General features: G+C 34.7%; 12 protein-coding genes across 15 annotated transcripts; 7 read left to right on the top strand and 5 right to left on the bottom strand.

The window, feature by feature from the left end:
* Positions 1-43,790: 43,790 nt before the first annotated feature.
* On the bottom strand, positions 43,791-49,419 carry LOC125193316 (uncharacterized). The gene is made up of 5 exons (XM_089065943.1): positions 49,247-49,419; positions 48,963-49,030; positions 45,843-48,882; positions 45,079-45,121; positions 43,791-44,168 (listed from the first exon to the last, which is right to left on the bottom strand). The coding sequence occupies exons 1-5, from the start codon at positions 49,413-49,415 to the stop codon at positions 44,045-44,047; spliced, it is 3,444 nt and encodes a 1,147-aa protein (XP_088922069.1). The 5' UTR covers positions 49,416-49,419; the 3' UTR covers positions 43,791-44,044.
* A 7,113-nt stretch (positions 49,420-56,532) lies between these two features.
* Positions 56,533-58,825, top strand: LOC125191985 (26S proteasome non-ATPase regulatory subunit 14 homolog). Its single transcript, XM_048089436.2, has 6 exons — positions 56,533-56,719; positions 56,829-57,006; positions 57,515-57,596; positions 57,975-58,151; positions 58,239-58,406; positions 58,501-58,825. Exons 1-6 carry the CDS (start codon positions 56,578-56,580, stop codon positions 58,690-58,692), a joined length of 939 nt encoding a protein of 312 aa, XP_047945393.1. The 5' UTR covers positions 56,533-56,577; the 3' UTR covers positions 58,693-58,825.
* Positions 58,826-59,867: 1,042 nt separating this feature from the next.
* Positions 59,868-61,060, bottom strand: LOC125210212 (uncharacterized). Its single transcript, XM_089065845.1, has 2 exons — positions 60,602-61,060; positions 59,868-60,507 (listed from the first exon to the last, which is right to left on the bottom strand). The coding sequence occupies exons 1-2, from the start codon at positions 60,827-60,829 to the stop codon at positions 60,046-60,048; spliced, it is 690 nt and encodes a 229-aa protein (XP_088921971.1). The 5' UTR covers positions 60,830-61,060; the 3' UTR covers positions 59,868-60,045.
* On the bottom strand, positions 60,602-63,302 carry LOC148932924 (uncharacterized). Of its 3 annotated transcripts, XR_007174361.2 has the most exons (4): positions 62,950-63,131; positions 61,335-61,772; positions 61,090-61,172; positions 60,602-60,725 (listed from the first exon to the last, which is right to left on the bottom strand). XR_007174361.2 is itself a non-coding variant. In XM_089065848.1 (2 exons), exon 2 carries the CDS (start codon positions 61,760-61,762, stop codon positions 61,376-61,378), a length of 387 nt encoding a protein of 128 aa, XP_088921974.1. In that variant the 5' UTR covers positions 61,763-61,772; positions 63,145-63,302; the 3' UTR covers positions 61,285-61,375. The 3 variants fall into 3 exon arrangements, 2 of the variants coding, with proteins under 2 accessions (XP_088921974.1, XP_088921973.1); XM_089065848.1 differs by lacking the exons at positions 60,602-60,725; positions 61,090-61,172; positions 62,950-63,131 and adding an exon at positions 63,145-63,302 and having other exon boundaries at positions 61,285-61,772; XM_089065847.1 differs by lacking the exons at positions 60,602-60,725; positions 61,090-61,172 and having other exon boundaries at positions 61,285-61,772; positions 62,950-63,129.
* Positions 63,303-63,900: 598 nt separating this feature from the next.
* Positions 63,901-65,355, bottom strand: LOC125210200 (uncharacterized). Of its 2 annotated transcripts, XM_048109771.2 has the most exons (3): positions 65,186-65,355; positions 64,248-64,786; positions 63,901-64,111 (listed from the first exon to the last, which is right to left on the bottom strand). In XM_048109771.2, the coding sequence occupies exons 1-2, from the start codon at positions 65,324-65,326 to the stop codon at positions 64,268-64,270; spliced, it is 660 nt and encodes a 219-aa protein (XP_047965728.2). In that variant the 5' UTR covers positions 65,327-65,355; the 3' UTR covers positions 63,901-64,111; positions 64,248-64,267. The 2 variants fall into 2 exon arrangements, with proteins under 2 accessions (XP_047965728.2, XP_088921972.1); XM_089065846.1 differs by having other exon boundaries at positions 63,901-64,786.
* Positions 65,356-66,483: 1,128 nt separating this feature from the next.
* LOC125202535 (uncharacterized) lies at positions 66,484-70,374 on the top strand. Its single transcript, XM_048100942.2, has 7 exons — positions 66,484-66,812; positions 67,622-67,679; positions 67,771-67,851; positions 67,998-68,036; positions 68,673-68,912; positions 68,996-69,137; positions 69,657-70,374. The coding sequence occupies exons 1-7, from the start codon at positions 66,637-66,639 to the stop codon at positions 70,139-70,141; spliced, it is 1,221 nt and encodes a 406-aa protein (XP_047956899.1). The 5' UTR covers positions 66,484-66,636; the 3' UTR covers positions 70,142-70,374.
* Positions 70,375-74,739: 4,365 nt separating this feature from the next.
* On the top strand, positions 74,740-78,916 carry LOC125201487 (putative protein phosphatase 2C 12). Its single transcript, XM_048099629.2, has 10 exons — positions 74,740-74,921; positions 75,299-75,644; positions 76,073-76,244; positions 76,772-76,925; positions 77,002-77,065; positions 77,144-77,251; positions 77,480-77,605; positions 77,687-77,925; positions 78,140-78,342; positions 78,436-78,916. The coding sequence occupies exons 2-10, from the start codon at positions 75,444-75,446 to the stop codon at positions 78,462-78,464; spliced, it is 1,296 nt and encodes a 431-aa protein (XP_047955586.1). The 5' UTR covers positions 74,740-74,921; positions 75,299-75,443; the 3' UTR covers positions 78,465-78,916.
* A 3,735-nt stretch (positions 78,917-82,651) lies between these two features.
* On the top strand, positions 82,652-83,767 carry LOC125201488 (BRI1 kinase inhibitor 1-like). The gene has a single exon (XM_048099630.2). The coding sequence runs from the start codon at positions 82,773-82,775 to the stop codon at positions 83,634-83,636; it is 864 nt and encodes a 287-aa protein (XP_047955587.1). The 5' UTR covers positions 82,652-82,772; the 3' UTR covers positions 83,637-83,767.
* A 357-nt stretch (positions 83,768-84,124) lies between these two features.
* Positions 84,125-97,415, top strand: LOC148932923 (amino acid transporter AVT1A-like). The gene is made up of 10 exons (XM_089065287.1): positions 84,125-84,133; positions 86,156-86,213; positions 86,327-86,541; positions 89,957-90,013; positions 90,103-90,135; positions 96,162-96,306; positions 96,383-96,426; positions 96,506-96,562; positions 96,644-96,727; positions 97,335-97,415. The coding sequence occupies exons 1-10, from the start codon at positions 84,125-84,127 to the stop codon at positions 97,413-97,415; spliced, it is 783 nt and encodes a 260-aa protein (XP_088921413.1).
* Positions 97,416-98,444: 1,029 nt separating this feature from the next.
* On the top strand, positions 98,445-99,308 carry LOC125200399 (BRI1 kinase inhibitor 1-like). Its single transcript, XM_048098048.1, has one exon. The coding sequence runs from the start codon at positions 98,445-98,447 to the stop codon at positions 99,306-99,308; it is 864 nt and encodes a 287-aa protein (XP_047954005.1).
* Positions 99,309-101,815: 2,507 nt separating this feature from the next.
* On the top strand, positions 101,816-107,924 carry LOC125212424 (phosphatidate phosphatase PAH2-like). The gene is made up of 11 exons (XM_048112600.2): positions 101,816-104,262; positions 104,881-105,179; positions 105,285-105,358; positions 105,541-105,625; positions 105,832-105,918; positions 106,077-106,149; positions 106,268-106,311; positions 106,518-106,652; positions 106,735-106,833; positions 107,265-107,385; positions 107,529-107,924. The coding sequence occupies exons 1-10, from the start codon at positions 102,570-102,572 to the stop codon at positions 107,319-107,321; spliced, it is 2,646 nt and encodes an 881-aa protein (XP_047968557.1). The 5' UTR covers positions 101,816-102,569; the 3' UTR covers positions 107,322-107,385; positions 107,529-107,924.
* An 862-nt stretch (positions 107,925-108,786) lies between these two features.
* On the bottom strand, positions 108,787-112,468 carry LOC125215086 (putative late blight resistance protein homolog R1A-10). Its single transcript, XM_048116400.2, has 2 exons — positions 109,662-112,468; positions 108,787-109,087 (listed from the first exon to the last, which is right to left on the bottom strand). Exon 1 carries the CDS (start codon positions 112,314-112,316, stop codon positions 109,665-109,667), a length of 2,652 nt encoding a protein of 883 aa, XP_047972357.1. The 5' UTR covers positions 112,317-112,468; the 3' UTR covers positions 108,787-109,087; positions 109,662-109,664.
* Positions 112,469-120,481: the final 8,013 nt, after the last annotated feature.

Below are 120,481 nucleotides of genomic sequence, written 5' to 3'. Positions count from 1 at the left end.
TCTTTAAATCGGTCATTTACCTTTTTCTTAAGAAATAATTTAATGTTATTGTTATACGCAATAAATAAGGAAACTATTTAATGTAATTAGGTGAGTTGAACCGTACTTAGACCCACTAAGTGACCACTAACTGCTTTGGTGTTGACCATTAATCCGATTATAAATGCATCAAATCAATATATAATAATAGGCAAAATACATACTTAGGTCCTTATACTTTAGTCAAAATGTTCATTAGGTCCTTGTACAATTTTTTCGTTTTAATAGGTCCTTATACTTTTCAAAATATTTTTATCAGGTCCTCGTACAATTTTTCGTTTTAGTAGGTCCTTGTACTTTTATCATAATTTTCATTAGGTCCTTGTACAATCTTTTATTTTAGGGACTTTTTTACATTTATCTTGGATAATAATCTAAATTTAATTAAACTTAATGAACCTTTTCATATTCCATTATTTAACTTAGCATAATCTATAAAGATACTATTATCTTGTTATCCAATAATCTCAATAAGCTGTAGAGAATAATAAAAAGATTAACCGTGGTGATTGAAGATTAAAATCGAAGTTTTTTTTAGAATAACTATCCGAATTTCAATTGATTATTTATATTTATATTGAAAGATACGTTTCCCTGAATATTTATAATCATAAGATAAATTAAATAATAAAATTAAAAGGTTCATTAAATTTAATTAAAGTATAAGGACCTACTAAAAGTTATTATCTAAGATAAAAGTAAAAGAATATCTTAAATAAAAAATTGTATAAGGACCTAATAAAAGTTATAATTAAAGTATAAGGACCTACTAAAACGAAAAAATTGTACGAGGATGTGATGAAATTTATGAGAAAGGTATAAGGACCTATTAAAACGAAAAAATTGTACGAGAACTTAATGAACATTTTGATTAAAGTATAAGGACCTAAGAATGTGTTTTGCCTATAATACTACTACTATTATTGATTTGATTATGTGCCAAACTAGTAATCAATTTATTTCAACTCCCATTTCTTAAATTGACTAATTTCGATATATAGTATAATTGAGAAGTGCTATATTTCTAACTCATAACTTAACTGCTAACTACAATTAAATAATAACCATTAGATATTCAAATTAAGGGCTTAGATAATTAATTCCTAAATGTCAATACGATCAACGAAAAACGTCAATAAGGTCATAGGATTAATTCCAAAAAATATCAATAGGAGTATTAATGTCAATTAACTACATGTTTAGTTATAACTAACTTTTAAAAGAAATCCCAAAACTTTAAATTCATATAACATATATCAAATTAAAGATAATTTCATAAGGATTCCAACGATATCATACATGCATATGTTCCGACGTCAAACTTTGAAAGAAAAATCGAATTTTTTTAATTTTTTCGTACAAGCAGAAATGTCAACATACTATATAAAATATGTCAATATAATACATGTAGAATGTCAATATAAGCAATGGGTTAACATTCTTAAAGCATTGTGTTGACATTCTCAAAGCATTGTGTTGATATTTTCTGAACACTATATTGACATTTTCATCCAAACCCTAATTTGGAGTTTTTTTTTATCTTTTTTTTATTTAATTAATAAAAATGAAAATTACACGTGGCAAATTGTAGACCACACGTTTTCTAAAATCCTATGACCTTAAATTAGTTGTAGTTAGCAATTAAATGATGAGTTAGCAATTGATCACTCCCTAGGATGATAATACATAGAATAGTTATCGATTTAATCACTATCATATCTTTATTGAAAGAATTGAGATTTTAGATATTACCAAGCGTATATAAGAGTACTCGCGCGATTTAAATATGTAGATTGATTATTCCTTGATATTTTTGGCAAAATATATTCTTAGGTCCTTATACTTTAATCAAAATGTTCATTAGGTCCTTGTACAATTTTTTTATTTTAATAAGTCCTTATAATTTTCACAATATTTTTATCAGGTCCTCGTACAATTTTTTCGTTTTAGTAGGTCCTTATACTTTAATCATAACTTTCATTAGGTCCTTGCATAATCTTTTATTTTAGGGACATTTTTACATTTATCTTGGATAATAATCTAAATTTAATTAAACTTAATGAACTTTTTAATATTCCATTATTTAACTTAGCATAGTCTATAAAGATAATATCATCTTGTCATCCAATAATCTCAATAAGTTGTCGAGAATAATAAAAAGATTAACTGTGATGATTGAAGATTAAAATCGAAGTCTTTTTTAGAATAACTATCCGAATTTTCAATTGATTATTTATATTTATATTGAAATATACATTTCCCTGAATATTTATAATCATAAGATAAGTTAAATAGTAAAATTAAAAGATTCATTAAATTTAATTAAATATAAATTATTATCTAAGATAAAAGTAAAAGAATATCTTAAAGTAAAAAATGGTATAAGAGCATCCACAATGGGGCGGACGATGCGACGGACGATGCATCGTCCGCCCCTTAGTCCTCCATTGCAGCAACCCGCCCTGAGCCTATTCCTTAGTCCGCGGACTATGCATCGTCCGCGGACTATGCACACATTTTTGCATAGTCCGGCCTATAGTCCGCCCCATTGCAGGGGGGACGGACTATAGGGCGGACTATGGACACATTTTTCTTTTTTTTATATTTTCTTCTATATATATCACCAATTTTTTTACTTCATTTCACACATTTCACTTTACGCTCTTCCCATCTCAATTTCTCTCTAAATTCAATTATGAATTCCGACGATTTCCATATTTGCAAGCATAAAATATAAAAAATAAAAAATAAATACTGACAATAGGTTAATTTGTGGTGTTTTTATATTTTTATTCTTGCTAATTGATATATTTGCAAACATAAAAAACAGGATTAATGAATTTTTATAGTGTTTAAATATTCAAATAATAAGTAAAATGCTTAGGGTGGGGCTTAGGGCGTCGTATAGTCCGCCCCATTGTGGATGCCCTAAGGACCTAATAAAAGTTATAATCAAAGTATAAGGACCTACTAAAATGAAAAAATTGTACGATGATGTGATGAAATTTATGAGAAAAGTATAAGGACCTATTAAAATAAAAAAATTGTACGAGAACCTAATGAATATTTTGATTAAAGTATAAGGACCTAAGAATGTGTTTTACCGATTTTTTTTAAATAGTACTATGTGTAATGTGTTTAGCAAATTTATGATATGATGTGATCTTATATCATAAAAACACATAGAATGAATTTAAAACGTTTTGTATATTACGTTAACTGCCCGAAATAATACCACATTTGTCTTGATCTACAAATTTCACATAACTTTCGAACAGATCTGTATGTATATAAATATGATATGTCACATAAGTTTCGAAACGTTATGTCTATTAAATATCAAATGACAAATCACAAATTTTTAAAAATTCATAATTTGCTCATGTTGGTGAATATGTGTCGCAAATGTGCATTACTATGACTACGCGGATGTTTGAATAATGCTATTTTGAGTCTAAAAACTAAAAACTGTAAAATAAAATAAATTTAGCTAGATGCAATAATTGGAAATCTTGAAAGTCAATCATTTGTCATTTAAATTTTAAAATATGCTATACAAACTCATTCTTCAATAATTAAATAGGCAATTAACCATTTCTACAAGTCGAACAAGCCCACGTGCTAACTTGATTCGACTGATTCAAGAACTAACATCCAAAAAATAAAATAAAATACTAAAAACAACTCACAAATCCGCATAATCTGTGGTTTTATTTTAGCTCTGTGAGAGGGAGTGTGGTTTATTGATTTGATACGATCTTTTTTCTTGAAATTGTCCCAACCACTGTGTGATTTGATCAATATTTATGAGGAAGAAAAGTTCAAAAGAAGCAATGTTCATCTTGTCATGAATAAGAACTGCAAATTCTGAGATGATTTCAAATATAAGTGCATAATTTAATCATTTTTTCTTGGTTCTGCCTAAATGCTAGCATGCCCTTTTTCTTGATTCTTTTAGTGCATTTTAAGAAACATGTTTGATTTAATTATATGGTTCTGCTCTCAATAATTCACTGAAAAATTGATTCCCAAATATAGTTTGTTATGTGTATTTTCTTCCCAATAATATTAAAAGGATATATTGGAGGTTACGTATGTTAAACGTAATCTTGCAATCTTGTTGAGTCAGATTTGTTGCGATTGTGGTCTTATGTTCTTGGTGGGCTGTGGACCTATCGGTTGATGAATTAGGTCTGGTGCTGAATATGGAATATAAAAATTGGCGGACCCATTTAATGGGGGAGGGGCTTTAGCCCCTAATGAATTCATTTTTTTTAAATTATTTTCTACTATAAAGTTCTAAAATTTATTCATATTCTATACACTTTATTATATAAAAGCCCCTATTAATAATCTAAGTTACCTACAAATTTATTTTAAGGTAAAATTTGAGAATTTAGCCCCTACTCCCGTGTATTTCTGCGTCCGCCACTGAATATAAATATAGGTGTATATCGATATAACTATTTGTATAATTTATTATTATTATCTTTTTAAACATTATCATATTTTTATTTAAATGAACCATTCATCAAAAAATTAGGTACGAGTACGTTTTTGTATAAAAAAAATTAACATAAATATGTGAAGAATAATTATAGTGAAGATTGTGAGGATCGTGATTAATTTCCTTAAATAATGAAAGGGCAAATTAACAATGGAGTAAATCTTGTAATCAAGAAGGTTAAAAGTTGAGGGGTGTTACAATTATGTGTATACATCTTTTCTCTATCAAATATATCCCAGTCTTTAAAATTTATCTTCGATATTTAATATTGTACCAATTCCTTCTTTATTTTTTATTTTTTTCAAATTATAAGTTTCTAATATAGGACTTTCTTAGATTAGGTAATTATTTTTGTGTTTTATAAGTATTTCACCTTATAAATTAGGATTGTTTATTGTTTCCATGTGGTGAAAGGTTTCCATTCATACGATTAAAGGTTGTTTTTTTTTTTCCCATGTTGTGAAAGGAAAGAGTAGATGTAATATACCTATAAAAGGTCAATTAATACAACCATTTTTCTTTATTTCGATTAAAAAAACAATGGCTCTCTCTCTATAGTATTTGCACCTTTTAGCCATCGTTTTTTTCACCTATTTTAGCAAACGGTATGTTTTATTCAATCAAACTGATGTTTATGTTTTTTTAGTGAAGACTTTTATGCGTCTCTTTTCTCTTATTCTTTTTTAAATATTATAGAGTAACTATAATAAGTGAATTATTGCGGATGGTTTTTTTTTTTTTATCTTCTGCTCTTATTTTTAATTGGATGTAGAGTAATTATAATATGTGAAATATTGCAGATGTTGCGTGAAGATAGAATCAGCAAATTATCTAATAAAATTTTGATATCTATAATCTCTCGGCTGACTTTGAAAGAAGGTACTTCGACTTGCATACTTTCAACTCGTTGGCGACATCTCCATACCTACGTGAGCCATCTCAATTTCCCAAAGTATAGATTTCCGACTGACGCAAAGTCAAATTACGTAGGTATGATTGGTCATGTCTTGAATTCACATAGAGGCACTCAAATAAAAGAGTTGGTGGTGGACATGTTCATTCATAAATTTGACAATTTTGATAGGTGGTTCAATTTTGCCCTAAGTAAGGAAGCTGAAATAATTTGTTTACGTGGTTGTTTTCATAATAAGGGTCCAATTCTTAGACTTCCAATTACAAATGGTATTAAATGCCTTAAAGATTTACATCTATGTAGTATAATTGAAATGACTGATCAAGATTTTGAACTTTTGGTTTCCAATTGTTGTGCTCTTGAATGCTTGAGAATTGGAGCATGTACCAACTTGAAAAATGTCTCAATTGTTGGGCACACAAAACTAAAGCACGTAACCTTATCATGTGCTCGGTACGTTGAATCCATTGTGATTGGCAATGCAACAAACCTTATTTCCTTGACGTTATATGATTTGGGATTTGGATGTGCCGTCCAACTTAGTAATATTCCGAAGCTTACCAAACTCAATTTTGAAGAAAGTTTTAATTTACACATGCTTGCTGAGCTCCTTGTCAAAATTCCATCTTGCGTACACGACCAACTACAACTACTACGCCTGTCAACTACGTTTGAGTCTCATTCTCATATGTCTCGGGTAATAACTTTTTTTCAATTTCTTTTTTCTCTTTATTACTCCATATATATAGGCTATAGCAAATATTTATAAATGTGAATTTAATTTGCAGATAGATCTTGATCATCACGAGTTGTTGTGGGTTGATCTTGTAAGTATATAACATCTAGAGTTGGTGATTGAGACGGGAGATTATCTTTCTTCTGTAGGGCCTTTTCAACGATATGTGCGCCGTTTGATTGAAGCATGTGGTTCATTGGAAAAACTTGTGATAAAGGTATGCATTAACTTAAACTAACTGGATATCAATTTTAATTTGGGCAGTCATTACATTGTTTGATGCTTTTTTTTTCAATTTGTGTTGCAGTTTATGCATCAGACAAGGGAAGTGATGCATGCAATGTGTGAGGAGTGTGGGGAATGGATGGACATGGATCAACCTGCAATGTGTGAAGAGTGTAGGGAAGTGGACATTATTGATCAACAAGCAATGTGTGAGGGGTGTAGGGAAGTGATGGGCATGGATCAACCTGCTGCTGCTGCAGAGTGTAGTGGGTGTCAGACATCTAAAATTCATACCAGCATATTTGGAACGACAACCGGGGTAAAGTTGCCAGTAAAGTATTTGGAAATCACGGGATATTTTGGCTCTTCTTGGCAACGTAAATTGGCTTTGGATGTCATCAATAATGCTAAAGCTCTCCAGAAACTAATTGTCGTGTCCTGTGACCAAGTGGCATTAGCTCGTGTACTTCATGATTTTCGACACACTCCCTTCGTCCATTATGACACGGGTTCTAGTTTTAGTGGACGGGTTGAGTTGCACAAATATGAGATAGAGAATAAATGGTATTCAGACTAATTTTTGTGGGGAGTCTAAATATTATAGACATAAATATTATTCACTTTAATAGTTTTTCATAACTTCCTTTACGTGCTTTGTTTGATGCCTTTCTATTGATTATAACCTCGTTTAGTTTGAATATAGATATGATAAATAGATCTTAATTTGTCCAGCTTTATTTTATGATTGACGAGATATGTATCACTGATTCATTTCAAAACATACGTTTCAAGCATTTATACAACTTGAGCATCCACTATAGATGAGTCGCGGCTGTGGGAAGGAGGTGCGGCCGAGCAGCGGCATATGGTTATGTTTATTCTGGTTATGTAGTAATGAGGATTCTGGTTTGCATTTTGTTTCACCAAATGCAAGTTGGATTTGATGGAAGTTATTACCTGATGAATACATAATATACACAACAATAACTTTCTTTATTTGTGTTGAACAAATTATTCTAATATAGTAGAATCGAATAAAAGAATGGGCCAGGTCTTGAACAAATTATTATAGTAGAATCGAATAAAAGAATGGGCCAGGTCCAAGTCACTTAAATGATGTCGCCTTTCATTTATTTTTCACATCAATATGTCGAGTTAATAAATTGTGAATGATTTAAGATATATAAAAAAATTGATTGTTATTGGACATTTATTTTGATTCCTGATTAAATCATGAAATTGAGTTAGTGATAAATTTGCATATATTTCACATCCTTAATTGCACATTTTATACATTTTTAGCTTTATAAGATAAATTTATGACGATTAATTAATAAAATATAAAGATATATTTACCGTTCAACGTTTACTTAGAAAAGGATTTCATTCGAATTTCTGTATAATGATGCTGTATTGACACACCCCTAAATACTAGTGTGTGAATAATTATATTATTGAAAAAATTGATATTGTAATTTGGAATTAATAATATATATTGTGACACATTATTTATAATTCAAAATCAATTCGATAAAGATATCTCCTCAAAAATTGGGTAAAATATTATTTATAATATAAAGCTAACATCGTAAATGTAATCAATTTGATAAATAATTTAAATAAACATCATAATTGTGAAATTTTTACTAATATATTAAAAGTGGATTAACATCACTGCAAAAATATAAATATTGTATTGATTTATTTGCTTCAAATTTAATTTCTATTTAGAATTTGCATTTGATTACATCGATATACATATTAGTCTAATTATTTATTTTAGCAAATAATTCAATACGTGACCAGTTTAAGTGTATATTAAACATATTTGCATATTAAATTTCAAATTTTATTTTTATATTTCAATTGGCTAGTATTTCTCTATTACGAAAAAAAAAATGTTTTAATACAAATTCCAAAATTCTAAAAAGTGCAAAATAAGAGAAATTTTAAAAGAGGGAACATCTTTTTTAGTCCACGAACTTTGCCAAAGTATCATTTTAGGTCCGTAAACTTTGAAAGTCTGTCAACTATGGGTTAATATCAATTGAAGTACTTTTGTACTATTTCCAAGTTTTTATGGACGAAAATACCCTCAATACCTAGGGTATATATTTTTAATAAACTTATCATATACTCATAATTTTTATAAATATCTTTACAATATATTTTTGATTAATTTTCTTAATATAATTTGACCTTCAATAGTATCACTTAATTTTGTGACGTGCAAAAAAAGATCCTTATTCAATTTTTTATTATAAAGAAAAGTTCTTTATTCAATTTTAAAAAAATTTAATATAAAAAAATTGAAGAAGCAATTTTACTTGCATGTCACAAAATTAAGTGATAATATTGAAGGTCAAATTATATTTAGAAAATTAATCAATATATATTGTAAAGATATTTATAAAAAATATGAGTATATGATAAGTTTATTAAAAATATATACTCTTTAAGGTATTGAGGGTATTTTCGTCCGCCAAAACTTGGAAATAGTATTTCAATTGATATTAACCCATAGTTGACATACCTCAAATGATATTTTCAAAGTTCACGGACCTAAAATGATACTTTGGCAAAGTTCGTGGACCAAAAAAGATGTTCCCTCTTTTAAAAATTACGGTTCCAATTCAATATACTAGCAGCTTTGAACTGAAAACATTGAAGTTAAAGTAAATAATAATTTAATTAAACTATCATAATGTTAATAATAATGTATGTATATTTTTGCCAAAATCACCGATCAACATATTTGTGTGTTATTTTTTTCCTTTGTTTAATTTTATATTTTTTAATAATTATTTTTTATTTTATATATTTATAATTTTAGATTTCATAATATTTTTATGAATTTATAAAATTATTTTATATTATAAAATAAGTTTAAATAAAAGAAAATGGATGGTGCATTCGCACGTGGGCGTGGGTGATACTAGTTGATGAAATAAAAAGGGACTTGGTCTTTGGGCCTGTGACAGAATATAAAAGATAATGGACCAACTTTTATTAACAGCTTCAGCCCATTCCATTAATCATTGAAAAAAAACAAGTGCATGATTATTATTAGGAGTAATACCCCATGGTACTTTTTCATCTGGATTAACTCGGTAATATTAAAATATTAATAATCAGCTAAAAGGTTTTAGTTAACAGCCATTGCAACAACAGAATAAATTTGTTATGTATTGAGACAATGCCATATTCAAGTCTTGTGCTCATACCTCTTTGTTTAATGATGTTTGCTTTTCTTTACAAGTTTTACCTTTCATATACTCCATATTATACCATGGTGGAAATCGAGGAGGAGGTGATGCATTTCCAAGAAGAAGATAATAATTCACTTACCTTTTTTACGTCTTAAATATGTTTTTTTTTTAATATTTTCAAATCTCAATTAACATGTTTCCCAAAATCATTTTATGGAGGATATTTTTTCCCTTACCATAGTTTCTTGTTTTATCCCACTACTACTCGTGGGATCCGCATTTTGATAATAAACTACACTAAATAATAGTTTGACTGCCCAACAAATCATAAACTTATTTTATTCAATTTTCTCATTACTAATTCATTTGTCTATTAAATAATTTATTTTTTATACTCATAGTTAGTAATTAATTAATTAATTAATTAATTAATAGTACTTTTTTATTTTCTGACACTAGTAATTTGGTACTTATAATTTTTGTTTATTTGTTCATTGATGGTCATTGATGTTGTTTAATACTAGTACTTATTAAAACAGTCATATATATTGTTATTGTATGCATCTTCAATTTATATTATTATCATAACGTTTCAAATTTTTCTCGTGCGAAATATGCAACAATTTTAATTAAGTGTGAAACCCCAATATAAAAATATTGGCTACGCCATTGAGTGAAATATTAATATACTTATAATTTTTCTTAATTAAGTAACCTACCTGAAATATATCAAGTAAATGATGAAGAGTCTTTGAACAACAAATAATAGGGATCTCGAAGCTTGGGATACCATCTAAATTTATACTACTTCTGTTTCATAGTAATAGAGGCATTTCATTTTGTGCACTCGTTTTGAAAAAATAATTATAAATAGTTAAAATGGAGAAAAAGTAAAGTAAGAGGGATAATATGGTAGATAAAACTTTCTCTACATTATTTTTTCTCTTACTTTACTCTCTATTCATTTTAACTATTTATTATCGTTTTTTCAAAACGAGCGTAGAAAATAAAATGTCTCTAATACTATAGAACAGAGGGAGTACTTATTACTCAAATATAAACTTTGTTAAAATCCTTCTCAAATATAAAGACTTGTACCTAACTCTGATGTATGGTCGCGGAGGGCCTTGTACTAAAATACAAAGGTCGTAATCTAGACCGAACCCGTGAGTAGCTGTACCTAAAAGAGAATATATAAACGAAAAGCAAAGTAAAAATATATTCCAAATGGTTATTTGGTTTTGAATTCCAATTGGGTAGAAATTGTACAAGTCATCGTCCATTTCCATGGCATGGGAGTTATGACCCCATCTTATTCCTCACTTCCATTATCACCAAACCATACATACCACATCATGGAGTACTACCTTAGTTAAAAATATCTGATGTAACATAGCATTAGCAATACATCTATACAATATATATTTTGTTTTATTTACTGGAAATTTAGTCCTTAATATATCATCACGATGCGTCTAAAAAATAGACAACATTTAAATCAACCCGTGTTTTAATGTGCAATCGGTAAAGTAAGATAGAGGTAGAAAGAAAACGTGATTGAAGTATTGTTAGTTAAGAATGAGATCCACCTCATTTGTCATTAGTGAAAAAAAATACTCCATCTGTCCCACAAAAGATGTCACACTTGTGGGACGACACGAGATTTTAGGAGGTTCTATTTTGTGTGTTAAATGGAGAGAAAAAATATAATTTTAATATTTATGTGATAGAGAACATTTTCTAAAAAGGGAAATGTGACATCTTTTATGGGACAAACTAAAAAGGAAAGTGTGACATTTTTTGTGGGACAGAGGGAGTGGTTTTTTTTACGTAAAAGTGGTCTATTTTTAAGTAGGGGTGTGCATTCGGGTTTCGGTTCGGTTTTTCGCCAAAACCGAACCGAACCCGAAAAACCGAATTTAGGCTAAAATTGAAACCGAACCGAATCGAAAAACCGAAAAACCGAAATCCGAACTTAAAAAACCGATCCAAACCGAAAAAACCGAAATTTCAAAACAAAACCGAAAAACCGAAAAAAATAGTATATTTTAATATATCTAATTTATTTTATTTTATATATACTAATAGAATATAAATATATATAATATAAAATTAATATAAATATATATAATATCGCATTTTAAAACCGAACCGAACCGAAAAATCGAAAAAACCGAACCGAATTTCAAAATGTCGGTTTGGTTCGGTTCGGATATTTGGTTTTCGGTTATTTTGCTCACCCCTATTTTTAATGGACATCCTAAAATGGTAAAAATATGATCGATTTTTAAAAGGACCGATGAAGTATTATAATTTTAAACATGATGCATAATGGTACAATATAGTACATTATTCTAGTCGATTAAAAAGGCATGTAAAAATGAAATTTGATTAATATGAGTAAGAGAAATAAAATTGGAAGTTAAACCTACGGCCCACGGCCCACAGGCCCGACACTCTCCTGAAGCTCTATATAATAAGTTAAAACCTAGTAGGATTTTGTGTTCACCGCTGCAAAATGGATCCAAGCAATGTGAGCCATCAATTGAAATTGTTGAGTAAGGCTGCGGAAGAAGTGCGTGAATTAGAAGAGAAAATTGAAAGGGATGAAGCACATCTGCAAATGATTTGTGAGAATTTGAGGTCAAGACCTTCTTTAACGCTGTCGGGGCCTCGTCAGGTTGAATTCTTCAACCGTCACTTGCAGCCCTATGATGGTGTTGTCAGAGTCAGATCTAGTATCTAACTCAAATGTAATTGCTTTTCGGATGTATGTAATTGCGGTTTGAATGTAATAAATCAAATGTAATTGCAGATTCTTGCAATTATCTCTACTCCTACCTTTTCCTCTCTTTTCTTTTTTTTTTTTTTTACATATGGCAGATAATTTTTTATTCATGATTTTTTATTGTTGTGTATCCAAAGAGTAAAGACAGTGTTTAATTTTTTTAATTTCTCTAACTTTGCACTTACATAATTTTGGAATTTATATTAGTTAAAGTTGGGCTTGCATAATTGAGTTTAATAATTAAAGAGGGCCTTAAAAATGGGCTTGCATAATTGAGTTTAAATTTTTTTATACGATGTAATAATCTATAATTTCAGTCTAGCTAATAATCAAGTATACAGAGAGAATTTAGTGAAGTGAGTACTATGTAGACATTTTTAGAGTAGCAAAGCAAACTCTTCGTAATGCCTCTTCATGATTTCAATTAAAAGTGCATTAATTTGGATATTTTTTCTTGGTTCTGCCTAAATGCTTTGATTTTGATTATATGATTCTGCTTTCAATAATGCGCTCAAAAATGGATTCACTCAATTATTTCAACTTTCACCTGTCAAGGGTCTATTTCTTCTCATAAAGCCCTTTGTAAATTGTAATCCAACTAGACTAATTCATGTATCACACACACATATGATGTTGGTTGATATCTCATTTTTCTGCAATGAAGATACAGTACATTGTTACAACTTTCACATCATAAGAATATGATACATTATCACAACTTTCACGTTACAAGAATCTGTTTCAGAAAAGAGTAGTACTATTATTTTATATCTCTGACTTTCTTATACATACACACCCCTTTTCTTTCACACTTTTAAATACTAAAATCAAGCATGCATATTTTCTACAAATCAGTTAGTAACTTAATTAGTAATTCTTCTTCCTATACTCCTAAATCAGTTTCATTTTCTTCCAATTTCACATCATCAAATGTATGAGGAAATCTTTGCTTATTTCGGTTTTTGATTGAGGCTGAATTTCTGGATTTTTGACTGATTAATTTGTGGAATGTTTGGTTTTAGAGAGATAGAGATGGGAAGATTTGATTAAATGAGTGGATATTACTATATAACTATAAAATGTCCAATTATGGATATAAAATTTATGTAAATTTATCACTAACTCTATTCCATGATTTAATTAGGAACCAAAATAAATGTCCAATAACAATCAGTTTTTATATATATATCTTAAAAACCATTCACAATTTTTTAGCATGACAAATTGATGTGAAATTAAATTAAAATAGGGACATCATTAAGTGGGTTGGGACTGGCCCATTCTTTTATTTAACGTAATAATGAAATTATTGGCTTGTATATTACCCCCTATTCAACTAAAATCGAACTATAGCATTTAGTGCAGCAAAATGCAAACCAGAAATAGGCTATTTTTCAGGACATAACCATAAATTCCACAAATAATATCCAAAGTAAAACCAAGAGGAGACATTAGCAAAAATCAAACAATATCCATAACACTCCTTCGATTCTTCCCTATAGTTTAAAATGACTGTATGGACATATTTATTTGTCATATAAATTTGTGTCTATTTTATTATTCACAATTTAATACTTAATCTTTGGGATCATTTATAGCTTTAACAATTTTGTAATTAATTATACCCCTCATATTTCTATGTGAAATTGCATTTGAGATTCATACATGAATTATATTCATGAGTCCTTGTTTTATTTTCTTACACTTTTATGTCCAAGAATTTTACCCGAACTGCTATTTATTTTCATGTCTGATTTTTAGTCTTATTTTTCAATTTACTTGCAACTTATTTTCTAACGATGACCAACATGTATATATCTAATTTCTATTACGCATTCTCTAATTTTTTTCCCTCTCATTCTTCATCTATATCTCTTGCAACTCTCTATTGCCCATGTTGCAACAATTTTCGCCCATGCTGATACTAAAAAAATACTCGCTTTGTCCCATTAGAAATGAAATGTTTTCTCATTTGGATAGTCCCATTAAAACCGAAACGTTTTCTAAAATAGGAATAATATCATCTTTACTATTTCATCTCTCTCTCCAATAATTCACAAAATAACACTACAAAAATCACGTGTCAGAATCAAATATTTGATATTTAATGGGACGGAAGGAGTATCTAAAACTTGGGCCCACCAATTTAAATTTTTGGCTCTGTCACGGAGCATGGGTAAACCTAATATTTCAAAGCATAGTTTCCATGATTAGCAAATAGTGAAGCGTTGCAATTCATAAAAGTGAGGTACTCTTTTTTGTGTAAATTTTGAAACTCACTCAATTTCTAACGAGACCACTCACTCATATAATTGAAAAGTAAAAAGAAATGGATGGAAAATGCATTAACATTTCAACTTTAAAATACTTATTATAAATGGACACAAAATTAACATTCACTAGTGAAACAATTTTTCAGGCCCACAAATTGTATCCCTGCAACAGCAATACACAATACTGGGAGAGAGAGACTAGAAATTAATGGGATGATGCTTTATTTCTCATACACTTTCTTTAATCATCTCCCATTTTAATTATATCTCACGGGATGGGATCAGTCAAGACATTGTACCTTCTCCCAGCCTTCTCTTTCTTTCGCTTTTTTCCATAAAATTTTAAATATTCAAAAACATTGTAAGATCTGAAAATATTGAGTATAGTTATCATTCTTCAAAGAAAAGTATTTAGCTCAAAAATATATTTTTTTCTTTCGTTGACACATTTGGTGATTTGATTAACATTTAATTGGCAATATTTTTATCTTTCAATTTTAAATAATAAAGTAGTTTAAATATAGTTATCATTCTTGAAATAAAATAATTATCTCAAAAATATGTTATCCCCCCCCCCCCTTTTTTTTTCTTTCTTTGTTAATTATTTTATACATTTGATAAAATTATAGTTATCATTCTTGAAATAAAATAATTATCTCAAAAATATGTTATCCAAGATTTTTTTTTCTTTCGTTGTTAATTATTTTATATATTTGATAATTTCATTAACATTTATTTTGGGGCATTCAATTTCAAATACTCTTACTGTATTAATTATAGTTATCATTTTTTTAAAATATTTTATTTCAACAATATAACGCCAGTTATTATTTTCAGATTTTACAAAAAAATCAGTATCTAAATGAAAGAAAAAAAATTAAGGATAGACATATATTTTAGCTAAATTTTTTCATTTCTTACCGTGTGTCAGTGTAGGGCTGAGAAAAAATACCGAAAAAATGATATATCGCTCGTATCGTATTGAAAAATATCGAAAAATTATCGAATTTTCGGTATATCGTAATTTTCGTTACGATACGGTATCGTATCGTAAGTTTTCGATACGATAACGATATGAATTTCCTTATATCGCGATATATCGTTTTATATCGATATATATCGAAACATATTGAAATTCAATACATATTGAAGTTAAAAATTATAAATATATACAAATACATTAATTCATTCATATATTTAGAAAATATATATATGAAACCCTAATAAGAACACTATTTATTTTATTGTGTTGAAGTTTTAATAATTTTTGTGTTATATTTCAGTTTTGAAATTATATTTTTCGATATACGGGTATTCAATATGATAACGATATTGATATTATCCATATCGAAAGTTCGATATATCGAAACTTTCGATACGATAACGATATGAAATTCTTTCATATCGATATTTTCGATACAAAACACGATACAACGTTTTCGATACGATATATCGTATCGACCCACCCCTATGTCAGTGTCTTCATTGTTTAATCCTAATTACTCCTATAAAATCAGAATAGAAATACTACTGAAATAGAAAGAGGAGAGACTGCGGTTTGTTCATATGTAATGCAAAAATGGAGACTAGTAAATATGTTTGTAGTATATTATACCATTCATCCAAAATCGAACTATTAGCATTTAGTGCAGCAAAATTTAAACCAGAATCCTTATGACTACATAACCAGGATAAAAAGAATAGGCTATTTTTCAGGACATAATTAACCATAAATTCCACAAATTAGCAAAATCAAACAATCCATAACAAGAATCAAGCTTTCCTAGTAGTCCTCCCAATTTTATACTAATAGCAGCAGCCATTGGGATTGGAGCCTGGAGGTGGCTTCTTGTTCTCCATATACGGAGTAATAATTATGAACATAAATATATAATGAAAAGATTAGAAAAAGAAGCAAGGTAAAAACTTTAATCAAAGAAGTAAAAATTGAGGGTCATTAAATATATACAATTATGTGTATCTATCTTTTCTCTGTCAAATTTCATTTTTTCAATTATCAGTTTCTACTATAGGGCTCTTTTAGATTAGTTTAATATTTTTGTGTTTTACTGTCAAATTTCATTTTTTCAATTATCAGTTTCTAATATAGGGCTCTTTTAGATTAGTTTAATATTTTCGTGTTTTACTTAATTATTTTAGTATTTCATCCTCGAGATTAGGGTTGTTACATTTGATTTCAATTGTGAAAGGTTCTTACAAGCTTTTTTTTTATTTAATTCAATTAAAGATGGTATTGAAAGGAAAGGGTCAATCAAATTTACCTATAAAAGGTCAATTAATGCTAGTACTCGTTTGGGTTTGTGAGTGTGTCCCCTTTCACAACATATTACTCATTCCGTCCCGCTTAAAATGACACGTTTTCCTTTTTAGTTTGTCCCGACTAAGATGATACATTTCTCTTTTTGATAATTTTCTTTCTCCAATTTATACACTCAACCACTTTTCTCACTCTTATTAAAATATTCATCCTTCTTTATCTCTCTACTTTTACTTACACCCACCTTCTCTCTTCAATTAAACACTTAAATCAATTACTTCTAAAACTCATACCGGCTAAGCAATGTGTCATCTTAGCTTAGCTGGGACGGAAAGTAGTAATGTTGTAACTAGCTGCACCTCAATACTCATCCTAATTTTGGCATTCCTAGTAGCAAGTGCATGACAGCTAGCAGCAATTTAATTTTTCTCTGGAATCCTTTAACTCGCAATAATTCAACTTTCACCATTTCAAGAATATGTTTCTTTAATAAAAATTTTCTCTATCCTTTTTCTCATAAACATACTAACACATGTTGAGTCAAATGACCCTAATTTGGGACCCACACCCTTCAAAATTAGTTCAAGAATCCAACGCCTAACCAAATGCTACATAGTTAGTACTAATAGTTAAAACTTAAAACAAATGAAATGATTTCAAATCATTTTAAAGAATAAATTAGTAAACAGTTATTCAAAACAAACTATGCCATTATTAAATAACAGTAATAAAGACTATAAATTATAAAGTTCATTATTTTGTTGATTGATTTTCAAAATCAAGAAACATGCTAGAATTTAATTAAACCTTTTAGTTTGTTTAATTATTTATTTTTTATGAATAAATAAATAGAAATTTTAAGGTCGTGGGACCACAGTCTACTCACTTTAGAGCATATATGATATTTGGGAATTTACCACTTCATTACTAGATTAACACACATAATTTTTTTTAATATTTCAAGTTAAGAAAGTGATTAAATATGCATGGAAATGGCTCTACTTCTTTATTTGTTTATTTATTTTTATTTATTATAGAGCACAGATGTAGCATTTGTATTTAATTTATACTCAAGTACTCTTCCTATACAAATTTCTATCTTTTCAATTTTTTAAGCGTTAGTCAGATGATAGAAATGAGAGTCTTATTCGCGAACGGAGGGAGTACATGTTTCCTAAACATTTTTTTTTTCTGGATAATACATTTTAGGTGATTATAATATGTGAAATACTGCATATGGTTTTTTCTATAGAATCAGCGAATTACCTTTCTCTCTTCTGACTAATTAGAAAGAACCTTACTATTGATTATAGCCTAGCTTGATTTGAATATAGAGATATATAATTAGTCCAGTTTTGTTGATTGATGAAATATGTATTATTGATTCATGCCAAAACTACTTATCAATAATTTAAACTTTCACATGTCAAGAATCTGTTACTTCTCATAAAAGAGTTCTATTCTTTTGTAATCCAGTTATATTAATTCATGTATCTCTCTCTCATACACACACAATGAATATACGTTTATTTTCAACCTTCACAATTTTTCACTTTGTAAAAAATTCACTTTCATTTGCCTCATGCATGCCTGAGTGTATATTTAATGGATTACCTAGACATGGCTAGTGTTATCATGAAAATAAGCACCTAGCACGTAAAAGTGAAACACCGGACGTCCCGGCGGGCGTTGGAAATGGACGTCCGGTGCGGACACGGGAGATCCGCGATGTTGCTGGGACGTCCGTCGCGACGGCGGGCGGACGTCCGCCATTATGGCATGCCGACAAACGTCCGCGGCGGACGTCCGATGCAATTTTTAATTTTTTTTTTACAAACTCTATATATACGCTAGTTGAACTTCATTTCATTCGCACCACTTGTTTTAATAAACGAGTTTCTCTCTCTACATTCATTTCTTTTGACGATAATTATGTATTTTTTTTTAAAATAAAGTGATTGCATTTTCTCCGTATTCGTGGCGAAATTTTAATTCCGTACATTGTTTAATTCCGTAAATTATTTAATTTGGTGAATTTGTGAATTTTTTTTATTGCCGGAAGTCCGCGCAGGAAGGGTGAGGGATGTCCGCCACCGTGCAGTGGGAAGTCCTTATGACGTGTCAGTGCTGTGGGAGGTCCTTACGACGTAGCAGGAGGTGTTTTGGGGAAGTACGTAGGGTAGGGCGGGGACATCCGCCCCCATTGGAGATGCTCAACCAATTAATTATATCCAATATCATTATGGAATTCAAAATAGGTATAAAGTTGTACTGATATGCAGATGTATACACCATATCTTTGTACTGAATCTTGATTATTAAATTTTACCATATTGCTATTGTAACGAGTAATTTATTTTTTGAAAAGAGATACGAATTCACGAGGGGGATATGTATTATTGATGATGAATCAAACCGTCACACACAGCCTTTTTATGAGCATAAAAATACTCATAATCATAACGTAAGGTGAAACAGTCACGGGAGATGCTTCAATTCTCCAATTTACGAAAAAAGTACTAGTTTATTCATTTAAGTTTTAAATTTGAATATCAAATCAAAATATTAAGAAGAATTGCGAATTAATATTACACCGAATACTGAGTCTCATGCTCAAATAAAAAGAGTGGGCATCATAGGTTGAGATAATTAATTATGAATTATTTAAGATATACGTAAAAATAGACCGTTAGTTGAGATTTTTGCGTTGGATAGAACCGAGAAATAAAAGATTATTGAAGTATCAGATTTTTAAATATGGCGTTTATCTTCATGTTGTTAATTGATTTTATTCCGGAGATAAAATTTCTCAAATAGTAGTAATGTAGTATTGATTTTTAATAGTTATATTAATTAATGCTAGATAATCCAAGCTAATTCCCGTTGCGTTCAAATCATGCTTGACCTCCAATATTATTGGTTAAATTATCTAGATTGTGTGTATAAATTAATTATATATGTACATCTCTTCTTATAAGTTTGGTTTAAATTATTTTATGACTATTATTTATGACAAAATTAGAAATTTTAACTAATCAAGAATAATGCATGCGCCTAAAAAGTTATTTAAAATGGGGCATCGGTGGAAAGCAACCATGAACCATGTTTCAATAGTATAAATCTTAGAAATTAGAATATGTATGGATGAAGGCTTATAAATTTGAACAATAATTTTAACTTTCACATTTTAAAGAATATGTTTCTTCCCACGCTTTTGTACTTAACTATACAATTTCATGTCTCTCCCCGTCTCATACACACACACACACACACACAAATAATTTAGGTCCTTATATATCTCTAGACACCCATTTTTCTCTGCAATCAAAATGACATACACTATTTTAACTTACAAGAGTCTTTTCCTTTCTGAAAAGAGTCTATGCTTTTGTACTCCATCTATATTATTTCATCTCTCTCTGCCTCATACAGACACACACACATTATTGTGGAACTCATGGTGCTAATTAATTTGCATGGTAAGCACATAATAGTGGCTTAAATTATGTTCAGAGATTGTGCACACAAATTCTCAATTCAGCCCCTTCCATCATTCAATCTCTTGCGATGTAGTCTTTTATAGCACTGATTTGATAAGGGCTCAAGATTGATTCTTGAAATTTCAAAAAGTTTAGCAGTAGAAAAAACTGTACGTACACGCCATTTAGATTTAGATTTAGATTTTTATAGCCATTCTCCATCTCTTAATTCCTACTTTATATAGTAATACTAAAAAATAATAGGAGTAAAGGTCAATTTTGGTCCTAAACATAATATCGAAATACGAATTTGGTCCAAAATATTCAATTTTTGAAAAACGAATCCATAACAAATGAAATCCGTGTCGATTAGGTCCATTTTTTTACGGTTCCATCAATTTGCGAAAAGTTTATGAGCGCACACAACCTTTTTATAAGCACAAAATATATGCTCATAAAATCACAAATAATTTGAGCCAATTTCCTTAAAATATTTATGAGCGCATACAACTAATTGCTTTATTCACGATTGCCTTAATTTTTGTAAAACTGAACAATCTTTAATGTTTAACTTTTTTCTTTATTTCATATTGAAGTAATTAAATGAAAATCATGATTTGAATGGATATATGCGTGATCTTAGGATAGAAAAAAGGCAAAATACATACTTAGGTCCTTATACTTTAGTCAAAATGTTCATTAGGTCCTTGTACAATTTTTTTGTTTTAATAAGTCCTTATACTTTTCACAATATTTGTATCAGGTCCTCGTACAATTTTTCGTTTTAGTAGGTCCTTATACTTTTATCATAACTTTCATTAGGTCCTTGTACAATCTTTTATTTTAGGGACTTTTTTACATTTATCTTGGATAATAATCTAAATTTAATTAAACTTAATGAACTTTTTAATATTCAATTATTTAACTTAGCATAATCTATAAATATAATATCATCTTGTTATCCAATAAGCTCAATAAGTTGTAGAGAATAATAAAAAGATTAACCGTGATGATTGAAGATTAAAATCGAAGTTTTTTTAGAATAACTATACGAATTTTCAATTGATTATTTATATTTATATTGAAAGATATGTTTCCTGAATATATATAATTATAAGATAAGTTAAATAATAATATTAAAAGGTTCATTAAATTTAATTAAATATAAATTATTATCTAAGATAAAAGTAAAAGAATATCTTAAAATAAAAAACTGTATAAGGACCTAATAAAAGTTATAATTAAAGTATAAGGACCTACTAAAATGAAAAAATTGTACGAAGATGTGATGAAATTTATGAAAAAGGTATAAGGACCTATTAAAACGAAAAAATTGTATGAGGACCTAATCAACATTTTAATTAAAGTATAAGGACCTAAGATTGTGTTTTGCCTAGAAAAAACTGCATGCCTACTTTACATAAATTTCCAAAACTAGCCTTTTCGTTTTATATATCGAATAAAAGGATTGTTCCGGTTTTTAATATCGATTAAAGATGGTCTTTTTGTTTCCATGTCCCAATTAAACTTTCCTTTTATATTTCGATGATGATGATGATGATGATGATGATGATGATGATGATGATGATGATGATGATGATGATGATGATGATGATGATGATGATGATGATGATGATGATGATGATGATGATGATGATGATGATGATGATGATAATGATGATGATGATGATGATGATGATGATGATGATGATGATGATGATGATGATGATGATGATTCAATTTCCCAAAGTACAGATATGGCATTGACAAAAAGTCAAATTACGTAAGTATGATCGATCATGTCTTGAATTCATACAAAGGCACTCAGATAAAAGAGTTTGTGGTGGACTTGTCCATGTCCCCTCAAGACTGTGACAATTTTGACAAGTGTTTCGAGTTTGTCATAACTAAGAAAGCTGAAATAATTTGTTTACGTGGTCTGTTTCATAACAATGGTCCATTTCTTAGATTTCCAATTAGTTATAGTTAGCAATTAAATGATGAGTTAGCAATTGATCACTCCCCTAGTTTATTTTATAAGTTTTTCATAACTATCTTCAGTTTGATGCCTTACAGTTGATGATACGTTTATTATTCCATATCTCTTTCATATCTTGCATTATTATTTGTTGCATTATTTAGTTAGATATTTAGGGAGTGCATATCTTTTCCATATCTTTTGTCTTGGTCGCTAAGTTAGTATCCCTATTATAAATAAGTCTATTGTTATTCTCTTTATTCAATCAATGAAATAACATATTTTGCTTTACTTTTTTATTGTTTATTTTCTTTCTGCAAACTCTAGTTTATAGATTGATTGATGAGGCTCGGTTTCCTCGCGACTTTTTCCTATCTTTTGACTCGATAAAGGGTTAAACCCTTATCAGTTGATTATAACCTCGCTTAATTTAAATTAGAGATGATAAACGGATCATAATTAGTTTAGCTGTGTTGATTGATGAGAAATGTACCATTGATTCTTTTCAACATGAGCACGTTCCAGACATTCGTTCAACTTTTTTTATATTGTTTAATTTTCCTAAGTGTGATTCAAATAAGAATTTGATCAGGATATATGGCACAATATTCATTGGTTGCATTTTTCTCTGCATTTAATGCAGCTTTAATATTTTTATAAACAGAAAAGATGATGGATTTCTCTTACTGACTTTATTATGAAGTTAAATTGCTGGAAAAGAAATATGCATTTGCTGAAAAGTTGGTTTGATATTTTGCCAAAAGGTCGGATGCAGAGACGTAAATTTGATATAAATAAAAATGAGAGCTTTTTCAAGTAAAAAATGTTTGCTATAGCCTATTGTTTATGTGTATTACAGTATAATATACTTATGGAATATAAATAAGCGATTAGTTCAATTCTAATGTCTCCTCTTGGTTTTACTTTGGATATTATTTGTGGGATTTATATGGTTTGGGCTTGGGCTTGGCCCATAATTACGCAATACTATATAGTTAAATCTAATCCACAATCTACACCCCCCCCAAAATGGATCGACGCAATGAAAGGCGTGAAGCTCTAAGGCGTCGACAATAAGAGGTAGATCAAAGGCATCGATTAGATTATTTTTTTACGTTGGTTAGTAGTGAGGAGCGACTCGATCGACTTCTAATAATGCAGACCCAATATAGTTAAATAAAAGAAATATATAAAATATACTCCAACAATGTTGATAAATAAATATATTAGTCAATCTATTTTTAATATTTATAAATTATTATAGTAACATATTGTTGATATCTTTTTATCATCATCATTAATTATTTTTTTTAAAGAAAATAAACCATTCATCAAAAGACTAGGTACTACGTTTCTGTATAAACAAAATTCTACAATGTCAATATGTGAAGAATAGTTATAGTGGAGATTATAAAGGCTCATGATTAATTTCCGTAAATAATGAAAGGGAAAATTAGTAATGAAGAAAAAATTTTAATCAACGAAGGTTAACAATCATGTGTATTTAACTTTTCTCTTTGTCACATAGTATTTGATTATATTTCCAAGTCAACATTGATTTTCGATATTTTATAATTCTCTCTTTATTTTTGAGTTATCAATTTCTAATATCTTTTAGATTAAGTAAGTATTTTTGTGTTTTAAGTATTTCATCCTTGAAATCAGATTCTTGTAATGAGAAAGTTGCAATAATGTATCATATTCTTATAATGTGAAAGTTGTAATAACGTACTCCCTTCCGTCCACGAATAAGAGTCCCATTCACTTTTTTTGCACTTATTTTGTAAAATATATTAGATCGACCCTTTCTTATACTACTACATAGATGCTTATAAGATAAAAATTTGCTACTTTGTAGAGTTTGCTACTTTAAAAAAAAATTCAAAGGCTAACATGTCCTACAGAGACTCAACATGTGAAATCAGGATTCCTCTACCCATCATACGATCATGTGTGTGTCTGTGTGTGTATGAGAAAAGGAGAGAGTGACAACAAAAGCATTCACTCTTTTCTCAAAGAAACATATTCTTGAAATGGTGGAGGTTGAATTATTGTGAATTAAAGGATTGCAGAGAAAAATTGAGTTGTTGCTAGCTGCATGCACTTGCTTCTATGAATGCCTAAATTAGGATTAGTGTTCAAATTGATTGAAAGAGTTTTGAGTAGCAGATGTAGAGGAGCATCTAGCTAATAATAGTATAGAGGCGATGTGACATGAGATATTGAGGTGTAGCCGTGTAGCTAATACTCCTTTTATATAGTGAGTAAACAAATGAATATTAATCGAAATTAATACTATTAATTGACCTTTTTTAGGTAGATTAGATCGACCCTTTCTTATACTACTACATAGATACTTATAAGATAAAAAAAATACTAGTAGTAAGTGCGGAGTATAAGTTAATTAATGGAGTATTAAAGTCTTATACGATCAGCATTATTTTAGCCTATAAAGTGTTACGAATTGCAGTTCGTTACATATACTAATTGACAACATGATAGATTTTATTTTCGAATGTCTCCAACCTTATATTTTATAGTATAATTAAATATAAATACTAGCTGCATCTATACCCTATTAGTATTAAAAAAACAAAGACGTGGAGCAGATTTCAATATTTCATGCATACTTTCGAACCATATCTTCTAGTATAATTATTTAATCACTTTCTTAACTTTAAACTAAGAAAAAGGAGAGAGTGACAATAAAAAAGTTCACAGTCACGGTCGACTCCAAGGGCATCCACAGTTGGACGCTCTAATCGACGCCTTATATACCGCCACGTCAGCATTTTATCCTCCTTCCATTCCACCTGCAGTGGGGCGAACTATAGCCCGCCCTAAGCGACGCCCTAAACATTTTATCTATTATTTGAATATTTAAATACTTCAAAATTTGGAAAAAAAACTTCATTTCATTAAAATTAAAACATTACAATACGAAATTAAAAAATTACAACTTCTCAACGGCGGCGGATGCGGTTCCAAACTTCTTCAATCATGTCGGTCATGAGCTGAGTATGGTCTTGTTGGCTGCGCATTGACTCCTGTCGCTGTAGAACTGCACTGAAGCCCATCGGTAATCCTCGAGTGACGGGCGAGGTCGCCGTGCTGGAGCTAGATCCGGCTTCATCATCCACCCAATTGGTGACATGTCCATGTTCTTGTTCGACTATCATGTTATGCATGACGATGCACGCATGCATGACGCCGGCGATGACTTCCTTGTACCAGAAACGCGCCGGACCTTTCACGATTGCCCACCGCGATTGGAGCACCCCAAAAGCTCGCTCCACATCCTTTTGCGCGGATTCCTGATTTGACGCAAACAAGACTCTCCTCTCACCAATTGGGCAGCTGATCGTCTTCGAAAAAACAGGCCACCTTGGGTATATGCCATCGGCCAAGTAGTACCCCATATAATGTGTGCGGCCGTTGGCAGTGAATTGGATGGTCGGACCGCGACCCTGCACTGATCGGCGAATATGGTGTCGTTGACGTCGGTGGTGCCAGATCCAGAGGCGGTGGTCAGCGACGGCTTCCAGGATAATCGTAGGGTGGCTGCCCTTGTAGCGACTGGTAAATTGGCCTCTCTACGCCGTCGAGCAGTTCTTCCTCTGCCAGTGCATACAGTCGATGCTCCCTAGCATCCCAGGGAAGCCGTGCACCGTCTCGTGCATCCGCATCATGCTCTAGCAATCATCAGCAGTCGGGCGTCGCAAATATGTGTCGCCAAAAGCCTCCACAACTAACTTACAAAATTTCTTGAGACATTCGTGGCCAGTTATCTCCCCGACGTGAAGGTACTCGTCGAACATATCCGTTGTTGTGCCGTAGGCCAACTGGCGGATCGCAACCGTGCACTTCTGCAACGGCGTAAGTCCGGGTTTGCCGATCCCGTCTTTCCTATACTGGAAGTACTCATCACATCCCTCCAACGTGTGCACAATGCGGAGAAAAAGATCTCGGCTCATTCTAAAACGTCGGTGGAAAACATTCGGGCCCCACCTTGGATTCTCGGTAAAATAATCTGCGAACAGACGTTCGTGCGCTACGTCGTGCTCGCGAGGGACATACGTCCGACGTCGTATCGGGAGAGGGACCCGCGCCGCCTCCTCCGCCGCCGCCTGCTCCTGCTGCATCTGTGCCAAGTATTCCGCCTTGCTTCATTAGCGACATCGAACAAGGCTCGAGTCAAGGCCCGTCTGTAGCCATCCGATGTACTCAAATCGTAGTCATCGGGATTCATTTTAGACGATGAGAGAGAATAATTGAAGAGAAATTGAAGAGATGTGAAATTGGAGTGTGTGAAATGGTAGAGAATTGTAGTTTTTAAATAAGAAAAAAATTTGGAAAAAAAAAACAAAAAACAAAACGCGTGAGCATCTTCCGAGACGCCACAGTGGCGGACGATGTATCGGGCGCAGACGATGGTTAACTCATTGTCCGCGATGCTGCAGGACGATGCGACGGACAATGTTGTCCACACCATTGCGGATGCTCTAACGTTCAAATCTGTCTTAATATTAGTTGTTGAGCTGATAATATGTATAATACGGCCCACTAATGTTTAATACTATGAATAGATGTCGCTACTAATACTGATCCAACAATTTGAATTGCTTTTATTCAAATTGCCACTAATTCCACGTAATATCAAATCAAGTATTCGCGAGTTAATATTACATGGAATACGGAGTCTCATGCGCAAATAAAATAATAAAAGTGAAGAAATGATAAAATAAGTGTTTAAAAGTGACCGGGACTCCTAATGATGGACGGAGGGAGTACTGTAGTATTGATTTTTAATATTTATATTAATAGTTTAGCTCTTCATTAGTTATATCCAATATCATTAAGTACACATATATCACACATGTATAGATTTATTGCACGTGTGGTATGATTTCAGCCTAAGTTGTCATTCCTTACTGGGCCTCTGATTGTCTATTGTTTAGGGACACTTCATGATTTACTTAATTATCAAAATTTATACTACTATTAATATTTCACTCAAATCATTGAAAAAAATATTTGCCAAACTAACACATCGTTACCCTAAAAGGGTTTAGGGTTTAGGGTTCACAGAAGCTAGGGAGATGATGTATAGGGTGTCGTCCCACAATTGTGACATATTTTGTGGGTCGGAGGGAGTAGGTTCGTAAAATAATTTAAACCAAACTTATAAGAAGAGATGTACATATATAATTAATTTATACACACAATCTAGTTAATTTAACCAATAATGGAGGTCAGGCATGATTTGAACGCAACGGGAATTGGCTTGGATTATCTAGCATTTATTAAGATTGTTTAATAAACATAAAATTATTGTCAGGAGAAAAAATGTTTAGGAAACATTTAAAGAAAATTAAAAAGGAAAAGTGTGACACTTATTATGGGATGGATGGAGTATTATTTATGATACAAACCTGGCCTCCTTGGCTTTTTTATTACTACTTCACCCGTCCCTGAAAATTTGTTACTTATTTCTATATTGATTTGTCCTTAAAAATTTGTCACAATTTATTATTACCATTTTTAGTAGTAGATCTCATATTCCAGTAACTCATTCTCATTCACATTTTATTACAAAACCACATGTCACTAACTTTTTTAACACATTTTCTATTACATTTGTTAAAATTCAGGTCAATGGATCAAATAGTGACGAATTATTAGAGACAGGAGTAATTGTTTTCCACAGCTTGTGGGGTACCTTGAGGCTAAGGGGGAGCTGATCCTTCGCTATTTGTTAACTTGATGCATAAAGCTCTCATTTACTTTAGTTTTCCTATACCCTCATTAATTGGTGGTTGGCATTTCTTGTGGTGTTAGAACACATCTTAAGACCACGTTTATTGGAGAGGGGTGGTCGACCTCCACGTCATTAAGAAATTAAAAATAAAATAAAAATTGAAACTCATGGTCTCTCTCCCTCTTCGACCACAGTCCTTTTGAGGGCAACCACAGACCGGCTGGTCTTCCTCCCCATTTATTACATCAGCCAATGAGGTTGTGCCAAATGGCACAATTAATCTCATTGGTTGATAAATATTTTGTTTTAAATTAAAATATCTTTTATATATTATGTCCAAAAATTATAAAAATTATACTCCCTCCATTCCACAAAAGATGTCACGCTTGTGGGACGGCACGGTATTTTCGGAGGTTTTTATTTTGTGTGTTAAATGGAGAGAGAAAATATAATGTTTATATTCATGTGAGAGAGAACTTTTTCCAAAAAGACAAATGTGACATCTTTTATGGGACAAATTAAAAAGGAAAGTGTGACATCTTTTGTGGGACGGAGGGAGTACCAAATTTTATAATTTTTCATCCTTTACCAATAGAGACAACATTTGCTATAGTTTTGAATAAAAAAAATATTATCTTTTCTACTCCCATAATCCTCTTTGATACAATTTCATGGAGTATTTTTTTTAGCTTTCTTAGCTAGTTTTGCATAATTATGTATTTTAAATTTCGTATTTTAATTATTGTAGTTTATATTTTATATTTGTTTATTTTTATAATTTATAATTTGTTATTTATTGTGTTTTTATATAAATTTTATTGTGCAATAATAAATATTTTATATGTTAATATTATTATTACAAAATAATATAAAAATAATTATATATTGGTGTGGTTAGGTGGTCATTAATAAACCATAAACAAATGTGTGGTTGAATTGGATGAATATTAATGATGTAAAGGAGATAAAAATTATTTAAATATTGAAAAAGTGGATGGTTGAATTGGATTGAATGGTTGTTGATAAACATGGTCTAATTGCACATTTATTTGGTGTTGCAGGGTGTACAAAAGCTTTTGGTAAAGTATCGTGGTCTCATAGGTTTAAAAAGGATGGGTTGCTGATTTGATTTGGTTGAAGAGGATCGTAACCATATTTGTTTTCTTCTTGGTGAGACTTCAATGGAATTGGGACATATGGAGTGGGGTCTCAGAGCTGATCGATTGAGGCCCATCCACATCATATAAGCTAGTACTACTCCTTTTTGAGTTTATTTGTTATTGTCCTACTACTACTAGTCAGGTTACATACACAATTTTGTTTCTTTTTAGAAATGTACAAAAGAATAAACTGACGAAATAATAAATATAAGTTTATAATCCTAACAATTTTTACCTTGTTAAGTTGTTGTTATAATAATCTAGATATCACAATTCTAGCTTTGTTGAGACAATTATTGATGTCATTTTAATTTGATCATTCTGGTGTAATTCTTGAATTTGATTTTAGATTTAATTTGCACGATAGATTATGCTATTTGAAAAGCCTAACAAAAAATTTTATTTGAAAAGATGAAGCCCAATTGAATGCACCTAAAAAAGTAGTGTATGTAAAACTAAAAACATTAGATTTCACTTTTTGAAGCAATTACTTGCCTGGTTGATTCCACAACTTTTTGTGTTTCAAGATCTTGAGCTTATTACATGTTTAAATAAGTCTGTATATTTTTATATTTAGAAATATATTATTTTGAATTAAACAAAGACTTATGGATGTTTAAACGATTCTATGAACTTTTAACATTTCATTAAATTAAATCTTAAAATATTTTTCACCATGTTTGTTATTCATAAGCTTATAACATGTTCTTGTACATATAATTAAAGTATGCAAGTATGATCAATCATGTCTTAGATTCACATGGATACATTCAAATAAAAGAGTTGGTGGTCGATATGTCCATTCCATATTGTTGTAATTTGAAGAGGTGGTTTGAGTTTGCCATAACTAAAAAAGCTGAAATAATTCATTTACATGTCCCCTTTCGAAATAAGGGTACAATTCATGGTCAGTTTCATAATAAGGGTCTAATTCTTAAAAAAAAATGTGACTCTTATTATGGGATGGATCAAAATGACAAAGTGTGACTTTTATTGTGGAACAGATGGAGTATATAGTACTAGAGAAATGATATGCTACACCACTTTTGTTTGACGCACGTTTAGCATTGTTTTTAGAAAAAAATATAGTAATATATGAAATTAAATAGTGGAATATATAATTATATATTATATATATGGAATTAATATTGAATCACATGGCATCGAAGGCCTTTAAACTTTGTCTCTATCTTATAACATTAAACTGACCAATCACAGACTTTCATTTAGTCTTCAATTGCGTTGCTTTTAAATGTTTTACAGTTCAATTATCTCTCAAATTGAAAATGTCCATTTGGATGGCCTATCGAAACGGGAGTGTGACTTTTTTGTAGTGTGTTTGTACTTGCCTTACTCACGAAAGGTTGAATCCATTGTGATTCGTGATGCTATCAACCTTGTTTGTTGATGCTCTTTCTTTTGAGAAGTGGATGTGTTGTGCAACTTAGTAATACTGGAGCTTTGAAGAAGGTGAGTTGTTCATAAAATATTTGTACATTATGGGATATTTGGGGATTTTCATGGCAACGACTATAATGAGAATTGATTTTGTTAGTCATCATTGATATGATGCTACAACTCTATAAAACTTACAAACATTATTCATATTTTTAAAAAAGTATGTTACATTTTCACTAACAATATATGTAAATAGTTTCGGCAAACTTCCACAAATCGCACCAATGGTCGAGGAGTAATGTAAAAATCATAATTGGATTCAATTACCACATTGTTACCTATGAGCATAATAATATAATATAATTAAATTAATTATTTATATATAACATATAGTATTACTATTATTTACCAATCGGCATATAAAAAAGATAAATCTTTCAAAACATAGGTGAATTAAAACACAATGCAACATAATCCAAATATAAAACTAAGCTTTACAAACTAGAATAGTTGGAGAAATTGGAGATCGAACACGAAAACACAGCTTCGGATTTCCCCATTCTTCCGCGTAGGAGGATACGCTGATGGTGCTAAGGGTAGAGAAATGGCTTCGGATCTCCCCATTCTTCCGCGTAGGAGGATACGCAGATGGTGCTAAGAGTAGAGAAATGGCGTGTCCTCCTACGCGGAAATTAGAGGCGTTCGAGTCCTTCTGAATCAACGTCCGAATTGGGCCGGCACTCTAATAGTGAGGAATGACACCAAAGCAGATGAGCGCGAGCGCGATCTTTGATGTCTCTAGGCACGATGAGGGTGCCCGCCCAGTTAGGATGCTCTTTAAACACCGCGAGGGTGCATAGGTCGAGCTGTTGTATGCGAATAGAGATAGGTGGTAGAAATGAGAGATTACACATTTCAATATGTGTGAGCTTTAGGGAGATGTGTGAAAAAGATAGAAAGAGATAGAAGTGAGGTAAAAGGGTGTGGTGAAAACAGAGAAAAAGAAGGAACTACATGGGCCGGCCTCAGACCCTGACTCCCCATTATATGGCCGTCCTCCGACCGGTCTCCGCCCCAAGAGCCAAAGAATCCCGCCGCCTGATTTTCTAAAATTGAAAATTTAATTAGGAAGGAGAACACAAACTTGGGCGACCAAGTGGAGACGAGGACCGAGAGAAATGGTTGTAAATGTGTATCATGTATGCAAAGAGAGGAACTACGGAAAGAAGAAAGATGAATAGTGAAGAAGTAGACAAGATCTTATTTTTTATATTCAATACATACTATATTTGTTTAATTTTTTACTCCCTCCGTCCCTCATTAAGAGTCATACTTTTCCATTTCGGTCCGTTCCCAATTAAGAGTCACACTTTATTTTTACAATAAATGGTAGTAGGTCTCACATTCCACTAACTCACTTCACTCACATTTTATTATAAAACCAATATAAAAAAGTGGGTCTCACATTCCACTAACTTTTTCAACCAACTTTTCTTTACATTTCTTAAAACCCGTGCCCGGTCAAACTGTGACTGCTAATGGGGAAAGGAGGGAGTATCTTATAAAATACTTTCATCATAGTTTATTTCCACCTTAATAATTAAAATCAAATCATCACAAAGTATTTAATTATTCCAAACAATGAAAACTGATATGACGTCTATAACAATTACTAATATCTAATGCTAATGCTTGTTATATGTAAAATTTAATATTTTACTAATATTATTAGTATCCCTTCATCCGACTAACATGATACATATCTTTGTCGGCACTAAATTTTAGGAGTTATTGATTAATGTGTTTAATTATAGAGAGAAAAGGTGAGCGTAAGTATTAAATAGAGAGATGTTAAAATTCTAATATCTTGTCCCACATCGGCTTGGTGATTATCCAATCTAATCTATATAAGTGTGGATAACCCTCCCCCTTACGAGGCCTTTTAAGGGTGAGTGGCTCATTTCTAATATGGTATCAGAGCGGGTCCAAGCCAATGATGGATTTATCTCTTTATTTCTTCTCTTGCCTACCCACGTGATGGAAGTCCGTTGTGTCATTTCGGCCCACACGTGAGGGGCGTGTTAAAATTCTAATATCTCGTCCCACATCAGCTTGATCATTGATGATCCTATCTCTTCTATATAAGGATGGATAACCCTCCCCCTTATGAGACCTTTTAAGGGGTGAGTGACTCATTCTAATATGGTATCAGAGCGGACCCAAGCCGATGATGGATTTATCTCCTTATCTCTTCTCTTGCATACCCACGTGATGGAAGTCCGATTTGTCATTCTGGCCCACACGTGAGGGGCGTGTTAAAATTTTAATATCTTGTCCCACATCGGCTTGGTGATGATCTAATCTAATCTATATAAGTGTGGATAACCGTCCCCCTTATGAGGTCTTTTAAGGGGTGAGTGACTCATTTTTAATAAGAGAGAAAGAGAGTTAAATATTTAATTGAATAGAGATAAAGTGGTCCAGTGTATTGAGAAAGAAAGTTTCTAAAAGTAGAAATGTGTGATCTTATTTTGGATAAAGTTAATCACCTTAAATGGGACGGAAAGAGTAAATTTTTCTTTATGCGGCTATGCCTCATTGGCGGAGCCACGCTGGGGCATGGGGGCCCTTGGGCCCCTCAGCCATTTGACCTTTCCCTATATATAGAATATGTATACAGCAACCACCAAGGATATTTCTAGTTCAATTGGTTCCTTGCTTTGTCTATCATTTGTAACCTCCCAGGTTCGAGACTCCTTGGGCACAAATTTTGATATTTTTTATTTACTGCTTTATATTTCTCTTTTATGTTTAATACCCTATTGTATTATAATATTATATGTTTATATTTATTCTCTTTCATTTTGAAACTTTAATCAATACATATTTATAAATAAAAATTATTTTATTATCCCATAAATATGTAAATACTACTGCAATACTAACATCGTTAATTTTTATTTATAAGTTTTGTTGATTTTCTTACGACTAGTAATTTTATGTAATGAATTTCACACACTAATATTTATTATCTTCACAATTTAAGAAAATAAATTAATTCACATTGACTTTGTCCATGTGTTTATAGGTTCTATTGTCCATGTTTTACTTATTTTCACTATATATATGTTCCTCTCAACGATCCCTCGAGCTCGTATTGCTTATGCGGCTATGCCTCATTGGTTTTGGACAATATTGATAGTTTATACTAAAAAAATTGAACATTTATCAATAAAAAATTTGGACCCCCCACTGATAAATTCTTGGCTCCGCCACTGAATATATTATACTAGCATGTAGGCAATCATAATTTTTCTTTATTATATTACTTAGAGCAAATTCGATTGATTTTCAAAATCAAGAAACATACTAGAATTTAATTAAACCTTTTAGTTTCTTTAATTATTTATTTTTTATGAGTAAATAAATAGAAATTTTAAGGTCGTGGGGCCACAGTCTACTCATTTTAGAGCATATGATATTTGGGAATTTGCCACTTCATTACTAGATTAACACACATAATTTTTTTAAAAAATATTTCAAGTTAAGAAAGTGATTAAATATGCATGGAAATGGCTCCACTTCTTTGTTTTATTATTATTTTTTTAATTATAGAGCATAGATGTAGCATTTGTATTTAATTTATAATTTTAAGTATAAGATAGTACTCCTCCTAAACAAATTTCTTATCTTTTCAATTTTTAAAGCATTAGTCAAGTATAAACAGAGCAAAATTTTCAACTTTCTTGGTTAACAAATTTTGACTATAAATCCGCGTGAATTGGATCCAATCTCGATATAAAAATTACAAAATCTAAATAATTTTCAATATATTGTTCAATTAGTCATACAATAATAGCTCATGCGGTATTTTTTTTTTTTTCCGGATATTACATATTAGGTGATTATTGATTCATGTCAAAACTACTTAAGTACTTAACAATGATTTCAACTTTCACATCTCATAAAAGAGTCCTATTCTTTTGTACTCCAACTACACTAATTCATGTATCTCTCTCTCACACACACAATGAATATACGATACTACATTTAATTTCAACCTTCACATTTTTTACTGTAAAAAAATCACTTTCATTTGCCACATGCGTGAGTGTATATTTAATGGATCACCTAGCCATGGCCAGTGTTATCATGAAAATAAGCACCTAGCATGTGAAAGTGAAACACTATTATATCAATTACAGAATGTTGAAATGGTGAAAGTGGATGCTCATTGTACCCATATTTTGACGAGATATTGCAGAGGAAGTTGGGATTACAGAGATGGTCAGCATGTCACATGTGAACCTATACATTACTCCCTCCGCCCGCGAATAAGAGTTCCGTTTTTTCATTTTAGTCCATCCGTGAATAGGAGTCCTGGTTCACTTTTACCATAAATAGTAGGATCTCACCTTGCACTAACTCATTATACTGACATTTCATTTAAAACTTCCACCCACTTTTCTTAATACTACTATTTCTTGAAATTCATGCCGCCAAGAAATGAGACTCGCTTACGAAGGATGTGTGTGGTAGAGAGATAGAGAGATACATGAAATAATATTTAGACCACATACAACCAATTAATTATGTCGAATATCATTGTGGCTCATCACAAATTCAAAATAGGTATAAAGTTGTACTGATATGCAGACGTATACACCATATCATAAATTGTACGTAACCTATAATATCAGTCTTTGTACTGAATCTTGATTAGTACTATTAAATTTTACCGCTATTGTAACGAGTAATTTCAAAAGACGTCGACTACTAGGCAAAGTTGTGAAATTTTTAAAATTGGGGTTCAATAAGAGTTAAAAATCTAGTAAAGCCCAATAATTAAATAAGTAATGGACCAAGTTGTAAGCCCAGTGCATTCTTCTTCTTCCTTGATTCAATATTCAATATTCAAGTCGTAAGTAATTAGAATTTAGAGCTCACATCTTATTGAAGTGCATAACCGCTGAGCTCCACAACTCCTCTTCAAAGAGAAGTGTGTGTTTGGATTCCAGAGAGTGGAATATGTAATGTAGCCATTCTCCATCTCTTAATTCCCAATCTATATAATACTCAAAAATAATACTCCTATAATATCAAATAAAAGAGTGGGCAGGGCCAGTTTTTATTCTTATTTTCACATGAATAGGTCCAAATGAGAAAAATTGACTGTTAGTTGTGCGTTAGGATGAAATAAAAGAATGGGCAGCTTTTTATTCTTATCTACCATGATCCTCACTCTTTAGGTTGCTAGTTTAGCTATGTTAAGAAAATCATTGGTGAGATATGTTTCATCAATAATTCGTAGGGCGCTATATATATATATATATATATGAGCACTCGATATTAGTAAAACATAAATTTTATTAGCTACCCACTGAATGTTGTGCATTAAACGAAGTACCGGTTAATGACAATTTGCAGTCAAATTTCTAGAATTTTTAAAATCAAGAATAATGCATGCGCCTACAAATTTATTAAAAATGGAGCATCGGTGGAAAACAACCATGTTTCAATAGCATAAATCATAGAGCTTAGAATTTGTATGGATGAAAGACTTATAAATTTAAACAATAATTTCAACTTTCACATTTAAAGAATCTGTTTCTTCCTACGCTTTTGTACTCAACTATACTATTTCATGTCTCTCTCTGTGTCAACACACACACACACACACAATTATTAGATCCTTATATATCTCTAGACACCCATTTTTCTACGCAATCAAAATGACATACACTACTCCATTTTTTAACTTACACATTTCAAGAGTCTTTTCGTTTCTGATAAGAGTCTATGCTTTTGTACTCCATCTATATTATTTCATCTCTCCCTCTCTATATTGTGGAACACATACAACACACATTATTGTGGAACTCATGGCAGTGCATGCGATAATTAATTTGCATGATAAGCACATAAGAGTGGCTTAATTTATGTTGCCATTCTCCATCTCTTAATTCCCACGCTATATAATAGTATTATGTAGTACAATATAAAAGAGTGGGTCGGGCCGCTTTTTATTCTTATTTTCACATGAATAGGTCCAAATAATATGAATTACTTGAGATACATGTAAAAATAGAGTGTTAGTTGAGATTTTTGAGTAAAATAAAAGAGTGGGCCGCTTTTTATTCTTATCTACCATGATCATCACTCTTTACAGATTTTACCTCTCCATCGTAGTATTAATGAAGAAATTATTCAAAGCTACTTAGGCTTTACAGCCCATTTAATTTACCTAAATTGAATCATATAAACACGTTTTTAAGTATGACATGCTTTTTTTTCCATCTCTGAAGATATTGTAATAATTATTCAACAAAATAATGAGTCGATATTGATAATAATTACACATCAAAGATCGCCTAATTTTCGAGAGTTTCACACGTCCACTATTGAATCCATATCCTTCATTTTTTGCCTAACTAATTACTCGAATCTACTTTGATTTACGGCTCAATTAATTTATCGATTAAACTCGAACATATCAAAAATGTCTTCGGTAATACGACGTACTTATATATTAAAAATGTCCGCGGGTATTCAATTTGACAGGCCTAGATTCAATGATTCAATGCTCTTTATATAGATATGACGTTATGGGCCTAAGTGTAGGAGAGATGAATAAATTGAGCCAATGTTTTCAAAATAACCGGTAGGAATTTTATTTATGTTTAAAGATATTTTCAATTATCTACATTGAGTTTAAATTGGGAATCATGTATCCATTTAATTTCAGACATAAGTTACTTTTTTCTTTTTTTTAATATTGCAATCTTCTCAAATTTTAGGATAATTCCTAATTTGGTACTCACGGTCAATTGAGATTTTTTAGCCTAATTAAGAATTGAGATGATTTTTATTAGGATAGTATTATTTAATGAAGATATTAGTCAAAACTATAAAAAAAATACTCCCTCCGTTCCATAGTAGTAGAGTCATTTTGCCATTTTGGTACATTCCATAGTAGTAGAGTCAAATCTTTTTTGGTAAAAGTCAACACATTTCTTCCCACCTACTTTATTTTCTCTTACTTTATTCTCTCTACATCTCTCTACTTTTTTCATTTCCTACTTTATTTTTTATTTACTTAACTCACCTAACACAACTTTTCTTAATCTCCGTGCTAAAAAGAAATACATCCACTATTATGGAATGGAGGGAGTAAGAAACATATTTATGTTCAATACAAGGTTGTATTCTTTTTTATTCTCTAGCTTGATAATTAAAATTATTCTTTTCCTTACTTCTAACTTGTAAATAATTTATAAGATATTTGTTAAAAAGTTATTAATTACCAGCTTATTCGTAAATTCATAGACTTATTCTATAAAAATTATCCATTATTCACTATATTTTAATACTGTTTTTTGTATAATATAAAGTTAATTATTTTTATAAAGTAATTCGGCTCAACCAGTGGTCGGTCCGACCAATTGAACGGTAAACCGACAGCTTTACTAGTTTGCTCTCCATTTTTAATACATTGAATTTTGGATTATGATTTTAATTTTAGTAGCAGTTACAAATCATTATTTTGGTGGCAGTTACAAATCTTATAATTAGTGTAACTGATATGGAGCCACTGTCCCGATTGTCAAACATTAGTGAATTTTAATTTAAATTGCAATGAATTCAAATATTGCCACAATAATACAATTTATAAAAATTATTTAATCTAAATTTATTTTAAAAAAAATTAGTTTGACTGCATGCGTAATTGCCTATTCTCAAAGTTAGTGCTTATCACAATTTATATGATAATAAATTCAAACACGTATGAACTCTATCTATCATCATGTTAAACTAAGAGAAGTTATAAGGTTTATTAAATTTTATTATACGTGAAGTAAATGAAAGGTTTGGAAATATCCTAATTAATTTATAAAAAAGAATTTATAACTTTTTGTGATTGAATAATTGAAAAGCCACAGTGTGGGTCCCATGCCTCCGATCCCATTAAGAAATAAATGTCTTTCACCATGTTTGCTATTCCAAGGTCTTGAGCTTATTTTGTACATGCACTTTTACAAATTTTAGTTTGCAACCAACTATCATTTTTATCAACTTTGTTACACCATATATTGTAAAATAAGTTATGATGATGTAAGTACATAGTTTGGTGATAATGGTAATGAAATGAAAATATTTGTGAGTAAGGAAAAAAGATGGTCCGCAAAGTTTGGCAGAGCTCCCATGCTTCGTACGATATATATCATTATTGAGCCTTTATATTGCAACCTCCAATTTTAAAATTACAGCCTCACCTTCAGTTATTTTTTTAGTTTTTGTTTAATCATTCTTCTCTTATATTTTGTCTTCTTTTAGTTTAGTGATTCTACGACGGCGGAAGAAATTAAGAAGGGAGCAACGTTAAAAAAGTGGTCCGTGAATATAATTTTGCAATTATATTTTACAATCATATGATTAACATAAAGAGGCATTCTTTTGATTAACATGTGGCAGTTATATTTTATTGTCCTTTGCCATTCTTTAATTTTCTTTGTATGACACGTGTTTTTCTACTGCCTCCACAAGGTTAAAAAGTGGTTCGTGAAATTGGAAGCATATTTTTATTTACTGTGAAATTTTATGGTTATAACATTTTTAAAAAAATGATATGATTATATTGATCCCACGCACAATTATTAAGAAAGAACAAAATAAACAATACACATTATTCACACATATTATTATTGATGATCAAAGTATAACTAAGCTTTAAATGCATAATTAGAGAACATGAATTCAGTTTATTATAAGATTAATTTTAGTTCACTGTAAAAGTGATTTAGTTCTTTATAATTTATAGTAAAGAATTTACTTCGTGAAATATTTAATTTACTGTAATGGCGTTTTGGTTCACTCTCTATTTTCAAATCCATGTTACATATAAACTAAAATACCATAGTAAATTTAATCATTTTAATAATAAATTAAATTCATATTCACTTGTTATACATTTAAGCAGTAGTTATAATATTGATGCCACACCACCCAAATGGTATTTAATAATTTATACTATTACCGTAACATGTACCAAAATTAATACTTACCTAATCTCATAAAATAGTTCACACCATATTTTATTTTTTTTCATTTTTTTAGCAACTTTAAACAAATTATTGTAGTATATTAGTATATTTATACTAAAATGGACATTATTTCTCTTTATTGTTATAGGATATTCATAAGGAGTTTAATTCATTAACCTGATATGAGACTCAATCTGCAGGGCATGATAGGCGGCGCCGCTGGTGACGTGTTAAATATTTTTTCTTAATTTTCTCTCTCTAAACCTTCGGAAATCAATGCTTCCCACAATTATATTTAATGAATAGCAAGCCATTCCCTCAATTCAATTAGAATTACTTTTGCACATTTCAACAAAATTTTGCAGTTAAAATTTAGTGAAAAACTACATATTTGTCACTGATTTATTTTTTTTCAAAATGATCTTTGCAGAGAAACATTCCATATCCATACAAATTTAAACTCGTTTTGAAATGGTTTTATTCCCTTCGACATCTAATATCAAATTTTGCAATCACATCTATGATAATAGCAGAGAATATTTATGAATCACTTGCCACCTTTGTAGTCTCCTATAAACATAATTGTAGTGTAAATTTGAATGACCTCTTTAGAGGGTAGATTTTATCAAAAAGCCAATTATCTTTCTCATTTAATCTAATTGAAGGAAAAAAGTCTTATTGCTAACTACTTTGCGCTTCGTCTCTACCAACAAGATCTAGTCTATTATAACACATGTCACCACCCAATAAATCAGTTATGATCATCTAGCAAAGAGACGACCACATCAGACATAACGAAAACTAAAAACGCGAAGCCCCAAGTCGAGTTGAGGTAAACAATCCTATAGTCGGGCTTAAGAAAGTGTACTTGTACTCGTGGCCAAGCTTTTCCAGATTAATTATATGGAAGAAGCGAAATACATTCCCATTATTAATTTATGCAGGGATCAGATCATTCGGGATTCACTAATTATCGGGACCTCTTTTCGGTAACACCACTACTCAGATTAGCTTACAAGCCGAAATACAAGTTACCGTAAGTAAAGTCTAATTATATAAGCACAAGCTACAATCGGAACCCTAGCTAACCATACAATACAGTGATACACCCAACTGCATAAGTAAATAAGTAATCTCAAATTACAATTTCAGATACATTATTATGGTAAACATTAATTGTATCGTATATAAAAATCAATAGAAGCATGAATTAATTGCATATAATTTCAGCTAAGAAACAATTTTTTGGTTTGATAAATGAAATAGATAAACTTGTTATGATTAATGCGGTTAAGAAAAATTAAATAATCTATCAGATGATATGGAGCAAATTTTGAAATGGGTTGAAATATGAAATGTAAAATGTGGAGACGTGTCCCTTGAAATTGTATTTAACAAAGGGGCCAATTCCACGTGTCGCTTCATATTTTTACTTTACCTGAGGAATCTTCTTTTCCCCGTTTTTTAATTTCAACACCTATTAAAGTAAGAGTTAAATGTTAATTATGAGGTGATTTGTGTTAATTAACATATATTTTTTCAACAGTTTATGCGAGTGTTATAATTATATTTAAATCATTACTTAAGTAAAAAAAATCATTTTATTTAATTAGCCTCGTACATTTATGAAATCATGATTAGTTGGACACCATCTTTGTCCGGGTTAAAAGATTAAATTATTAAAAGATTATTGAGTATTTATTTGGTATAATAATCAAATCTAACCATTGGTCGTTGAAGGAAGAAGTATCAGATATTTAAATATGACGTTTATCTACGTGTTGATTGATTTTATTCCGGAGATAAATTTCTCAAATAGTAGTAACGTAGCATATTTTTAATAGTTAGTAGAGTATTAATAATATGTTTCATCAATAATTCGTATCAGTGTATACATTTCCTAAACATTTTTTCCCCGGACAATAAATTTATGTTTATCAATTATATACATTTCCTAAACATTTTTTCATCAGACAATAAGTTTATGTTTATCAATTACTTCTAAATCATGGTATCTATACCAAAACAATTTTAATAAATGCTAGATAATCCAAGCCAATTTCCGTTGCATTCAAATCATGCCTGACCTCCATTATTGGTAAATTATCTAGATTGTGTGCACAAATTAATTATATATGTACATCTCTTCTTATAAGTTATGGTTTAAATTATTTTACGAATCATTATTTATGACAATTTGCAGTCAACACTCGAATTTTTAAAATCAAGAATAATGCATGCGCCTATAAAGATGTTAAAATTAGATCAATGGTTAAACTTTAAGCAAAGAAGAAAAAATGGAAGAAGTTTAAATTTGATTAATACGGTGTCGTTTAGCTCCACAGCATATGGTGTTGTGATTCTCCCACAGTAGGGGATCCAGCCCCGTATTTATTCAATGGCATGTAATTATATATGTGGTTTTGGGATATTATTTAAAACAAAGAAGTACTATTGTACATATTTTAGCATTTTGCGTCTCTATATAGAGAATATCTGTATATAATAATTGATATACAAATTTTAAAAAATTAAAACAATAATATTGGAGAAAACAGTGGGCGATTGGGTGAGCTAAATTATATACTACCATATCGCGATTACCTACTCTAAGCTTTGAGATAATCTAAATTAAACAATACGACAATGTTAAAAGTTAAGTCTATGATATGCTACTTAAAAATTATATATGTATGAATCCATATATAATCTCAACATTTTATTAAAGAAACTAACAAAATAAATGAATTTTCCAAGAGTCCCATCTCCCATGAGTTTCTAGCTAGATTGAATCAATAAAATGTGTATATGAATGTCGGAAATCAGTGTTGGAAGGTAATATTAATTTTATTTTTTCGTTTAATTAACTAAGCTTTCTAAAATATTTTTAGAGGAGATGATTAACTTCATATTTAAAGTGAACAAATTCTGTTCAATTTTAATTCAAGATTTTAAAATGTTTAATTGTTAAAAGAAATAAGATCTAATACTCCCTCCGTTCCGCGGTAGTTGAGTCGTTTTTCTATTTTAGCGGAAGACTACTATTTATGAAGTTTAATTAGACATCTCCCTAGAATTTAGAGTTACTCGCTAATTATTGTTGAATTCATCCTTTGGGTCCAGCAAATGGTGTTATTATTATTTATATCCCTGGAGGCTGGAGCACTGTTATAACTTATAAGTGTATCGAATTTGTGTTAAAATGATGTACTAATTATTTAATATTATTTTAATTTTAAGTTTCTAGCCATCGCAAAATTTCATTTTTCACAAAGTAAGAACAAACAGAACTAGACTAGCGAATCGATTACAAAAAATTCAAGGATATTGTAATTTGTTTTTTTAAAAATGTCAATTAACCGTAACTTAATCAAGCCCTCACTTGCATTTTACACAAGTCCATCTAAATTTTAAAATGAACTTAATATAGTAAGATTTCTTTTGAGTTGATTAATTAGGTTCTATTAGTTTCATTTATAACATAAATTTATTCTTTATTTATAATATTAATTATATTATATATCGGCAGTTGCATATCGTTTTTGATGCAATTAACATGTCCTTATTGGTATAATATTATCTTAACAAAGTCAATTAATATTAAAGGATCTGTGTATATAAAGAATAAAGATAATGACTATGAAGTTAAGTAGAAAAATATTTGTTTAAATATTTAAAGACCGAGATCAACTAGCTAGTTTAAGGCGGCGATGCGGTCGGATTGGGTGTCGTTGGCGGAGGCGGAAAATCAGAAGGCGGTGTTGGAGCTGGTGTAGTTGAGGGGGGCGGAGTAGTTGGCGGCGAATGGGGGGAGGTTGAAGGTGTTGCCGAAGCTGAGGTTGAAGAGGGGGAGAGTGCAGGCTGCTAGAAGGTTGCCGAAGCTGAGGTTGGCCGCGGAAATGACGTTGACCGCCTATTATTGACGGTTCCGTCAATTGGAGGACCGGTTCAGGTCGAAATTCATTTGTGAGGGACCAAATAATAAAAAAGATAATGTTAAGGACCAAATTGATAAAACGATCATATGTTGGAGACCACTTTTGGCCTTTACTCAAAAAGAAAACTAATAGGATATCAATTGTGATACAATACATGGTAACGAAAACACATAAAGGGACATTTCCCTCGCTAAAAAACCCAAATTTGCGAAGGTAATCCTTCCCAGGTAATGAAATAAAGTCTACGGCTCTTCCTTTGTAGTGAAAATATTACTGTATTTCCCTTGTACCGAAATATTTTTTACATCTATTCCGACGACAAGGTTAAACGGGTTGACTATCAAGAACAAAATCGATGGGCTGGGATTCTTGGATCTGGGTGGCGATCTCCTTCGCCTTCTTGAACCGCTTCGAGCTTCTTAGGATCACATCCATCGTCACATTCTCCCTGTTGCAACATGTTAACAGTCAATCAAATCGTAATCACAGTAGCAATGCAATACTATACCTATCACAAGCTTATAATGCTGCAACAAGCAAATGAAGATTTGGGAGCCCAATGCATGACTTTATAATATGGGTGATTCGAGGCTTGGAGTTGCACATCATCTAGTTGGATATAACCTATTCCGGTGTTCGTACTATCACTCAGGGGCAGTTTATAGATTAGATTTATAATAATCACTCCGTCCCTAAAAAATGAGTAAATCCCCTTTTGCCAGTTTGGTCCATCTACCATAATTCGACGCTAATAATGATGTGGGTCATACTATTACTATCTACTAACATCACTTCAACTACTTTTTCTCTTTCTCCTACTTTACTAATTTCGCATTAAAACTCATGATGTCTCCAAGTCTCCATTTTTAGGGGATGGATATAGCATACAAGATTGGGTATCTGAAAGACAAGCTCAAATTTGCTCATACCATCAAAGTATCTTAATTTTTATCCATTCAATTCCAAACTATAATTGAAGTAAACATCCAGAATAATATAGGATTGTGCATGGACTATATAAAGAATGAGCAAAGAAATACTCCCTCCGTCCACGAATAAATGTCCCGGTCACTTTTTTACACTTGTTTTGTGAAAATGATAATAAATAGTTAAAGTGGAGAAATGATATAGTAAGATGGAGAATAATGTAGCTAAGACTCTTATCTACATTATTCTCTATCTTACTTTGTCATTTTATCACTTTAACTATTTATTATCATTTTTACAAAACAAGTGCAAAAAAGTGACCGGGACATTTATTCGTGGACAGAGGGAGTAAAATATAGGACTTTCATGCTTTATAGAGCCTAAAATCAGTAGAGAAACCTCAAGGATCAAAAAGCAGATAACGGACTTACTCTTCTAACATAGCCAAAGTTTTTCCTTTTGCAGCACTGGATCCTGTAATTGCAGCATTTATAAAAATGTTAAGCATAGAGGCCAAAACAAACACCAATAAAATAGGCAGTCATCGGATAGCATACAAACAAACTATACCAATTCCGCCACCTCTAAAACCTATATGAAGACATTTCTTATCACAATGTGAAATAAAAATCACATCACCTAAACATGCTAAGTTGAATACTGTATCATAACTTAAATCTCAACGCCGGTGTGTGGGAATAAAATGTAGTTGTTGTCATTCGTTTAGTTGTAAAATGAATAAAACAAGAGAAAAAATGTAGCCAGTAAATTCCTAAACTTCAAGGAAAAGTAAGTGTATCAGAAAATCATAACTGCATCTAATACAAACACATACCAACTTATAAAAGTAATGCAGGGCCTAGGCAGGATTTTAAATTTTACTTGATTTTTTCTATTTTTCAAATTTTAGTAGAATTGTACAATAGATATATCGGTTTCTTGTTAAGTACTAAGTAATATAGTTTGAATCTTTGACAACATTAGTACTGATTGATACTGTCTAAAGACTAAATAACGAAAATATACATTAAATTAACAGGGCTAGTTCTTAAACAGCAGTCGTCTAGGTGCTAGTCCTGCTGCCCCATGGGCCCTAGTGAAGATATAGAAATTACAAAATAAATGAGATACAAATGAAAGGAAGTTTTCCTAACATCAAACATTATATTCAATTTTAGTGTTATATGAAGCATACCTTTGCGAGTAGAAATCTGGTTCACTTCACTTTCCCCTTCCGAGTCATCACCTGACATGGATGAACTATCCGATGAAGTGAGGGTGCGATCATCTGAAAACAAGGTTCCATTTTCATCCCCAGAACTTTCACCACTATCATTATGAAAAATTGTTCCCGACTTTGCCAACAAAATCTTTTTCTTCGGAGTCTTCATGGGCATCGTTTTTTTAACATGTGAACGCAAAAGCGTCCTTTCATTTCCCTTATTGTTGTGCAATGTCACGGACCTTTTCGAGCTTGATTTATCCAAAGATGGATTCTTCTTATGGGAGGATGAGGGAACAACAAAGTCATTGGGTTTCTGACGAGGCATCTCACACAACTCAGAAGGACTAGAAGTTTTCATCAGTTCATTATCTTTAGCTTTTGAACTCTTCAACTTGTTTTCCTTTCTTACCTTGTTACTGATATCGACTTGATTCTGGAGTTGGTCAGCCCCAAAGTATTGCTTGAAGTTGATTCCTTCACTGCCCTTTTCAGTATTTTCTTTGAGACCATAAGTGTTTAGGACAAGCTCGTAATTCTCATCTACCTTTTCTTTGCTCTTACGAGACAAAACTTGGGATGACTCTAAATCTCTGTCCGCGAGTTCAGAATTTGAAAAACCAAATGAAGTTTCTTTTGTTGCTAAAGGTTCAACACTAACCTGTTGATCCTCAACTGGCAAATTTTCTTGGACATCTGGTGCAGTGTGCTTTTGCTTCTTCCCTTCCTTTTTAGTTTTTCTAGATTTATTCTCAGTATTCTCATCATCCTGGTTCGTTTGATTGGGCTTCATGACGGTATTTTCTGTTTCGGCAGTGGGCAAAGCTGCATGGCAAACATCTGGAAACGTTTTGGTCTTTTCCATCATCATTGTATTTCTATCGCTCAAATCTTCCGAAATTCGCCCTTCTTCTTTTCTATTTACATACCATACTTTTTCCTGAGCATCATTGTTAGAAGCATCCAACAGTGTCATCTCGACATCCATTCCTTCATTGAGCCTGGTGCTTTCATCCTTTCTGATTCCCGTGGTGATACAATCCCCTGATGGAGAAGATAAGTCCAAAGAACCTCTGGTGCCATTCTGAGTATCGTTGATGCCTGGATTCTCAATATTTGTGCTGACAGAATTCTTGCCAATCCTCTTTTTCTTCGTCTTCTTAATGCGACTGGAAACTTCAGGTTCCATTACAGCATCTGCATCCCGCATAATCATGGTATTACTTGTTTCAGTGGTGGGCAAAGCTGCATGGCAAACATCTTGAAAACTTTTGGTCTTTTCCCTCATCATTTCATTTCTAACGCTCACATCTTCCAAAATTCGCTCTGCTTGCATCTGTGCCAGATCTGCTTCTTTTCTATTTACATCCCATACTACCTTCTGAGCATCATGGTTTGAAGCATCCAACGGTCTCGCCTCAACATCCATTCCTTCATCAAGCCTAGTGCTTTCATCCTTTCCAATTCCCTTGGTGATATAATCCCCTGATGGAGAAGACAAGTCCAAAGAACCTCTGGCACCTCTGTGAATATCTTTAATGTCTGAATTCTCTGTATTTATGCTGACAGAATTCTTTGCTTTCTTCTTTTTCTTAATCTTCTTAACACAACTGGAGATTCCAGGTTCCATTACAGCATCTGCATCCCCCATAATACTGGCCTCTTTCAATGCTAGATCCGGACCAACATGGTCAGGAGCTTTGTTATCAGCAGGCATTATAATTTCATAATCAAGGTCCAAAGATGCACCCTTTTCTTCCAACCTAGTAGTTTCTGTAAGAGGCTTATTCATTTCACCAATTTCAGTATGTGCCACATCACTTGTATGCTGGACTTCTGCAGTTTTGTGAACTTTCTTTTTCTTTCTTTTCTTCACATCCGATTTCACCTCCCCTTTTCCGATTCCAGCATCCATTATTGTAGCATAAGGATCTGAAATGTTAGTGTTAACACCTCCTGAATGCATTGATGGAACATCCTTGCCTTCATGATCTATTTTACTCTGTAATGCATTGTCTTCTTTTCTCTCATCAGAATCTAAACGTTCATGGGAGTTCTGATCAATAAAACTACTCTTTTCTGCATTCTGCAAAAGGATTTCTGCCTTCGGTGATAAATCTGGAATAACATGGTCTGAAGCTTTGTTGTTTGATGGCATTAAAACTTCATGATCATTCTCTAATGACAAACCCATTCCTTCTTCCATTTTAAGAGTAGAGGGCTTGGTCGTTTCACCTTTTCCAAAGTGCTCCATATATGTTCTATCATGATTGTTTTCTGCTGTTTTCTCAAATTTCCTTTTCTTTTTTTTCCCCAATGTGTTGACATCTCCACCTTCACAAGCAGCATCCCTCATTCCAGCTGAAGAACCTTGTATAAAATTGGAAACAACCTCATTGTCCAGTTCATTTACCACACTCTCAAACCTATTGTCCTCTTTCGGTCTCTCAGTACCATTTAGGTTCTGGTAGTCCAAAATGCTTCCAAAATTACCTTTTTCTGCTACGTTGGGTAGGTAAGTTCTGTCATACAGAAGCCTCCCCTCATCATCATATTCGTCATTCTTCAGACCTGAGACCTTAACAATTGAGTGGGACATATTAGGCTTCACATCTTTATCATTTGAACAAAACATGGTGTTGCCACCTTCGAATCCAGAATTATGACTTTCATCTTTTGTGTGCCTCACTTTACGTTTCTTCTTCACAGGAGACTCGGTTCCCATACAATGTGCCTCTGCATAAATACTTGTGTGAGAATCAGTGGTCTCCGAAACAGCATTATTTTGAGCAGCACGAGCCGGCAACGCAAAAAGAACAATTGCATTCTTGTTCCTATCAGATATGAAACCGTTGCAATCATCATAAATATCATTCATAGAGCTTCTTCCTGAGAGATGTCTGGGGACAATGGAAGCTGTGACCGAAAGAAACCAATTTCTGTTAACCTCGCCAAACGCAGTCCAAACAAGCATATCGTCTGACAGATGATAATAGTTTGATCTCTGTTCCAACTACATAAATAGCAGAAAATCATCAGATGCGAATTACAGAAACAAACTCCGCCATCAGACCTCTAAAATAAAGCATGTACCTTCACAGAGTGGACCTCTATCTCACCAATTTCCGGAAAGGATTGCTTATGAGCCACAGTCACCTTCTCTGCGCGTTTATAGAATCAGTCAGCAAATTATGAGCTCAATTTGCGGAATCAACAGAATACAAACTTCTCAACATTCAATGCTTTTGCGATCAGTATTTGCCAAAAAAGGATTACATACACAAATTATGCCGCAATCGAGTTCATATACATAAATTGTTAACTGATTACAGAAATTGTGAAAAACAACGACTGAAATAGAGGTAGAGGATCGATACTTTTTAAGTCTGAAACTGTGTCGGAGCTGCATACGGATACGGCGATGTGAGTACCGAGGCTGGTGTCTATGAAAACAGAGTTGAGCTCCGCCGTGCCTGCAGCTGCGCCGTCGTGAACCTGCGAACGATGTCGTTTCGCCATTGAAGAAGGCGGGGTTGTCGTTGCCATGTAAGGGTATAGGGTTTAAGTCTTTTAGAATGTTTATTTGGGAATTGTGGGATTTATATTTATAAATTAAAGAAAAAACACTATTTACTTTCCCTAAACACGCTAACTTCCAAATTTACTTTTAAAATTTTTTGGGTTTTATTTAGTTTCCAATTTTCAATATCATTACTATGTACATAAATGGTTGGTTCTTAATAAATAATTATATCTTCGAAAGTAAAATAGCTAAACTCCAAAACTAAAATCATAAAAATTCCAATATTTTCATTAATAATTAAATTACATAATTATTATATTACTTAAATGTCAAAAATTATAAATCAAAATTAAAATTACGTAATTATTCATTCACTGATGGGGCACGCTCAAGTTTCTTAAATGAGACTTTATTGGAATTGATCATGAATTCATTCTTCACGAACAGAAGCACACTAACATTAACATTATCAAAATTGAGCCAGTGCACCGATGAGTTGTTGTCAGGGTTGTCGAACTATATGTGCTTCGTCAACTGCCCAAATTGTTATGTTTTATATCTCATATTCAACTATCATGTTACGCATGATAATGCTTACATACATAATATTCAATGATGTGTTCTTAGTACCATGCACATGTTGGATCTGTTGTAATCTCAACGTGCTTAGATTTCACTGAAAGTGCGTCCAACATCCTTTCACAAAGTCTCTCACCTTTGAGGAAACAATGCTCTTTTTGGTCAGTCTTTTAACGCCCCCTTAGTCAACTACTCCCTCCGTCCCGGATATTTTGTCCCGATTTTTCATTTTGGTCCGTCCCACATAATTTGTCTCATTTCACTTTTTACCATTTTTGATAGTGGACCCAATATTCCAATAACTCATTCATACTCACATTTTATTATAAAACTAATATATAAAAGTAGGACTCACATTCCACTAATTTTTTCAACTCACTTTTCATTATATTTCTTAAAACTAATATATAAAAGTAGGACCCCAAAGTGGGACGAATTATCCGGAATGAAGAGAGTAATTGATAATCCAATAAATAATTTCATATTTTTATACGTTTTTGTTTGTACCAATATTAGATAAGGATTTTAAGGATTTTCTTTTCTTTTCTAACTCGTCTGTTTATTAGAAATGATTCCACTTTTAATTTGGGAACAGAGGCGGTGAGGATTGAATCCCAAATTTCTTTATTTACACATCGAAGGTTCATCACTTGGATAATTTGTAATTCTAAATCGGTTACTCCATCCGTCCTAGATTTATAGTTACATTTTGTTATAAAAGTCGGTCCCACATTTATAGTTACATTTAGAATTTTTCATATTTGGACATAAAATTTTACCTCATTATTCACTAAAATTACACCCAAATGTCATTGTCTACGTTAAAATAAATCAAAACAAAAATAATAAACTAAAAAGTCAAAAAAGGATCCACCTTCAACCAACTCACTTCATTTATTACACACTCCATCATCTCACTTCATTTATTACACACTCCATCATCTCACTCCATCATCTCATTTCATTTATTACACACTCCACCTCTCACTTCATTAATTACACACTCCACCAATTCCTTAAAACCGTGCCATAACTAAATGTGACTATAAATCTGAGATGGAAGGAGTATTATTTTATAAGGCAGTTTTAGATCATATTATAAAATTCGGATTTGAGATCATGTTGATCATTTTAGGTCATCCTTACTATAATGGCCTAAAAATAAGCTAAGAATGACCTAAAAATGACCTCTGTATGCTTAGGTCATCCTTACTCAACTCTGTCTTCAATCTCTCCACCACCATTCTTTTCTTCACCGGCGATCCCGAATCTCTTTATCACACACGCACGCGCAAAGACGGATATGTATTCAAACACCGCAACACTAGAACGGCAAAGTAAAGAAACAATGAGTGATGAAATGCTTTTACAAGATGCCTCAGAAAGCGATTACCTAATTCGCTTCTGAAGAGAGACGCCAGCTAATGCCTCCGACCAAGTTGTTCAGTGCATGAGACGCCATAGGCACAATGATACTTGACGACAAACTTGTCGTGTAACCATACACAACCCCAACAAAAGTTGCCCTGTCAAAGATTTCAAGAACAACATCTACTTATAGACCAGTATGCGTGTTCCCAGTTATCGTTCAAACATAAAAGCATCGGATTCGTAAAGGTTCGTGTGTGAATGTACCAGACTGCAAACGAATATTTCCTACCACTTCCGAGGTGCAGCACACCGGGAAGTAAGAACCTGATAATTATCCATTGTATTTAATTCTTTATTGTGATAGATTTTTATCTTCTTACTCCAGGATGGAGAGACTTCTCTACTTCACGTGCATTGATGGAACAGGATTATTTAGTTTTTGAACTTGTTGATGAGTGCAAGTTTAAGGTTTGTTTTCATTTGTTGTTTCTTGAATTGCACGAACTCAAATCTAACTCTTTGTTTTTTCTTTCTCTAAGGTGTACATTGTGAGACACAATCCAGTCAAAGAAGTACCAGTCAAAGAAGGTACTCTTACTAATTCAGTATGTTTCATCCAAAAGCTATAATTTAAATGTTATTTTGTTTATTTTGAAGATTACAGCATCTTCGCTGCTGGCAAATCAATCAACGAATATGTAAATCTAAATTGCCTAGTGAAGTACTACGAGTTGTGTAGCAGCCAAGACACAATTCTGCATTTAACTGTTTTAGAGTTCGTTGATATCAAGTATGTTGCTGGGATGATAATCGAAATCACATGCATAGCAGATTGCGTTAGAGAGATCACGGGCACGAGTGACGCCGTTGAAAAGGACAACGTGTTAGAAAATTTTGAACGTATTGGGATGAAGGTGAGATTCATACGAGCTCGTATAGCTCAGCTACGCCCTCCAACAAGTAGAGAACATACGGAGGACAAAGATTATTAGGGAGGTCGCCAGTGCTCCTTGGTGAAGGGCTTAGTAAGGGCATTTTATCCATATTTTCCACTCATATTTTTGTTTGCTCCATATGACATGTCTAATGACTAGGCATAAATCACAGGACACAAACTACTCTACATTGTCATCAACAAAGGTGCTGGCACAGGATGGTGAGGACATGTTCTGAAAATTAGTTTTAGGTTTAGAGTATCACAAGGCCTAGAGAACGATGTAGTGTTATTTGTTACTGTCTTTGGCAGATTCATGAGAGATGTAGTGTTATTTGTTACTGTCTTTGGCAGACCGTTATCATGATCTGAAGATTAGTTTTAGGTTTAGAGTATACACATTTATGCATTACTATTATATTCCTTTACACTGTTTAAAAAAAAATCTGGTTTCTTTCAACAATGCAACCTCTATTCCTTCTTGTTGTTCTGAATATTTATGAGATTAAAAAGAATGGAAATTTACTTTAGTAAAGCCTGGGGCGATTCCCTTTTTTGCCCACTCCTCCCAATTTTACCCTTTTAGAGCATGCCAATATGGTTTCGAATAATTGTTTGATATCTGAATTTACAAGAGTAGATAGGAATTTACAAGTATAAATCAAGATATTTATTTATATTCTTTCAGGGACATCTGAATTTAAGAGAGTAGATAGGAATTTTTACAGGTATAAATCAAGATATCGATTTATATCTATAATGAAGGATATACTATATTTCTAATTAGTTGAGAATGAATGTAAAGAAAGAATTTAACTTACAAAGCGGACTCGTCTAGAAACGTGCGATCTGCGCAATTCCTTTACAAAATGAGGGGATGCCGGAGAGAGGGATGCGCTCATCTGTTGTGCTCGTTGCCTGGCGGAGATGTCCATCACATTCACACACACTGTATTCAATGTATTCAGGCACTCAAACACTGACACGGTGACCGATCAATCAAACGTCATACATGATGGAGAACAGCCTCAACAAGAGAATGCAGCAGCAACATCCGATCAGCAGCACAAGAAGAGCTCGACGCGTCCAAAGAGAAAGACTCGACCACCCAATCGCCTCATCGATTGTGTGTCGAGATGAAATGTTCTACTTCATAGTTTTGCGATATTTGGTTGTAGTTAATTTAGTATGTTATTTCTGTTTTTCGTGTTTATTTTGTTGTAAGTGTCGGGCATATTTATAAGCCCCATCTCGGGTTTTGTTTGTGGTTCTTTCCCGGGAGGTAGGAGGTCGAACCACCCTAGGGTCCTAGATATAAAAAAAGGGAGCTTGTCATATGGACAGTTTTATGAATGATAAGATTTATTCCCACACTTTCGTCTCTTTTCAAACAAAATATTACTGGTACAATCTGTCCGACGGAGAATCTTTCCGCGCGCAGTCTCTCTACGGTCGCCGAGCTCCTACTGCCGCCGATCATCTCTTCCGATACGATCTTCATCGTATCAAACACCTACATATGTTACAGATTGGTGAATATGCAATCAGAAGAAGAAGAAGAAAGAGTTTTAAAACTGTTTTTGCATTGCAAATGATAAAATAATCGTTCCTTGTCCTTCATATAAAGCTATTTGCCACAGGTAACTCTTTAAAGAAGCAGACAAATTTCATATTTATCATATGAAAAAGCAGACAATTCCTAAATTGATTGAATTCCTAATTGGTTTTCCCATTTTCGAGTGTTTTTTTTTTTTTTTACTATATATCACAAAATTAAAAACAGCACGCAAAGCTATGTGCATTCATTCAAAAGTGGAAGACTGTATTAATATTAGGGATGTCAGTGTAGCCCGCAACCCGTAGGCCGGCCCGAATAACCCGTCAAATTTACAGGGTTAGGACTGAAAATTTCTAGCCCGATAAAATTACAGCTCGATTAGTCCGCACCCGATTAACCCGCAACCCGTTGGGGCCAGACCCAAAAATTCGATGGGCTGGCCGAAAACCTAATTAAATTTCTACCGTTCTATTTATTTGACTCCAATTCGACACTTCAATGGTTATTTTATAATATAGATTACTAAATAAATAACTTTTATTTTTATATATTAAATATATAAATTATATGTTAAATTTTTATTAACATAATAATAGATATATAAATTAGAAACTTCAAATTCACTAAAAAAAATATATTTAAATTTTTAAAACATGCTTTAAAATTTCTTAATGTTTATGTTTTATTTTACACAAATCTCAAATATTAGTATTTGATCATGTATATTTTGAGTTTAAGCATATATCTCAAATTTATCATAATTAAATATTTTACATTCTATAAATATGACTAATTTTCACCATTATTTATTGGATTCAACGCATGTTAATTTTATCGGTAGTAACCCGATTAGCCCGCTGGGCTAGCCCGAAACCCGAGCTTTCAGGGTTAGGGTTGAACTTTTATAACCCGAAATAAGCACAGCCCGATTAGCCCGCACCCGATTGATCCGCAACCCGAATAGGGTTGGCCCGAAACCTGATGGGCTAGCCCGATTGACATCCCTACCTACTATAATAAGTACAGTAGATTATACTTGGCTTAAAATATGGATAATAGGCTATTGGGCTAAACTTAAATCATAAGGGTGTCGAAACGGATACCCGCGGGATTCTGATCCTGATTTTATGGGTCCCGAACCTGAAAAGTTCAATATTATACTACTCAATCCCGACCCGTATGGTGGGTATCCCGGTACCCGCAATTGCAGGTACCCAAACCCATTGGCGGTAATTTTACACGTTTGTAATTCCAGAATGAAATTTGGTATTTTTGTTACACTATGATTTCATATATTTGTGTTTTTTTTTACTTTGTTGTATTTTCATAATATCCAACTATTAACTATGCACAAATGTGTTGATTTTCTAATCTCTTACTTAATGATAATATGATTAGAATGAGAAAAACAAAAGAAACCTAAACTCCTGCAGGTGGAGGCGTAGGCCGATAGCGGTGGCATATGCGGGCGGCGGGTAGAACTTAGAAGGGACGAAATTAATTGGAAGACAAGTAAGAGGGAAGATACAATAATGAATAAAGTTCATTGGGCAGAATATATTTGAAACTAATTAACTAAAACAAAAAACAAAAAAAAAAAAACTGAAAATCCTAATCATGAAAGTACCGGATATTATCGGGTATACCCATACCTGCAAAATTTTAAAACACCCGATCCCGCCCCATTCCCAGCTGTTGCCAGGTAGCGGGTACCCGATACCCCCGGTTGGTATCGGGTCGGGATGGATATTACCCGCTATTCGTTTCGACACCCCTAAACTAGGGATGTCAATTGGGCTAATCCGTTCGGGTTCGGGCCAATCCACTCGGTTTGCCGGGCTATTTGGGTGCGGGCTATTCAGGTTATAGATTTTTCGGGTTACAAATTTTCAACCCTAATCCTAAACCGCCGGGTTTTGGGCTAACCCATCGGGCTATTCGGGCCTAAAAGCTTTCGAAAATAATTTCTTGTATCTAAATTTTCTTCTATAATATGATTTTAAATTTTAGATACTTTTTTTCTTTTTAGGAAAGAAGCAATTCATTTTGTTCAACTACAACATCAATTAAAGCTTGTGTTGTCATTATTTTGGCATTGTTTGTAACTAATTCTTTGTGAAAATTAAAAATCATATCGTACATGAATAATTATTAAAATGATAAATATATTAAAATTTTGATGACTTATTTCTTAATTTTGTCTTGATTGGCTTTGGTGGTGGTAAGACACTAATAGCAGATGATGGGACGGTGAAATAATGAGTTGAGGTGGAACTTGAAAGCTGACAATGATATTGTGGGATCAAGTAGAAAAGTATAGAATGGAGATTGAATGAGACCAATGATTATGTAGAAAGATTGACGATTCAAAAATATAAAGAAAACCCCTAAAACTTAATAATTTTTAATTAAAAGATGCAACCCATCGGGCCAACCCGTTTAACCCGCCAACCCATTCGGGTCAACCCGTTTAGCCCGTTTTATATTCGGGTAATAAAATTACAACCCTAATCCGCTCATTTTACCGGGTTGTTCGGGCTGGCCCACGGGTTTCGGGTTGAATTGACATCTATACCCTAAACCCATATTTATACGTGGCCAGAAATAAGAATTAGATAAAAATATAAGGGCATAATTGCAAATCTGTTGTCTTGTTTCCAAAGAAATACTTTTAATTCAAAACTCTCTGCTTCAGCCAATAATATTTACAAACAGAAAATCGGCATTTTTCTTCTAATTTGAAATGGCAGGAATGGAGAGACTTCACCGGATGTTCGCCGGCGCCGGCGGAGCCCTCGGCCACCCGCCGCCGGACTCCCCGACGCTCGATTCCTCCGAGCAAGTCTACATTTCGTCTCTCGCCCTTCTCAAAATGCTCAAACACGGTAAATCTAGGGTTTCTCTCAGGATCGTAGATTGATCCAATTCTTCTCTGTTTTCTCTTCCTCCGCTGATGTAATTAGCGCTTATGATGTCTATCGCTGATTGCTGCAGGTAGAGCCGGGGTACCGATGGAGGTGATGGGGCTGATGCTGGGGGAGTTTGTGGACGAGTACACGGTGCGTGTGGTGGACGTCTTCGCGATGCCGCAGAGTGGAACTGGTGTCAGTGTCGAGGCCGTCGATCACGTTTTCCAGACTAATATGCTTGATATGCTCAAGCAGACCGGAAGGTAACCAGAATTATCCGTGATCTAGAATCAATGTTAGGAAATTGATGTAATTGTGATTTGCAGCTTTGTTTTTCTCTTTCTTTACCTTAAATTCGTATTGTTTGCTTAAATTTACTTTGTTTCAGCAGTAAGCTTTCTCAATTTTGTACTATTGTAACCGGAAGATATGGTTCTGATTGGTTGGTGTTCTAATAGGATTTAGATATCGTAGCAAATCAATTGCATTCGAATCTTCTATAGTCATTTTGTAGGAAATAGAAGGAATTTTCTCGAATTTGTCCGTAAGAAAATGTGACTGATATCTGTAGATGTATGTTATTCTGATTCTTGGTATTTGGAATATTATTCGTAGTACATTAGAATGCATTAAGTATCAATTTTTGTATACTGCATTATATTTTGTTGGTTTGGTGATATTGAAGTATGCTTCTCACAAATTCACATACTATATGAATGTTGTGATTATATTACATCAGCATTGAAGCATGTACTTTGTTGTGTGTTGCAGACCTGAGATGGTGGTTGGTTGGTATCACTCACATCCTGGCTTTGGATGTTGGCTTTCAGGTGTAGACATTAACACTCAACAGGTCGTTACTTTTTCGTATTATACTCTTCTGTTGCTAGAGAAATTACTTTTGATTAATTTCAAATATGCTTAGGACTTAGGAGATGCTTATTGGTGTGCTTATGATCTTTGTTCTTGCCTTTTGAGTTATGCACTATTCGATGAAATTTGGGTAGGCTTAATATGCTTTAGCTCACTCAGTCTCTAACCCTCGATGCACCTTATATTGTATTTCTTGAAAGTGGAAAGGAGGATCTTTACATTTAACTTTAGTCTGCATTAGTATATGGTAGAGATGGTTCTGTTGGAAATAACAGTCACTATTTTACTTATTGCGTATCATGTGTTGTTAACAAGTGTATGTTTTCAAGCTGAAGAACTGATGTAATTATTGATGCAGAGTTTTGAAGCTTTGAATCAGAGGGCAGTAGCTGTGGTGGTAGATCCAATTCAAAGTGTGAAAGGAAAGGTGGTAATTGATGCCTTCCGACTCATTAACCCTCAAACCATGATGTTGGGTCAAGAACCACGACAAACCACTTCCAACGTGGGGCATCTCAATAAACCATCTATCCAGGTATTGATTATAATTTGAAGCTCAGTGACTGACCTACATCAAAATTGTCTTACAATCAGATTCTAATTTTGATTTGATCCACTCCAGGCTTTGATTCATGGGTTGAACAGGCACTATTACTCCATTGCCATAAACTACCGGAAGAACGAACTTGAGGAGAAGATGCTCCTCAATCTCCACAAAAAGAAATGGACAGATGGATTGACCCTCCAGCGGTTCGATACCCACTCCAAAACGAATGAGCAGACAGTTCAGGTACTATTCACTCTGATTCTTGTACATCTAAAATACCGTGCATTTCCTCATTCTCGTTCTAATGTAATTCGTGTATCATTGTCTACAAAAACAGGAGATGCTAAACCTAGCCATCAAGTACAATAAAGCGGTCCAGGAGGAGGACGAGCTGTCGCCTGAGAAGCTAGCAATCGCCAATGTGGGAAAGCAAGACGCCAAGAAGCATCTCGAGGAGCACGTCTCAAACTTGATGTCTTCCAACATAGTCCAAACTTTGGGCACTATGCTGGACACTGTTGTTTTCTAGATTACGGATGCAAAACAGTCAATTTCTTCAGAAAGTGTACGTGTCTGTTTATTTTCTCCTCGACCTGATATAAACTCCGGTTTCATGTAAGAGATCAATTCCCTCTGAAATGGTGTCTAGATTTACTTTGTTACTCCTTCCCTCATTTGTATTCATATCAACTTATGGTACTTGTTTCTGCAATTATTCAATCCTAAGTAAGCTCATCATTCAAAAAGTATAACCATCTCAGATTCTCAATCATAGGATCAATTTCACTATTTCACCATTTTGAAGAATTCAGCCATTTTTTCTCAATTTTTTGTTGGCCTTTTCACCTTCCATCCCATCAAGATGAAAACAACTATCTTACCCTTTTGTTTCGTGTATCTTGACTGCACCCAACCACCGGCTGTGACCCCATGTTTGAAAGTAAAGTACCCTCAACCATCCGAGCTCCATCAAGCTCGGCCAACCTTCTGACAGGCTTGGGACCAACCGTGTACGAGCGTGTGTAGGTAATTGGGATAGAGTGGAGTGGAGAGGGTACACAAGAAATGCACCAATATGGTAGTAATACTCGAACACGAGCTCGTGCTCGTTCTCTGCCGCATCCATGGGAGAGAGAGAGGATGATGATACTTTTGGCTTTTTTAATGTGTTGAGAGTGCTTATAACACTCATGCCATAAATGAGTCAGATCTATATTATTCACGTGTCACATCAATTTATTAGATCATGCCCCAATTATGACAGTCAATTAGTTTAGACTTACGCTATTCATGGTATCACTATTTACTTTTTCAATTCATTATTTATTTTATTAATCTCTACTTTTTTAAATCGCTATATTTTATGAAATTAGAACAAACTATCAAAATATTGAAAAATCATGCGTGACATGAGTGACTCGTTTCGAGTGGCTTGGAGGCTCTGAATCAGCGCTGGTGGGTCATGCCCCGGTCCGTGGCCCACCTCGCTCCCCCACAATGCACACGTGCCATGGCCGTGCCGCAGGTCCGGCCCAAAAAGGAGTTCGTTGTGAGGGTAGTTCATGGAGTACATATGAATTCTTTCTAGTGTATTCTCTAGCTTTTTATGGAATTGTAAATTGATGTTTTGTGATTTGGTCCACATTTTACAACTATTGAAGGATAAGTTATCTTACTTTATTCTGAAATTATCAAACAAAAAAGGAAAGAAATGATATCCCTTGCCAATAAATTCAATTATCCAACTCAACTCCCAATTGATATATTTAGTAAAACATACTAAAACCAAAAAAAGCACAAAATCCAAATCATACTCGAGCAAAGTAAATATCAATATATCATCCATGTATTATTGTGGGGCTGCTTAAACGGGTTCGGGTATTCACCAACCCGACCCGACACTCGTGGCGATTCCGGTGTTCTTCCTCCACGACCACGAATCGGACGGCGACTTCGGCAGCGGAGGCAGCAAAAATGCCTTCTTGCAGAGCCCAAACGGCCACCCTTCATACTGCATAAGCTCTTGAATAATTATGCATCGCCTGCTAAAATCTTTACAAGAATCGATCTTTTTCAAGCTCGATGACCGCGTGAAACGTGTCTTGACCGAGAAAAATGTGTCGTAGCTTGTAGCGCTCGAACACCTAGATAGCCGAGTAACCGCACTGGAAAACTCCTCATCCTCCTCACCACTTCCACCGGAGCTCCGCGATTCCTGACTCCCTTTTCTAGCGAGCAAGAAATGCTCCGGAGAGAGAGCCCATCTCGAGGTATCCGACCCGAACACAGACTTGCGCTTGCATTTGGACTCCATGTACCTGCTCATGACCGCTGAAACGAAAACCTACAACGAGTTTTTTCGTAGAAAAATCAAGCTGATTAACAATACAAAAGAGAAACAGAGAAAACATCAGTCTAACACGAAGATATAGAGTTACTTCATCTTCTTCATCAAAATCGCGGGCTGCATCCTCTGCTTCGGAGCTCAGACCCGAGAGCTTCCCCGCGAAAAGAGGGCACTTGGAAAACCTCTCTCGCAAAGCGGACGAGAGGGATTTGCACCTAATGCAAGGATACCGATAAAACATCATCGTGATGAGAAAGAAATATGTATAGACACTACAAATGGATGTGTTGATGGTTTCTTGATGAAGAATTATATACATAAGTAAACACACACAAATACATATATGTATGTATTTTGTAATTTTCACATCTGATTAAGAGTCTTTTCAATGAGAATGGCCCCCTCACCTTATTCCACTTAAAATTCACAGTTGAGTCTTTGGGGTGAAGGCTAAGTTAAAAAAATAGACAGAAAAGTTCACCTAAATTATTCTTCAAATTCTAAACAAAATAGTTTAAACACTTTGTAGACTAGAGCCTAATTTTTACGAAAGCGACTGCAGGGGAAGAGGAAAAATACCGTTTCTACACGACCCAAGCATCCACATCAAGCATCCATTGTTCTCATTGATCTCCACCGCGACAAGATGCAGCACTCGATATCTGTGAGGCAAAGGAACAAAATGTAGACATATAGATACAGGGAGTTCGTCTCATCCACGATCTTTTCCATCGTTATTAGGTTAGCCGGGCAAACGTTGTAAGAGAATAAGAATCGCGAAGAAAATGTGGAAGGTAAAATACATAAAAGTATGCATTACTGACAAACAAACACATCAAAGGGGTGAAGTTTCTTTAAATTCGAATCAATTAGAAGACACGTGTCGCTGCTGGGACGCCACGGAGATCAGAGACTGGATCTTGGTGAGCGCTGAGGTCTTCTCGGGCGGGCATTTGGAGAGGGCGAGGTTTAAAGAGATGATAGCCTCGTCGACCCTCCCAGCTGACATGGATGCCAATCCGGCTTTGTAAGCCTCATCGGCTATTTGAGCATCAAAGGTCGGAGCAGGCTTTCTGTTGGCGTTTCTCGCCTTTGGAGCAGGGTCAGGAGACGGTGAGAAGACTGCTGCACGAGCATACTCGAGAGCAGCAATGGCGGAGTTTATCTCAGCCATGAGAGCCTCGGGAGCAACGGACATAGCCTTGACACCGTCGTACACACTCCACTGATGCTTTCGTTCCCCGTAGCTCATCTTAGAACTCCTATAGAGTGCAACATACGCCCGATTTCACAAACTAAAACGACTATAATTCAGGTCTTGACATTTTAATTTTGCATAAATCACCACACACGTTCAAGAAATGTGTAATGACAAAGCTAGAAAGCAGTTAGCCTTACTTCAACACTACTAATCAGTCAAATAAGCGCAGCCAAATGTACTATTCAACGAACACAATTCATCTGAAAGAAACCGACATCACCACGAAAAAGAAACACATACAAGAAGAAGCCCATCTTACAACTCCAGTAGAGTGAGTGCCTAATTTCACAAACTAAAAGACTACTAACATTTAGTTCTTGACATTTAATTTTGCATAAATCAACACACAAACATTCAAGAAATGTGTAATGCCAAAGCTAGAAAGCAGTGAGCCTTACTTCAACACTACTAATCAGGCAAATAAGAGCAGCCAAATGTACCAACCAACGAGCACGATTCATCTTAACGAAACCGAAATCAACACAAAAAAGAAACACATACAAGAAGAAGCCCATCTTACAACTTCAGTAGAGTGAGTGTCTAATTTCACAAACTAAAAGACTACTAAAATTCAGTTCTTGACATTTAATTTTGCATAAATCAACACACACATATTCAAGCATTGTGTGATAACAAAGCTAGAATGCAATTAGCCTTACTTCAACACTACTAATCAGGCAAATAAGAGCAGCCAAATGTACCAATCAACGAGCACGATTCATCTTAACGAAACCGGAATCAACTCAAAAATACACATACAAGAAGAAACCCTCAACCATTTCAATCACAAATCCTAATTACAATCAATCAAAATTGAACATCAAATTCAATGTGGCCACTACATCTACTTCAACACCAAGGCCTTTTCTGTGACTCTTCTATCAATAGTAGATAAATGCAAATGAAATAGACAATTAGGCAGCTAACAAATTAAAATTCCATCAAAGAAGAAAAACATGGCTTCCATCAATTTCATCAAAAGATAATTATTTCCCACATTATGAATGAAAAGGGCAATTCAATCCCCAAATTCATAAACCCCAGCAAACAAACAGCTCAGCTTCAATCTGTAAACCCAACATTAACATTTCCAGAAATAACAAACATGGGTCCAATCTAAAAATGCTAGAAATGGAAAAACATTATCTTAGGCACAAAAAAGAGTATAAAAAAGGAACCTTTTTTTCCCAAAAATGTAATCACAATCCACAAAATCAACTCTTTCTAGCTCTCTCTCTGTGAAATTTGGTTTATATTCACAATTTGAAGGCGGCATTAAGTGTGAGAAGGTCCTAGATTGAAGCTTGAAGAACTAAATTTCGAGATGTGTGTATAATTTACATATATATATTTTTAATATATGTATAATTTACCTTGAAAAATGAGGCTTCGATTATCAGTGGACGATGATAATTCATATCATTTGGAGAGAGAAAATTTGCAGAATCTCATCAATAATTGGACCGTTGCACTTTTCACTCTAATCATTCTCTCCATTCATATGAATTTTATCCAAAACTTTACAATTTTTAAGTGGTATTTATTGAAGTCTCTCGATTATGGTCTATAATCGTCATAATTGTAACATCAGCAAACGCACATGAAACACGTGGTATGATTACCCAGTTTGTTTAGATTGTGTACTCTGTAATTATTTAGATAGTGTACTCTATAAGTTTGTTTAACAAGTCTAATTATCAAAATTTCAAATATATTATAAATTTTGAGAACAATAAAAATGATGAAAATTTTTTTGTGAAGGAAGATGTTGAAATTTTATGGATGCTGATGCCATGGCTAAAATAAAAGGTAAGAGGCAATTGTAAATTTTAGAAATTTCTGTAATTTATAATTAAATTTCCAAATATAGGAGACAAATAACAATATAATACATACGCTCTAATAGAAAGAAATCAATGTTGGTATCTAAAATTACTTTTTATAATTAAATTTCCAAATAACTATACTATTGATTTACATATAATAATAGAAAGAAATCAATGTTGGTATCTAAAATTATTAATTTTTACTAAATTATGGTATTTTCCGTGAAATTTGAATACATATTTTTCTAAGTTCTAACATTTAGCTCACGAGTCGCGAATAATAGAAGTGAACCGAGTCGAGAATAATAAAAGTGAACTACAAACTACTACTAAGTGTTAGTGAAGAGTTGTCACATCATAAAACTGACTGGCAGCAGCTCTAAAGACCGAATTTAACAAAAGTTTTACGACCCTCATGTGATGGCAATGGAGTGGGTCAACCCCACCTCATGAGGATCCACCATTGTTGAGACACTAGACTCGGCTCACAGCTCGACTCAACTCATGTACAACCCTAACATAATCACAACAAGAAGAGAGAATCTCATGCCAAAATCAAATAGAACAAAAAAACACATTTTCAACTCAAAGCCATGCTTTAATGAATGGAAATCCAAAGCAAAATCCATCATTCAACTCAATGAAATTACCAATTCAATCAACTCGGGCCTCAATCAATGACTAGCCGTAGTTTCAGAGAGCACGATCCACACGGAAGAACAATCGATGCTTGCATAGACGAAGGCGAATGCAACGAAACCTCACCTCGATTTCTCGAAAACTGATACCCCATTTCATCCAATTCACAAGAACTTATACAGAAGAAATCACCACACCTGCATTGATAGGACAGGTCGAAACCCCCTCCGTCCTCTTCTTCTTCGACAACCATCATATCTCTCATGGTTACATCTTCTGCAGCGACAGCTTCCTGTCTCAACGTCCTCAGTTCACGGTCGTAGAGGGCCCGTGATCCCGGATCACCGAGCACTTTCCACGCCCTCTGCACCTCGAGAAACTCACTCCCGAGGGGATTTGATTGCTCGGATGAATCCGGGAGCTTATCCGGATGGAGAGCGAGGATGGCGGATCGATAAGTTTTACGGATTTCTTCTTGGCTCGCATCTTCCTTCACACCAATGGCCTCATAGTGAGTTCTGCAGCTCATGTTTTGGCTCCTTATCATGATCTGTCATGTATCCATATCCAAAATTATCCAAGAATGATCATTAAAAACATCAAAATTAAGTAAAAAGCATAAAGTTAACACATGTATCTACATATATGTATATAGCCAAGAATATTCTACTCATAATTTAAAGCATAGTTTCATCTCCACTGACATTAGAGTCAATCAAGAGCATATCAATTTACATGTATCCTACATTATAACAAGAACACTACTAGTATTTCTCCAATCCCACCTTTTAAATGGAACAAGAATCGAAAAATTAGCTCAAAACTCCAATCCTTTCAAGGATGCATTCATCACAATTCATTCAAGCATTTAATCAAACAGTTTTCTGGCACTAGCATTTATAATTTTTCCAATCTAAAATTCTGACAGAGCTATGGCTGTGCGACTTACCTGATGTGGCTGTGCTGGCGCTACGGCAGTCGGAGGCGCGGCGGCGAGACTGGCGGTGCGGCAGAAAGAGACACAGTTGCTTTTAATTTTTTTGAAGCAGTAAACTAAATTAAAAAATAAAATAAAATACCCAATATGCATACAGGATGATCGATCGATTGCTCACTAGATAGTAATCAAGACTAAATGTTAGCTTAGATTAGGAAATCTAATGTTAATATAATGCCCATAGGTTATATTTTAAGTTTAAATAATTATTAAATAAAATTAAAGGATATTAATGTTAATTTTTTCTTATTAAATTATCATAAAATTTTAAATTTATGTCGATTTAAATTATTTTTCCGCAAAAAATATATTCTCTTCGTCCCGATTAATAGTCACTCTTTAACTGGGCACGAGTTTTAAAAATTTTAAAAAAAATTGGTTGAAAAGTTAGTGGAATGTGAAACCAACTTTTTTATATTAGTTTTATAATAAAATGTGAGTGAAGTGAATTGGTTGAATGCGAGAATATGGTAAAAATGAAGTGTGACAATTATTGAGGGACGAATCGAAATGGAAAAAGAGTGATAATTAATCGGGGACAGAAAGTATCAAATTAAAGATAATTTTATAAGGACTCCAACGAGATATGAATTACATATGTTCCGACGATGTTCGGTGATGAAATTTGATAAATTATATTTCAGTTTTTATACATGTTTATAAGTCGATGATATTACCTTTTTTTTTATACTCCCTCCGTCCCGGCTAAGATGACACATTGCTTAGTCGGCACGGGATTTTAGGAGTTACTCCCTTCGTCCCATTGAAGATGACCCACTTTCTTTTTTGGTTTGTCTAAATCAAGATGACTCATTACTTAAAATGGAAAAACTTTTATCTCTACTCTCTCTAACTTTACTCTCTCCTTTTCACACACAAAATATAACTGTGTAAAATCCCGTGCCACCCAAGGAATGGGTCATCTTCCTTGGGACGGAGGGAGTATTAGTTAAAGTGTTTAATTGAAGAGAGATAAGGTGGGTGGAAGTATTAAAGTAGAGAGATAAAAAAAAATGAATATTTTAATAGGAGTGAGAAAAAGTGGTTGAGTGTATTAATTGGAGAGAGAGAGTTACCAAAAAAGAAATGTGTCATCTTAGTTGGAACAGACTAAAAAGGAAAACGTATCATTTTAAGCGGGACGGAGGAATTATCTTTTTATTCAATCTCAGTTTTTGACTTTTGGATAGGATCCAAATTCAGTTGGGATTAAGGTGATAAACGAAGACGACCCTATATATGCATACGTATATTTTATTTTAGAATAAAATTCCTAGTTGAAAAGATGTCATTTTATGGTATGAAGAAAAATCTCGGGAAGTCCAACCCCATCAAATTATCTTCAACACATCAATCTCCAATTTCAGTGTTGGATGAAATTTTTAGCCTAGCTAGTTCGGAGGATGTGGGGATTCGGTGGAAATCGATATTGGGGAAGAAGGGAGAGGGGGAAAGTGGAAGGAATAGTTGTGGTGTTTGCATGGTTGTCAAGTCAGGAGAAGCATTTGAAGAATTATACCGATCTCTACTCTTCTCTCGGCTGGAATTCCATTGTTTGCCAAGCTCGCCTCCTCAATTCGTAAGTCTCTGTTTCGCTCCTCGCAATTTTCGATTTTTTGAATCATGTTCGCTGAATTCGTTTGTTTGATGCTTGATTGTAGTTGGAATTTTGTCTAGTTTTAGGCTGGATTGGTGTTTTAGCTTCTATGCTTATATGTTGTTTGATTGAATTCCTCAATTTGTAAAGTTTTGTTTTATCAGATACTTTGCAATTTTGGATTTTTTAAAATCATATTTATAGGTTTGATTCAGTGGCTAGCTTCTATGCTTATATATTAGTTGATTGAATTTGGTGAATTTTGTAATAGTGAGTACTCCATTTGTGAATTTTGATTATTCTGGATTAGGTTTTTTTTACCAGTTTTGGAGTTTGGATAGTGTTCTTAAGGCTGGGGGATCTCATGTATTGCTTGAATTTGGTTAATCTATTTCAGTTGATTCCGTTGAGTTTGATATTGGTGATCGTTGATTAAGATGATTGCGCGATAAACTACTTGGCTCCGAATTGAAATGCTGTTCATTAGGCATAACTAGTTTAACACCAGTGCGAAGAAACAGTGCACCATTGAACTCTTTTGCTAGGTTCGGGTTTATTTATATGGCTGATGGAAGTCGGGTTGATTGTTTGATATTATGTTCAGCAAGTTTGATATGTTTGGCATGAGAATAATTGTTTGCATAATAGCTATGGAAGTTGTCGTTTGAGCCCTTTTTACCATTTTATCTTTACTCTCTTATGTGAAGGACGTGTGTGTGTGTGTGTGCATCTCTTGTTAGTTTCGAGTTGTAACTTGTAAGGACAAAAACTGATATTCTCTTTATTAACAGACTTTTTCCAGATAAGGCTGCATCGTTGGCTCGGGAAATAGTTAATGAGCTCATACAGGTTGGTTAGTGAGATGAAATTTGATGTGTTTGCCAGATTTTAGTACTTTGTCCGCGTGCTTATTTTCGTTTCGATTCAATTTCACCTGCAGGAATTAAAAATAAGGCCGTGCCCTATCATATTTGCATCTTTTTCTGGCGGTCCGAAAGCTTGTATGTACAAGGTTCTTCAGGTAAATACTATTCTTGCTTGTCTGATCAAAGACTATATACATTTCTGATATTGAATTACTTGTTTTTATCATAGAAATTCAGGAAAACTCGTTCTTTGGGAAAGCTTGGCAAAATAATACTAACAAATAGTAACTCTCGATTGCAGATAATTGAAGGGAAGTGTGATGAAGAGCAAATCAATCCGGTAACATCATTGAGCATCATGTTAATATCATGCTTCATATGTAATCTGATGTTTGTTATCCTTATATTTCTCCCTCGATGTATTTATTTATGTGGGAAATTGCCGAAAAATTATGAAGTTTGGTTAAATTCTGGTTAGTCCCACAACTTTAAAATCAAACACAAAAACCATGAAATTTGAATTTGTTGTCAAGTATCCTATGGCGAAATTTTAGGTGAAGTTGTGTCTGATATGACAACCAATCTTATGTGGGTGTCATCGCCAATGAGTTAAATGTGTCATCTATTCATAAACAAACCATCGTTGTTTGGTTGAGAAACGCCATGAATGTACTACACGTAGGCGACTGTATTTTTTGCCGTGGGATAATTGAGAAGGAATCCAAATTTCATGGTTTTTCTAGCTGATTTTTAAGGTTGCGGGATGAATCAAAAGATCATCAAACTTCCTAGTTTTCCCAGCAATTTGCCCTTATATATATGGGTAGTTTGCACAAACGCAACATTCTGCAGAGTGCCAAAAATGTATCTAGTAATTAAGAACCAAATAAATTGAATAGATATACTTCATTTTGTCATTGTACAATAACCTTCGTTAAAAGGATTTGCTCATGTTCTGGTATATTTCCCCATGAAGGATGAATGTCGGCTTGTTAGAGACTCTGTTTCTGGCTACATATTCGATTCTTGTCCAGTGGATTTCGTAAGCGACTTAGGGAATCATTTCGTTCTCCATCAAGCTGGTTTTAAAATTTCACATCCACCACTCGTGGCGTCATGGATAACAAGTGGCATCTCCTCCACCCTGGACGCACTCTTCCTTAGCAGATTCGAATCACAGCGCGCTGAATATTGGCAGACACTATACGCCACAGTAGTAAGCATCTGCAGAATTTAATTGAAATTACTTGTCTTCTTACTTTGGCTCATTCTGCTCAGTCGTTGCTTTAATGCTACCAGAGTTTTCGGGCTCCATATCTCATCTTATGCTCGGAGGATGACGAGCTTGCTCCGTTTCAAACAATCTTCAATTTCGCCAGTAGGCTGAAAAACCTTGGAGCTGATGTTAAATTGGTTAAGTGGAGTAAATCATCGCATGTTGGTAAGCTTTCGAATATGTCTGATCTTTTCTCTCTAATATCCTTGGTCTGTTCGGATCTGGCATACGTATATCTGGCTTGTGATTTTTCTTGTAGCCACACTGACAAATCTGAATTATACATCTAGAGTTTATAGAAAGAATTGGACAAAAATTTGCATAAGACCACTAACGGAGGAAAGCTAAATCCGATTTTGCTCTTAGGGTCTGTTTGGTATCATGGAATTGAAATATGCTGGAATTGGAATTCCGTGTAATTCAATTCCAAATCTTTTGTTTTGTAAAATTAAGCCATTGATAAATTGAATTCATTAATTTGCAATATATTTTGAGTTGTTTGTGTGAGTGTATGTGTTGTGTGCGCTAAGTGTTGTTGTGCGTGCATGTGTGCAGTGTGGTTGAAGGTTCCGATTTCAAATCTACAGCCTCAATTTCATGGAACCAAAAGGACCCTTAATCGTTTGGGCTCGTAGATATGAAATATTATGATAGTAATTGTTTCCTTATCGTACATTATCACAGGGCATTTTCGACATCATCCAGCAGAATACAGCGCAGCCGTGACCGAGCTACTGAGAAAAGCTGCTGTAACCTATTCACAACGAATACGACAGCTTGAAGGCGAGAAAATGGTCATGGAAGGGGGACATGATGAAATTTCCGATCCATTTAACGGCCTAAGGAAAGCAGCCACAATGTCAAGAGACGGCCTCCACAGATTTAACCTCGACTCGAATGATTATCTTCATGTGCCGAGCTCTGTGGAGTATCACGAGGATTGGGACGTTGGGCCCATCCCAGATGAATCCAAGGGACGTTACATACCTCTATCTAGCCCTCCAAAGATCAGCCCCCATGGCGTCTTAGGTCAGTTCCTCTTCGACGTTTGTGTTCCAAAGAATGTTGATGATTGGGACATGAGATTTTCGCCCTCCATGAGAAGCGCGTTTGGGCGGAGGTCTTCCCCTTTCAATCCTATAAAGTGCATCCTTCGCTCTAGATTATGATGGTTTGGCTTTACCACGAGAAGGTGCTTTCTGGGCCGCGAAAGAGCATTTTTATCAGTTCAAGATTGCGTTCCGGGCAAGAAGACGAAGAAGCCTTGTCTGCTGTTTTTCGATGGAGTTTCCACCCGGAATTTCTTGGACTTAAGTGGCAGTTCTAAGGTTATGTAGCTCTGTAATTTAACTTTGTATCACTGTTTTCTTGAGGGTAAATAATGGAATAAATTTATGTATCATCTGCGTATCATTTGTTACTCGCATATTATGATTGGATCAAAGGCTTCTAATGAATTTCTAAACTATTGGGCCTTTCCTTTTATAACTTGTATAAGCAAAGAAGTCCAAAGTGTAAATATCAAATTCTATTCTTCCCATTCTCCAGAAAATTGTGATCAAAATCATGATTCATTTTAAAATTAGAACTATTCATTTGATTTTAGAATCTAATGGTGTAGTTTATAAATGAAAATTAATTGTAAAGTAATATAAGTAATTCGCACACATTTTATCCCAATTATTATATACTTATAACTAATTATATCATATAAGAGCATTCGCAATGGGGACCGATCCCCGGAGCCGATGGATCGGCCCCCCATCACCTCCTACCGGTCGTTATAATGGGGAGGGAGCCGATCTCCCTTCCCCATCGCCTTCGGCGATGCGCCGATCAATCGGCGCTAGAGAGGCCGCGGCGATGCCAGCATCGGCTCGAGATCTCGGCCTCCATTGCGGAGGCTCGGGCCGATGGAGAACCGATTTTCGATTTTCGATTTTTTTTTTTTTTTTTAATTCTTCAATTTTCTTCTCCTATAAAATACCTCAATCCTCTTCATTTCACATACTCACAACCTTTATTTCAACGTGATATGATTGAAGAACTTTGGTCACGGAGGGGCTGATGTTATATTGAAATTCGTTTCTCGTTGTATTCTGTATCTTTTCTATATGTATCTTTTTTTCTTTTTTTTTATGTGTGATGTTTTATTTGGTTTTTAATGAATTTCCGTTCTCGTTGTATTCTGTTTTCCAATATTGTAATACATCAAAGAATTAAATTTATTATGTAATTTTATTTATGTTTTATTTAGTTTTTGAAATGAAATGAGATAGGCTATAAGATAGGCTCTGGGATGGGCCTGCTGACGTGACAGAAAAAAATAGAGATAGGCTCTCAGATGGGCTCCTATTGCTAATGCTCTATAAGTAATGCGAGACAGTTCAAAATACAATACAACTTACTCCGTTCGTCCCAAGATAAGCGACTTACATTCTTTTTTGGGACGTACCAAGATAAGTGAACCATTTCTTTTTTTGGTATTTCCTCTCTTACTTTTTTTCTCTCTACTTTATTAACTCTCTTATTTTATTCACTTTCCACTTTACTAACAAAACCCATTTCCTTAAATCTCGAGCCGAAAAATTTGTGCTCACTTATCTTGGGACGGATGGAGTAATATAGAGCGAATAATATTAAACAAAAAATTACGAATATTGCTCGGACAAAATATGAAGCAAATTTTAATACTTTCCCCGTTCCATTGTAATAGAGGCATTTCATTTTGCGTACTCGTTTTGAAAAAATAATTATAAATAGTTAAAGTGGAGAAAAAGTAAAGTAAGAGAGAGAATATTATAGATAAGACTCTTCTCTACATCATTCTTTCTCTTACTTTACTTTTTCTCCATTTTAACTATTTATAATTATTTTTTCAAAACGAGTGTGCAAAATGGAATGCCTCTATTACTATGGAACGGAGGGAGTAGAAAAGAAAAGGAAAAAAACTTTATATTTGCGGTGAGATCACGCGCTGAAGACGCGATTGGACGTCTTAGATGGGGAAGGAGTGTAAAAGCCGCCGCAGATTTCGGGAGGCAATTTCAGTCGTCGGCCCACTTAAGGTCAACGTCAAACCCTGCTGTCACCCATTTTTTTTTTTTAATTTTGCTTTGATAAATTTAAATAATCTGGTTTTTATGTAAAGTGAATTTTTTTACTAATGCTTTGTGTATGAAATGTTTTTAAATTAAGCCAACTATAATCTCACAGTTCAAACAGATATTGTATAGATAACGTTCATGAAATAATGAAAAATAATACTCCCTCCGTTCACCATTAGGAGTCCCATTAATGAGCGACACGAGTTTTAAGAAATGTTAAGAACAGTGGGTGGAAAAAAGTTAGTGGAATAAGGGTCCCACTTGTATATATTAGTTTTAAATGAAATATGAGTGAAATGAGTTAGTGGAAGGTGGGACCCTATTACCATTTATGGTAAAAGTGAATCGGAACTCTTATTCGCGGACGGACTAAAATGGAAAAACGAGACTCCTATTCGCGGACGGAGGGAGTAGTCAACTATGAATAAGTTTGGTAATACTAATACATGGAAGCAAAACACGTTTAGTGAAGATTTTCATGCAAATTAATCAATTCTGATCGGCCAATTCTCAAGTCACCATATTCATCTATATAATTAATGGGTCCACACCTTCATACATATATTTCAATTTGACTTCATCACCATGTCTTATCTATTTTCTTTCGTTCGAGTTTATCTGGATTTTCTGAATGAGTAAACTTAATATATACTATAATATTGTTTAATTAAGAAAACAATTTTTATTACCAGAGTTGTTAGGATCGTCGACTGCTTCGATTTTATCAAGAGTTTTAATCTCGCGAAAGGTAAAAGTTTCACTTTTGTGAAATACAGTTGGAAAGCAATAACTTCATAGTACTATATAAATAAAAATGAAATAATTTTAAGATTTTGGAAAACAAGATATAATGGTCAATCTCATTTTCTTTATATATATTGTTTATTTGAATTCATGTACAAGTAGTTGGTTTTGACTCATTCTAAATGTGGAAATGTTTTAACTTCATACGTGATTGAGACACAATTTCTATTTTGATAATATTTCCAAGCATAAAGGTTAATTGCAAAACATTATAGAAATCTACTTTTTAAATCATTATCGTGTAATCTTGTACAATCATAACTTACAAACATTATTAATCTTGCCACCTCAGTTTTTATGACAAATTCGCCAAAACATTAACAATTACACGACTCTATAAAACTCAAATCAAAACAGATTATTTTTAATGACCCACATCACCCAATATTTCTAGGACATTTATCATCCTAGATTTTGAACTAATTATTGAAAAAAATTTATTTGATAAATTTTGGTCCATTTTGCAAATTTTAAAATTGCTTGAAAATCACCATGTTTACTGTTGAACGCAATTCTCAAGACGGAATATTCAGGTCGCCTATGTTTAAATACATGTCTCAAGTTAATGATGCATTGGAGCAACTGTCAATTGTGTTGTTAGACGAATTAAAATTTGATCAAATTTTATGATTTTCCATCTATTTGTCCCTATCCCTTTTCCTTTTTCTTGAAAACATAACAATTAAATCGCAATGTCTATTTGTAATTTCCTCCTATTAAAATGAAATTATATACTAAGAGACCAAATTTGATCAAACTTTGTGATGTTTTCCGTCCATTTGTCCCTAGCCCTTTTTCCTTTTTTTGGAACACATAACAATTAAATCCCAATTTCTATTTGTAGTGTACCCTAATTCAATCTATCGTTTTTCACTCTGTAAATATATGTCCATGTAAATACTTAAATCCAATAAAAAAAAGTGATGAAGATAAAAACGTGTTCTCCAAAAAATAAATTGGGAAAGTGCTGAAATAGTTTGAACGTGACGCGCCAACAAAGACATAGTGGAAGCGGAAAACATAAAGAAAATGAATGAATAAATAAATAAATTATTTTCACAGCTCAGATTCCAGCTTTCCAATTTGCCAAACAAAAGCATTTTCGTTTGGGACAATTGTCACTCGTCAAATCATGCACATGGCAACTAATATCATACTGAAAAATAAAATAAAACTTTGCAAAATGCAAACAACAACAAAAATCCACACGTTTTCCTATTTTTTAACTCATATTTCGATTATTATAATTTAATAAACGATTATTTATTTATAATATCACTAAGAATATGTCATTTCGTACTTGTCCTATATGACCAAATTTGACAAAAAAATTAAGTTGAGTTAATAGACGAAGAAGTTTGCATGGATGCAGCGATCAGATACGTGACACGAACAGACGTAGAAAAGAATATTGGTATAAACACTCATTATTACTTACTTACATTCACACACACAAAATTAAATTAACGTAAAATTTACCTTTTTACATTATTTCATCGTCTCTTATACCATACCATCCTTCTGTACTTAAATTGCTCCGTTCTTCCGTCTTTTTATACTCTTCCTAATGTTCAAGCAACTTCGACAAATTCGATACTAGAAAATAAATAAATAGATAGAGAGAATGGTAGCGACTTAAGTCCGTCGGTCGTCGTAGTCCAGTAGTCCCCGTCACAAAATGTGGTTGAACATCAATATCGAAGAACTAAATTAAGATTAGAGATAGAAATAAACTTGCGAGAACGAAAAAAATAAATTTACTTAATTCGTGATTACTATTTTATTTTTAGATTCTACACTCAAAATGAAGTTATTTAGTAATTTCCAATTTTCCTTCATCACATTAATAACATCCAAATTAATAAATGAAACATTGGATTCATGACCGTCCCCTCTAAAATTAGTACCATCAATTTGCCGAACAGCATCTTCAATTTAGCTCTCTCTCTCTCTCTGAGAATTGAGATTCGGTTGAATGCACAAGAATCGATTTTTCTGCACCCAACGACGCCGGGATCTGCGTTTCAACCCAACAACGGTATTTTCTTCGATCATTCGCGCTTTTTTTCTGGGCGATTTTGTTTCTAATTTTTAATTTGTTTTTGTATGTTAGCAATCAATAAATGTGGCAGACCAATCAATCACCCATTCATCCGTTTTGCTCTTTTTAAATCCGCATTGTGCCGTCTTTTCATAAAAATCTAATCTTTGGATGATTCTTATGCTCTTTCGTGTTGGGTTTTCCGGAAATGAGAGAGGATCTTGTTCGTATCGTTTGTCTTTCTCTTCGATTGCGCCGAGAAAACGAATTCGATTTATCCCCCTTTTGCTTTGATCATTGCAATTGTGTGTGATGGTGGATTTGTTTGATGACAATTTCTTGTTTTTTTGTTGATTGGGGTTTTGTTTCTGTAGGATTTGTGTTGATTGAATCCGGTGGAATTGGCAGTGAATAAGAGAAAAGAGGGGTTTTGTTGTTCTGTAAAAAGGGATTTCTATTTAGGGATTTGGTGAAGGAAAAAAAGGTTGGGAGGGAAAGGGGAATCTGTTAGTGTTAGGAATGTTGACAAAGAGTGGCGACCATCAGACGGTCCCTTTATCTGTGTTGCTGAAACGGGAGCTTGCCAATGAGAAGGTTGAGAGGCCGGAGCTTACGCACGGCCAGGCCAGTCAGAGCAAGAAGGGCGAGGACTTGACTTTTATCAAGACCGAATGCCAACGGGTTTTGGGCGATGGAGTCACCACATATTCTGTTTATGCGGTATAACGTCACACCTTTTGCCTCTATTTATTGCATCAGTGTAGTTGTTGGTTCTTGTCGTGTAGTATTGGATTCTTCATTTGTTGTGTTCTTTATGATATTAGCTGATTCTTCGTGATGTATGGTTTTTGATACTCGGGAAAGGGATGGAATAAGATTGGAACAGCAAGTATAAGACTAGAAATCAGAGTTCAATGACATCAAAGAAATTGCTGAGTATCCTGCAGTTCGCTTCGTATCATAAATTCATGTTCTCTTTTCACAGGTGCCTTTTCTCGTGAAAGGTAGAATTTTGTCGGGGATTTGAATGTGCAAATCATGCTTTAGCTCTCAGTTTTTTACACTTGCTTTATGGTGCTCGTGTTGCTTCTTTTTTTCCCTCTTGTTTCTCATCGATATTATTAATTTTGCCAAATTCTTGTTTGCAGTTATTCGATGGTCACAATGGATCTGCAGCTGCAATCTATTCGAAGGAGAATCTCCTAAATAATGTTGTGAATGCTATTCCACAAGATCTTAACAGTGAAGAGTGGGTAGCAGCTTTGCCCCGAGCTTTAGTTGCAGGGTTTGTGAAAACCGACAAAGATTTCCAGGAAAGAGGTACGAGTGTTTTTCTAGCACATAATCTGACAGAGTAGGGTTTAGGTGAAGCATTTATTGTACGGAAAATTTATTCATATCGGACAATTTAGAAGTCGAGCTGGATCCATTAGCATGTCAAAATTGAAACAGTTTTGGAATTTTTCTAATTCAGTAATGAAAGCTTTTAGAAAACTGTTATAGTATTAACTGTTTGTATCCACATATTAATGGGAACTAGTAAAACATCCAGCTTTAAACCTTGTTCAAACGACGTTTCATTTATTGCTTATCCAGATAAAGAAAATACTTTTTCAAGACGATTTCCTCGCATATTTTGCCAATTTTCTATTAGAATCCTGCTTCAGAAGTGTATATAGTGCCAAATCAAGATTTTTTTATTGTCGAATACCTAATAAATGACTTAGGTCGATGGGACTTCAAATAACCTCGTTCGCTTTAAATATTACTGTTTGCATATGGCACAATGCCGTAATACACACTCTCTCTCTGCAACTGGGTGCTAATTCTCGCATTTTTTTTCTCAGCCCAAACTTCAGGAACAACGGTAACCTTTGTAATAATTGAGGGATGGGTCTTAACCGTTGCTTCAGTTGGCGATTCTCGTGGTGTGCTTGAATCAGCTGAAGGGTCGATATATTATCTCTCAGCAGATCATAGACTTGACTGCAGTGAAGAAGAGTAAGCACGCCAATTTGCAATTTCCGTGGTATTTTCTTTTACTATAAATCCAGTTCTCTGATTGTCGATGGAACAGGAGGGAACGGATAACTGCAAGTGGTGGTGAAGTTGGACGCCTTAATACCGGAGCTGGCACAGAGGTATGTACACTTAGGATTCCCTTTCCAATTGGTCGAGATATCAATTTTGAATGTTACGGATGCTTTGGTGCTATGTAGATTGGTCCATTGAGATGTTGGCCCGGTGGCTTGTGTCTTTCACGATCCATTGGTGACTTGGATGTCGGGGAGTACATAGTTCCCGTACCTCATGTGAAGCAAGTCAAGGTTTGTTTGCTTCATCACATACCTATCTTTCTCTCTGATTTTAAATTTATACTGCTGCTTCACAACCTTGTTATGAGCCAATGGCTAGTAAAATAATTGAATGGAATTTAAACACGATGGAGGGAGTACTACTTATTTCGATGTTCTTGTTGGTCATTTGATATCTTTTTCTTGAAACTATAATGCAAACTATGTCTTTAGCTAAACCATTTCATTTGTGAAATGCAGCTATCATCAACTGGTGGGAGGCTTATTATCTCGAGCGACGGTGTTTGGGATGCGTTATCTGCGGAAACAGCTTTTGAGTGTTGTAGAGGAATGCCACCGGATGCTGCAGCCTCTCAGATTGTCAAAGTAATTTATATTCATGTTTTTTTACGAATTTCATATCTCACGTTAATATGGTTATCTGAATTTCCGTTATCGTACGTGCAGGAAGCTGTACAGGTGAAGGGGCTTAGAGATGATACAACGTGTATTGTTGTAGACATACAACTTCCCGAGAAGAACGAGCCGCCAAAAGTACCCCCTAAGAAGCAAGGGAAACGAGGCATAAAGTCCATGTTTCGGAAAAAGTCGTCAGAGTCGACTTCTCTCCCAAGCAAGGAAGAACACATTGAGCCAGAGATGGTGGAGGAAATGTTCGAGGAAGGATCGGCCTTCCTATCGGAAAGGTATGAATGATTTTGTATAAAATATTTATATTTCTAAAACGAGGGAGTCTTGTGTCAAACCGTCTGATGTACCTATGCACGGATCCAAACACAAACAAAATTACAATTAGACCACCGAATATGGACTTGGATCCGGGGTACTGTTTGACGGATCTTGACCTTTCAGACGACGATCAGTGTTCTTAATTTGCTTCATTCGTTGTGTGGTACAAAGGTTGGATTCGAAGTACCCGGTGTGCAACATGTTCAAGCTGTTTGTATGTGCGGTTTGTCAAGCGGAGATAAAACCGGGAGAGGGCATTTCAATACACTCGGGAACAGCTGATACGAAAAAGTTACGGCCTTGGGACGGCCCCTTCCTCTGCTCGAGCTGCCAAGAGAAGAAAAACGCCATGGAAGGGAAAAGAGCTTCCGGAGGTAAACCTTCACTTCATTGCTCAACTCGATGGAAAACTCTTAACATGTTCTTGCAACGCATTCATTTCTTTCGTATTTCCCTTTTTTTACCAGCTTCAAGATACAGTAGTGGAAGTGACTAGTCGATCTCGTTCATCCCTCAGAAAACGAGTGCTCAAACCGATTATAACTGCAAAGGCCGTTGCATGACAAGATCAAAACTACCATCTGTTGCTATAATCTAATAGTTGGAACCCCTATTGTGAATAGCTAAGACGAAGGCCGTGTTTTTTACTTTTTTTGGGTTTGGACTTGAAGATGAAGATGATCAACGAACCCTAAAACGAGTAAGTCTTCTTGTGTACAATCGTCGTAGAATATACCAGAGATAACTTATTTGTTGATCGAGTTCATTATTTACTCAAATACACTCTTTCCCCTCACATAGCTAACAAGTGAAAAGCTATCACCATTGTAATATTTGTCACATAGAATGTTTTAATAGGGTTTTACTTTGTCTTAGACAACATTTCTTGGTGTAACATTGTTTTATATTCTTTCTTCTATGATTAAAGAAGCCAAACATTCACAATTACTAGCTCACTTTGATGTCTATACTTCAAAAGGGAAGTCGTCGTGTCAGACCGTCTGATTGGTCAAGATCCGGATCTGGATTTTGGCACATCAGAAGGTCTGACACGTTTTGTGTACTTTCAAATGTGCGAGATGTCGTTGTCGAGATTGGTTCATTTGTTGCATAAAACTGTAAAGGCATATCTCTTTGCACCTTTTTGACTTGATAGTGACAAAGGAAGAATAATTATGCACTAAAACTTACTCCCTTTCATGGATTGAAAGATCAAATGGTCCTTCTATCATCCCAACTCGTGGTTGCCGAACCTCTTAGATAAATCGATCTTTAGCTAGTCTTCCGTGTCGTGCTCAGATACACCGCGTTCCTCGGTTGCAAATAGTGTTTCATCTTTTGTGGAGAAGCAATTGCATATGAGATATCACAGTCATGCCTTATGCTTTTTGCAATAGGCACTAAAAAATGCTAGTGAATTCCCTTTGGACAGAAGGGAAAAAGGTGTCTTAAGGAAGACAAAGGCAGCAAGCAACGTGAAATAAGACAATAAACTTTGCTCTTATCTCATTTTGATTGATACCAAATGTTTTTATGAGTGGTTTGAGTGACTCTGCCCACCCAAAATAAATAATGCATCCATGATTGGGATGTCGACGTTAACTATGCAAACAATTTTCCTACAACAAGAGGGTCTCAAGGATCCAATGGCGGATCCAGAAAACGGACCTGTGGGGTCGTATTTGAGTGAAGAAGGGAATTGCTGGCGTTTGGAGGTAGAAGTGATATGGTGGCCGTTGGCAATGTAGGTCATCCCCTTACACAGTTTTCGTAGATATCATTGGATCCAGGAAATATAACTTGTGGGATCATACATAGTGAAGAAGGTCGTCGCCAACATCGCAAGGTTGGGGGGGTACAAATGTGTCCTCCCCATTTTGTGGAAGACAGTAACCTATCCTCTTTCGCAGTTTTGCTGAAGATGCCATGCCATATATTGAATACTGAGGAATATCCCGAGTATCGTGCAAGACAACTAAGTACACCTCAAGGTGCTACTGAGGAACTGTAGATAGAGAACGAAAGTGAACCACAATTCCGAAGGATTAGGGCAGAGTTCTCGTATTGTGGAGTTGATGACAACTTCAAAATGATTGAATTTAATGGAGTATTTTTACTCTCATGGGTCGACAATGGGGTCTGTCAAAAGCTATTCATGCATGTTTATAGTGGGGACAAAGTGGTCCTTTTCGGACAAGGAATCATTTGCATTAATGCTAGACATTATTAGTTGGTGCAATATCCATTCGAATCTCTGAAATATAGAGACTTGAAATTCAGCCACCACCAAATATCTTCATCATCCAAGATTTCTTATTGGCATCATAATTCATACTAGAACCTTTTTTGCTTTTGTTTACTCTAGTTTCATATTAATTTTTAAATGCCTACCATTTTTCTTGTTTTAAATTCTTCTCACAATAATCAAGTTAACTGCTTTGCTGCATATTTTGTAATTTATGTTTGGAACTTTTCCTTCGACTTTAAGCTATAATGCGAGACACTATTACTCTCTGCTGGATAAGGTTGACGGACATCTTACACCCATTTGCTATTTTGTTTTTCCTTTATTCGCCATCTGCTTTTCTTTTTATAATGATTTTGGACAATATGTTCATTTTTTCCTATGTTAATTTTATTTCCTTTTGTAATCGTTTATATTCTGCTTTTGTATAATAAACTCTACTGCTCGCCCTTCTTTTTGGCTTGAACATGATAACACATTAAAAAAAAACATATATATGTGGATTAACATTTTTATATACACCATCATGTAATATTATAATAATACAGTACACCCATTTATAACAATTTACGGATCGTACAAGATCAATGTTCCAGATAGATTCCTATCTACTAAGAGTAATTTTTTATTTAGATCGATTAGATAATAATAAGAGAAGAGACATGTGTTATTGTTGCACTTTCCTCGTAAATAGAGGAAACAATTATTTTGAAGTAGGGAATGCATAAGGGGGATGGATCATAATAAGATAGCAAGTAAGAAACTTCCTTTTGCATTATTTTGGAAGATTTAGATAACATAATTGTTTCATTTAATTGAGTACAAGTTGTAATCATACCCTAATAATTGTTAATTCACCGCCATCTCCTCAAACTTATACACCTTGTTAATTGTGTTTTTTTTTATGGATAATAAACAGAAACTTTTAGAAGCTGCGTTACTACTCAAACTCGATATCTTTGACCTCGAATATTAATAGCTCTACCAGACAACACACACTTGTTTGGCGTTATTACATTGACGCACGAGATTGAATACAAGACTGAAACAACACACTACTAATATAATAGTCAATGACAGATTCAAGTGGGGTTGAGGGTTGACTAATTCCACCCTCGACCCATGATCCCACAAACTTTACTAAATTTGTCTTTGGAGTTGCCGTCACCATCCTATGTGACAGCTCCACTCCCAACTTTCATTTTTCGTCCACCACCCCCTAGCTTAGTCTTCTGTTGTCGGTGGCAACCTTCACTGTCTTCGATCTCAGGAGTTCCGTTTCATGGATCTGAGTCATGGTAGCTTCAATCAATTTAAGTACTATGTGACTGGTCTCTTCCTCAAAATGAATAAAATATCTAGATTCTATTGCTAGGAATTCCATAACACTCTATAACCGAAACGATATTTTGTTCTATGCAAATAAATGACATTTGAAAAAAATATGATATAAACGTACATGGTAGTCAACAATAAGACAATGATGTGTCGCAACACCAAATTTAAAGAAATTTAAATGAATAGTTTTAATTTAGAAACTACTTTATATTTAATCTTTCTTGAAATTATTATCTATTTTTGGTACATATATGAGCGTGACTCTATTTATTTTCATTTCTCCAAATAATCAATTAAGCATAAAATGTCTTTACCCTCGTGCTTATCTATAGTCAAAGAAAGACAAATTAATCTCAATTTTCAAAGTTTTTTTGTCATCTAGCAAGACTAAATAAAAACACACATGAAAGTTGAAGCCTAAATTTAAATATCTACTTTACTAATCCACGAAACTATGAAAGTGGAGTAGTAGATAACTACAAAAAGAACTCAACAAAGCCTGTTATCATATCACTTTTAGTCTTTAATATTCACGACCTATTTCATAGTATCTTGTTTTCCCAACCTCAGATTCTTCTCGAATGAATAGTTTTCTTCTAGAGTTTGCAAATACACCACAAATTAAATGCCTCATTAAATTTAATCTTATTTACTACCAAAGTGAAAAATTTTACTCTTTATATAAGGAATATGCATTGGAGGGGAGGGCAGATGAGAAATTTGACATTATTTCAATGAGAGCGTAGTAATATGCCTCTATACGTTTAATAACTTTAAACCTTTTTCAACTACTTTTCTCTATGTCTTTTATTTGATCAAATTACTTATTAAAATATGTGCCAATCCTAAAAAGTCTATTTCTATCGGACGAAGAAAGTAATATAAAACACTTAATGATACTATATGTTCAATATGGAAATATGGATATGCAATAGATTAATCTTCCTCAAAATAAGTAGATGACTATAGTAATTAAAAGGTTTTAGCTTCCAAAATGTGACCCCACTATCATTGGTTCCATTATACATCCACCACATGCCCCCTTGCCAAAATATGCCAAATCCCATATTATATAATTGGTACACTTTTCATGCATAACACAATTTTTAGATATAGAGAAGACAACATTCCCCATTTTCTTGCAAATTATCGATATCCTTCTCAAATTAATTAGGTAGCCTTGAAATTTTGTTGGTCTTAAATCACCAAGAAAATTCCATCATGAAAGCACAACATCCTAATGAGGCACAACCAAACGTACAACCCAAAAAGCACCACGTACACCTCAACCAAACCCCGGCGCCTGCGCCGGCGCCGCCGTCTCCTCCGCATGAATTCTCCTTCGCCATCTCCCTTCACCCGCCGGCCGCCGCGAAACCCTCTCCTCCGCCGTTTGCTGCCGCAATCGACCTATCACCGGCCGACGATATCTTCTTCCACGGCCACCTCCTCCCCCTCCACCTCCTCCACCACCTCCCCGTCTCGCCGCGCTCCTCCACCACCTCCCTCGACAGCTTCAATCTTCCAATTAAAGAGCTATCAAAAAATAATAACAACAACAACGAAGAAAAGAGCCGCCACGTGGCGGAAGGGAAGGAGGGAGGGAAATCAAAATCCTTCTCTCTCCTCGGAATCCATAAAAAGGAGAGAGAAGACGACGGCGACTGCAACAGCAACAGCAACAACGATAATCGCAATAATCAGCAATCAACGGAGAAGAAGCGGATATCGAGATTCGAGCTGATCAAGCGGTACGTGCGATTCGTGGCGGCGTTCCTGTCGCCGGCGCGGCGGCGCCGGCGGAGCTCCGGCGAGATTTTCCGGCAGCAGCCGTATTCGTATTCGGGGAATATTCGGGTTAGAAAGAGGGGGAGCATGATGAGGGGGCGGAGGGGCGAATTCTCGGCGCCGGCGTCGATGAGGACCTCGCCGGGGAACAGCGGGCTGCTGGTGGCGAGTGGCGCCGCCACTCCGACGGGGAAGAGCGATAGCACAATGGAGGAGCTCCAGGCGGCGATTCAGGCGGCGATAGCTCATTGTAAGAAGTCTCATGCTGTGGAAGATAAAAGCAAGATGCAGCCATAATTTTATTTTATTGTTTTTTAACTATTATTGTAGAGATTAATTAAATTGAATTTTCAACTTTGCATAGTTTAAATTTATTGTAAAAATTGTTACATGAGAAAATAAAAATAGATATGTTGAGGTACACACAATACGATGTTTTAGTAATAGTGACAATCCACAAAATGGAATTTGCGCGAACGGTGGTGGAATCGATTTATGGATCAGTTTTTCGATGGTATTTATGGACTAACGGTGGGGTTGGTCGATCCTACCTACTGTCCCACTCTACTTAGAACTGTTACTATTTGGTACTATGAATAATTGACATATCATTATCGATGGCAATATTTTTTGAGAGACAAGTAGATTATATTATACGATGATGATGAATTCTAGTTGATTATATATAGTGTTGAAGCATACATAGTTACGTTAATTTTGTTTTGTAAGATTCTTATTAGGGAAGAGTGGTGGTGTGATGAATGGATGGTTAACACAAGCACAAAATGTGCAAGGTACTTATTATACTTCTTTAAAAATGAAAAATAAAACGGTAACCATTATGCATTAAAGTTATTGTTAAAAATTCACCCTTTGATTTACATATTAAATCTTTAGATTATAATCAATACACATGTACCAATATGCATAGATCTATATAGTTTTCTAGTGGCATTAGTTATATACAGAATAAAACTATGAAAATTAAAAAATATACTACTAATATTATTGTTATTGTTGTTGTTATCATGAATATTACTACTATTATTTGAAGTAAAATATGCTAGGTTAAACTCTTATTGAATTTTTTTCCCTCTAGTATATTTCATGAGATGAGAAATTGTGCATGAAAATTATAAATGAGAATACAATAGGTTAGTTCATAAAATCTAGTCTTCATGCCAAAAAAACCCTTAAAATCCAATATTTAAAGACTAGAAAAAGAGCTACGTGTCGAAAATGTTGAATGATAGTATCAAAATATCGATCTAATTAGTCAAACATAATTCATCATGACAAAAAAATAAATGAATCTTACACGTAACGAAATATATTATGAATGGCGTCGTACGTTTTGTTTGAAATTAACATTTCAAATGTGGCCTACATGATAGTAGTATTACCATTTGCAATGTGGAAATTCTGAAAATTTAATAGTCCCCACATATATGTAAATCGTTGAAAATAAATTCGACGTGTGCAGTTTTTTTGAAATATTTATTTTTATGGTTTAGGAAAATATGTACACCATAAAAACAATATTTGTTTACTAGTCGATGCATTGATTTAGTAGATTTAATTGTGCCCACGTGTATTTAATTAATTAATCCGTTATCCAAACTTAATTAACTCGATATTAAAAAGTCTCAGTATGTAACTGATCTTTTACTGGCTAAAAAAACGATTAAACTATTTTTTATTCAATTACAGTTATTAGTGATCATGGGACTAAGTTTATTTCATCAAATATGATAATAAGACTTTAGTAGTGACTATTTTTTATAGTACTACATTTTGAAAAGAGTAAAAGCGAGAAAATTGTAACAACGAAACGAGTAAATATCATTTGGCCCAAGAAAGGAATTTTCGTAAAAAGATGGATTGAGGATTTGACGTCTTGTATTTAAATAATGAAATGGGATGTGAATATATCTTTCCCAAAGGAAATTAAATTGACACAAATTTGAAACGTTAAAACTTTGTAAAGACGATTTATTTATTTAATGCAATATATACGAATATTAGGCTCAATTTAATTTGACATGGATTTTAAAAAATATAAACTTAAGAAATATATAATAAAAAGTGAATGAAAAATATAATGGAAAGTGAGGTATGTGATCAAATACTAACTAATTTAAAGTAATAACTAATACTAGTAAATAATAACTAATATCAATTTTGTATGTTAAAAATATTAACACAAATGCATAAATTTTATTAATGTTCTTGTGTTGATAAACTTATGTTTTTGTGTTGATATTTAAATTTACATGTTGTATTGATATAATTATGTCTTTGTATTGATACTTTTAATACACAGAATTGAAAGTTATTCGTTATTACTATAAATTAATTAGCGCACTGGCGCAACTATCTTTATATACTTAGTTTTAATAAAATACAAGTGAGAAAAAATTAGTGGAATTCAGACTAAATTACAAAAGTAGTAAAAGAAATTAATTAAACATTTTGTTGATGGGCGGTTGAAAATGACAAAATCGGCGGACTTAAGGTTGTCTCTTTGTCCCGATAAATATGACACATTTACTTTTCGGCACGAGAGAAAACGTTTCTTTTCCAGTTAATAAATGCTTAATTAATAACTAATTAATTAATTAGTAAAAAAAGTGCTCGTATCAATTAGTACCTGTATTACATGAAAAATCACATCCTATTTAGAATTCCATCAAATATTTGCGATTGGAAATCAAATTAAATAATATATTAGAAAAGACATGCAAACCCAAAAATATTAAACAATCCTATATACAGTCTTCTTTACTTCGCCCACCTTTCTTCTCTCTAATAAACAGGCCACAAATGAAGTCCCTCTCGGCCGTGGATGCACCCTTGTTCAAACCATATTTAATGGTGAGTAAGTTTCTAAACCCTAATAAAATTTCTTTTACTATTTGATTAAAATAGTATACATGCGTTTTTCAACAAAATGTTCAAACCTATTTGTGAATGATCTTAATTCTTAGGTATAAATGTGATGGCTGGAGTAGGACTGCTCTCGACGCCTTACACGGTCAAAGTAGGCGGCTGGGCCAGCCTCTTCGTCCCCGTCCTCTTCCCCTTCATCTGCTGCTACACCGCAATTCTCATGAAGCATTGCTTCGAAAGTGCTCATGGTATACTCACCTTTCCTGATATGGGATATGCCGCCTTCGGGAGATGGGGCCACCTCTTCGTAGCAGTAAGTTGCTAGGGCGCATCCTTAATTAGAGTTATAACGTACATCCAATCTCGTACTGCCACGTGGCACGAAACATGCAGTAATGTAAACTCTAAATGCAATATTGTGAAGATCAAATAATTGCTCATATAAAGGCAGCTTCCAGAACACTATACTCATTCAAGAGTGTCACAAGATACAAGGGTAAGTCAAGGATTCATGTAAAACAAAAATGAATTAAAGCTCGATAGAGAGCGCAGTTCTGGAAGGAGTCAATGAGTCTGAAAACGAACTCTTTTGGTCTGTCAAATAAGCCTCGAAACCCACTGCTGAAACTGTGTATTTGTTAACAATTGAAAACTTTACTCTAAAGTTCTATTCTTTGATTCTAAAATGAGTTTCGCAACCAAATCTTGTTTCTATAGATGTAACGACCCGCCCATCTAGGGTATAATAAATGCGGCGATCGTTAACTAGGCGGACTTAAATGCATCAAAGTTCATAGGCTAGGGTTCCATTTAAAAAGGGATTTATCCAAAGCATTAAATGAACAACTAAATATGAAAAGAAATAATGCCTTAGCAATGAAATCCAACAAAAGGTTATCACAATAAATGCTTATCAAGGTTTCCCAAAATATTCTCAACGATTCCATATCCAAAATATTCCCACGAATTTAAAAGTATTCAACCCAACCAAAGATCACAAGTTTCATAATATAGCGGAAGCGATCAAGAGAGAAGTGAGGCTATGTATGGAGACACAACGACACTTAAAATTCCAACAGATCATGATATTATTTTCTACTCAACACCGCCCCCCGCTCGCCACCACTCAACCTGCACATAGGGAAAACATATGCAGGGCTGAGTACTATAATCATACTTAGTGGGCTCATTGCCGAAAACAGTTTTATCACAAATATAGTTATTATCATGCCATTCTCAAGTGTCCATCGGGGTTTTAACTTTAGAAAGACCCGAGGCACCAAAATATTTTCTTTATCAAATATCACGGTCGCGCAACCATTTTTCACATTGACGTTTACCATATCCTCATTCTACATGACAAGGAATGCGGCCGCAATCCAGGTCACTAGACCGGCCGACCCGTACGCCAGCGCTCGGTCTAACATTGGTGTACACTAACCCAAGTAGAGTTTGCGGCTCTACAAGGATCCGAATTCGATTAAATCAATAGTGGCATAGCCACGAGGGATAGGCACGACAAAACAAATCAAGGCATGATAACACATATCTCATTCTCATCAATATCAGTTTAGGACAATGTCCTTATTTTAAAAGAAAGCCCACCTCGTCGGCTTAGCTTGATAGTATTCTCTTCTCCTCGTTTATCACGCTGAGAGCGCGAAGTATCACCTTTAAATTAGGCGTATCACAAATCAGTTTCAAATCATTGATTTCAAAATCATGCATGTTCCCATGTTTCCCTTTTTCCCATCGATAAATCTTTAATATCATCATCCAAAATCAAGGTATGATTAGCATATCATTTTTATTCAATTAACAACTCCAAATTCACCATTAAATCGTGTTACGCATGAGTGTTCCACCCACACAACACACGCACACGATCACAACACATGTGCACGCCTCCCGAGGCGTGCACGCACACGCATACACGGCCACACACACACACATCCATGCATCCCAAAATTCATCAATTTATTTCCCCTTCACTCAATCTAAATGCATGTGGACTCAAGAACACCGATTAATCGGTAGAAGAAGAGGAGATCAAAGATTAAAGTACCTTTTCCAAAAGAATAATCGGTAGAAACAAGTTATAGCCTTGATTCTTCAATAAAATCTTGAACTCCAACTTGAATTCTTCTCAATTGATGAAGAAATCTTGAAGAAAACTTGAAGAAATTTTGGAGAGAGTGGGGAGAGAAGTTTCGAAATTTTTGGGAGAAGTGGGGCGCCGGTTTTGTGTGCTAGGGTTTGATCTCTCTCTCATATTTATAGAGTGCCAAATAATAATATCCAATAATTAAATAAATCAAGATTTGGAAGATTTGGTAGAGATATAGTAGAGATTGGCGTTAATTTGGTTGAGAAGCATGAGGATTTCGAAAATTATAGGCTATTTAATTAGCCTATAATTTAAATTCAAATATTTCACGGAGTAGAATAATATATCACGGAGCAAGAAAAATAATAATATTCTTCCCCAATTAAATGGAAAGTGGCGTGTAAAATCAATTCCTCCAAAAGGATTTAATATTAATCTTAATTTAATTAGGATATGGTAAGATCTCCTTAGATTTGGCAAGATATGCTAGGATATTTTAGCATATTTATATTTATTCATGGAAGAGTATAAATAAGGGATCAAAATATAATAACAATTCCTTTTTCCCAATAATATGAGATTTCGAAAATCTCATGAAGAATAATTCATGGGGGCCGAAAATTATGAAATAATTAGGAATAATTGGACTTTGGATTTAATTTGGATAATTCTCCCAAACAAATAATTAAATCCAAGAAAAATAGGATTTCTTCTCCAAATAACAATAATGGCCGAAAATTCCACACATTTAAATAATGCTCCTATTTAATTCTCACTCATCCCTTAGGAAAATAATTCACCCACAATTATATTTCTCCGCATCAAATATTCACACCCAATCAATCATTTCTTCACTTTCTCTTCTTTTTCTCAACGCATTGACCTTTCAACGGCCACGTCATATTTTTCCCATCTTTGACTATTCAATAGCCACGTCAACATTTCAACGAGTTGACTATTCAACTCAATCTCAATTCTCATACGCAATTAGGTCACAAAGACACTATGCAATTAATTACTCATCAAATAATTCACATATCATAGCATTTAAGGCATTTAATGCAAAAATTTTATAACCCAAAAATTAGGGTTTGAAAAAGTGGGGCGTTACAATAGATGCCCAGATTTTATTCTTAAGAACTATCAAGTTTCTTAAGTATCTGTTCTTATGTTATTATTGGAAACATAGTGGTTGACATTTATCTTTTCTGATGAGTTTGCACTTATCTTTTGATCAACCCAGCCTTTTTTCCACAGTTTCGAATTTCAATCTAGAATTTTGCCTCTTTTCTCAATGACTTTGGTCAAATCGTTATCTCTGTGATTCAGTTTCTTTGTGAGAACTTCCACCAATATGATTTCAGTAGGTCATATGAGTAATAAGTTTGACAGCTTTTATAAGATGGTTTGTTTTGGTTTTATGTTTAAAAATAGAAGATTAATTAGTTGTTCTAAAGTAAAATGTAAATGATGTTTTCTCTTTTCAATTCGTTAAATTGTTTCATTTTTTTATTCACATATTAAACGTTTTAAGTCTTTAAAATAAAAGTAACCAATTTATTATTAGAATTTTAGTATTTTAGTAGCATCCCCATCTTAAAGAGTTCGGGGCGTTACACAGATCACTTTGAATCTACCCCAGCACAAACTCAGCTACAAAATAGCTTTGTGGACAACGGTAACACGCTTCTTCACCTCACCATTAGGCATGTTTTGATGTTAGTGATATAGTAAATATTTGAACATTTCCATGCTTCTTTTCAACAGGTTATCAATCCATTCTCCAAATATCCTTTACTAGTAACATACTTTTTCTATATCATCGGAGTATAATTCTATATTATAGGAGTATAAAATGACAAGGATGTAATCAAATGCAAACTTTATATATTGTATAAACTTTAAACTATGATCTGGACTATTAGAAATTGTCAACAGATGACGAAATAATATCAATAGAAAATATCTGTAAGAAAAACGTGAGGAAATTTTGGAAAGCTTTAAGCTTTTCATTTTCCAAGTCTCTTGGCCTTTCATATGATGTAACCTCCAATATGGTTATGAGGTGCCTTAATGCCGAGACCTCTCGTGTGGCCACTCCTATCCTATAAATAGGTGTGGATTTGAGAGATGAAAAAACACCAACAATCATTCTCTCTTCTCTCTAAGCTCAAGCATTCTAGTTCGCATCTTAGGAGCACTACATTGCTCGGTTCTCGCCTCCAATTCAAGTTCGCCGGAGCCTACGAGTTTGAGGTGCTTCAACTCGGTAGGAGGAAAGTCGTTTCATCTTTGGGGACGTTGCGCCAATCCGTGAGCACTAGCCGGGGCGTATCTCGTCTTGCGGAGAGAGGGTTACCTCGACTCGACTTAAAGAAGACAATAGTTTGCATCTTGTTCTCTTATTGTATTTCTTTTGTTCTATTTACCTTCTAGTTTTTGGTTCTTTTGTAATAGCAAGAGTTGCCCGTGTAAAGGCTACACTATTTCCAACATTCGCAAGACGAGATAGTGTACTCTTGCCGAAATCATGTCGACCGAAGCTGGAGGGAACGGAAACAACAACATTGGATCGTCTTCTGCATCCGCTAATACCTCAACGATGGCACCTGTTTCGACCTCAAGGGTCATGGCTCAAGCTGACAAGCCTGAAAAATTTAAGGGCTTGGATTTCAAGCGTTGGCAACAAAAGATGCTGTTTTACCTAACTACGTTGGGTGTTGCTAATTTCCTCAAGGAGGATGCTCCAACTGTACCGGAGGAGGAGACGGACTTTAATGTCCGGGCTGCCTATGATGTTTGGCATCAAGGAGATTTCTTGTGCAAGAACTATATCTTGAACGGCTTGGGGGATAGTCTCTATTCCATCTTTGCCGGGGCTAAGACCTCCAAAGCTTTGTGGGAGGCTCTTGACAAGAAGTATCGCATCGAGGACGCCGGTACAAAGAAATTTGTATTCGCAAAATTTCTGGACTACATGATGGTGGACTCTCGCTCTGTGGTAGAGCAAGCTGAAGAATTGTAAATCATTATCCATGATGTCCACGTTGAAGGGATGGCCTTGCCAGACCAGTTTGTTGTTGCATCAATGATCGAGAAGCTTCCTCCGTGCTGGACAGATTTCAAGAACTATCTAAAGCACAAGAGAAAGGAGATGAAGCCAGAAGACCTGATTGTCCGTCTTCGTGTAGAAGAGGATAATAGGCGGTACCATCAGAAGTTAGGAGGGCCTGAACATGCCAAGGCAAATCTGATGGAGAAGGGAGGATCTTCCAAGCGTCCCCCGCCCAAGGGAAAGTGACAAGGGCAAGGGGAAGGTAGCTGCTGTCCGAAAATTTGAAGGCAACTGCTTCAACTGTGATAAGCCGGGCCACATGGCGAAGGACTGCCGAAAGCCTAAAAGGATGAAATTCAAGAAGAGTGCTAACATGGTCGAGAGAGACTTCAACGATGATGACTTGGCTGCTGTGGTTTCTGAAGTGAACCATGTTGACAATCCGAAGGCTTGGTTTGTTGACACCGGAGCTACTGTGCATGTGTGCTCTGATCGTAGCCAATTTTCGACCTATAAGCAAGTAGAAGGGAAGAAGCTCCACATGGGAAACCAAGACTTGTCTGAAGTCGTTGGGATGGGAGAAGTGAAGCTCTTAATGACATCTGGTCGTGAGCTGAAGCTGAAGGATGTGCTGCATGTCCCAGACATCCGCAAAAATCTTGTTTCTGGTAGTTTGCTTGTTAGTCATGGCTTTAAGCTAGTGTTTGATTCTGACAAGTTTATGTTATCCAAGTTTGGTACTTTCCTTGGAAAAGGTTATCTTTCCAATGACTTGTTCAAACTTAATGTAATGGCCACTGGCCGTGTACCGAATCAAGTGAATGATAATAAGAATGCTTCTTCGTCTTACTTGCTTGAGTGCGCCGATTTATGGCATTGTAGATTAGGACATGTGAATCTAAATGCTATAAAAAGATTAGTAAATCTTGATTTACTAAAAGTTGATGAGTTTAATTCACAAAAGAAATGTGAAGTCTGTGTTGAAGCAAAAATGACTAAACTGCCGTTCCGCTCGGTAGAACGGAGCACCAAACCTCTAGAGTTGATCCATACAGATATATGTGATTTAAAATTTGTGCAAACTAGAGGTGGTAAAAAGTATTTCATCACATTCATTGATGATTGCACAAGGTATTGTTATATTTACTTATTAAGAAGTAAAGATGAGGCAATTGAAGCGTTTAAAGACTTCAAAAATGAAGCCGAAAATCAACTTAATTGTCGAATTAAATGTGTTCGAAGTGATAGAGGTGGTGAATATGTGGCGCCGTTTGCAGAATTATGTCATGCAAGTGGTATAATTCACCAAACCACGGCTCCATATTCTCCTCAGTCGAATGGTGTTGCTGAACGCAAAAATCGAACACTGAAAGAGATGATGAATGCTCTGTTGATTAATTCAGGATTACCCCAGAACATGTGGGGGGAAGCTTTGCTAACCGCAAATTACATCTTGAATAAGATTCCACTCAAATATAGGGATGTGACTCCTTATGAATTGTGGAAGGGAAAGAAACCTTCATATACATACCTAAAAGTGTGGGGGTGTTTAGCAAAGGTACAAGTGTCGCCTCCAAAACAAGTTGCAATTGGCCCTAAAACAGTCGATTGTATCTTTATTGGATATGCATTGAACAGTAGCGCATGTCGCTTCTTAGTTCATAAGTCAGCTATACCTGCTGTAGCTGAAGGAACAGTAATTGAGTCAAGGAATGCTGTATTCTTTGAGAATGTGTTTCCTTGCAAGAAGCAAGATGATCATTCTAGTGAAAGAACGATGGATGAAACCACTAGTTCTAATTCTCCAAAAGTGACGAGGACAAGTCCCGAGGATGTAGAACCAAGACGTGGTAAAAGAGTTAGAGTTGCTAAGACTTTTGGTCCAGACTTCATAACTTTTATGTTGGATGGTGAACCAAAGTCACTATCAGAAGCATTGTCTGGCCCAGACGCAGTGTGGTGGCTAGAAGCTATCAACAGTGAAATGGAATCCATTATGCTAAATAACACATGGGTGTTAGTAGACTTGCCGGAAGGTTGTAAGGCCTTAGGATGCAAGTGGATTCTGAAAAAGAAACATAAACCAGATGGTACTGTAGATAAGTACAAAGCTCGCCTAGTGGTGAAAGGCTTCAAGCAGAAAGAAGGGCATGACTTCTTTGATACTTACTCACCTGTTACGAGAATAGCTTCCATCCGGGTGCTTCTTGCGATTGCTGCGTTGCACAATCTTGAGATTCACCAAATGGATGTGAAAACTGCGTTTCTGAATGGTGATTTAGAAGAAGAGATATACATGGAGCAACCTGAAGGGTTTGTTGTGCCCGGGCAAGAACGCAAGGTATGCAAATTGGTAAAGTCTCTTTATGGATTGAAGCAAGCGCCGTTGCAATGGCACTTGAAGTTTGACAATGTGATGTTGACAAATGGATTCACTATCAACGAGTGTGATAAGTGTGTTTACATTAAGAACACAGATAACGGGTTTGTTATTGTGTGTCTTTATGTTGATGATATGTTGATAATGGGCAGCAATAGTGCCATTATCAACGAGACAAAAAACATGTTGAAAAGAAATTTCGATATGAAAGATATGGGTCTAGCTGATGTGATTCTCGGAATCAAAATTTTGAGGACTAATGAGGGAATTGCCTTAACGCAATCTCATTATGTTGAGAAAATGCTTAAGAAATTCAACTCGTTTGATTGTAAGCCAGCAAAGACTCCTTTGGAGCTCAATGTCCATCTAAGCAAGAATATGGGTGAGCCTGTTGCTCAAGAAGAGTATGCAAAGGTCATAGGAAGTTTGATGTTTATCACAAACTGTACTAGACCAGATCTTGCTTGTACGGTGAACAAGTTGAGCCGATTCACGAGCAATCCAAGCAAGGAACATTGGAAAGCTCTGTGCAGAATTTTGAGATACTTGAAGTATACTATTGACTTTGGATTGCACTACACAAGATATCCCCAAGTACTTGAAGGGTATTGTGACGCAAATTGGATCTCTGATTCAAAAGACTCATTTTCGACGAGTGGGTATGTGTTCACTGTGGGGGGTGGTGCTGTTTCGTGGAAGTCAACGAAACAGACGTGTATTGCTCGTTCCACCATGGAATCTGAGTTTATCGCTTTGGATAAAGCAGGGGAAGAAGCCGAGTGGCTCAGAAATTTCCTAGAATGTATTCCATGTTGGAAGAAGCCAGTGCCCACAGTAGTGATACACTGTGATAGCAAAGCAGCTATAGGTAGAGCACACAGTGGCTTCTATAATGGTAAGTCTCGACACATTCGTCGACGACATAATACCGTAAGGCAGTTGATCACAAGTGGTGTTATCACAGTTGACTATGTTAAGTCAGTGGATAACATAGCGGATCCATTAACAAAAGGTTTAAACCGTGATCAAATGCATAAATTGCTAAAAGGAATGGGACTGAAAACCACATCTTAAAAGATGAGTATAGTGGTAACCCAACCATACGATTGGAGATCCCATGGGATTGGTTCAATGGGAAACAAAGCTATACAAATCTAGTTGTAACACTCAGAAGATTTTAATCTTTGCCCATTCTTCAGAAAGCGTTGAGTGCTGTAACCTGCACGTGGTAAGAGGTTAAGTCTTTTGACTTTTAATGATTCTTGAAATCTCAGGGAGATGAAGTATGGCAGGATACTCATGAAAGAATCACCTATGTAAGTGAGAAGTGGGGCCGCTTCGTGTGTGTGAGTCACTTATGAATTCCAAAGAGGTGTTCCATGGCCGAAACGGACACAAACGTGAGAACTGATGGAGTTGAAACAATATTATGTTGATGCTATTGACTAGGCATACACCAAGGAGGAATAGTTCAAGGCATCGTGTCCACTAGCCCGCCGGTATGTCCGATAGTGTTGACTATGGAAGGTTCAAAACCACAAGTTACCTTTCCAAAGACAGTATCGTTTCTCGAGAACTGAGCAAAGAGTCTGCATACATGCATTTGTGTCTGGTGTTGGTTTGAGCTTGCAGCGCTCTAACCAATGTGGGGGATTGTAAGAAAAACGTGAGGAAATTTGGAAAGCTTTAAGCTTTTCATTTTCCAAGTCTCTTGGCCTTTCATATGATGTAACCTCCAATATGGTTATGAGGTGCCTTAATGCCGAGACCTCTCGTGTGGCCACTCCTATCCTATAAATAGGTGTGGATTTGAGAGATGAAAAAACACCAACAATCATTCTCTCTTCTCTCTAAGCTCAAGCATTCTAGTTCGCATCTTAGGAGCACTACATTGTTCGGTTCTCGCCTCCAATTCAAGTTCGCCGGAGCCTACGAGTTTGAGGTGCTTCAACTCGGTAGGAGGAAAGTCGTTTCATCTTTGGGGACGTTGCGCCAATCCGTGAGCACTAGCCGGGGCGTATCTCGTCTTGCGGAGAGAGGGTTACCTCGACTCGACTTAAAGAAGACAATAGTTTGCATCTTGTTCTCTTATTGTATTTCTTTTGTTCTATTTACCTTCTAGTTTTTGGTTCTTTTGTAATAGCAAGAGTTGCCCGTGTAAAGGCTACACTATTTCCAACAATATCAACATGGTGTCAATTGTTGATACCGTGTTGACATTGTGTTGAAATCAAAATATTGAAATTTTACAATGTATTAGACATTATGTTAACATTGAGTTGACACTGCGTTGAAAAGTTTGGAGTTTGTACAATATATAGAGTATCACTACCCTAACATGACATGACATATTGTTGATATGTTTCAAGATTTTCCTTAGCTAGAAACAAGATTGCATTGACATTGAATCCACTGGCTAGAGCCATTGAGGAGTTGCTGCCATTAAGAATATCCAACACTCACATGTCTTTCCTCCTTATACGAACATCACTCGTCCAGTCTTCTATCCTTGTCGCCATGCTCGTCCCCTTCTTTGGTAGGTGCCTTGATTATTTCACACAAAACGCGTCTCTCTCAATGAAAAAACTTGGATTGGGATGTTTTTTTTGCAGACACCGTGATGTCTCTCATAGGCTCTCTCTTTGGTGTTCTCATCGTAAGGAGTTTACATTCATTTTGATCGGTTACGTAACCTTTTTTGTTTTTTATTTATTAATATTTGGGTTTTGATTCAGGCTATGGTCATGCCATCTCTATGCTTCTTGAAAATTATTGGAAAGAGGGGAACTAAATGCAGGTATGCATATCTAAAATTCTAAAATTATTTTGATTCTCTTTTGTTGTGTTGTTTGTTGATGATCTAGTCTTCTTCTTCACAGATCATTATGAGTAGTTGCATTGCTGTGATAGGCCTCGTGTGTGGGATCATTGGGACATATAATGCCTTGTCAGACCTTGTGAACAAGTACTGAAAGCCGTTTGCATTCACCAAATTCTCAGACATATTAGTCTTTTTTATTCTTATGTTTTCCTTTGTATTTAGTTAATCATTCTAACTAATAGTCGTGCATTGTTGTGCCAATCTTTTTGTAACGTTCAACCTTGATTTGCGTTGGACTTGGATCTTGATAATTGGTCTTTAAGCTAGTCTTTGGGCGTGGTTCGAGCCCAACCTAATTTTTTAGACCAACTGACTTGTCCAAGTCAATGAGCTACATTGCCAACGTGACGAAGCAAGCGTGGCTGACATGTAACGATGTACACGTCGTGAATGAAAATAGACGCACCGCGTGTCCCGATACAACCGTCCAGGTTTAACCTCTAGCTCCAGCTCTGAACCTGTAACGACTTGTAACCCCCCTATGATTATTGCTCAACCATGATGACAGACAATGTCTGTGTTGACCAGCAGCCTCCACATGCATTGGACTGTGCCTATAAATAGGAAGTCATTCCATGCATTTCACACACACCAAGCATATCTCTCCACTCGTAGCATTGCACAATTCTATCCCTCTTTCTTACATAGTTTCCTGTCTAAGCTCTGCCTTCGTCTTCATCCAGTTTGCTGGAGCTCTACAGACTACTGTTAGTGGTGCTGCTACTTTAGAGACGTATCTCTTCATTCGAAAGAGGACTCATTGACTCAGCTACAATTATATCTACGGTTTATAGTTTCTATTTTTTTTATTATTGTCATAGATAATAATAATAGCAATATATTATCAATAATAATAGTAATAATAAATTAATTGACATAACACTGATAATGATAAAAATAACAATAGTAATATAATTAAGATGATTTATAATTTAAAAAATTTACATTAAGGTACTTACAAGTTAGTAATTGGAAACACAAAAATTCATATTCTTATTTCGGTTCCTAGTTTTATTAATTGCATTCAGATTTTAATAATAAAGCATTAATTGGTAACATGATAATAGACAATATATTATAAAATCATCACTATTACAACAATAATTATTTTTTATATTAATAAAGTACAATTTGTAATTTTAAAATTACTTTAATATTGTCTTAATTAATTATTAGTAGTTTATAACATTAACTAATATTACTATATATTGATAATAAAAATAACTATTATAATTACACAAAATAATATTAAAAATCTAAATCAGATTTAAAATTAAGTAAACAGATAATATTTTAAAGCACAATCTTAACAAATATACATGTAATATCATTGGTTCCATTATACATCCACCATATGCCCCCTTGCCAAATTACACTAATCTCATATATTCCCTCCATCCGCATTTAAAAGACACGTTTTGATTCAATGAGAATTTAATTTTATAAAGAAGATGAATAAAAATATTTAATTGATTATGAAAATCCTATATTATTTCTATTACAAAATACTACTATAATGAATTATGGAGTATGAAGTCAACTTACTAAAAGTTGAAAAAAATAAATGTGTTTATGGTTAGCGGACAGTTGAAAATGGTAAAACGCGCCATATTTTGGTGGAAGGAGAAAGTATATATTGTTACACTTTTTATACACAATTTTCGATATAGAGAAGACCTCCAACCCCATATCCCCACCCCCAATCCACCCTATTTCATGAAAATTAGTATACTATCCTTTATCTTTCACAAAAATTGGCACTCCTTAGAAATTTTGTTGTTCTTAAAACCATCATGGAAGAACATGATCAAACGATGAGGATTAGTGATGCACAACCAAACGTACAATCCACAGAGCACAGCGTACACCTCGACCGAAACCTGTCCGGGTCTGAGTCCGCGCCGTCCTCGCCTTCGTCGTCTCCTTCGCATGAATTCTCCTTCACCTTCACCCTCCACCCGCGGGCGAAAAAAGATAGCAAGACGGAACACTCTCCTCCCTCGTTGGCCGATGCGATCGACCTATCTCCGGCCAGCGAGATCTTCTTCCGCGGCCACCTCATCCCCCTCCACTCCCTCCCCGGCCCCGCCTCGCTGCCGCGGTTCTCCACCAGCTCCCAAGGCAGCTTCACTCCCCCAATCGAGGAGATAAACAGCATCAACAACAACAACAATAACAATAATAATAACAGAATCAAAAGCCGCCACGTGGCGGAAGAGAAAAAAAAGAAAAAGTCAAAACCCTTCTCTTTCCTTGGGATTGGGAAAAAGGAGAGAGAAGACAGCGGCAGCAGCGACAGCAGCAGCAACGACGATCAGAATAGTCAGAATACGGAGAAGCGGAAATCGAGGTTCGAGGTGATCAAGAAATGCGCGCGATCTGTGATGGCGCTTCTGACGCCAGGAGGGCGGCGGCAGGAGATCGCCGGCGAGTTTATCCGGCAGCAGTCGTATTCGTTTGCGGGGGATGTTAGGGTCAGTGAGAGGAAGAGCGGAATGAGGGGGCGATTTTCGGTGCCGTGGTCGGTGAGGGCCTCGCCGAGGCACAGCGGTATGCTGGCGGCGAGCGGCGCCTCGACTCCGCCGAGGAAGAGCGATGCGACCATGGAGGAGATGCAGGAGGCGATTCGGGCGGCGATCGCTCATTGTAAGAGCTAAGAAGTCTGATAAAAGCTCACGTGCGGCCTTTAAATTTAAATTTATTTACCAATAGAAAAAAGGAAATTTGATAAAAGCAAGCCGCAGCCGTAATTTTATTGTTTTTTTTAGGATTGATTAATTTGATTTTTTCTGGGTTTAAATTTTTTCATTTTATTGTGACAATTGTTAGTCCATGAGAATATATGAATACATATGTTGAGGCACATACAGATACAGTCTTAATGTGGTCTTAATGTGAGTGTTTATTGAGTCAGTGAAAAGTGGAGTCCATTTATTTAATATGAAAAATAAAATAAAATTGGAACATTATTTCATAAACGCATGAAGTATCATATGGTGGGGTTGGTCATCCCTCGGCAACCCCATAACCAGTGGCAGATCCAGAAATGTTTTTCGGAGGAAGTGGAATTGAGTTCTCTTATACTTTCTTTGTCGTCTTCCAGTACATGTAAACGACAACTTCACTCATAATCATCATCATATTTTCTTATTATATTTGATATATGCAATAAACTAAAGTCCTGAATTGGTTCCATACATTTTGCTCAAAAAAACTTTTTAGTCATATACATGAAGTGTGTAGCTTTTGTTCCAAATATTTATGGTTCGGTCAAAAATTAATAATGGACAATATGATCGCTAAAATTTTCTTTTGAAAACTCAACTTGACGATGAAACTAGTTTATAAAATTGTATAAAAGTATAGCTTATTTAAAGTTATACGGTATAAAATAAACTCTATTGATGCTTTAAAAATATAATCAATTAATATAATTTAATATGTACATATAATAATATTTATTTTGTAAATTTCATTTACTGATTAGGACGTTGAAGTAATAAAATCTCTAGGGATATGTTTAGTAATTATTTTTATGAAATAACTCTACTGAGAAATGGAAAAATATATCTATTGAAATTCCTCTATTAAATCAAAAATAAGCCTAATAAATAATAAATGCACTCTACTAATTTCTTAAATTAGCTCAATTAATATTAGGCCCAACAATGCATCCCAATCACATGTCATCCTCTCTTCTTCACTCCGTCCCTGCGCAGACCCTTACTATCTCCAATTCCGGCGTTAACACCATTATTTTCGTATTCCAATAACTCTATCTTCTCTTCTTCCCTCCTCCCTACGCAGTTCTCCATTGCCGCTTAGCTAAAGAGTCTTCGTCTCTCTCAATTTTTTTCTAGGGAGGGGGTGACCATGGGATTTTCCGGCCAAACCTTAAGAAAATTCAATATTCTCGGCAGCCAGGGGAGGGGCGACCACCCCCTCCTGCATAACCGTCATTGTTTAGTACTAGTTGATAGTATTTCATTATTGATGGTGAATATAACATAATCATAATCTTTTCTTCCAATTAAATTTAGTCGTAGTATTTTTTTTGAATATCCCAACTAAGCACTATTTATGACATGTAAAAAATGATACTGTAGTATGATACAATATTAGAAGTGAAATAGATTAAATTTTAGATTTGATTATAATTGACAAAATTTTTGTAAAAGGGAAAAGAAGAAATGACAAATGTTTGTATTTTTCATGCTTCTCTTGTTGGAGTTCATATGGAGGTTGCTCGGAAAAATCAGGTGTGACGAGGGGCTAGAGTGATCGGAAAAAGGTGGAGTTAGTTCGTGTATGACTGTATATAGTTTCCTGGTTAATTATATGCAATTTAATCTTGTACAAAGAAAAGCTCTTTGTTATGTGGGCTGGCCCATTTCCATGTCTACTATGCAGCCCATAATAATTGATTTACTTAAAAAAGTTCTCAATTTACTACTAGCATATAAGCTTTGATTATGAGTTTAAAGATACTGTAAGTATCATTTTAATCAGAAGATTTCATGCCCCAAATATCAGCATTGAGAACGTACTTAAGGAAGAGCAACACCATTCTTGAGCGCGCAAGAAATGCGAGTCGAACCTGATATCGATTTGCGTTTGATTTGACGACTCCAAAGGTAATGAGAAGATATGTGATGCAAACACCACGTCAATGCATACATAAAAGTCTTTGTCTTAACATAAAGATCGATTATTGTTAAATATGAAAAATATTAACATAATATAACTTTTGATTCAATATGTTCCTATTAAGTCATGGATTTAAGTACCAAAATTTCAAGAATAACCCCAATCTCAATTGTTACTCCAATAGTCCAAATATATGGATCATGACCTATAAAGTAAAATCTTGAGAGTTAATGATTGGTGAATCGTGATTAAAATATTCGTACTATTTCATTTACAAATATTTGTTTTAAATACATGTGAAAAAATACAACAATTACTATTTTCTCAATTGATAAATGAATAAAAATTTAAAGATTTAGTAATGATAGACTCGCAAGCAAAATACAAGCATATTATTATTTTATTAGTTTGTTATTTTAGCAAAATTCAAATCTCATCACTATCACATTTTCAATAAAATTAACATTACCAAAAATAGTTCTATCATGAAATTATAATAAATCACCCCTAAAAATCCCTAAAATAAATAAACTCCTGATTCGATCATGGAAGCCTCCTCCTTCTTCATGGAAACATTTGATTGCATGCAATGTGTTTTCTGTTAATCTATCTACAGAGCGGGCTCCTTTATTAAGATATTTACATATATAATTAAATGTGCATAGCTCAATTCGAATAATCCACGAAGGAATATGGTTTAGACGCCAACTGCTCTTCGACGCCCACTCTTTGGCGGTTTATCGTTCGCATTGAGTGTTCCTGTTTTCATTTCTCCAATTTCCAACTTTCCTGAGCTGGATTCCCTTTGATCGGTTTTGAATTTGTGAGTGGCATTTTCAATTAAATGATTTGATCCCTCTTTTTTTCCTTCATTTTTTGTGTGGGGAAGCAGTTATTTCACCGATCATCATAGTGGTTTGTATGAAAGATTTGATCTTTATTCAATTTCTTGATATGGGGTAGTTGTTGGGATTTGGATTGCTTGGTAGAAAGAGATGGGGCTTTTTTGGGGAGCATTTGGGTTTTTTGATGGATTAGTGTAGGTAGCTTTTGAGGTTTTTGATGTATCAAATTTGTGATTTTTATGTGATTTGGAGATTCTGTTAGTTAAAGGTGTTTGTTGGTTTTGTATTTGAATATTTTTGGGAGCATTTGGATTGTTTGATGGATCATTGTGGTTAGTCTGTTTTGAGTTTTTTGGAGTGTCGAATTTGTGGATTTGATGTGTGTTTGAAGGTTGTGCTAGTTGGGGGTGTTTGGTTTCTGTCAAGATGCAGGCTGTGGGGAAGCTAGGTAGCTACATTAGTAAGAGTGTGTACACGGTTTCCGGGACTTTCCATCCGTTTGGTGGCGCTGTAGACATAATCGTGGTGGAGCAGCCAGATGGGAGCTACAAGTCTTCGCCATGGTATGTTCAGTTTGGGAAGTTTCAGGGGGTGTTGAAGATGAAAGAGAAGGTGGTTGGCATTAGTGTGAATGATGTCGAGGCGGATTTCAATATGCACTTGGATAGTAAAGGAGAGGCATTCTTTTTGGAGGACATTGAGGCAGCAGAGGAAGGTGAGTGTGGAGCCTCGTCTCCACACTCATCCGGTGAGGAGACGGAAGGGAAGCCTAGATGGCTGATGAAATCGAAAAGTTGCACCTGTGATTCTGGTTTGTTTGAACCCGTTGTTGCTGAAGAGAAGGTTTTGAGTAGGACGAACACTCGCAAGTCTAATCTTTTTGGCATTTTTGGAAAGAGATCTCCGGCAGAAGAGGCCGTTCAAGGGAAAGAAAATGCAGATGATGCTAACGTAGAAGGATCATTAGAGGTTGCTGAGATGGCGGCTGATCTCTTGGACTTGAGGTGGTCTACTAATCTTGGTTCCCCCAAATGCAAGAAAGACGATTGTGAGCCATTATCCGATGCAGACACATTGAGAAAAGTAGTCAAGAAAAGTCCTCTGTTTGATGGCTCTAGTCATGATGAAATAAGCCTTATGAAGAGCAATGTCGAGGCGAATGGTGTTACCTCGGAGTATACTGTTTCCCCTTCAGTCGACAGTGTAGGAGAATATACCACTTTAACAAAGCTAGAACCGGTGATATCAGAATTAGGCTTAAATAAATCAGATTTGCAGCTGAGTTCTGTGGTTTCTGAGGCTACAAAATCTGATACGGATATTGATGACTGTATTGCGAGGCTTAATAGTTTGTCCGATGCTAATTTCTCTGTGGAGGAGAATGGAAGAGATAATAGTCACTCTTTCTGCTCATCTGTTGAATTAGAGGGATCATCCAAAGAGAAAATTCGGCCGTTTTGTCATAAAGAATGCAGAGAAGTATGCATTTATTCCGGGGATCATTTCACGGTCGTCCATGAAGAAAAGATGTCCGTGAGTGGAGGAACTAGTAATGGTGTACCCGCGGATGTACATACTATTTTGGAGGATAATGACAAGATTGTTTATGATCCCCATATCGAAAGGTGTACTGTTCCACCTTCGGTTGGAGCATCAACGGTTTCAGAAGAAGATCTATGCCTCTTCGGTGAAATGGATGGTCTTCGTCCCGCTGCGAAACGCTTGGAACTCAGTGAAACTGATCATGAGGGGAAAGAAGCCTCCGATTTCTTACTTATGAGAAGAGTTGCTGGTCAAGACACCGAGTCGAGTGATGCAAAATGTTGCTCCATTTCTTCATTAGAGAAATCTGAAACGAATGACTATACAAATGATGTGTGTTTAGACCCTAGAATGCTGAGTTCTATGTCTAATGATGTCCGCGTTACAGAGACTGGCAACGTAAGCATTAGAACTGCGAGATCTTTGCCCATCATGGATTCCGTAAGCAATACTCTTGAAGTAACTGATCCCAGCCACCTCTCGAATGCTTCACTAAATCCAGATGTGGACGTATGTACAGAAAAAGATGATCAACCGCCGGGTGCTCAAAGAACAGCTGGTGAACCTCCTAAGCCAGGTAAGAAAATGATATGATGGGTTAATTTTACTATGGCCGATAACGTTGTGGTTGCCAGAAGACATCCGGCTGTTAAATATGATTCTTCATATATCTTTCACAAACTTTTAGCATCACCTCTAGATGTTATTTGAATGTATTTGAATATTCAATATTTGAATTGGAATAGATTAAATGAATGTAATCTAGAACTTCCAATTAATACTTCGGTTTATCATATTTGTACACGAATGCCTTTCACAAACTATTAGCATCAGAATGGAGAATGTCCATATTAACAACAAATCTTTTATATTTGCTTTGTTTTAGAAAGCCGATTGGCTGTCAAAGTGATTGTAGCTTGTAGATGTTTTATTTCTATAAGTGAGTCACAACTCAAGTGCACCAATCCTCTCCATTCAAATTGCTCGACCGAGAATAGGCAATTCTATTACCTTATTTTCTGTTTGTTTTGCTTGGTTTAGAATCACCTCTAGATGTTATTTGAATGTATTTGAATATTCAATATTTGAATTGGAATAGATTAAATGAATGTAATCTAGAACTTCCAATTAATACTTCGGTTTATCATATTTGTACACGAAATACTATAGAAGTTGACTTTTAGAAGTTCTTCAGGATACCCTCCAAAGTCTGGGGATACTTTATTAGGAACTGGTGGAAAGGGCCACTTCAGAAGATCAACTGCCACTAAAATTCCGGATGTGATGGATTCTAGTGAAAAGGCGAGTGACTTAGACATTTCAAATGGACCTAGTGACGTGGAGAGCGGGACGAATGTGACCAAAGTGAAGGGAACCAAGAAGAAAGTAAAGACACTAACTCCAACATCTAAACATCTGCAATCCTTACAGTTAAAAGAAGGGAAGAATGTTGTGATATTCACCTTCTCGACTGCCATGCTGGGCAAGCAACAGGTTTGTTTTACTTTTTTTATTTATAAATGATGAGTTTTATGTTTCTTAATATTCCTCTCGCTATAATATGTTAGATGTTGCACTGACTGAATTTGACACGTCCAGGTCGATGCCCGAATTTTTCTGTGGAGATGGGACTCTAAAATTGTGATATCTGATGTTGATGGGACAATTACACGGTATATAATTTCTGTCCTCTATCCACAGTTCCCTTATCACAGTAGTGAATTGGACAGCCACTGGTTTTTATTTGTTCTCATCCTGTTACATAGACAAATTGTTTGCCATATCGTTGATGCCATTTCGTCAATTCAGCTCGTAGCATTCTCTATCATTGATCCCTTATAAATGCTTGCTGCAGTTCTGATCTTCTAGGTCAGGTCATGCCCTTGGTTGGCATGGATTGGTCGCAGACAGGTGTCGCGCATCTCTTCACGGCAATAAAGGTTCATCGTTATCAATTATTGAGAAAAAACTGTTTCTTCTTATGTGTTTGCATTGTGAATTTAGCATTTTCTGGTGTGGTCAAACACTCTTCACACTAATAGTTTCGTTAGCTCTCCTTTGTGAGATTGTTTACCCTCGCCACATGATTTCGAGATTGTTTCCAGATGAAGAGAGATTTCATATCATGTATGATGATGTGATGCAGGAGAACGGATATCAATTACTTTTCCTAAGTGCACGTTCGATTTCTCAGTCTTACATCACTCGACAATTCCTTGTTAATATCAAACAGGTAGTATGAACTATGAAGTACTTTTTCACAGAAGAAAAGTTTAGTTTGCTGCTCAATAAGAATACAAAATTGCATTTTTATATAATCATAGCGTTATTGTATTTAACTCGGTATCTTTGTACATATACGTCAATCAATAGTTTCATATATTCTTTCAGGATGGAAAAGCCTTACCAGATGGACCCGTCGTCATCTCCCCTGATGGACTGTTTCCTTCTCTATTTCGAGAAGGTAGCTGACTGCCTCTTGACTTCTATTTTTACAAACAAATGTCTTCTCTTTTAAGCATCCAACATTTCGTGAATGTGGAAGTATTCTTAATCGTATATTCCATTATGCTCATTTGCAGTTGTTAGAAGAGCTCCTCATGAATTCAAAATTGCTTGCCTGGAGGTTTGTTACTCGTGTTCTTTTCTATGACCTTAATTTACTGAGAGTACAATACTTGTAACCTAATTGTTTCTTTTCCAAAAAAGAAAATATAGTATTTCATTGATGTACAATAACATGAAAGAATGTCCGGATACACGATGTCATAACACTGAAGACATTTGGACACATAAGAAGGTAGAGAATCTGATGACTCGTGAATTCCTCAGGACATCAGGTCATTATTTCCACGTGATAGAAATCCACATCCATTTTATGCGGGATTTGGGAACAGAGACACAGATGAGGTTAGCTACATCAAGGTTGGAATTCCGTTGGGGAAAATATTTATCATAAACCCAAAGGTAAATAGGAGGTGTTTTTAATATTGTGCAACTTCTCCTGTCGACTTGGTGATGTCTTCTGAATCCGTGGCAATATCAACAGGGAGAGATTGCTGTAAACCGTCATGTTGAGACCAAGTCTTACACTTCTCTCCATGCGCTTGTCAACGGAATGTTTCCTAACATGTTTACCAGTGAGCAGGTTTGTTGAATAACATTTCCAACATAACTACATCATTCGTTTTTTCCTGTACAGTTATCTTTTTTGAGAAGATAAAATTAATTACTACAACTATCATATTGTTAATTTTTTTTTTTTTCTGTTTTTTTTTTGCATTATATTCTACGGGGGTTTCTCAACTTGTTTTTTCTCTGGTTTATTGAAATAATTCTAAAAGTAGTTTGAGACGTCGAACATGTGATATTTTTAGCCTTAGATTAATAGCACCGTTCAACATTTCGGTGTATTTTTCTTCAGGTTCTGGATAGATTGATTGGTGACTTTCTTTTTCGGGCCTTATGTTGATAAAATTCTATGATTTTGAGACAATTTTCTTCGAATCTTCAAACAATAGTACTTCTTTTCCACTTCTTGCTTTAATAATTGAAACTCATGGGGCACTCTGGTTTCAGGAAGATTTTAATTCATGGAATTTCGGGAAACTTTCACCACCTTCTGACGGCAAATAAAGGTTAAGTAGTTTGAGGCGGACGCAGTCAGGCAGGCATCGTATTCAACAACTGAAGTATTGAGGTAATCTTCAATTCCTTCTCGGAAAAAAAATCAAAGTGTATTCAAGAAGTTTATGTATCGTAACATGCCTCAATAAAACTGAATACAGATTATCAGTACAAAGATATGTCGTGTGAATTACAATATCGTGCTCTTATGTGTAGGGAGACTTCTTTGCGAAATACTATGATTTTGTTTCCGACTCCAGCAATGGTTGAATTTCCTGTCTCGTACAAAGCTTACCACGAAAGGAGATAATGTGTTAGTCTCTTGCTGACAATGCCCTTGGTTCAAACGGTGGAGTTGCTGGTATATTGCTCAAGAAAGTCGAGTTTGGACTGATATTATTAGGCTAGTTGAATAAGCTGTTCAACGTATTATTTCAAAGCTCTATACCTTGCAATGTTGTTAGTAGATGATGAACGAATGTGTTCCACTTCCACGTTTCCTCTCGTTGATATAGAAGTTTCGCAGTATCATGTAAATGTTGAGAAACGGATTACTAGATTTGAATCCATTAGTGTTTTAAGGTGAAGGTCAGTTTCGATCTATTTTGTTCATTCATTCATTTCATCGACAGGGGCGTTTCTTGCATTCCCTTTCTCCACCTTTCGTATTTCGCAAGATTCAAGAGCTGTAGAGTGGATTGTTACTGCGGTTTGAAGCTTATAACGACTCCTGAAGTGATGCAGGTCGAGGAATGGTACACGAGAAAGTTCTTCAGATCCAGTTTTGTTATACGGAAATCTGCATCGAGTTCCTTCAATGAGCATTTCAAGAATTGTCACTTTTTCCAGGTATGTTTTCGTGGAAACCTATTCTTGAGCGCGCTCTCGTTGTTATAATGCCTTTGATGATACGGTTTTCATAGTTTGGATGGTGTTGTCTCCCACACATTGGTTATTTTAAGATGATGAAGTTAATTCAAAATTGTAAAACTCAATGTCTTCATCTGCATTCTTTGAATAACCTACAAACTAACATTTCTTCTGATGAACTTTTCTGACCTTCTCACAAGAATATAAATTTTTTAAATAATACACATTTTCGTCTAAAAAAATACTCTCATATTTCCATTTCGGTCCATCAACCAAAACTATAACCAAAAATGAAAGTTTTTCTAATTTATTACCCTACTTTATTCACTTGTTTTCTTTATATCTCCTACTTTACTCATTTTATCTCTTCCATTTACCAATTTTACATAATAGAACTATTTTTGGTGGACAGAGAGAGTAGTATAAAGAAACACATTCTGATTCAACATGATATCGAAACAAAGCTAAAATCATGCATAGGAAAGATAACATATAATCATTGAATATATTAGAGAAAGATGCATGTAATGTTTACACACATAACTGACAATAGTTACTATTACAAACATAAATCAACATTCAAGTTTCCTAATCCTCAACCAAATCCAACAAATCACAATGCTTTTCAAACATATATCAACATTCAAGTTACATAATCCTCAACCAAATCCAACAAATCATAATGCTTTCGATTACAAACATAAATCAACATTCAAGCTTCATAATCCTCAAACAAATCCAGGAAATCACAATGCCTTCGATTACAAACATAAATAAACTTTTAAGTTTCATAATCCTCAAACAAATCCAACAAATCACAATGCTTAGGTTCGGGAAACAACATAGCAGTACAATTGAAATAGCGGGATAGCGCAACATCTGACCCCTTCTGCTCTCTCAATTGCCTTAAAATGATAAATGAACATAAGACGTAAGCGTACATAAATATTCAAAATATGTCAAATGATTTAGAAAAGACGAAGTTCGTTTTGGTTCTTTTCCAAGGGCGTGTTGGCTTATTCTAAGTGTGCTGTAGTTCATTTTGAATAAATTGTAAGTGTTACTATGAACTAAAACACCCTTATAGTGAACTCCGTGTTTTCAAATCCTAGAATTTTAAAACTCAATCTTATTCTTCCATTTTTTGATCTAGTGGTTGAAATTTGGTCTCTAGTTATGCACTAACGAGGATGTGGCTCTATATCACTACTCTATGATTGATATCTTATTCGGTCTTGGGTTGGGGTCCAACTAGTAGGAACCCTAACAAAACCTCCAAACAACACACACTTCACCTCATTTTAGATGTCAAAGTATCAATCATAAGCTAACTAGTAAGAAAAAAGAGCATGCAACAACTTAAAACACACACTGCAATAAAATATAAGAAAAGCATGTCAAGTTTAAATCACAAGCACAAGCATTTTAGTTTAATAAACGAGGCGGTGTTTGCGAATGGAATGAAGTAGGAAGACTGACCTGTTAACCAAGTAGAGAGGCTAGCCGGGAGTTCTCATCACAAAAGGAAGACCAGAATATAACGTTAAAGAGGGACTCCGGTCTTAATTGCTTGGCAGAAAAAAAAGCTGAGGGAATGCACTGAAATAATTCAATTGTACATGTTTTGACAACTGTTGGAAACCAATCGAGCTGCTGTAATTTGTAGCAATGCCTTATGCTTAGGAATTCAAGGTTTGGGAGACTTCCATGTTGAGGTCTCCATCGTACTAAATCGGTGTCTTCAATTACAAGTGACTGAAGTTTCAAAAAACTTCCCTGCTCCATATCCCACTCTGGGCCTCGGAAGGCATATTCTTCTAACTTGAGCTTCTCAAGATTTGGTAGCATCGAACCAATGCCATTCATGTCCCTCCATGGACATCCTAAGCCTCTCAACACCAACCGTCTCAAACTTGATGGAAACATTGAAAGAGGAAGCAAAAATCTTTGCTTCAATTCAGGGTTCCTTATAGAATACGTAAGTTGCTGCAACTTATGCAGTTCCTCTGAGATATAACTCAATCCAATCAATGAGTTGCTATCAACATCATCATCATAAGGATTCAACACTATTATAAGTGTTAATTCCTTTAAATTAGGGATTCTTTTGAGAATTTCCCTAGTGCAACTATTCGCACTCACCCCTAAAAGACTGGACAGTTTGTCCAAAGTAGCATCTGAAGTAGGGGTTGGTAGTTCTCTTTCCAAGACCTGAATATGTTGCAGTTCTGGCATGTCCCAAATTTCTGCCGGCAGATATGACAAAATCCCACGCTTTTTAATGTATTGATGTGGAAGGATAATCAAGAATTGAAGCTGAAAAAGGTTGGATATGGAAGCAGGAAGTTCTTTGTTGTAAGCTAGGGCAAGATACTTGAGACAAACTAATTTGAGAAACTCAAGTGGGATATCGTAAAATCGGACCTTAAGACAACCTAGTACTCTGAGTAACTTGAAATCCATGGCATGTATTGGCATTGGATATTGGTGGTATTTACCATAACAAAGGAGAGAACGGGTAGTGGATGCACAATCACTCTGTATTGAATCATACACTTCTTTAAATGCAAATAAAGTGTTGTAATGGGCACACAACCGGCGTTGATCTTTCATATCATCATCCCAACTTTCTAAAACATGCAAAAACTTGACCTTACTTGCCTCTTTCTTACACAAGTGCTGCCAGCAAGAATGTACGCGGAACTCATTCTTTAAAAACAAAGATTCTGATGGATTTAATCCGAGTAGTAAAATATTATACTGTCTAGCAAGCTCTTCCGTGCATTGGACCATAAAACCTTCCAAATCATCCAATATGTTTTCCGAAGTTTGTTTTGCAACTGGTTCAAGAAAACCCTCAGCACTCAACTGATTGAAGAGGCTGCGTTTATCCATATCACTATAAGGAGGGAAAGCTCCTAAATAGAGAAAACATATTTTTAAATATTGAGGCAAGTAATCATAGCTTGGATAAAATACCTCTGCTATTTGATTATATGCATCCTTGAAGACTTTATGTCGTTTTTTGGCAACCTCATTCCAATATTTTGGAGTCTTTTCTTCTTTGGATAGGAGCTCTGCAAGCGTGACTATCATAAGAGGAAGACCTTCACATTTATCGGCAATCTCCTCTCCAAATTCCTCGAGGTGAGAAGGAAAGCTCTTTTCACCAAATACTTTCTCAGCAAGTAATTGCCTACTTTCTTCTTCATCCAACAACCGCAGATCATACGTTTTATTATATAGTATCATCCCTAGTCTGCTTGTCATCAAGATTTGAACATTTGGGAAGCAATGCATTAAATCTGTGCCCCATACATCATCAAACACAATCAGACATCTCTTCCCCATGCATGTTTCTCCGAAGAATTTGACTAATTTCTCATATTCATCACCTTCTTCTTGGGCCTGCCTATTGTTGTAAGTGTTGGGATCCACTTGAGCTAGAATGCAGCGAAATAATTCACTGCGTTCACATTTTCTGCCCACTTTAACCCATGCTCGAAGGTTGAAATGTTCCTGAATCAATGGATCGTCAAATATTTTCTTAGCAAAAGTAGTCTTCCCAACTCCTGCCATCCCACTAATTGCATAGCAGCAGCAGCAGTTATCTTCTTTTTTTGCAAGAAGATAATCCCTGACTTCTTCATATTCAGCAGATAATCCCACCATGTTTGAGTTGATTCCACCAAAATCAATTCTTGAGGAAATAGGTTCGCCTTCTTCCTCTGGCATATTCTCCATCTCTGTAAAGTACCCCACCTTCAGGAACACCACTATCATGATGAAGATAGCAATATTCGGATCCAGAATCTGCAGATCTACAATGAAAGACGACAAGCCACCTCGTGAGCTTTCGAGTTGTGGAAGTATCTGGTCTACAAGGTGGTTTTCAAGTATATCTTCGAACCCCCACACGATCTCTTTGATTCGTTCATCCCAAGCATTCACCTCAGTCCGGATCTTGTAGCATTTTGTGCGGTCCAACTCTAGCAGAAGTAACTGCAAGAAACTCATCTCAATGTATGCCTCTTTTAACATTGATGAAGACGAAGGAATGTATGATATGCGAGATGATTGTAAAATATGCAGAATTGTAGTCTTAAGAGAAGCCGCTGCAGCAAAAGCGGCCATCACTCAGCTGAAATATGAAATATCAAGCAATGTTTAGGAATTGGCGGAGGAGGTGGTGGTGAAGCACCGGAATTATGGTGCAAATCAATTATTAAAATGAAAACGGTTGTTTTGTGTAATCCAAAATGACAGCAGCACATGCATCCATTAATGATACCATATATGTAATCCGCTGAGTATCAATTAGAAATCGTTTGGACCATTACAATGATTGGTAGGGGCTATGTGTTTTGATTTATGTCGATGAATGGAAGAGACGAGAGGTAGTAGGGATGGAGCATTCAAGACGAGAAGCGTAGATATGTAGGAAGAGAAAGCTACACTTAACTACAAATTAAATCTATTCAGTTCAACTCTCTTTTCAAGACCTGGGCTTGGACAATTTTTTTCTAATGGGATTGAACCAGTCCTCTATCGAACTTATCCCAAATTTTGAAGCTTGATGTATTGTTTGGTTAGTCATGTTCTTGTTTCCACCCAAATATACTGATGGATCAGTTAAATTTTAACCCACACGTGACAACCTACAATGATGTTCCATCCTAAAACCAATTAGTGGTACGAAGAGAAGACACATGGGAAAAGTGAAAGGTTGAAATAGTGAGAATGAGTTGTTGTTAAGCCAAATTCTTCATTGATTAGAATGATCTTAAACCTATATCTACAGTTATCTATAGATCTATCCGGTTCGACTCTCCTTATACAACCTGCGAAAGAACTGTAGAAAACCAGGAAAGAGTCAAGAATTTATAGCCTGTGAAGAAGTGGAGCTTAGGTCAAAAACCTTTCTTCTATTTTACATAAGCTCGGCGGAAAAAATGTATGAAGAAGTTAAGGTAATCACAGTGTTCTTTCTGTGTCATTTTCTTTAATTCTTTCCTGTTATTATTTCTGCCTTTAAGTCCTTTTGGAGCAATTGTGGTTGTTTCTGCATCATGCAAGTGTGGTAGTTGTTGCGAGCAATGAATAAGATGGCACAAGTGTGGTAGTTGTTGCATGCAATGAATAAGACGGTCCTTTGTATATTTAATTCCTCATCCATATATTCTATATTGACCTTGACGCAAATAACATTATAATTCTTCAAGTGTTATTGATCCAATTCTGTTTTTTATTTTTGCCCGTCCTGGTACAAGCTACTGAAATCACATAATAAATTAGTAGAAGAATAATATGTGTACATAGATATAAAAAAGGAGAGAGAAGATAAGTGAAGAATAACACAAAACTAATACTCCATCTTTTGGGTACGAAGTTTAAGAAATTAATATTTAAAGGTTAAAGTGAAAAGAGAATAAAGTTTGAGTGAGAAAGAGAGAGTAAAGTTGGAGAGGAATAAAATTGTTTGCGAAAAAAAAATGAAATGACTCAACTATCCTAGAATGGCTCGAAAAGGAATACAATACGACTATCTTGGAGTAGGACTCATATTCTTCACATTTTTCCGACACTTTTCTTTACTTTTCTTAAAAATTGTACAGAGTCAAAGTGAGATAAGTAATCAAAGAAAGGAAGTACTAAGCTTCAATTGGAATATAGGAATATTTGTTTGTTGAAGATAGTGGTCTCACTGTCCATTTAAACAAGCAGGGTTTTGATATTAGTCTCATCTATTAGCTTAAACAATCGATGCGGCACAAGTTTTCTTGCATCGGACAACGTAGGGCGTAACATGTTCTTTCACTTTTACCTTGAAAACGATGAATGGAGATCTTTGGTCTTGTGCTGGATTCCAAGTTGTAGAAACCCTCAACCAAACCTGCTTCCCTCATTTTAGATGTCAAATCCTCATTCATAGACTAACTGTTAAAGGAAAAGAGCACTCGACTTAAAACACATTCTACTCCTCCCTTAATCCCAAGAAGGATGACCCCTTTTTTGGTCGGCACATGAGTTTATGCAACTGTATTTTGTATGTTAAATAGAGATAACAAAGTACTACCCCCGTCCCCCAAAATTTGCTACACTTTGACCCGACACGGGTTTTAAGAAATGTAATGGAAAGTAAGTTGAAAAAGTTGGTGGGATGTGAGTCCTACTTTTAAAGTATTAGTTTTATAATAAAATGTGAGTAGGAATGAGTTAGTGGAATATGAGGTCCACTACCAAAAATGGTAAAAGTGAAGTGTATCAAATTTTCAGGGACGGACCGAAATAGTAAACTGTATCAAATTTTTAGGGACAGAGGTAGTAATAAAGATGGAATAGAGTAGAGATAAACGTGTTTCTATTTTTAGTAACGAGTCATTTTAGTTGAGACAAATTAAAAAGAAAATGGGTATCTTCGGTGGGACGGAGGGAGTATAAAATATAAGGGAAATGCCTAAAGCTTAAATCACAATAACACAGCATTTTACTTTAGGAAGAAATGGATTGAGATTGTTTATACAAATTGAAAGAAGTAGGAAGACTAACCTATTCACCAAGTTGAGAGTATAACTAGAACTTCCCATCTCAAAAAGAAGAGTAGCAACGAATTACAAAGAGAGATTCTGATCTTAATTGCCTGGCCGAAGCAACACAGCTAGCGGATTGCACTCAACTAATTCAATTGTACGCAATGTGACCATTGCAGCCGACCAATTGAGCTCTTTTAATTTGTAGCAATGCCGTAGACTTAGAAGGCCAAGGCTTGGGAGAGTTCCAAGTTGAGGACTCCAGCGCACCAAATCAGTGTCTTCAGTTACAAGTGTCTCAAGATTTAAAAAACAACCGGATTCTATATCCCACTCTAGGCCTCGAAAGGCATAGTGTTCTAACCTGAGATCCTTAAGATTTGGTAGCAGCGAACCAATGTAATTTATATCCCTCCATGGAAATCCTAAACCTTTCAACTCCAACCTTGTCAAACTTGATGGGAACATTGATAGAGGAACACAAACTCATACTTCATGTTAGGGTTCAATACAAAATAAGAAAGTATGCGCAAATCAATAAAATATTGAGATTTGACTAATTAATATTCCATTAATTTCCTAGGAATAAAAAGTATAAAAAAATAAGTGAGGTGTACCTACTATTTATAGTTAAAGTATATCGAGACTCCTGATGGCGGACGGACTAAAATGGTGAACCGGGACTTCTAATAGCGGACCGAGAGAATACTACTCCATCCATTCCATAGTAATGGAGGCATTTCTTTTCGGCACGAAGATTAAGAAAAATTGTGTCAGGTGAGTTAAGTAAAGAGAGAATAAAGTGGAAAATGAAAAAGGTAGAGAGATGAAGAGAGAAAATAAGTAAGAGAGAGTAAAGTAGGTATGGAAAAATGTGTTGATTTTTACTAAAAAGGGAAATGACTCTATTACAATGGAACGTAAGACTATTACAATGGAACGTACCAAAATGACAAAATGATTCTATTAATATCTGTTCATCAATTGCTTAGCAATAAAGGATTATTGTGACATTCCAGACTACGGTAAGTACCACAGTATCTGAACATAGAGCTTCTACAGAGAATTGAACGCTCAAATGCAAGCCTCTGAGCTTAAAAAATGGCATTCATAAAACATACAAATCACCATATAATCATGTAGCTGCTTTGGACTTGAATCTCAGAAGTTGAGGATCGATATCCCAGACATGATTACCATCATTGGGTGTTGATCACATTTAATCTTTATTTGTTATTGATGTTCATTGAGATGAGGCCACGACTCTAGATGTTAGCATCAAGTCTCATTATATAACATTCCAGCTTTATACTATTATGAGGAAAAAGCAAAAAAGTATAGCATAACAGACATGCATATGAGGAAGCAAATTGCAATACAAATAAGCCAACAATTAGGCAGAATTGAACACACAATTTGATCAGTACCAACAACCAACAATCCAAAATAAGTATAACAAGGCAGAGCTTAATTAGAAGAATCTACCTCAGTCTTTAAAACTTCTTTTTTAAGTTGATCAACCTCCGGATAAGTAGAATGAAGCAGGGGTCATAGGCTCTTCATTATCTGGAATGAACGCAAATCATCAAGCAATCAAATGCGATAGACACTTAGGGGCCGTTTGGTAGCTGTGTTACGACTAGGTAAGGGAGTAATCTGGGTTTATTTGTGCGTTTGGTAGTTTTTATGTTACCTATCTAAATAGCCCGTGTCTTGTATCCGGCCTGCACAAAGCCCACATGTTTCAACCATATATGTAAACCACAATTTTGCTGTGTTACATATTAGGATGCCTAGTTAATTTTAGTAAAATACATTTTTACCCATCAATTTTTCTAACCTTAAAAAAATATAAACGTGCCTCCATATTTTTCCTCTTCTCAAAATCTCTATTGTCTTCCTTCTTTCATTCTCTCAATCTTCCAATATGACAACGAAATTCGACGATTCCGTTCATGTATCTTTTCCAGCGACTCTATTTCTGATCAAAAGGTTAAATTTTTTGCAATTATTCTTCAAGATTTATCTGAGCAGGAGTAAAAATCTAAACTTTGGAATTGGGGGAGAAGTAGATCGATGCCAAAATAGAGAGAGACGACTTCCGACGCGTGCGGCGAAGCAACGGGACCGCACTGTGACGGAGACGACGGCCAGAGGCGATGGGTTCTGAGCGAGATGGTAGACGGCGCGAACCGAGGTGTTACGGCGATGTGTTCCAGCAGCGGCGCAGATCGCCGGAAAAAAGAGGGATATTGGGAGAGAGAGAGAGAGAGCTATTCAGAGAGAGGAAGACGAGGGAGAAGGGAGAGGGAAGGTGGCGGTGTTGGCGCCATGGAGAATCGCCGTTCGTGAAGAGGAGATTGAGGAAGATGGTGATTTTGGGATATTTGTAAATTGGAGAAGTACAGTAGAGAGATTGAGGAAGATGGTGATTTTATTATATTGGAAATTTGGAGAAGTATAGTAGAGAGAGTTGAGGAAGATGGTGACTGTAGAGAGAGAGAGAGAGAGAGAGAGAGAGTATATTAGGAATTTGTAGAAAAGAGATGCGTAGCAATTAACAGTAGAGAGAGAGTAGAGGGAGAAAGAGTTGTACTCCTCTATCCCACTACAAGTGAGGCGTTTCTTTCTGGTCGTGTTTTTGTGAAGGTAATAATAAATAGTTAGAATTGAAAAAAATTAAAGTAAGATAGATAATAATATAGAAGAGAGTCGTTCATACATTATTATCTTACTTACTTTACTTTATCTCTACTCCAACTATTTATTATTATTTTTGCAAAACAATGTCCGATTTGGAGCGCCTCACTTGTAGCGGGACAGAGGGAGTAGAAGAGAGATGATTTAATTATAGAGTAAAGGCCAAAATTAGTCCTGAACATATGACAATTTTATGATTTTGGTCCTAAATTTTACTTTTTGAATTTTTTGGTCCTGCACATATAGATATTTGATCATTTTGGTCATCCGTCAACATTTCCGTTAATATTTAACGGTAAACGATTTTAATTACAATTTTGACCAACTTAAACATATTAATTATGATTACCAACTCTCTAATTAAAACTTTAATTATTTAATGATATATAATTTAAAATACCAAATAAATAATATTTGAAAACAAAAGAAAGAGTAAGAAATAGGTCCAGGCAATAATTCGAAAGTTCATTCTCACACTTCGACAGCGCCGTTCTCCTTCTCTCACTTCGACAGCGCCTTCTCCGAGCGGCGTTAAGCGGAGCGAGAACTAAGCTTGTTGTCGTCCAACCTTAGTTTATTGGCCGAACGAAGAAACCCTAGATGGAGAAGGAGAACGAGAAGGGGGAGGGGAAGGGGAAGGGGAAGAGCGCCTGCCTCTCAAAATCGAATCCGACTGAGAATCGACCTCAAGCACCGCCTCCTACTGAGAATCGACCTCAACTACCATCTCCGACTCAAATTCCACCACCTGCCTCTCAAAATCTACTGCAACCACCACCTCCGACTGAAATTCCACCGCTTCCAAGACGTAATGTATGGGCCCCAACCGCTTATTGTGAAGGTGAAATTTTAATTAAAAGTAGATGATTAGGGTTGTTTCAGTTTCAAAGTGATTAAGGTTTCACTTGTTGGGGAATAATTTTGATTTTGGATTCTGGGGCTATATATAGATGCATCACTATGAAATTTTTTTGGAATGTGGATTGTGGAGGAACAGTGAACTCGAATTTATTGTTGTTGTGTGTGTATGGCTTGTCATGTGGGGTTTAATTTTTAGGTGGTGAGGGAAAATGTGGGGTTTATTCTTTTGGTTTTCTCAGCGAGGAAGATTCATTTTTTTCTATTTATCATAAATAATTTATGATATTATTTTTAAAAAAATTGATTATTAAATAATTAAAAATTGCTTAAGTTGGTCAAAATTGTGATTAAAATCATTGACTGTTAAATGTTAATGGAAATGTTGACGGAGGACCAAAATGATCAAATTTCCATATGTGCAGGACCAAAAAATTCAAAAGATAAAGTTTAGGACCAAAATCGTAAAATGGTCATATGTTCAGGACCAATTTTGGCCTTTACTCTTAATTATATTGGAAATTTGGAGAAGTATATTGGGAATTTGCTTATATTGAGTAGAGAGAGTGAGCAATTATTCTTCAAGGATACTTTAATTATTAACTTAAATTAGTGAGGTTAATTTTGACCATCATAATTTTATCCTTAGTTGTAACTAGGGCTGGGGAAAAATATCGAAAAAATGATGTATCGCTCGTATCGTATTGAAAAATATCGAAAAATTATCGAATTTTCGATATATCGTAATTTTCGATACGATACGATATCGTATCGTAAGTTTTCGATACGATAACGATATGAATTTCCTTATATCGCGATATATCGTTTTATATCGAAAATACGATATATATCGAAAATTTTCGATATATCGATATTTTCGATATTTTCGATATATATCGATATTTTATTTTCGATATATATCGATATATATCGAAATTTTCGATATATATCGATATTTAACGATATATCGAATTTTGATACGATATATCGAAATATCGATACGATAACGATATGAAATTTTTTAATATCGAAAGTTCGATATATCGAAACTTTCGGTACGATAACGATATGAAATTCTTTCATATCGATATTTTCGATACGACACACGATACAACGTTTTCGATACGATATATCGTATCGACCCACCCCTAGTTGTAACTTATTGTACCAAACACTTAAATAGAATAATTCATAATTATCTTAAGCTATCAAACACCCAATTAAAATAAATAAACTAATTGGAACTATGATAACTATCACAAATTATATATGTCTAGTCGAAACATGACATAGCTACCAAACGAAGCCTTATTATGATATCCTACTCTAACTTTGACATCTACGGTTAGTTTGGCATTGTCATTGGTCCTCCTTTCGACCTTAAATGAAATAAGAACGAACGAAAATATGCAGAAACTAAGTTAAGAACAACAAAAGCAACCAACTAGACCTACAATTTCGCAAGAAATAAATGAACTTTACTTGAACTAAGAAGAGTAAATGCTACAAAATTCTTTGTTCAATAAAAACAAATCATTTACATACAAATAAATGCAAACACCATACAGAATCAACAGAACATCTAACTACCATAAAAGCAAAAGTAGCAATTAACTAGAAATGGAAATGCAAGAGTTGTTAAACTAAGCTAGAGAGTTTTAAGTGGAAATAAATCAAAGTAGTGAAAACTAAAATTTCAGATATCTTTGTTTGTGATAAATTTTCTAATTAAATACTTCCTCCCAACCGCACAACAGTAACCACACGCACATGTGAGCCGGTAGCGCGCTCTAAACTAAGTAACTTTCTCTCAGTTGCAACTGGAAATCCGGCCCACAGATTGGCCAATCTTCACTACTCAATGCGCTCCCACTCGTGCCTATCCAAAATGACCACAGATCCCTGCCACAAAAGCATTTTTTCATGCAGATAAGTTCCATTTTATCCATTCAACTCAGATTGAAAACAAGTGACACAAATCAGCCTATCAATCTTTCTCTAATATGTCAACTAGCTTGTGAATTAAAAGTGAATAAACTCCTACATATAACTAATGTAAACACAAAAGCAAATTTACATTTGTAGACCTTCACCTATATTCATGCTCCGTCCGTCAATGATAATTAAGTAATGAGTATAAAGTTGACTTGGCTCAGGTTTGAAAATGTAATGAAAACTAGATAGTTAAAGTTACTACAACGTTGGACCTAG

Source organism: Salvia hispanica, chromosome 2 (assembly GCF_029641045.1).
Source record: "Salvia hispanica isolate PSC_SH4W2 chromosome 2, Shi_PSC_v1, whole genome shotgun sequence".
NCBI lineage: Eukaryota > Viridiplantae > Streptophyta > Magnoliopsida > Lamiales > Lamiaceae > Salvia > Salvia hispanica.
Note: the sequence above shows the minus strand (reverse complement) of the source record. Positions and strands in the feature narration are given on the sequence as shown.

Bases quoted from the DNA above. Each gene is read 5' to 3' on its own strand.
- LOC125193316 (XM_089065943.1), bottom strand. From the start codon at position 49,415: ATGGCAACGACAACCCCGCCTTCTTCAATGGCGAAACGACATCGTTCG. The intron at 49,031-49,246 runs GTATCGATCCTC...ATAAACGCGCAG, and splicing joins CACAGTTTCAGACTTAAAAA to AGAAGGTGACTGTGGCTCAT. The intron at 44,169-45,078 runs GTAAGTCCGTTA...ATGTTGCAACAG, and splicing joins ACTTTGGCTATGTTAGAAGA to GGAGAATGTGACGATGGATG.
- LOC125191985 (XM_048089436.2), top strand. From the start codon at position 56,578: ATGGCAGGAATGGAGAGACTTCACCGGATGTTCGCCGGCGCCGGCGGA. The intron at 57,007-57,514 runs GTAACCAGAATT...TGTGTGTTGCAG, and splicing joins ATGCTCAAGCAGACCGGAAG to ACCTGAGATGGTGGTTGGTT. The intron at 58,152-58,238 runs GTATTGATTATA...GATCCACTCCAG, and splicing joins TCAATAAACCATCTATCCAG to GCTTTGATTCATGGGTTGAA.
- LOC125210212 (XM_089065845.1), bottom strand. From the start codon at position 60,829: ATGTATATAATTCTTCATCAAGAAACCATCAACACATCCATTTGTAGT. The intron at 60,508-60,601 runs GTAACTCTATAT...AACTCGTTGTAG, and splicing joins ATTTTGATGAAGAAGATGAA to GTTTTCGTTTCAGCGGTCAT.
- LOC148932924 (XM_089065847.1), bottom strand. From the start codon at position 63,047: ATGCCGCCTTCAAATTGTGAATATAAACCAAATTTCACAGAGAGAGAG. The intron at 61,773-62,949 runs GTTCCTTTTTTA...TGCACTCTATAG, and splicing joins TACATTTTTGGGAAAAAAAG to GAGTTCTAAGATGAGCTACG.
- LOC125210200 (XM_089065846.1), bottom strand. From the start codon at position 65,326: ATGCATATTGGGTATTTTATTTTATTTTTTAATTTAGTTTACTGCTTC. The intron at 64,787-65,185 runs GTAAGTCGCACA...GATACATGACAG, and splicing joins CGCCAGCACAGCCACATCAG to ATCATGATAAGGAGCCAAAA.
- LOC125202535 (XM_048100942.2), top strand. From the start codon at position 66,637: ATGTGGGGATTCGGTGGAAATCGATATTGGGGAAGAAGGGAGAGGGGG. The intron at 67,852-67,997 runs GTAAATACTATT...TCTCGATTGCAG, and splicing joins GTATGTACAAGGTTCTTCAG to ATAATTGAAGGGAAGTGTGA. The intron at 69,138-69,656 runs GTAAGCTTTCGA...ACATTATCACAG, and splicing joins GAGTAAATCATCGCATGTTG to GGCATTTTCGACATCATCCA.
- LOC125201487 (XM_048099629.2), top strand. From the start codon at position 75,444: ATGTTGACAAAGAGTGGCGACCATCAGACGGTCCCTTTATCTGTGTTG. The intron at 76,245-76,771 runs GTACGAGTGTTT...TTTTTTTCTCAG, and splicing joins CAAAGATTTCCAGGAAAGAG to CCCAAACTTCAGGAACAACG. The intron at 77,926-78,139 runs GTATGAATGATT...TGTGGTACAAAG, and splicing joins TCGGCCTTCCTATCGGAAAG to GTTGGATTCGAAGTACCCGG.
- LOC125201488 (XM_048099630.2), top strand. From the start codon at position 82,773: ATGAAAGCACAACATCCTAATGAGGCACAACCAAACGTACAACCCAAA.
- LOC148932923 (XM_089065287.1), top strand. The intron at 86,214-86,326 runs GTGAGTAAGTTT...CTTAATTCTTAG, and splicing joins TGTTCAAACCATATTTAATG to GTATAAATGTGATGGCTGGA. The intron at 90,014-90,102 runs GTAACACGCTTC...TCTTTTCAACAG, and splicing joins AAATAGCTTTGTGGACAACG to GTTATCAATCCATTCTCCAA.
- LOC125200399 (XM_048098048.1), top strand. From the start codon at position 98,445: ATGGAAGAACATGATCAAACGATGAGGATTAGTGATGCACAACCAAAC.
- LOC125212424 (XM_048112600.2), top strand. From the start codon at position 102,570: ATGCAGGCTGTGGGGAAGCTAGGTAGCTACATTAGTAAGAGTGTGTAC. The intron at 106,653-106,734 runs GTAAATAGGAGG...CAATATCAACAG, and splicing joins TATTTATCATAAACCCAAAG to GGAGAGATTGCTGTAAACCG. The intron at 106,834-107,264 runs GTTTGTTGAATA...CTCTGGTTTCAG, and splicing joins ACATGTTTACCAGTGAGCAG to GAAGATTTTAATTCATGGAA.
- LOC125215086 (XM_048116400.2), bottom strand. From the start codon at position 112,316: ATGGCCGCTTTTGCTGCAGCGGCTTCTCTTAAGACTACAATTCTGCAT.